Below are 124991 nucleotides of genomic sequence, written 5' to 3' on the forward strand. Positions count from 1 at the left end.
TGATTGGCACCACAATTGGCATTACAATTCCCAGCACTATTGGCTTTAATAAATATATTTTCACTTGTACTTTTTGTGTACGACTCCACTTTGCATGTCTATACTTGCATGTAAACCGCCTACCACACGGAAGTTGTAGCGAGAAAAAAAAATGAATGAACTCGGCCCAGGCGGAAAAATCGCAACGGAAGTCGGCCCAGGGTGCACAACGGTAAGGTCACGCTCAGCCCTTCGGTCCGCTGGTATGCACCCGCACAGTCCATCACCTGCGCGCCACTGCTTGAAGTTACATACATCTATCAGAACTTTGTAATTAAAACACTATGGTGCTCACATATAATACTGTTGGACTTTTTATAATAAAACTTGTAATTTTAATTGTAATCGTATTGATTAGAAATATCTTCTTTGATTAAATGTGCTACCCCAATTTAGTTCTGACTAATTGAAAACTTGTATGTATGATTACCTTTAATAGAAATATTGTGTATGATGTCTGATAATAATTCCCGGCAATAATAACTTTAATAAATATATTTTCACTTGTATTTTTTTGTATGGCTATCCTTTACATATCAATGCATGAATGTAAATCGTCTACTGCGCACCTGTTGTATCGGGTAAAACTACGAACGAAGTCAGCCAAGGCGGAAAAGTGACGAAAGAAGTTGGCCCAGGCTGAAAAATGTACGAGTGTAAGCACGCGAGCAGCCCTCCGGACACGCGCCGCCCAACGCAGCAGCCCTCCACCCGAGCGCCGCCTGCCGCGCACGGGAAAAAATCACGAAAAAAAGCCGGCGCGACGGTGGCGCTGCCCTGGCGGTGGGTGCCGTAGTTTCGCGTTGCCGTAGTTTCTATCCCAAATAGTACTACTTATATCATTGATAAATACCTCACGGCAAAAGCTGGCCCAGTCGGTGACAGACTGATGTGCTACTCTCAGCTCTCTCTCGATTATATGGTTTGAATAATTGAGAGCCGAGAAGTAGGAGAACAAGGCAATCGCATGTAGGGGAATATTCGATCTGTCGAAGAACGACCACTACCGAACGGAGGTCTTTCCTAGGCATCTTGAACGCCGTGCCTTCTTTTTGGGTCGTTCTTCGCTCGTGGATGTTGGACATCCCCATATATAGCCGAAAACGCTCTCACTATCACTGTTCAGGTTCATTTGAGTGCCGCACAGTGGACACGTTCGTGAAGAAGTCGCTAACAGCCCAAGTGACCGTAGAAAATGTATGGTTGCCTGATCATTGCTAATTAAATCATTGAGTTCGAATGGTTTGTGTGCCAGGGGTTTGGTACCAGCCCTAGACGCTACCCCGATACCTCTGACTTTGCCACAGACCCAGTAGAAAATTTAAATACTGAAACCGTAGGTTCAATGGCGCAGCCAGAGACAGATTCAAAGGAAGATTGGAAGGAAACAGATTGGAAAGGAAGCCAATGTTGACACTGGCGAGCGGGAAGAAGCAATGAAGAATGAGAAAGAGGCAGAAAAAAAAGAAAAACAAGCGTAGAACTGATGGATTAGAAAGAGACGTGAATGAACAGTATGAGCAAAACAAGACACTCCCTCCTAACGCTGAAACATCAAAGCCACAAAGAAAACGAAGAAGGTCGCAAAAGAACAGGAAGAAAACAGAGAGGCGGACGTAACCGCAAAGGTAGAGGAGGCAATAAGTGTAATACAACAGTATAGCACAAGGCTTAACCTATCGGCAGAACCGGAGACAACTAGCACCAGAAGATTCATCCTCTCTTATGCTAGCTAATAAAAAGCAAATGCTAGACTGCCAACAAAGTGATAGCGATACGGATACAGATGATGACATTTCATGGTCGACGTTTCGGAAGTCAGCGCTGCCTTCAACGGCCATGAACGGAGTAGTTAGCGGCTGATTTACATACGGTCACTAATTAAATAAACATCCTAACTTTTAAATCTTACTTGGTACACTTATACAACCTCTGTTTTACGCATCGGGACCTTCAGCGAAAAATATTGCATGACAAAAAAAAAAAAAAAAACGTGTCGACACTTAGTGATTTTTCCGAGTAATTAATCAGTTTCGGTTTACATATTTCTTGCGCGGAGCAGTGCACTAGATCCGCCCAATGCGATCACCAATGCGCTCTTTGGACCAGCTATCCGCCTGGTTCACGCACCGGGTCGACGGAAGATTAGGAACAGCCGCAAGAGATGCTTTGGTATACCTTATCAATGCGACTGGTAAACAACGCTCTGTTGGTGAGGTAGCATGCTCTTATCATGGATGATGACGAATGTGCCGCGAGCTGTATGAACTAGTGGGGTACACTGCAAAAAATTAACTACACCACATAGCCCCCTCATAGCCAACCAACATCCCGAATGACAACGTTCTCATCAAGTTTGTTGAAAACGAGAGGCGGAGCTTGTAGAGAAGGACAAGGAACACCAAAGCGTCTCCTGCGGTCTTGCGGCTGTTCCTTATCTTCCGTCACCCCCGTGTGTCAAACAGGCGGATCAATACAAAATTGACAGCCGGATAGCCGATCCAAAGAGTGCATTGGTGCACTGCTCCGCGCAAGAAATATGTAAACCGAAACCAATTAATTACTCGGAAAAATCACTAAATGTCGACGCGTTTTTTTTTTCTTGCAATATTTATCGCTGAAGCTCCGATGCGTAAAACAGAGATACCATAAGCGCGCGAAGTAATATTTAAGATTTAGGATATTTATTGAATTAGTGAGCGTATGCACATGAGCCGCTCACCACTCAGTTCGTAGCCGATGTCCCAAGGAGCTTTTCCAAAAAGAATGTTTTTCAATGGCGCCACCTGTTCACAAATTATTCACCCGGGGAATTTTCGTCGAACAACCTGTATATATGTAAAGAACACGGCCCAGGAAAGTTACACGATCTTTGGTCGGCACTAACAGTGTGTCTCGCCGAGAGCGCATTGTCGCAAATGTGGCGAGTTCAGTAAAGGATCATTGTCGTGGTCTGTGCTAGGAGCAGATAGGCGGCCACAGCCATTTAAAAGCTTTTGGATCGGGAAAGACAGAAGTTTTGCCCCTAGCCTAAAACTAGTGCACTACCGTTTCACCAAAGACAATGAGATGAAGGGCGCCGATTAAACTTTGACAGATTAACAGCCCCTTCTTCCTGTCTCGTAGACGCCATGGGTATCCTGCTTCGGAATTTAATGGGACGGACGCACAGGCTGCGCTATGCGCTACTGGCTTGGGTTAGGAAACCACCGCCAGTCTGGATAGATGGTTTGATATCTCTGCACTTTAGAGATGTTTCGTTGCACCGTGAAGGTGCTGTGGATCAGCTGAGAAAAAATGTGATCTCTTTTTACAGGGTTCCCGGTTTTCTGACTGCATGCGTGAAATCGATCCACGACCTTTTCCTAGAAGATTGTCCTCGCCTTCACGACGAAGTCATGCAATTTGTCCGCTTCCTAGCTATGAACTACCGTCGCTATCTCTCTGAGGAGGACACTATCATGCTCTTTATGTACATCGTGGCCGCCGTTGAGGATTGCTCAGACCTGAGCACTCCGATGCCTACGGATATCCTCGAAATGCTCCTGCATTCCATATATTACTTGTAAGCATTCAGTTTTCCTTTTGCTTATCAGACTTTGACCTCTCGCGTGCCCCCGGACTATTATGACCTCGGATTCATTGGCTCCCAATATTGGTGGCGCCTAACCTCACCTCCACGTGGTGGGGGCTGGTAACGGGCTCGAGAGCCATAGCGAGCCCGGCCAACGAGGCAATGGGCGCCACATAAGGAATTGCAGCAGTGTAGATAGCAAAAAGACCAGAACAGCAACCACGATATGAAACCGCAAAGTAAAAGTCACATATTGTAAACTAAATATCCGGGTCATCGCGTGAGTACCGACGTGTCCTGTCGTTGACATTAAAGCCTCGTCACCGGCAGTTCACGTCGCAACTCACACAAAAATTATGCAAAATATATATTACGCGCTGGAAATCGGGTCACGCGGCATGAAAAGCTGCCTGCGTCGAAGTCTGTAAATACAAACCATGGACTACTGGATGGCTTAGACAAAGTCCATTGTATGTGAAAAAACAAACACAAAGCAGCGCACATATCTGTATGGAGCTTTCTTCGGGAAACAGATCAAGAGACGAATGAGGGTTTTGAGTTGCTCAGAAATGCAATGGGACTTCGATTACGAATGCGACAAAGAAAATGACGAACAAGATGCCGCATCAGCGAGGCTATTACTTGTGACTGTGACGTAAGAACCTGTAAGGAAGAACCTGTGACTTCTTCACCAATGTAACCGACGATTGGCGCGACAACCGTCGCAAAGAAGGAATACCTCGGAAAGCTAGAGAGGCCTGTCTGTGCTTCTACGAAGCGGAACCTCGTGGAATCAGACATAGCAAGATCATTACCCTACTTGACTCCATAACTTGTGTTAAGGAACACGATATTGATCAGCTGGGATCACGCGCATGTTGCTTGAGAACACGGATACCGTGCTAATGTTCACTCGTCGTTTGGACTTGGCTTCGTTTAAAACCTGCACCGAGAGGGCAACCCCAGGCCAGCCCGATGACGGAGCTCCATAGGGATCAACTACGAAGACTCTGCTTCTTCAGAAGAGAAAGTCGCTTGGCCAGCGACTGACTATGGTGCTGAACAAGCCCAAACAGGTCATTCAACTCGTCGACAGTTCTACGGAACGCATCGGTAGTTCTCCTCAGTCCTGGACGAGGAAACGGGAAGTTCGAGGCTATGTTTACAGTGGAAGAGGCGGAAGCAGAATTTGACAAAGCGATGGAACATCGAGATCGAGTAGCGCATCTGCCTACACCATAGCCCATAGAGTAGTGACCGTCATCATCCCAGACATCACTTACCGAAGCTGGAATTAGTCAAATTCAGCTGTAATGGAGAGAATTGCGAAGAATTTTGGATTCGTTTCAAGTCGCTTGTGCACACCACCTCTGCGTTGAGAGACAACGAGAGGACGCCATATTGAGGTCTGTTCTGACGGAGGAAGGCGCATCTTCCATCAAGGGATTACAGCTATCAGGGACATGTATGGCATACAGTGACGAAGGAAATATTTGGAAATTCAGATGCTCTGATCCAGTTTCATCGAAACGGTTGTTAAGTATTCGGGTAGTCAGGTCTTCTCGGAATGTACCTGAACTGAGACGTCTCCGCGATACAGTGCAAGCACATATCAGAAGTCTGGAACCCCTTGGCACTACGTCAAAGTCATATTGTTGACTTCGGTACCCTGTTTTACAGCAAGCTCTGCCAAGTGATTTGAGTCTCAGCTTTCAGAAAAATATACCTAGTGACCGACAGGAGCGTGTCATGCAAGGGCCACAAGATCGTCACGAGAAGCTGCAGCAAAAGTTACTTGACTTCATTAAGATGGAGGCGTAATGCAGATAACAAATGCCGTCCACGAGGGAGAATATGCAAAGGATGCAGATACCTACTTCGACAAGCTACAGAAGAAAACTTCAAAATTACAGCGAGAGAATGTCGACAGCTTCTGCGCCCATTGTTGAGGCCAGTAGAACCAAAGCGGGTTCCAGAAGAGAGACAGCACCTTTTTTTTTTTTTTTCTGCGGAAACGATTATGACATAAGGTAGTGCAAGATCGAAACGGCTGTGTAGTAGCTTGAAGAACGACTTCGAACTAGCCACGGGTGTTTTTCCTGCGGGAAACAATATCACATGACCAGGTTCTGTATATCGAACCGCAGCCTGAAATCTGACAAATGTAGCGGGCGACACCTAAGACTGTAATCTGACGTCGCGATAGATACAAGCGGCGAATGGCAACGGCATACACCGAGGCAAGTAGTTGTGCTGTTGCAGACAGCATGCGCCATTCATGATACTCCAGAAGGCAGAGAGAATCGTGTCCGGGTTCCCATAAATGGAGGTGTGGAGATGTGTTTTGTGCTGTCCGTACTGCCGGTGCCTGGAGCCTTCGTCAAGCTCGCAAGAGCTTTCTGTTGGTGGATCCGCCAAAATGTGTGGAAGATAAAAGTGAATGAATGAATGAAATTTGGATTGGCTCTGATTGATTTTTCGATCGAGCGGCGCCCACCCAAACTATACCCAACGCAGCCGTCGAGAAAAACGGCATGGGCGCACACCGCTAGTGGGAATTCTCGATTCTCTGTGTGCCCTGATTGGCATAGTTTATAATGGAGAGCAGGGAATACAGGTAATTCTTTAATTATTTTGAGATAATCTAACATACTCCACAAACAGTATTGTACGTCTTCCACGTACAGTAACTCCATAACAGTATGTGTAACCTTAACATTGTATAATTTTTAAGTTTGTGCTATAATTGTAGCTTGCGAGTGTTGCTGTAGATTGATTTTGTACCACTTACTGAACCCGCCACTTTTTTGTCCACCCCTCAAGTAATGCTCCTGGGCCCTTGAGGTACAAGAATAAATAAATAAATAAACTGGGAAGAAAGTCAGGACAGGTGCAGATGCATCGGCAAAGACATGTTGATATCCATGTACGCTCTAAGTCTTGTACCGTCTGGATACTGAATACGGTAAAAGAAATTACAAAAATATAACCACTGATTTAGGGGGTACCTCTAACCAGGTAAGATAAACAGATCACCCTCAAATCTTGAAGGTTTTCCTGAAATGCGTGTTGCATTTTTGTCGCTCTCCTTTAGCCTTTCCGTCCTCTCGTTAAATTGCCAACCGTCGACGCCACAAAAAAGAAATGAAGCATTTCTCAGCATTTAAATGTCTCAAAGCCAACAATAAAGCAGTGTACACATATATGTTCGTACATGGCACGAAGCTCAAGTAACAAGCTAACGTATTAACTGTATCTTCAACCTCGCTTGACGAACGATGAAATGACCCCCAGGCAAAACTCTGGGGTGATAACATTTCAAAGTGATTTATTGAACAGTCCCTACTTTGAATGTGAGACCATATAGCGATTGGGACCAGTTGAAAGGGGAACCAGTTTCATAATGGTCCCTCTTCAAGTGGACCCCAGCGGAATTAATCCAGTGGTACCCGATCTGGCCACTTAGCAGGTGGGACCGCTGAATGCATCACCGAAAATTGTGCTGATAAGTGGAGTCAGTCACTTGTGACTAGTTAATCACTTGTGTGAAGTCAGTTTTGGATTTGTATCTGAAATCCTTTGTCACTGAAGATAACTGACAGCACATTTGGATCTCAAAATATTGGCTGTATGTATCTTACTTGAGTCTCGAAGGTCCATATACATGTATAGTGGAAACTAGCTTCAGCAGCTAGAACGGAACAAAGGACGAAGGTAGTTTCGCATTCCGCAACACAGGGACTCAGACAGCGCATGAGCAAATGCATTTATTTTACGGCTGCGTCGTGCCCTTGTTGTTTGTGCAACAAGTTCTCGAAGGTCGGAGCGGTCGGATGATATGTCACGTGGAGCGTTAACGGAGTGCAAAAAGTTAGTACTCCCGGAAGACGCGAAGGGCAGCAACGTTGCCAGGTGACAGCTGGGTGCTCTGTCGGAGCATAACACGACGTCGCAGTTTTCAAAAATAAAAATTAATTTTCTGTAACTTTCCCGTTACGTAGAGCCAAAATATTTTGCAGGAATATAAAGTGAGACAAGGAGATTTCATTGGTATTATTTGGTAGGGTTCTCAAGACACGAGATTTAGTCCGTAGTGGCACTTTAAAGGGACCGAAAAGTGAATATAAACCTATCGAAGCTTTATATTCAGCGAGAAGCTTGAACCTTCAAAAGTTCGGATATCAAAGAACTCCGCTGAAATCGCTGTAGTCTTTCTCTAATCGAATTTTCCATGATTGCATGTCCAGGGACCTAGTAGGAATCCCAGCAGTCTGTCAACAGTTGCATAACCCTTGCCATCTGTCGAGGACGCATGTAATACGCGCTCTTCCACTCACTAATCCGGCGAAAACGAAAATGGAACTGCGCATTTGTGACCACTTTCTACGGCGAGAATGTCGAACCTCTTGAACATGAGCGCGCTAGAATTCCGCATTCGAGAACTCACACTCACGTGGAAAATCATGTGGAAAATCCAAACTGATGCAGGATACTACGGACGGTGTTTTTGCTGCCGAGAGGTAGAGAATCGGTGTGAAAAGCAGACAGACAATTGTAGCACAACAAACGAGTATTTCAAAATACTGTGCATTGATACCAAAGTCCTCCAAGTGTCTTCCGGGAAACATTACATCCGAGAAACCGAAGAGCATGGCAACATACGCGGCAGCGCCGTGGTCTTTACGCGCTACTTGAACGGCAAACTGGACAGAAAACCCTTATAACTGCAGGAAATTTCGTTATATGACCTGTCGGCTATTCACAAGAAGCATATGGGGTGCCCTGAGAAAGTACAATAGAAAGTACTCTTCCTGCCTGCGTCGTGCATGCTATTAGGGATGCTTTCCCAATCATTGTGACTTGTAGAAATGTATGCATTGTAAGTCACAATGTTTGGGAAAGCATCCCTAATAGCATGCACGACGCAGGCAGGAAGAGTACTTTCTATTGTACTTTCTCAGGGCACCCCATATGCTTCTTGTGAATAGCCGACAGGTCATATAACGAAATTTCCTGCAGTTATAAGGGTTTTCTGTCCAGTTTGCCGTTCAAGTAGCACGTAAAGACCACGGCGCTGCCGCGTATGTTGCCATGCTCTTCGGTTTCTCGGATGTAATGTCTCCCGGAAGACACTTGGAGGACTTTGGTATCAGTGCACATTATTTTGAAATACTCGTTTGTTGTGCTACAATTGTCTGTCAGCTTTTCACACTGATTCTCTACCTCTCGGCAGCAAAAACACTGGTCCGTAGTATCCTGCATCAGTTTGGATTTTCCACATAAACACCTGTACGAATAAAAAACAGCGCTTGTTTCTGCTTACACAAGGGCTTCTCCCTGTTAATGTAAATTTCACAAACTAGTCCGTGTTCACGGCACGGGCACCTACTGGTGAGGACGAAGGTGACTCCGGTAAATCTCTGGACAAGGAATCTTCTGCTGCGAAGCCCACACTTTCCAGCACGACATCGCACGAAAAGAAGTTCTGTGTGAGGGATAGTTCTCGAAGGCGGAATTCTAGCGCACTCATGTTCAAGAGGTTCGACATTCTCGCCGTAGAAAGTGGTCACAAATGCGCAGTTCCATTTTCGTTTTCGCCGGATTAGCGAGTGGAAGAGCGCGTATTACATGCGTCCTCGACAGATGGCAGGGGTTATGCAACTGTTGACAGACTGCTCGGATTCCTACTAGGTCCCTGGATATGCAATCATGGAAAATTCGATTAGAGAAAAACTACAGCGATTTCAGCGGAGTTCTTTGATATCCGAACTTTTGAAGGTTCAAGCTTCTCGCTGAATATAAAGCTTCGATAGGTTTATATTCACTTTTCGGTCCCTTTAAAGTGCCACTACGGACTAAATCTCGTGTCTTGAGAATCATACCAAATAATGCTAATGAATCTCCTTGTCTCACTTTATATTCCTGCAAAATATTTTGGCTCTACGTAAAGGGAAAGTTACAGAAAATTAATTTTTATTTTTGAAAACTGCGACGTCGTGTTATGCTCCGACAGAGCACCCAGCTCTCACCTGGCAACGTTGCTGCCCTTCGCGTCTTCCGGGAGTACTAACTTTTTGCACTCCGTTAACGCTCCACATGACATCCTCTGACCGCTCCGACCTTGGAGAACTTGTTGCACAAACAACAAGGGCAGGACGCAGCCGTAAAATAAATGCATTTGCTCATGCGCTGTCTGAGTCCCTGTGTTGCGGAAAGCGAAACTACCTTCGTCCTTTGTTCCGTTCTAGCTGCTGAAGCTAGTTTCCACTATACATGTTTATTCAACAGAACAAGAAACTGAAAGCATGAGTTGAAAAAGGCAGTGCCCATGCAACGCATGGAGAACCACATTAATATTTGAGAAGGTAGGATCGGGAGAGCAATAAAGAGAAATGACCGTCGTGTCAGAGATAGGGGAACTCCACAAATTTAGGACCAATATGATGTGGTAACCTTGCATGGCTCACTGTAGCTGCGACACACTTTGAACAATTCCAGTAGTGGGGCTTCAAAGAAAATGAACTTTTGCTGTTTCACCGGGCATTCAAGTGTAGAGGATGCATCTCTAGCAATTAAATTAGCCTTCCTTAGTCACAACTATACCTCAACAGGAAGTATTCCACTTGCCTTCAAAGAAGCTAGTAGCTCTCATCGGTTTCTTCTCCTACTGTTGACGTCATACTAATGTTCTGCGCCTGTCCAAAGACTCCAAAAATGTCACAAAGTCTGCAACGCGTAACAAATCTAGTGCTTCCATCTGTGGACTTTGCATACCTGCTTCCAACTATTCCTGTCATGTCAACTTGAGTGCCTGGATCACATACATACGAAGAAGTCTGGCGCCACTTCAACACTGGAAAGCCCCTAAAATTAAAATTTGTTGATGTTGACAATGTTCAGCACAGGACAAGTAAGATAACATGAGTTAAATGGAATACGTCATCGCTACACTATAATTTATACATGTGTGCCACCTGTACATACCTGATACGTTGCGTTGAACTCGTCACCTCGGTGAAGCAAAATCACTGGTTACTGAACGGCAGTTTGCTTCGAGCGTATTGGCCTTCTACGGCGTCTTCGTAGTCATCGGCAGCAAAATTAGCTCAGCGCACACGACTGCTGTATCTAATAGCCGAGTGCTTCGAACCACATTCGTTTTCGCGCACTCTCCTGTGGAATCTTGTGGTGGAAAACGCCCGTAGTCGAACATGAACCAAGATGTTGCATCCCAGAACACCAGGGATATGTAGGTCTCTCACATACGTGACACAGCAGTATCATTTACTTCCATTTTCTGCTTCGCGCGTCCAACATCACCACCCACGACGTAGACATCAAACGCGATAACGCCACACAGATGGCCTTGCAGATGGCGCGGCGGATCGTAGCTCGTAGCGGCGAATGCTTTATTGATGTAGAAACTATGGAAATGAGCGCCATATTTAAAATGGCGATGAGCTGTAAAGTAATGTGCGTGAACTTTGTTCTCTACAAAATTAACTGTCACGTGGTAAGGGTTGGAGCCCTGGACCCGAACCCCAAGTTGCTCTTTTTCGCCGTTCGTTGGTAGCAGCGTCCATGTTCTGGCAATCTTCAAAATATTTATATGTAAAAAATATGCTGATTTGAGAAGTAATGCTTTCTGTGTGTTATCAAACAATGATGTTGTGCACGATCGTGGGCAAAAATATGGGGTTATTTTTCGCTTTACAGTCCCTTTAAAACATTCGCTTCTCCGCTGGTTCCGAGTCTTGACTAAGGCTGCTGTCGCGGAAATGAAAGACGTCTTGAAGCTTTCACACAGGGCTCGACTTAGAAGAATTCCGCCAGTAATCCTCAACAATGGAACCCAGCTGGATTGCAGATGTCATCGTTCCTATCGCATTGTTTTTAACGGCGTCAATCGACACTGATGTGCGATTAGGAGGAGGCCGCCCTAGGTGCCTGAGTCGGTAGCGTGTCCGCCTGCTGATCACAAGAACGCGGTTTGAAGCCTTGCCGTGGACGGTAGCAGCTTGGTGGAAGCGTACCACCTGCTCAGAGACGCCGTCTTCCGCGAGGGACGTTAAATCTGGTGTGCCGTGTGTCGAGATTTCGACGCACGTTAGAGAACCCTCAGGTTGGAGAAATTTATCAGCCGACCCGACCAAGGTGGCGTCGCTCATGATCGCAGTTCTCTCGCGACGTAAAGCCACGAATTATTACCGTTTAGCACTTACAACACATGTCGCACTTTCGTAGACAACATCCCTCGTTCATATCCTGAAGCCCGTTTTCGACATCACATACGTGTGAAAGACGTGTCCTTAAAACACGCTCGAGTCAGCGTTGTTTGCACCAGATTCCAGCAACGAAGAAACATACACAACCGCTCGTAAGGCATGCACCAACTGCTGGGCTATCGCCGAGACACAGGAGGTTCAACAACGCAAGTTAAACTGCTTCAGGAAGGGAGTCCTAGAGGCGAATGCTCAGCTGCGCAACGTCTAAAGGGACAGGCGGAGACCAAACAGCACCTCCAACACATAAGTGCATCGTGCCTTTTGTAGTCTGTGATATCTTAACGAAACTACTTAGCCACCTAGAGTCTAACGGATATTTTATCGAAAGTAGATGGAATGCGTAGCTTTAATGGATGGCGGCGAGTACGCAGGTGTAAGTGTCACACAATTCTAAGGGTAAGCATGATAATTACTTCTTCCTTGAAAATAGCATAATAGTGTCCAATGCGATCCGTGACACACACACATACCGTAATTTCACGCGTATTAGCCGCGGCTTATGCGCGATTTTTTCTTCTCACGGGCGCTTTGCGGCTTATCTGATGACTTTTTTCCCCATACGCTGGTTTTAACGATAGGGCCGACAGTGTCTCGGGAACAGCGCTGCTCTGCCGATGCACGAACAGCGCGTAACAGGGACGTTTCCACATTCGAGTAGATTGATACTCCTGGTGCATTCCCCAAAGCAGCTTTAACGAAAGTGGTGACACTGGAAGACCACTGACCCATCAGTCCACGAAAAGCGCAAAACAAGGGCACAATACGATCTTGATAGAACCCGTGGGTAGAACTATAGAACTGACCTCCTTTGTTGTAGACTATGTCGATCCCGGAGTATGGACTACAGGGTTTACGGCCTTCACAATGGTCTCCTTTGTCGCACCAATCAGTCATCTCGTATTGCCCGCGGCTTATCTGCGAGTGCGGCTTATCTGCTAGAAAATTTTCAAAATGTTCCTAAGAACGCGTCCTGTGGCTTATCTGCGGTGCTGATTATACACGTGAAATTACGGAAAATGTCTGCAGTCTTAATCAAACGGGGACAATTCTTTTATTGCGTCAACATAAAAATTGCGATATATGACACAAAAATACATTTAGCGGAGCGAAACAAGCACACCGAAGACCATTCGCACTTGTACAACACATAAAAGTACGGGGTGCTTTTCATCACTTGTAGCAGGCCCTCAAACCTGAGGACGTGCAGCGTACTGCGCCAAAGACTCGTTCCTCGCAAATTAAACTGTTTAATGCTCTCAACCGGTTTCTCTTTACTTGTGAATCGTTGTCGCCGGAAACTTGCACATTGTTTTTTCACGATGTTCTGCTATGCTAGTCGAATAGGTTCGAATAAATGAGATACTGTTAACTAAAAAGACGGACAAAACAGGCGACTGCTTTGACGACACTGGTGCTAGACAAACTCAGTGTGACATCAAAAGCAGACTACCTTGCCACTGGCACGTTAGCTTTGTGCAAGCATGCAGTGATCAATGGATGTGTGTGACGTCAGCCTGCTTGCAGGGACATATTGCAGGCAGGGTGTCGAGCAACCGCCCATAATACTGTGTGTGTGTGTGCGCGCGTGAAATGCGCCTGCATTGAATGCAATGTGGCACAAAATGTTATTGTGTTGCATAGTTTGTTGTAACTGACTTTTTGTAATCACCGGAGACATCTTCTCCAACCTGAGGTACAGACACTGCAGCCTCTGTGTCGCAGCATGACTGCAGTGCACACTTGGATTTACGTTATATTGGGTGCAGCGTGCGTGATTGTATGCAAGAGGGTGTACTGACGGGGCGTACGTACAGGCAAATTCTAGCTCATATTCAATTAACAGTACTGTAGGGGAAATGGTTATCTGAACTCTATTTCGGGGATTCTGCTTGTGTGTCATAACGTTGTCCTTCAAACACAGCATGGGTAGAGCACTATTGAAGACAACCGCACGAACGATAGCTTTCAAAATATATACTGATTCATGATATAAGACATCTGTGTTCCTCAACCGCACATTTGTATTTTTTCAAATCTAATATCCTTGCTATGCAATATGTGCTCGTATATGCGCTAATGTACTGTTTGGGACACTGTTGCCTAAAATCTTCAGCCCTTGGTGAAGCAACCCCCTATCGGCGATGTCTCGTACAAAGGAACTATGCCAATACCTTCCCCGAGGAGAGGCCATGCTCAACTGCTCTCCCTAGCGGCGACGCCGGGTATGCAATAGTTCTCTCTCCCGGCAGGTAGCGGTGCGTGTTCTTCCCTCGGAGGCTGTACTGGTATGGTTCCTTTGTCTGCAACATCGCCAATAGGGGACAGCACAGGCTTAAGACTTAAGGACATTGTTGAACACAGGCAGGTCATGTGCACAATTGAAAAAATGAGAGTAACAAACAAGCAGTGAAGCTAATGTAGGAAGCCTCATGTTTTTGTGGTGCAAATAGAGATGAAACTACAACCCTCTCGTCCTTTTGTTTTTTTTTGTTTGTTTTCAAAAAATGTAGCCATGGTGTTCTTGAGATCTGCAGTGGAGCTTGCGCAAGATTATTATGAGCCACTGTACTGCGTGAAATCACACAATTTTCACTCACACAATAGACACTCAATTTTCTGATGTCTAATGGGCATGTAGATTCCTATTTCAAATACCACAACTTTCCATCAGGTTCCCAGCAAACAGCCAAAACAAGGAAGGCAACTACGCGTGTATCTAAAGGTGCCACGTTGTGATGCAGCTTTTTGGTTTTGAGAGTATCCCATGCAAATGTGAGTAAGCTTGGCCTCAGATCTTTTGCCACATTACCTTCTGCAGGTACTGGCATCTTTTTCGATCCGATTTCAACGACACCTATTGAGGATGGCCAGGTATACTCACTTTTGCATTGAATTAAAAACAAAGATAAGATCAGGAAAAGATCTTCCCGGAACAGCACCGCAAGCGGTACTGCCCGGACGATCTTGTCATCGGCCGCGCATTCGAAGACACGGCCCACCGAGGGGCGGACCGCGTTATCAAGGGGCCCTTCTCCAAATATGAAGGACCGGCTCCCTTTCGCCTCCCTCCACCGCGAAAGATCCTGGCCGAAAGGCGAAAGATCAATACGCGGATTTGAAGGGAGACCAGAGATAACTGCCCCTTGATTACTGGATTACTTAAATATGCCTGTTTATTTCAGTATTCAGTATGTATGAGTATCATTCTTTTTTACCCTTGCCACGTCAGTAATATGTAATTCTTGTACGATTTCTAGGTACACCTGGGACACGGAGTTCATGTCAGCATGGATACCTGGGAACACCTTGTGCAGCCGCCGGCTGACGCTGCGGTTTCCAAGTGTTTCGCTGTTTCGCTGTAGGGAATTGAGACGCTTGCAAAACGCAGTGTCACAGACAGGCCGTGTAACAGGGACGTTTCTCAGGAAAAAACAGTCATAAATCCACAGTTATCACCTATGAAGATGACCTGCATGTCATGTGAGTGCATATGGTTCTCTTCAGTTTCTGTTTGCTTAGCTTTGATTGTTGACGTGAATCTGCCACTGCACTGTGCTACGTACCGTGGATGACCAGATGGCAGTGTTTTTGTTGAGTTTGTGTGACACAGTGCCCGATACTGAAAGTTCACTCAAGCTTATTTCAGCTGCGTTCTGGCACTTCCTACACCTGAAAAACTCCAGCGCAGAGGAAGCACCGACGGCGCCACAAATTGCTCGCCAGATACCTGGCACAGAACTGTGTAGACCTCCGCCAATGAGCATGGTATGATGTGAATTGTACTTGTGTCTATATAACATGGCAAAGTTGATAGGGCATAACTCCGATGCTGTTGATTGGTAGGTAGCGTGAGATGCAGTTTCAGAAAATGTTGTTCTTGCTGTTACTCCATTACGGCTGTTCCTGCATGTTCCATTCTCTGTCCCCCTCGGATAGATTATGATTAAAGTTTATCCGTGTCAGACTTGCTGTTTCTCTAAGTTGATACCTCAACTTGAAAATTGTCACTTTATGTTACTCTACTAAATTGCCTTTGCGTATGAATCGTGGTACCACGTAGATGTGGTACCATCTGTTTTACAAACATATGGTTTGAGAAGGCGCAGTGAGGTTGGATTACAGTTTCTGAAATTTCATTTTTCCGAGAAAATCACATGCCAAAAAGAATTTGCATGGATTTAGAGTACATTGTTTCTTATACTTTTATTGTGAAAAAAATATTCAGCGAAAGCTCCAAGATGTTCGCATGATGTTTGCATGATGTTCGTATTTTGTAGTTACAAGATTTTGATCCTCTTTTTTCTTCAGGTGACAACATGCAGATATTCTAAAAGCAGCAAAGAAAGGGACAAAGGCATATCTGTTCATATGTGGTTGAGTGAACTTTTATACATGGCGCGAGTTTACAGTTAACTGTACTACACAAGTGCATGTCTGACAGGAACAACAAGCGCATGCAGAAACTGTGCAACAGACGACATGGGGAGTGATACAGTAATAACACCACAGTGAGTACGCGACAGGGGACGATAACAATAGACGACAAGGTCCCAATATTCGGCAGGCTGAAAACTTGTCGTATTTTTCTGGCGTTTTCTTTTTCTTTCTTCTCGACTGGGTCCCACCTCTTTGACCCTCCATTTGTCCTGACCTGCTGCAGGTATCCGTTAAACCCGAACGCCCGCATTCCGTTAATCTTACCATGACCTTCAGCAATAGTATTATCAGCCTTAAAAATATTCTACAACCGCTCCACTCAATTTTAACCCAGTCCGAACACCTAAAAGAGATACTCCCCGAAGCACCGCGTATACCTTACCGCCGTGCACGAAATATTCAGGACAACTTAGACAGCGCTAAACCCCAACATAGAACTGAAGGCTGCCACCCCTGTGAGGGACGCAGATGCCAAATTTGCAGCATGATGCAAACCACAGACATTGTTCACAGCACAAATACCAATATTTACAATACCAATATTTGGCGATTTCTACTGCAATTCTTCCAACGTGGTGTATTTATTAGAATGTAATCCCTGTAAAGCGCAATACGTTTGCAAAACTACCACAACTGTCAAACTTCGTTTCAATAATTACAAGTCCGAAATAATGACGAAACCAAATCTCCCGGTCTCCCGACACTTCAGTGGACCGGGCCGTTCCTTTAAAGGCGTCAGCCCCCGTATTCATCTTACAATCGGTTTTCCCTTCCCACTGCAGCAGACAACAGCGTGAAGTCACAGATTTCAGTCCACAATTAATGAAGACTCTGGAATTCTATCGACAGTGCGCAGCATAAGTTCATGAGCTTGGTTACGCTCGCCGACCCCCACTTCCGTCCTGTCTCCCGTTTTCCTATATTTTGCAGGTTCCCACTGCGGACGATGGTGACCTCCCCAGGACGAAGCTCTTGGAAAACTTGATGAGGAGCGCCCTATCACGTGTACTGTTTGTCTCTCCCATCTCTGTTCCCCTTGTTAGCCGCAGCATAGTATTGGTCCCCTCAGTCCGTTGAAGACGACGCTGTCGTCGAAATGTACTCCTTTATGTAATGCCAACTTCCTCATAGTCTAGTTTTACGAGTTTCACAATTTAACACATTGTAGTCTCATTACTAATCACTATGATGTGGTTAATGAGTGTGCCATTGAAGGGTGGACGTGATATGAAGACCAAGGTAGTGTTATGAGAGTGTGTCACTAATAAGGTGTTACCGAGTTTACAGAAATTGGTGTCTGCCGACGTGGAGGTAAGAACTTTTAGATGTGTTTAGTATCATCAGCCATGTTGAGCAACATGAGTCGGTAAGCTTAAGGTCTCATTGGAGGAGTATTTGGTCTTCGGGAGATACAACATGTTTAAAAATGACACAGTCGTCGGCAAATAGTCGGACTGCTGATGAGAGATTAGTTGGGAGGTCATTAATGTAGATTAGCAATAGTAGGGGACCTAACACAGAGCCTTCTGAAACACCTGACGTAACGGGAGAAAGAGAGGAACAGTTAACATTAGCAAATGTGTATTGCTCGCGTGAAGACAGGTCGTAGTTAGTAATCTGTAAGACAAGGGTGTCCGGAACGTTTAGACGAGATAATTTAGCGATTAGCCGCTTGTCAAAGGCCGTTATCTTCCGCACATTCTCCCGTGGATGCTGTAACTGTACGGACCGTACTTCTGTGCCCCGTTACGTCACTTGTTGCGCAATGGCAAGTAATGATCCCCACAGCGGTAGATGTGTTTTGTACTGATTTGTACTGACTGTACTGTTTTGTACTGTACGTGGAACATAGACGTCTCGCGGAGACGCACTGTTGGCGCCGACCCAAGATCGTGCCACTTCCCTGCGCCGGGCTGACGAGTCCCAAGTAGGACGAAAGAGCTGTGCTCGACTGGGAGTGCACGATCAAATTGTAAACATATGCTCAACGTGCAGCCATAGAGCTTTCGCTATTTTTCCTTTGTGTATGTACTCGCTGGCTTGTACTGCGGCCTCCGCAGGTTGCGCCGTCATCGTGGAACATTGACGTCTCGCCGAGACGCACCGTTAGCGCCGACCCAAGATCGAGTCACTTCCCTGCGCCGGGGCCTGCGAGTCCGCTGTCGCCTTCCAGTCGCACCTAGAACTAGAAGGTCACAAGGTCTCTCGCCGCGTCTGAGAGTTGAAGTTGAAGCATTACATTTTCTTGGATGGAGGCGTTCGAATAACACGCTATAATGAAGAGCTTTTTGTGTGTGGATGGTTTGCTACACTTGTGTTGGGAAGTATGACGTGTGAGCTGTTCTTTTCCATCGAATGTATTCGTCTTCTGCTCGGCGGCCGTTCACATCAAGGAATCCAAGCACCTTCGTGGCTTTGACGGTTTCGCTGACGAGTTACGTGGTCCTCTAGCGATTCACCGCAACGTGTATTGGTTGTATCTCCGTCATCAATGGAAAGTGTCTGGTGGTTGCTTGGCGTTGCAGTTATATTTTCGTCAGTTGCAGTTATGTTTACTTCCTGTGTTCCTCTACATGAGTCCTGACCGGCGATGATGGAATGTCCCAGCGGGCAGATGGACGTGGCCTCAAGCTAGGACGGTGCCGGTAGAACTGGCTGCCAGGCGCAGTAGCGCGCGGCAGCAGAGGCGCGTCAACGTCGTCTTCCACGGGCCGCCACATCCTCATAAATAAATTCTTGCGTGAAACATATTCTTAGGCAAACAACAAGTCCTTCGACGGAAGGAAATGCAGCCAGCCCGTCCTGTCTGTAGAACAATAAATGATGAGTAAATCAGAATCGCATGAAGGCGCGAAACTGCTTTGAATAATAATAGTAATGATGACGAAGAACACGACTTGAAACAAAGTAAAACAAAATGTTAGACCACCCAGTCTTTTACGATAATTCGTACAAACAAATGTTTCGCCTACTTGGACGACATCCTCATTGCAAGCTCTTCTGAAGCGGCACACGAGATGCACCTCCGTCTGCTCTGTAAGCGCCTCGATGCTCACGGAATAGTCATCAACACGGCCAAGTGCGAGTTCGCCGGCCCCGAACTCGAATTTCTCGGGCATCACGTGGACCAGCATGGCATCCGTCCCCTTCCGAGCAAGGTTGAGGCCATACAGAAGTTCCCCGAGCCAACCAACTTTCGGCAGTTGCGCGCATTTTTAGGGCTGGTAAATTTCTACCGCCGCTTTCTCCCTGGATGTGCGCAAGCCTCCCAGCCCCTCAACGCACTCCCTCAGCAACAAGCAACGCAGCAACTCAACGCCACACAACGCACTCAAGCGCTCAACCACTCAGCACTCACAACTCATCTCTGGAACCCGCCCGGATCCTGCGCCCTTGTTCCCGCCATCCCGCTGCTGCATCAGCAGCCACAATCGCAAGCCGTGTCTCCAATCGTCCACCACCCACGAGTCGTCCTCATTCTCCTCTTCATGGTATCGACGCGAACCTCAACCGCATGCACCGCTCCGCGTCTGAGGGGGGGAGTGATGTGGCGGCCCGTGGAAGACGACGTTGACGCGCCTCTGCTGCCGCGCGCTACTGCGCCTGGCAGCCAGTTCTACCGGCACCGTCCTAGCTTGAGGCCACGTCCATCTGCCCGCTGGGACATTCCATAATCGCCGGTCAGGACTCATGTAGAGGGACACCACCTCCCCTACAAGGTATTCAATGTTGAGCACGTCGTAAATCTGAACATTTAGCATTAACCACCACCGTGCCTACAGAAACTCAACTGCAGCATATTCTGTAAGACTATTCTGCACATCGTGTTTATTTCTGATAACTGTTTGTTGTTTAACATATTTATTGTTCAACCAGGTTTCCAATACCGTGTAATACATCCATAACCCCAAGACTGAGGGACACAGTCTAACGTCACCAGTTCGCCTGTTTCATTGCCCCCTTATATTATTGTGCTGCATAAGCTTGAAGTTACCAGTTGAGGTAGCTGGAAAGAAGCAAAAAGCCCTAGTAGTCACGTATCATGCCATATATTTTGCAATAAAAAAAACGACAAGTAATTCGTACTATTTCAAATAAACTGCTTTTTGGTCTTCTGGCGACAATCTGCTTCCTTCGTGAAAAAACTGTTCCATTTGCCACCGGTACAGAGTCGTCAGCTGTGCAGGCTGCACCGAGGGTGTGCCCGGTGTGGGCACACGTCTATGTGTGTCAAGGACGAGAGCATCAGGCTCAAACAGCTGAAATGTCAAAATTTAGCTCGAATAATACGATAACTACAATATACAAAACCTAACATCTACATATACACGTTATATGCTACACATGCATATTTTTTATGCATATGCAAACGCAGGATGTGCTCTGTTTTACACTGCCACAGAGCTCATCTAACAACGATTCGCACCAGTGAAACCAGCAAATAAGGACTGAAGTAGCTGCACAGGCTTTACAGGATGCCCAGAGCAAGTTGAACTCGTTGAACACAGCAGTACACAACTGATATGGTAATAGTTGGTAGGGTTATTGTTTGGTAATGTGAAACAAAGCGAAGAGTTGTAGTAGGAACAAAATCTCATGAGGACATAGTGCATCAAACGTAGGTTTCTTTAATTCAGAGGTGATTTGCAGTGTACTTGCTGGAGTTGTACTGGTCTGTTACCTTGGTGGAAGACTTCAGCTGCCATACACATGGGTCGCCCTGGTTTGAAAGAAGAAAATGAATAACACAGTATGCAACTCCAGTTCGGGAAAATGCAAATGATGTAATCCACCTGAGCAATGATTATAAGATAAGGAGTGTAAACAAGAAAATGTTCCTCCTCAGTATCATATTTGTGCACATGATAAAGCTAACTAAATCAAATAACAAAAAAAGGAAACTTGGCAACAATATAGAGAGCCCGAATGGTAGGCACCACACTGCATCAAAGAGGAATCTGGAAGGAGGGTGCACAGCATTTGTCCGCTCTGAATAGTGGGTTGCAATTATCATGCTGTCTCACCTAAGGGGTTTCAGGCTCCGCTGAGGAAGTCACCTGTAAACATGAAAACAGATAAGGGAAGAGAAAAGAACGGATACATATGTTCAACATATTACATAAATATTCTGTTGAAGTATGGTTTCTAAAATCATGCTAAACGAAGTGTACTTTTATCAACAGTGCATCACCTGAGTTTAGGGACTAGGTTTGGTATCTTCTATTTTGTCTCTCTCTCTTTTTTTTTTACTCTCTCCTGTGTGCCGTAAGCGGCCGCAAGGTTCCTAGTGATGCAGATGAGACTTAATCCATTTACGCAATGCTGAAATCTGTGATAGCATTTCGACCACACGGACTGAAAGACCTTTGTTAGCGAAAGTACCCAATAACGAAAAGTACTCACACTTTTGCGCCGTATAGGTGGATGTTCTTTCCCCGGTGTGGACAGGTATTGTGATGGTGCTACACCTTGATTCAAACGACACTGAACTCGTTATCCACTACGTTGAAAAGATACAGCGTCCTCTTCGTAATCCCAATCATGAAAATGCCCGCTACAAACATGATCAGTCGATGGCACCGCATCGTCATTTCAACTCCGGCGGTCCGATTGCTTGATGGCATCAAAAACCGTCCGTCTCGTCACTGGGAAGCCTATGACATTGGATGCCATGCGAATATTGAAGTGAATTAGGGCAACCAACCATCCAACATCGTCTAGGCATGTCAACGAAAACCACAGGATGCGACTGCGATAGACTGCGACCATCGCGCGGAAGCTAGTGGAAGCGCGGAAGAATATGCGAATTCTAATTCCTTGCCGACCACTGAAGTGGGACCGAAAATGACATTTCGATCCGCGGCGTACTTTTCGCGCAATCCGATGTAAAAGCAACTGGAATCCTTGCGCCCTCGCTCTCTAACAGTGGGAGCAAACGTCACACGGATAAGGCCAATCAGCGCGCGCCCTGGGCAAATGCGAGCCGCGCGCCTGTTTGGCGATCGCGAAGCGAAAGGAGCAAACATGGAGTCGGAAAATGAGAGTGATGTTTCTCTGTCTGGGGGAGATTCTGACAAATGTTAGCGGTAGCGGCGACGAGTTAATGCTGGTTGATGACCCATACTCTACGGACCCAATGCCTCTGGAACCCGCCAACCATCCACGAGATGTGGCTGCGGCTAACCCGCGGGATGACATTTTTAGGTGACGTATCTCTTTGCGTGGTTGCCGTCGGATGTGCGAAACAGTTTAGAATGTTGAAATCGGCAGGTGTCTGTGTGGAGTGTGCGACCCACAGGAGCCCGACGAGCGCCAGTGTTGCCATTCTGTTGCCAGGGTGGTTGAAATGTGCAACAGTGCTGCCGTGCAGTGCATAACACAACACCCATTACTCAGGAACATCTGCCTCCGTAGAGAGCTTCTAGTGGTGTACGCGCCTCAATTCTGCCGCTATGATCAACATTTTAGGCGACTCAGTCCCTAGGACCGCAGGTAAGCCTGCTGCAGTGCTCTCCCGTTTGCTATATGATTACGACCGTAACGAATTTTTCAGTTTAAATAAACCCCCATCAAAATTCGGAAGGGTAAACTCGGGTGCTAGTCGGGTGTTATTGATTATGCAAATTGTCGCACCTAAAGTGGACAAGGGCCGTATACAAAAGGGCGACTATTCTCAGCAGCTTTTGGTCTACACAAGTTTGTCCCCCATAAATCATAAGCGTGGACGACAGCCGTGGAACGATCCAGAGAATCCTGGTCCAACAATTCCATTAGGAAAAGTGAAGCATCACAGCCGCCTCAGGTAGTCTCGACATGCTCTCAATTATGCCAGTTATCCATGGCCTGATTGGCAACACAACACCCTGGTTGATTGAAAAATATCCAGTGGGAATTTTAAACTCTGAAAGTTTTACAAGTCTGAAAACAGAAGCATTTGAGGTGCCAATGAATGGGGGGCCCGGGGGGGGGGGGAGCATGTTACTGAAGAATGTAAGAGTAACATATTTTGGGAGAAATTGGACTTTGCCGAAATTGGAGGGAAGCTGGTTTGGGAGGGAGTTAGCAGTTGGAATAGGGCTCATCCTAAAAAAAACGGGCCATTGTTGTACTATGTTGTACACCTGCCAACGTTCCACGTTCAAAATGCGGGAGACCCTGGAACTAAGGAAGGAATGCACGGGCTTTGAACTCCAGGGTTGAAATAGTGTCTGTCCTTCTGTTCTGGCCATTGTCTTCCCAACACTGCGGGACATTTGGCAGGTATGCAAATGCCCACAACATATGATGCTAAACAGAAAGAAATGTCATTTGGAGTTGTCTTTTTCACCTGCCTGAGGTTCACGGCGTACTCGTCATTCACAAGCTGGGTCTGGGGATACCTTTGTCCAAGGAACAGACGACAGGTTCCTGGATGCGTTGTCCGAACAATCAGGAGGGAGTTCCCGTCTACGTCTTATCAAGGCTATCAGCGTTAGGACCATCGAAGCAAGGGTGTCTTGACAAGAGAGACAAGCTGGTCCATACTGATGACTGGAACTGGGGATATGTAGCGGCAAGACGGAAATTTTGCTGATATTGGTACACAGTGAGCCCTTGGTCATTCCCGTTGCCTCCCATCAGGGTTTTTCGAGGATACTGTAGTTGTGTGGTGTACGGATAAACCTATCCGTACACCACACACCTATAGTATTCTCGAAAACCTCTGATGGGAGGCAAGAGGGATGACCAAGTGACGAAGTGTGCCTATGTCAGCAAAATTTTCGACTTTCAGCAATTTTCGTCTTTTCGTCATCGCAGTGTCGCGGAATATTTTGTCTTATCACTCTATATCTCCCGTTGCAGTCAACAAACTGTATACCCATCTGTACAGCAAAAACTACTACACGTGGCGGTATTGGCTCTGGCATCAAATCCAGACTGTACTGCACTAAGTTACTGCCGAGGTGGGAATGTTTTGAACTCTGTGCTGATCGTCAGTGCGGTGTAGTGACGGGAATAAAGAATGACCTTAGAATTGTATCGATTTATTGTACAGTAGAGTATGACGAAGTGGGAATAACAAAAAAAAAAAAACTTAGGTTTATTACGTTGTGCTGTGGTGTGAAGTCTGGGTGGTTACAGGTAGGCTGCAACAGGGATGTTAGGAGGGTTCATGTTGGCAGATCCATATATAGTGTACTAATACGCTATGCAAGTGTGTGTCCTTTGTTTTGCTCTTCCTGGAATCAGGGGATAACAAAAGCAGCTGCAGCTCATTGACAAAGCACATTTTTCCTCTCAATTTCAACTGCGATGCAAAATCTCAGAAAACTGTAGTAGCATGTAGACAGCTGTCCACATACACCGCCGGAGTTCCATGAATAGGGGACTGAATTTGAGATTTATTTCTTGCTAGGATACATTTTGTAGGTTCGTATTGTTGTTACGTTCCCTGGTGTTGCAGGTGACTGCTCCTGAAAGAAAGGACGGAAGCGATATTATTAAGATATATAAGGTAGCGATATATGTTCTCAGTGTGTAAACAATCAAAAAGGCTATCATTCTATAATGTTCCTCTGAAATGGTGATCTGCACGCAGGGTAAGCCTCTTGTGGCAAAATATTGGTGGCCCTGAAAAGGACCGTTTTTGTTGCGGGAGACAAGGCTGACGCATCCAGGTCTGCTGTCAAGTTTCATAGCCAGTAGGGAGCCACATTTACTTCCGGAACCTGAAATAAGAAAATCAAATTTCAAAGTCTTGCGCAAAGCTCCTCCAAGGGATACCACATACAGCATACTAGGGGTTAAAAAAACGGGGTGGGGGGGCTCTAGGCGAATGAAACCAATTGTGCGCTGTTGCCTGTTGCTGTTGCCTGTTTGAGTAAGGATCTGTTTGCGTTTGGTTATTTGCTCCTGAAAAATCCTGAAGCACGCACGTGCGTTGAGATAGTCTTCCCCGAATTTCGACATGCAAATGAGCCAAACCCGAAACCCCGACGACCGGGACCACAGAGGGTACAGCTGTCATTTCACGCCAGAGTGCCACGTGGTATTGAGCGATGGAGATGATTGGAGCAGGTGCCAATCAGGCGTGCTGCTTTGCGCCACAGATAACTCTCCGTCGGCGAAGGTCATGCACTCCTGACACAATTTTTTTTCAGTTTCGACTCGTTTGCATATCAAAATTCGGGAATGGATATAATAATGCACGTGTGTGTGATTCAGCATTTTATAAACGTGGAATAGCTTTCAACTAGGACTCTCTCATTATGTTGTCTCGCTTTCATTCGAATTTCCATAATTAAAGAGTTAATTTGTGAATGAATCTCAGCACTGTGCATCACAGGTACCTAGACAATAAGAATACGACACTCATATAATGTGCGTGACCTTGTGCAACTCGTGTATGTTAGCAGCTCGTGGAAGAAGCGATTTAGTAAGAAATGGTTTCTATATAATAGCTAGGTAGAATAATATGAAGCTGTTCCAAGTTGTTGCTCTCGTCTTCAGTTGCACGTCTCACTTGCAAGTCTCTCTCGTTGCTCGTCTCAACTCGGTGGCGTCCTCAGTAGCTTGCAATAGAGCTCAACATCGTTATAAACAATGCATTTTACATGTGACGCAACCTAGTTCACTGCCAATACGTATAGTACACGACCGTATACATGTCCCTATACTGCGTACTCCAAGAAATCCTGTACTGCGTACTCCAGTGTCAAATACGCGAGCTTCTGAAACTCAGCATCGTGAAGGTCCTGCAGTGTTTGTATTGCACAGCGTCACTGGGCACGTGTGCAGATGTTCAATGTTTCCAGCGCTGTGTAAACCTCTGACTGCACCGGGCTATATGCATAAGTGAACAGAGATATTCCATATAGCAGTTGTCACTCCCACTGAAACAATTAATTATGTCCATTGGAAAGAGGACTCCACCCAGGTCGGGTCCCTTCTGTCTAAACTATACGAAAAGTACTAGTAAAGCGAAAAGAGGCATATTTCATTGACCACTGTTACCGAAAATCGGAGGATGCCATTGCGGCCTACCGGCGGTACCCGTAGATTTCGTGGTTACCAGGGTCGTCATTTATCGATGGTGGTGGCGGTGATACTGCTGAAAATGCTCACCGCTGTCGGCCTCACAAAGGTGGGCAACGTCACGGCTAACGTTCTTGAGGAATGTGCGTCCTGAGCTGCTTTCTAAGGTAACAGTGCGGACGTATGTGTGACAGCGTCTGAAGAATATTATGTTCAGGAAATGATAGCCACTGTCACCTCACTTCATCAAAAACACACGCAGGAGATCTACAACAACAACTATCTCGAGCGTCTTTTAACCACACGGAAAAGTGAGTACTGTTTCGTTATGGGGAACCTCTTACTGATTTTGTTTGGTCACAGCGCCGCGCTGTCCCGTATTCGAGTACGATCCCATCGCTGCCATGCTCATGGCCGTAGAAAGAGAGCACAGAGCTAGAATAGAGAATCTCGGTGACGGATCCTTAGACATTTTCGACGGAAACGACGATAGAGTCAGTAGTCCTGCTTCTGTAATAGGCGAAAGAGACCACGACGAAGCCCCAGATGGACATGACAATGCGTACAACTCTCATAATACCTATCCTGTGAGGCCGACAACGTCGAGCCCTTTCACCACCACCACCACACCAATACCTAGACACCAAGCCAGCGAAGGGCATCTTAACATGATCGATGCGGTAGGGCTAGCGTGTTACGAACGGTGGCTCCTACGATTTCGTGCGCTGTTCTTTTTTTTTTTTCATATTGCAGCACAAAGTTTAAATCGTACGATACTAGTTCCCTACGGAAGCCAAGTGCTCAGGTGATGGCAGACAAAACAAAAACACTTCGCACACGACGTGGCACGCGGAGCACAGCGGAAGCGGAAGCGACTTGCATTGGATTGGATACAATTGCGCAGAACGAGCCTGGTCTTCACACGTGGAAAGGCTGTGGCCGAATCCAAAATATCGATCATGGCGCCTCCCAGACTTTTACACGACACACTACACTTTTTACACACTAAAAGGGGTACACTCACTGTTTTCTGCAAATCACGGAACGGAGCCATATCATTCTGCACAATAACAGTTGGTTCTCGGTGTGTTGTGCTGTGCAGCCTTGTTTTTAGCGTGCACACCACAAAAAGCCATGAGAACCGGGTAAGCCAAAGTTCTGTACAAATAAATTATGTCATTCACATTTGAGTTCTCCTTTTGTAACGGGTATCCGTGGAAGACGACGGGATGTTCGAGAGGAGTCGGCATGACGAAGCAAGCAGGATGCGTGCTTGGTTCCGACCCGGGCACAGCGGTGTGTTACGCACACGTGCGATCAGGCGTTCACGCTAAAGAGTACCGCCTTACAACAGCATGGAAACAACAAAATCAAAAGCACCGCTTAACATTCCTTCGCATCCAGCAATCAAAAACCTGCTTATCTGCACATACGCGGCGTCTCTTGTTCATTTTCCTCCGTCAAGATGCTGCATTAATCCACCGAATGCGACTCGATGTGGCCTTTACAGCTCAGTGGCGTTACCGCTTGAGACAAGTTGACTCTCCCACCTGCTACCACTGTGGTGCGCTTGAGCATCTGGGGCACATTCTACTTAATTGCCCCCACTACCAACCTTCCCGAACTGCACTCTCCGAGTCTCTTAGTGAGCTGGACTCTCGCCATTTCTCCCTATCGAAATTGCTTGGTGCCTGGCCCAATCCAGCCCACCAACGGTCTGCGCTCAAAGCTCTTTTGACATTTCTGTACACCATCGGACTCTGATCGTTTTTGTGAAGGGGCTCATTATTTTATTCCCCACATCCCCACCACAAATGGAGTAGAGCATCGCCTCTGGCGATGAACCTCCCCACTCTTCATCTCAAAATAAAGTTCTTGTTGTTCCTCCTTTTCTGCAGCCACTGTGCGGCGACTGGCGAGTGATATGCCCTCATCACGCCGCTGTTTTGCGGTCGACTTAATGGGTCGCTGAAATATGGGCAACTAAACCTCAATTTTCAGACAACTTTTCTGACCGTAACCACGGTACTACGAATCATATTTCGGTAACGAATACAATACTCCAAATACGTACAAGTCTGCCGTCACGAAAGCGTTTCGCTTCTTTGTACTCTTGGAGCGGGTTGAGTGGAGGCTCCTGAGGGATGTTTGGCAGTGGTAGTTCAGTGGGACTGCCTGCCTGGCTCTAGTTGATCCTGCTGTTCGTTTTTAGGGCAAGGGCAACACTATTTTTTAAATGTGATATGGGCAAGCTTTCACTTGTCCCATCCTACAGTTGGCAATACGTGGCCTGGGTCCTTCAGTAGGACGGGCATAGCATCTGTTCTTTGCTTTCTGTTCTGTGCGTTGTTGTTTTTGTAATGCTATGCAACATGGATCAATAAGAATATCAGAAGAAATGAAAAGGCAAAGAGAACAGAGAAGTAATATCAGTGGTGTATATTAAACCGGTTGATGCTTTATTATTACACGGGCTTCTGGTTTGCGTTATCACGAAAATATTGGCACAATATGGGCAAAATGGGCTTGCCAATATGGGCAGCCCATATTGGTTCAATATGGAGCCTGGTTGCAGTCCCCATATTGGTTCCATATTGACAGCCCATATTGTAGCATAACTGAACTGTAATTGTTCATCTTTTAAGCTCACAGCGTGCAGCGACATTGCTACAAAATTCAATGCAACACTTGTCCATCGCTACTATATAATATCTATGCCGACCTACCAACACGATCTACGTGATCAACGATGGCAGCTGAATTGTTTGTCCCAGTTGTGGCGACGTCTCACTGCAGAATGGTCGGCTCCGGTCACCTGATCTATATTACGTGCACTAGGTGTCGCCACTTCCACTGCAGTTTAGTGATTCGGAAACAAACGGCTGTGCTCCCGCTTTAGTTTTCCTCTCTCCTTGACTCTGTCCAACTCTCCCTCCGTCTCTTTCAATCACGCTACGTTTTCGCGCATGGTGGCACAGCGGGTGGTCAGTTGCCCTCCGGTTCTGAGGTATCATCCTGGAGCGTGCTTTTCTTCCTCTGTCATCATTTCGCTTGATAAACTCGCTTGTCTGAACGCGGCGTGAAAGGCGGCGTATGGCGATAGCTGCGTGCAAGGCGCTTCCTGATACAAACACATATATAAAAAAAACTGACCTATGAGTGGTAAACAAGCAAGCGCCAGACTCGCTTATCTCCTTTCCGAATCGGCCAGTGTCGAACAATGGGTTTTCTGCGCTATCTTTCCGCTCTAGCTTTTGTCGTTTCCAGTGAAGCGGATAATTTGGAGCGCTACTATCGGAGTCTCATTGTGTCAAACAGTGCGAGCAATAATTGCCTAAAGAGAACGTCTGCACGATTGCCTCTCGTGCTGTACAAAAGGGAAACATAACAAGGCATACAAAGTGAACATTGCGTCTCACCGACTGCTCTGATACTGCATCAGGTAAGAAGTACAGGCCCAGTTTTACCGCTGCTGATTGTAATTCGTCCTGTGGCGCGTAGATCACGTCCATCCCATGTCGTCTTTCGTCTTGGTACGTGTTTCTCTTGTCTGGACACACTGACAGCCCCGCAACGAACGCGCAGCGGCATCCGCTGCTTCTTCACTCCATTTAACGCAGCCAGCGAACAATTTGCATCGTGACGCCACAGTTTGTCATGCCGCGCGAAGTTCGTTGCGTCGGGCCGCACGAAGAAGCAGCGGATGCCGCTGCACGCTCGTCGCCTGCATGTCAGTCCGTCCAGACAAGAGAAACACGTTGTGGTCATAGATGAAACGAACAAGCAAGCTTTCGAGACTATTATTCATGCTTTCTAGTAATCAAACTACGCTATGAAAGTGTTATAACCTTCATTACAAACACCTAACCTTCATTACAAACGATTTTTAGTCTTTTTGGTGCCGTCATAACATTTACGTGCCTATTTCGTGGAACGCGCGCGGAGGTAGTGCGTGGTCTGGCTACACTGTGCGTGGAGGCAGTCGTGGGAGAAAGCGCCCCTGCCCAGATTGATATGGGGGTCCTCTTCTTCGTTCTGGGGGCGCCTTCATGTAACCTGTCCTTTACTAGTAATTGCGTTGCTTGTAACCAGTTACTCTTTGGAGTAGTTTTTCAAGTAATCAGCTATTTTTCTGAGTAATCGATTACTCAGTAATTGATTCCTTTCCCCGCAGAGATCAACTTATCTTTCAGATGATCTGCCGCGAATCAAGACCGTCGTGATGTCAGCCTTTTTTTTTTTTGGATCGTTCTACTATAACAAGCGGAAGTCAGTGTAATAACGTTCTGGAATATAAGGATCTCTCTCCCTACACCAGTGTTGTGGTACCTGAAACTTTGGAGGTTTGAAGAAGTTCCACGCAATGCTCTTCCACGATCGGGTGAACGTCTTTCCGGGCGACAAATGGAGTAGCCGTGCACTTGTCCTACGCGCTTTTGTTTTTCGTGTTATTTCAGCCGTTACGCTGTTGAACTTTCTTTTTTTTTTTTTTTTTTCTGAGGCACACAAAGACGGGTGTGCCTCTTGAGTAACAGGTACAAGACTGCCCCAACACAAATTTTCCGACCTCCCTACAGCGACACCAACAAACTTCGGCTTCCCTTCCCCTACCGAGCGCTGTCTTAGCACACGAATGTAACTGTGCTTCCTGTTTGACAAGTGCGTTATCTATGTTCACTTGACAAAGAACGGTTATCCGTTAGAAATACGGTGCTTGTGTATTTTCATTCGTTCTAGACTGAATGAAATAATTCAAAACATTCTACTTATGAAGTTTCCTTTGGTGGTGCTCTGTGCGAGCCCATTTCTTCTGTGGGACATTGGTATACATATATATAGAAGTGGAAGGAAAAAGACGTGGACAAGAGATTTTAGGGAAGTTAAGAACACTATTTAACAGAGGGACACTAAAACACCATATTTAAAGTTGAATTGACAATGGCCGACGTTTCGACAGTGGCAATGTCTTCGTCAGGACAAAAGAGGAACAGTGGTCACCCCATATTGCTTAAATATGTGTTGTAACTGACGTCAAAATCGGTACACGCCACGAGGCGGACGTTGGTGAGTCAGATATGGTAATGTTCCAGAAGTTCAAGTCCGGGGGGGAGTCATTCTCCTTGGGACCCTCTTCGTTTTATGTTCCAGGGCAGTGTGAGAGCTGTTTGCCTTAGTTGAAACCGAAAAAAAACAAGGGATTATTCAACTTAGCGGCCAGATCTCTTACTGTTGAAAGTGGGCCGGGATCTTAATAGTTGACAGCTTATCCGAATCTTAAATGGAATTAGGTTCGCGTTGCACCCAGATTCAAACTGAGCGACAATTTGACTGAATAATGAAAAAGTGACATTACTGATTGAATGCCCTGGTTGTTTGAAATGGCGAAGGGCCGGGATAGTTGCTTTTTCTGCAACGTCAGACTGGTGCATATGTAACAGATGGCACAGTGTTCCAACATGCCCAATCTAAGGGAACGTAGCAACGGGCTATGGGTATGTTTGACCAATTCGGTATTGCATAAGGCAGGAATCAGGGATTTGCCTTGCAATCATGACAATCGTATAATTGGTATTTTTTATTGTATTGAGCCACTTGAAGAGGAAGTAGTAGTGTTTTGTAGGGGATTCCATATAGGGTCACAGCAAGCTAGACGAGACTGGATAAATGCATTATACAGTCGACCCCCGTTTTTCCGGACTTCATTTATCCGGATCCCGCGGTATCCGGACAAAGGCACGGGAACGGATTTTCCTCCATGTATTTTGTTCTCGTTTATCCGGACTTCAGCTTCCGGACTCGGACAAGAATCACAGGGAACGAAAGTCGAAAATTCTTGTAATCCAGCTTCAGTTATCCGGACTACCGTGAGTAAGAGGAGACACTGACCCCGCTTAGTCACCCTTTTCGCTGTGTCGGGGTTATTCCCGTCACACATTAGGGACCTACATTCCTCCGTAGGGGAGACAACCGTGCACGATGACCCCCTTTTCTATTTGTATGCGTTGGGTCACGTTGACCAGTCGAGTCATTTGGAAATATCTCGAGCAACTGTCCGGTTCTAGAGGGGAAAACTCCAACCCGAGGGCCTGCTGCTTACGGCCCGTTGGCCGATGAAGACATTCCCCTAGGTGAGCTGCGATCCCTGATGCACAGGCTCACCGTGACTGCCGTAGGTGATGCTGCGGTTACTGACTACGTTGACGTTGATAAGGATGATGACGCGTGCGCAGCTATGACTGATGACGGTGTGATTGCTACTGTTGCCTCCGATGATGTGCAGCAAGACGGTGTCGATGACGCCAGTGAGAAACAAGGCTCCGACATTGACACTTTGCGTCCGCACTGACATTCTTCGAGCAGCGCAACGGCGTGGCTCAACTCTATGCAATTAGCAAAAGTTTGCAGGAATCGAGTGCCTACACTACTATGTAACAGCTGTCATTGACAAGATTTCTGTGTTTTAATTAAACCTTGCTCTGTAGGACGTTTCTATTCGGTCGTTTCATTTATCCGGATGCCCCGGTATCCGGACGATTTCGCCGGGAACGGCACCGTCCGCAAAAACGGGGGTCGACTGTATATGGTTAGCAATGACTTTAGTTGTAGGTGAGTGCGGAGTGTAAAAAGTACGTTAGTGGTTCGATATATGCTTTTGCAAAAGAAAAAGAAAGTACGTGGTTACGCCATGAGAGGTCGATGGTGATGCCGTGACATTTTGTGTGGTATACACGTTCTAGAGTGGTGTTAAGAAATTGCAGGTGTAGGTTGTCTGCAGTTAGTTGTTTATTTCTTTTCTGTTGGAATGATATGTAAGTCATTCGTTTAGATTGGCTAAAAGTTTGTTTCCTTCTAGTCATATTCACAGTTGTTGCAGGGCGTTTTTTGCTGCTCTGTATATACTTCGCTAGTGGATGGGCCACTGATAGATAGTGTAGTGTCGTCGGCATATAAGATCGTTTTACATGTGCGTTGTGTCGGTAGGTCGTTAATAAAGGTGAGGAACAGATATTGTGCTAATAGTGAACCCTGCAGGACGCTAAGTTTATTGTCCTGATATCAGAAATAGGCTGTTCCAGGAAAACGTACTGGCGTCTGTTAGTCAAATAGCTTTGAAGTAGAGCGAGTGGTAAATCACGTATTCCATAATTTTCTAATTTATTCGAGACGAGATTGCGGTCACTTAGATCAAATGTTGTGATGTTATATCCCTCACATATCCTTACCGCCAAATATTGTTTTCTACTCTAAACCAGTGAACTCAGAGGGCTATATTTTGTAAATACCTAGCTAGATCAATAATTAAATTTAATGAGAGCTTACTGTTACAGCGACAGCTATTAAGGTTCAATTTCGTGAAGACCTTGTCCCGAACGTCGCATCGCCGAAAACCCTTCTCTCCCTTTGCGCGAGATAAATTGAAGAAATGAGGAAAAGGTGCGCGACGCGGATTGGTCGGTTGGGAGAGCCACGTTGATGTGACCGTCGCGTCACTTGCCACCGAGAAAAAGCAGCGGCGTGCCTGGCAGTGTTGCCACACCTACAGATTTATCATGAGATCTACCTACTTTTTGAAAAATCTCCAGATCTACAGAGATCTCTTGCAATCTCATGATTTTTTCCTCCAACGAATGGATCACTTAGTGTTTCGCATCAGTTCACAAAACGACCACGATGAAAAATGTAATCAAAACGCGGGAGTGAGTGTTTTACCGACTATTTTTTAGGATATTTTCCGGGGTTAATTTGATGAAAACGAATAAAAGAAACAGCTCTCAACGACCACCATAACTGGCCTCCTGCACACGAAACGCATGCTGTTGGGTCAAGCTGCTTCGCCTTCGCCGTTGACAAGGATTTGATCCGTCGATAACAAAACTGACGGGACTCGCCGCAGGAAAAAGACGTCTACGGCAACTGAACCATTGGGGAGCCTCAACGCAAAATTAGTTTCCTTGAGTGTTTGTGTGCGCGTTACCAGTTTGCCTCGCAGACTTGACTTGACTGGCTTTGAAGTGAAACCACAAAATTTTTAGTTCACGTCACGCATGTACGCTTTCATTATGTCTGTGGAAATAATATATCGAGCTGTATTGTTTTTTGTGGTCTATTATGATCCTCGCTCACTGTGATGGTGGAACGAGCGATAGAAATGTTTCTACTACACGCGATGCGTTAATCATGTACTGGAGCGGCATAGCTGATGTGAATACACGTGTCAAAGTATTAAAGTCTACGTGCAGTGACACTTTTTTTATTGTGATTGTAGCGGACACCTAAGTCTGCTACAATCATAAAAAACGGGAAATAGCAAACCGAAACCGAAAGTTCCAACGCGTAATACTAGAGCGCCGCAGCAATAAATTCCGGCTGTGGTCTTCAGCAGTGGAACAAAATAAGCCCTTGCTCTTCCACTAATTTAGAGACACAGGCAGATATTCCAGATTTGAAGGCAAAACGTTCAAGAAACTGAGTTTTGAGTGGCTACAGATGTTTAGCTCGATCTACAGATTTTTCGGACTCGGATCTACAGATATTTTTTTTTACGTGTGGTAACACTGGTGCCTGCCCACATATCATGAAATGTATATAGTTGCGCTGCGCGCGTACCACCCTCTCATCGCCCACAGCAGCAGCGGGGACGACATTGCGTGTGTATGTGCCTATGTGGAGATGAACAGCGGCAGTATGGGCCGTCCTAGGAAGTGTACGTAGAGAAGATGATTTTGCTGCGGGCTACAATCGATAGGGCGAACCATGTATGTAGCGACACGTGAGCTCAAATAAACAACTTTGTCACTGTCGTTGCTGTGATGCCCCCGTAGCTAGGCAACATGTCTGCCTCTTTTTACGTATTAGACTTCCAAAACGCTGCTGCACGCAGGCACAAATAGGCGATACTTCTTTTTCACCACATACATCAATCACGACAATTCCTTAGTCAGGTCAAGCCAACAGTCCGAGGCATTTCTCAGTAAGGTATGAACTTTGTCAAGCAACGCGTTCGTGAGGTAGTTCACGTCAACCAAAAAGTGTCTCGTTTAGCCTCACCTTACCCGTTGTAGCAGGGAGGAGGGTGAAGAGAACGTCTCCTAACAAGTGTATGGGGTGACGCGACTGTCACGTCTTTTGTTGGAGAGTAGAGGTAGTACCCCAACGGAGTGGACAGGACACTCGCGAGAGGTCTTTGTTAGTCATGAAAAGATTTGCCACCTTTCAACACCAAAAGTACTCGTTGAGTGGGTGCGACCGAACGACAGACGAGGTAACAGTGTGCGAGGGCAGTACGGTGAGGTGGAAAATAGGAGATGGCGTCACAGAAGCGTATCAAGAAAGAATATTGATTGCTATGTTTAAGTTGTTAGTGTTACAGTGTGCTAGAAAATATGACTTGGAACGAACAAAAGGTCTACAACACGCAACGTATTTTCAGGATATTTCTCCTGGGAACACGATGTGCGGAAAAAATACTAGCATATCGCTGCCAGTATTGCCATTCGACAGGCAGCCGGCGTGAACAAGAAATGATCCGCAGTTGTTAAATATTGGCATGGTGGCAAACTTCTTCAAGGAGCGTATTCTGCATTAAAAGGGGTTGCAATTCTTTCAAGAACCAAGAACTGTGCAGACGGATATATTGAAAGCATGCGATTCATTAGTAGTATTTCAGTTCATTTTACTGTTTATATTGGACTTTTTCACACACAAAACAAAAAAAATTTACTGGTCTGATATTCTCAATTTGTCGTCCAAATTTTACCGACAAAGTCGCACCAATCATCGGCAAATATACGGCGAAGTGACATACCGTTGAGCGCACACATTTGTGCAGAATGCTCGCTCAATGTCATTCTGCGCACTGTACAAAAAGAAACGAGTATTATACACTCCACAATCTAGCGGTATGTGTGCATAATTGCGTCTTACCTCCCTTCCTCTTGCACTAACCCAGCCATACGAAGATGTCCAGAGCACTACTGCTGTGTTTGCCCTTCTTCTTTGCTCTGCTGGCTCAGAACGAGGCCTTTGTCTGTGAATCAGACGCCTGCGACCAAATCACCTGCGAAGACATCTCGGAAGTGAACTGCGACGGACGTATTGTGAAGAACGGTGGCCTCTGCGGATGTTGTGACGTCTGCATTCAACAACTTGGTGAGTTACTTTTCATTCACTCACTTTTCTTTAAAGTTTTGATCGACGAGTACAATGTCATTCGATTTTGTCGCCGCTAAATGGGGCACCAAGAACTTTGATGTGCAGTCCCAGCTTTTATGGGACAAAATTAAAGAGACCTTGAAGAGGCCTACAAAACGTCTATAAGTATATGTGATGCACTCCTCGCGGCTTGTACATTCACCATGTCGAGTATTAACCAATAAGCATTGGTCAGAATAGCAGAGGTAATAACGCGGACTCACTTTGTTAAAGGAGCGCTGAGGTGATCCCCAACATTTCCTCTTTTTTTTTCGTTTTTCGGTGTAGTGTGTTTTCCTACGAATAAAATGAGTTCCTGCCAAAGAACGGTGAGCGTAGGTGACCTAAAGAGCGAGCGCGAGAGCTATGTTTCGCACACCTTCGAAAAATTCGTCTCCTTGTGAAAAGTGCGCATCGCAGAACGAGGGGATCTCGTGACGCATGCTACTCCCCTCACGTGACGAGTGACGCTTTTTCTGAGTGAGCGCCTTTCTGTAGGTTCTGTTATATCGATCGTGAGAAATTTTAGAACGAAATCGAGGTAGCAGATGAAGTCCATAAAGAAGTTACCAAGCCCAAGCGCATACACGAAAAGTAGCCGCCGTACAGCACCAAACTACCTGTGACTTCACGATGGCTATAGGAGGTCGAGAGAGTTTCGGGAGTTTCGGTCTGAATATAAGCTTCCCAGCTTTCTTTTTTTTTTTTTTTTTGCAACTAACGACTTTCCTACTGCGAAACAAACGTTATTTCTCATTTCGGAAGGATGTACCGAACCTATTTAGAAAGTCATTGTAAGAATTTCGAATCACCCCGAAATCTTTATTTAATGATTCATGAAAATATGAAAAGAATGCGTGTTAGTATTACTGTTTTGTAACCTGCAAATCGTCGGCTGTCCTGCGATAGAAGTCTGTCTGTCTGGACGTCTGTTCAGTCTCACAAGAGGTCGCCAGTTACGGATGAGACATGTGCAAGGTCTCGTGCACAGCGATCTAAACACAGCGGCCGCACTTTCTTATTTTGTTATTTTCCTTTTCGGTCTTCAGCTGAGAACACAGCAATCCCTGCCTTCTCCCGTTTCTCCCTCTCATTTTATTTTCTCCGTCACTTCTCTTCCATGAGCGGTGTTTAAAAAGAACGTTGAGATGTGTCTGCTAACGGGAAAATACGCGGCTTCCTCTGCTCATGGCGTCTCGTGTGTATTTATTCTTTCCACCTGAGCGTGTGAGAACGCAATACAGGCTCCGGGAAGGAGATATTCCGTTGCCGTGCGCAAATGGGAACGAAGGAATGCCGCTTTCTTGGATTCACTGTTTTGGGAAGGGCGCTAGTGTGCTTGCATGTCAGGGACGCTACTGCTGCGTCGGAAAGCTAATGTAATCGGAGCATCAGAAAAGGAGAATAACGTTGCACTAACGAATGTGGCGATTGATAGCTGGCTCTGTCCTGCTTGACCTCGCAGCTTCAGGTTTAGAGTGTTTGCCATAAGGTGTCAAGAAGGTATTATTAATTGCATTGAAATGACTTCGTAAGTTGGCACACTTCCCTCGGAGGTAAGGTGTTCTAGGCAGGGTACCAACGAGTTTTTGGAGCCGCAAATAGACAGCGAGTCGCTATCGTGTACTGCACAAAACACTATTTGGTCTCGACATGCGAGGTGAAGCCCCCTTATTTCATTGGCATACCTTGCGGGTAGGTGCTCTATTCTGCAATTCCCAAAAGGTTCGGTAGAGAACGTGCCATCAACGATAAGAAATCAGCAGAATGAAGGAGACGGGCTTAATAAGTAAAAGGACAGACAATAAGATACAGACGATATCGGTATTTGTTACTCATTAAATCCGCACCATTTTTATTTTTCAGCCAATGACTGGCATATAAGACAGGGACAGGCTTATTCGGGTGCATTTTTGAAAGAAAGGTCACCGTATGTTACGGCTTACACTCTCACCCCCATATTCATAACGCCCTATGCCTCTTTTGTTGTCATACAGAGCATGGAGAGCGGTGCCTCGAGCATGTGTTCACGTTGCTGCCACTGAAAACTGAATGCAAGGAGGGCCTCGTCTGCCACCAACAAAGACACGTCTGTGTTGCAGAAGACGAAGTTGTGTGACGAACGGCCACTTCGTTTACTTGTACTTTCCTTCCACAGTTCTTTGTTTCTGTGAACTTCGTTATTATTTTGAGGTTGTACTTAAATGTAATAAAATCAACCGTCAAATACATAATGATTATCAGTGACACCGTCCAGTGGGTAAAAGCACATCTACATTTGCGCTTTATAGCTCCAGTGTCATGGTGAAGACAGGGAGCTGGTAAGTTCGAATTCTACAGCCGGGTTTTCCCTACGTGTTCTGACGGACTTTTCAGACGGATGTCAACGAAGTGAGCATTCCCAAACCTATTCCCGAGTTGGGTAGATCACGTGATCCTAGAGTAGCTGACCGGTCGAGTAGGTTTGAGAACGCATGTTAAGCTCCCACCGAGTAAACATGGAGGCGAGCGGATATTTTTTTTCGAAGATGATGGGTGCGAATTACTGATGCAAAACTATAGATGAATTCCATATCGATAGTGTCGGAAAACTATCGATAGTCGACGATCGATAGTACCATCGCGAGTCTGAAAATATCGGTTGTGGAGTACCGATAGTGTTGAAAAACTCTCGATTGTCTTACGGTACATGTCTACCGATAGCACTCTTCTTTTATATTTCGTTACTATTTAGAGCTAGATTTGGTTCTCACTGCTCGTGCTTTCGTTCCCGTCTTCTTTTTCGCACTGGCACAGTGACAACGAAAACAGAATCACGTGCGACACAAGTTATTTGCGAAAATGTAGCTGTAATGTATGAATGATGCACTGCAAGCAGCAAAAGAAAAGGCTCATCATAAAATCGTATGCACTCATCAGACTGCAATGTCAGTCAGTCCAGTGCATAGAGTATCATGTCACCTTGCGGATGGTTTGAGCGGCATGAAAAGCTCAAGGTCTGCGTCGGAGGGAAAGCTGCTTTGTGTTGTATTATAAAACTTGTATAGGAGTCAGGCATCTTATTGGTTTATATTTTTATCTGCTCCCCGATGGTTTTCTGATAGCAGACTATCGATAGTATACTTTCGCCAGTTTTCTCACTATTGACAGTATAACTATCGATAGTATCGATACTACTATCGCTAGCTCTGCATCACAAGTGCGAAGACGTTATGAACCTCCAACACTACAGAATGACTAAACACTTCTAAAAAACACTACAACACTATACAGCCAACAGCTATCTAACCCCAACAGTAACAACATCTTTATTACAAGATGATGACTGGGGAGTTTTATCGCCAGCGGCGATACTCTACCCCATTGCTGGTGGTGATGCGGGGAATGAAATAATGTCCCTTCACAATAAGGATCGAAATCATATGGTATCCAGAAAGGTGAAGAAAGCTTTGAGGGCAGAACGTTGGTGGGCTGGATGTGGCCAGAAACGAAGCAAATTTGTGAGAGAGGGGGGGCGAGATTCTAGCTCATTAAGAGATCCGGAGAGTACGGTTTTGGAAGGTTTGTAATATGGGCAATGGAGAAGAATGTGCTCTAGACCTTCTACAGCACCGCAATGACTGCATTAGAGAGAATCAAGTTGCCTCAAGCGGTAAAGCCACTGCGCTGTGAAAGCCGCATCGAGGTGCATTCCATGAACTAATGTGGCATCTTGCCGAACAACAACAACAACTTTATTTTCGGTCTTGGAGAGTGGGGAGTTTCATCGCAACAGGCGATACTCTACCCCAGTGCTTGGTGGAATGGGGGGAATAAAATAACGAGCCCCTTTACAATAACGATCGAAGTCCGATGGTGTCCAGAAATGTCAGAAGAGCTTTGAGCGCATCTTGCCGTGAGATATGTCGAGGCATGCGGAAACCGAGCGCTGGATCAACTCTGCTCAGCATGGCTATGGGAAGAATGTCAGCGGTTCATTGGCGTGTAGCGAGAGGAGTCACGAGTCGCCAAAGTGCGATTGGTTCCGATAGAGACGATAACTTTATCAACGGTATACTAAGACTCACTATCAACACATCCGTAACCAAGGGTGCGGATGACCCTCAGATGCCAATTGCTTGCTGCGCAGATGTTGAACCAGTGAATACGACACAATGCCGTGAATACGATACAATCCCAAGTGAAAATATGGTAGCAAGGTATAGTAAAAATACGCAATCGCGACTCTTTTCCAGAAGCTTTGGAGCTTGTACGGAAAAAGGTACAATACAACACGATGCTAATTTTGCATAGATGACTACATAACTGATGCCCTTGGAATACAAAGCACATATGCAAAGCACAAAATGCACGCCGGAGCACGAAAAAAGCAAAGTAATATTTACTGTGGCAACTGCGGAAGTGAGGCCCGAATTATTAAATGCTACTTTCCTTTCAGATCCCCCTTTCCCTTGGAAGGAGTACCTTCCGCCGAATTTGAAACGACACTTTCGGTCTTCCTGCCCCAAACGCGAAAGGGCCGCATTTGTACATGTTGCTGATGCGCTACCTTCTGTTGCATCTCTCGCCCTCCGTAGACACGCCGTAGCTTTTATTGTTTTCTAGGAGTACCTTGTAGCTTCTTATTGGCTCAAGCAGGATTGCTGTCCTATCTGGTGTGCCGGATGGTGTTCATGTTGCCATATTTGGCAGTAAGAACCCTCAGGTATGCAAAAGCAATCCACAGACCGACCGCTGTGGCGTCGCTCATGATCTCAGTTGTCTCGCGGGGTAAACACCCAATTATTATTATTATTCATATTTGGCAGCATGCACCCCGAGCGTATCGTAAAGACGTCAACGTTAATACGTGTCAAGGTCAAGTCTCGTCTAATAGCACGTGTCGTTAATACGTGTCAAGGTAACACGTGTCAAGGGCAAGGTCTCGTATGTGTCAAGGTCAGCGAAAACGAAGCCCAATGAACCAACGCGCAACGCGTACGCGCATGCCCAGCCCTTGAGTCCGCCATATTTGAGCGGAAAACATCGCCGTGGAACCACCTGCGGGCGACTTTCATGTTCATTGTGGGGAGATAATCGGTTTCAAGGTTACGCGGACATCTGAGGTCTGGTAATGAGTACAATGCGCTTTCACTCTTTCCGCATTCTTCTTCCAATCTTCTTTTGCTAGTTTCCCACGCAACGTATGTGCCAGTTCCTAAAGCGTCGCCATTACGGGGGGAAAAGACACGACGGTCGACATTCCGCCGCCAGGGGCGACGCTAATATGGAAAAGGTCCATTGGCAATTCTCCATTCCCTATCTCAATAAGTGCCCTGCACGGGCGTGCCCAGGTAGCACTGGCATTTCTTAAAATCATCTATTCAATCGTCCGTTCTGAAGCACACGGAGTAAGACTTTAAAACATTTTTAGGTTTAAAGTACGAGATGGTAGCTTGTCTTTTAGGATATGGTTTTGTAGTTGTACTCTGTGCTGTCGCCATCAGAAGCGCTGCTCGAAGCACTCAGTATTCATTTCGTTGGGAAAGCATAAGCCACGTTCAAAACTGTCACTAGCTACAGAAAGTGACCCTCTGACGCAAGTAGTGTTGTGAGTTCCTAAGGAAAGGAACGAAAGCAGCGGAAGGAAAGTCTCATTAAAAGGACGGTCTCGTACCCCCTTGCCCTTCTCATAAAGTGTACCATTCGATGGCCCTTTGTTGAAAATGGAATACTGCGAATTTACTCGACAAAACACGTCACAGTTATTAAACAACCGAATTAAATTGATAAAGATTGCAGAGCATACCGCGATCTGTTTTGGCAACAATAAGAACGGCCACGTCGACCTGCGGGAAAGTCTGTGATAGGATACAAAAATCGTTTGCTTTTCCGCGCGCTAGTGCATCGGCGTGAGCAGACAACTTTGAGAAGTTACTGGACACCGCGGCAACCCTCGTACATTTTCTTTCAGTTCCCAGGTGAAAAACGCACATTCTAAGAAGTGGCAAGCATGGTGGTTTAGAACAACTATGCTAATCCACAGAGACAAGTTAAAAGTCGCAGGAACCCCCTCCCACAATCACAAATATGAAGTCGCTGGCCATCGGCGCGCGCGGTCGCGTTACAGCTCCCACCAAAAATATATTACGCGCGCATCCATTATACTCCTCGTTGTACACTGATCATGCTTCGAAATGAAGTGCCGCTGACGACGTACAGGGAGAGTGCGTGTTTATTTAAGAACCGCATTACACAGTCGCGGAAAGAAAACACTGACATAGCTTCCATGTATCCGATTATGCCCCACATTATCGGAGACCCCACAGTCAATGCTCGGACTACATTCTCCGCTCGCGGAGGTATATGCCTGAGTGTCCCCATTTCGAGAGCAAAAGGGATGACTCAACCCATGGTGCTTCTGCAAGTTACAATTACCATTAGAGTCATACGTGACGTATTCATGAGATAAGCGCAAGTTTCGTCGTCTGCTATTACGGCACGTTTCGACGAATTCCTCGAGAACGACTTGGTTATTCCAAATGAAACTTTGACGGTTGTATGTGTACAGTACTCGTGAAGCTAGTTTTGGCTATAAGTTTCGGAATCGCTCCGGCTGTAGGAGACTGTCCCTTTAAATGAACTGTAAAGTGAATTTCAACCCAGGGTTATCTTATGATTTTATGAAAGCCTAGGAAGAGTACATCTCAGTTACGAAATATTTATTTTTAATCCCTTTTTTCTTCGAGTAATCGAATTTCAAAGATTGCATTCGAGCGCAAATCTGAGTACTCAATCAGCAACAACACTGGGTTGGCACGTGTCGGTTATGGCTAGTCTGGCCTTTCTAATCCGCCTCACAGTCTGTGGCGAAGCCGTAACGCCGTAATGTTGTTTCCAGGTCCACGTCGTGTGATTTCAGTTTTTCCAAACTTGAATGCCCTCGAGCTTGCGATAGTCCAGCAGTCACGCCCGCAAAACTTTTGTTCTTACGAGTGGACGCCGGAGACGCAGCATGACGATATCATCCGCAGAATCGTTGACGGAGGATGAATTACCGTCATTGCTGTCAACTTGCCGCAGTGGGGAAACTCTCTTCATGTGTAATGAAAATGTTGAGAACCTCGCAGCGGAAATATGACATTGCTCTTTCGGTTAAGGTGTCCTTGCGGCAAATGCGTGCCGATGCCGACGGCAGAAGAACGCCTTTGTTGCCGCGAAATGAGACGTTACTCAAGCAGCGCAGAGGTTGCATTTCAAGAAATCTGTACTTTGAAATACTGTGGCTGAAGACTAAGTTGCTCCAGGCATCCTACTGCTACGGGAGATTAAGCGACGAGTACGCTGTTACCAGGAACAGCAAATGTGAGCAAGTGAGTTCATTCATGTGTGCCTTCGGTTTGTTATTAGTAAAGTTACATATCATAATTTTATGCTGTCCATGGTACATGCAGGAAGTTTGGGTACGTTGCCTACAAACAGTTCACCAGGTGGCTCTGGGGACCATTAGGAAAGCACTGCAGAAAAGTCCTCAAAGCATGTGCTGTACGTACCGTACGTACGTACCGTGGTCTGACGGACCTTTCAAGGCTCCGTGAGAGGTCCAAAGTCGCCTCTTAGGCTGTCGTGAGAGGCCTGAGAGAACCCTTCAAGGTCCCATAAGAGGTTTGAGGTGAACTCTTAGGCTGCCGTACACGTGTGGCATGGCCTTTCAGGCCTGACAGCGCGTTATGTAATACCCTTGTCACACGGGCAGCCTTAACCGAGATTATGCCTAACCGCGGTTACAAGAATTAACCGCGGTTAGGAACGAAGACACTTCGCAGCTGCCATATGCGCAGTTCACGACCCCGTCGCCAATGAAAAGGAAAACGACGAGGAAGCGGGTTCCGCGTGGTCTTTTTGCTTTTCGCCACTCAGCAATGGTAAACTCCGCTCATCGTCGAAGTATGAAAACAGTAGTTGCCGATACTTTTTGTTTAGATTACCAATCTTCAACCGCACCTGCTTTGCAGTGTATGGGCCTTCGCCGGTCGGTAATGTTGATCTGCCATCGCGGCGCAAATGGGCACGTTGCGCCTATTCGAATGCAAGGTTGTCATATTATCCTCCCAAATGCGTAACAGGGCTTGTGTTGTTGCGTCAGACCAAATGATACGCTTTTGAGAGGTCGTTTCTTCACAAAGTACACTTGACACAACGGGAACGGGCGCCGCCATTTTCGGTTAGCTGCCCCTAACCGAGGTTGCCGAGCAGAAACCGCGGTTTGCGCGCTAACGGCGGTTTCGCCAGACGTGTGACAATCGCGAACCGCGGTCCGCGGTCAAGACTGCCCGTGTGACAAGGGTATAAGTCGTCGTGCGTCAAGGACCCCCTACACGGGACATTTTCTCGAGTGTACACGGCTGGAAATTACAATGACCATATTAGCAGAACTGAGAAAAGACATGTCATCATGTTCGCATCACATTTTTTTCGCCTCCAGCCAACAAACCCATGCAGCTTCTTTGTGTGTTTACATTGCCTTAATTGGCAGTTACATGCAGGTTTTAACCTTTCTGAACAAAAAGTGACACCGAAATTACCAAGAAGCACTATCTGCTAGTAATAGTGGGACCCACAGGGCACGATGTAATTCTTCTTCTTGGCCGTTGTAGTGGCGGCTACGCGAGCGGCAGACGGGTAGGAAGTGAAATCCTGAGAGAAAGAAGCTCACGACCCGGCCTTTTGTCTGTTTCTGAAACCAACAAAATGCAAGACATGAGCTGCTCACAGTCACAGCTGGAACGATTGGTCACAAACAGAGATTGTCCGTGTTGGCATGTAGCCGAGAAGTATAGGTTAACTAAACAAGACCTGTTATTTAATGACTTAATCTGTCCACCGGTTAATCTGTCTGATGTACCTTCCCTATAGTGTTTACTTGCAAATGAAGTGAACATGAGAAGAACAATACCGAAAACAGCATTTCTCAAAGATGAAAACGAACACAGCTTAATATGCGCACGTCGCGTCGTGTACAATAGCTCTTGTAATTGTTGTTACCTGATAGTGTCCCACAATTTTGGCAATATGTGGAACTGTTGACTGTAAGAGTTGGACACTGTTGCCACTATACACTAACAAAACACACCCGACACAAGCTACTGAAGAAGGATGAACATGCTGAGCTCAGTCTTCATTCTTCAACACGGCTAGAGTGACAATGGGGTGCAATTTTGGGAGGCAATAGCACTCCCAGAACTGGCCAGGGGCGCGAAATAGCCATTCGTTTGAACGCTGCATGGCTGCGGGTGCCAGTCTTGTCGCTTCCCCCCCCCCGCCCCCCCAAGCGCCATTGTAGACGCCAGTCCTGCTCCAAACAGTAGTTTTTAATACGTGCTCTAACATAGTGCGCATTGAGACTGCATTGTTATCAACTTCTGACAGCAACCTAGGGCACGACCTGTCCATTTTTGTTGGGACGCAAGAAGATGTAGAGCATGTTGGTTGGTTTAACTGCATGATGAAAAGCTACGATAGGTGCGAGGTCGGACACGATCAGCATGCATTCTGTAGTGGACAGCGTGCATCAGCATACATTCTGATGGAATCAAATAACTATTTCCCTGTCACAAGTACGTTCTGCGCTGTTTATTCCGGTTCCACTTTTGCTGCCATTACTGCAAAATGTGCTGGTATAGTGAGCTGTCGGTCATCTCCTAGTGAGCAATAAAAGGTAACTGTAGGCTGCATTCGTGCAAGGCTACACCTTGCTTCGAAACAGGTGCTATCTTTCATATAGCACCTGTTTGTAACCAAAGTACCACAAAGACAGCCTCTGCTTTCTTTTTATCGGGTTTTGTGAGGTGCTCTGCAACAAATAACAAATAACTATTGTGAAAGCTATCACTGCACAGTGAAGCTTTTCATTGCTGTGTGGCTGCATGTTTGTGCCATTAAAAAATTTGCAACAGCAATATCTCACCACAATGTTTCGTGCATTAAGATGTACTCCCACCCCTACCCCATCGGGTATCTGAATGTGGGCCGGTCCAGTCTTTGCCCAATAAGAATTCGTGTCCCAATAAGCCCCTGCTGCTCGGTTTCGAAATCTGCAAACCTCCGAAAGTCCGGTATGCAAGATGATGTGTAGTAATAGAGTACTCTTTTTGCTACAGTAAAAAAGTAATGTAATGCACCTGTCTGAGACTGCAGAAGAAAACACATGCCAGCAGTACACGACAAATGCGCTTCAAAACAAAGGAGGCACATTTTATTGGCAGAGGATTGTCAAAATTCCACTTGGTGGCAGTTCTACTCTTACTCGTAGAAATTTGGCATGTCGCACAAATAAACATCTCGTGTCATTTTCACAAAAACACAGACACTTTCCATGTCACCAGAAGGCAAGACACGCAAGTTTTCATCTTGCGGGGGAATGATGCACTTGTAAACATACGTTGTGCTACCAAAGCAACCATCTGTGATAAGCTTCTTGCACAGAAGAAAAATGTTCCCATCGGCAACAGTCTTTAGGATGTACAGAACTTCACAGAAGGCACCATCCTTCGTTTTAACGCGTACAGGTTCTTTTGCGTACAGGTTCTTTTGCACCGCTGGTAAGCAGCATCCTGTACGTCTAGACCTAAAATGCATGCTCGATGATACATCTGGAACGCAGGTACATGTGAGAAATAGGCGGATAGTACATTCTCTTGTGCAGCAGTGAATCTGACGTCTTGAGCATTGCCTAATGTGCCGTCAGTGCGACTTGATGTTCCTCTCAGGAACATCCGGAAGATCACGTCTATAGGGGCTGCGGAAGTCTAATTTTCGCACTAGAGAACAAGAGGCTCTGACGCATTATCCACCTTTCAGCCACTTGCTTAGCTGTTCCTTTGTATGCCGTAATGAAATGGAGAAATGTTCCATTCGCACTCTCAAATGGAAACATCGACGTGGCCCACAGGGGTCCAAGGTTGGTAACACATTGTGGCAAGTGCATCAGCAAATGCATATTAGACGTCTCAGCAATTTCTTCATAAAGGGGTGCGACCTGACAAAGGAAACGTTTCATCACATTCTTAGCTACTGTAATGTCGCTATGGCTAACTCGCTTTTGCAAAAGGAGGAAAATACCCTGACAGAGCAGTGAGAGGTGGGCATAGTACAGTCTGGGTAGACTTCCCACAAGGCACGACAGAGCGTAATACAGCAGACAGTAGCTCCACTCTTTCGCCTTCCATAGTGCCCTCTCTTTCAGTCCTCGAGGGTTGCGTGAAAACAAGATTGGGGTCGTTATGCGCACCAGGCGGTCATCAATGGAGGCTAGGCACTTTCCAATGTAGTATGCAGAGCAAGTACTTGTCATCCAGGCTTCAGTAAGTTGCTTTATCACGCCATCCAAGAGGCAATGCATGTATTCTGGTACAATGCCCCAAACAAGGTCTAAGGAGGGGATCCTTGCTATTGGGGTAGCTCCAAAGATTCCACGAACAGCCTGTCCGCTTCTCACTGCAGCCTTCAAGTCATAGAGTACACCTGGATGAGTCCTCTCTAGGTCAGTGTGTGTGTGGGGGGGGGGGGGGTACTTCAGTACTCCTAAAAAGAGTGTTGCAGAAATATGTGAAGTAAAAATACAATAAACATCTTATGGAGACCAGGGGTTATTATACAGCTTTGCTAGCAGCAAAAAATTTGTCCACTTGCAATCAGGTCCAACTTGTTGTTGGATAGCTCACAGTCCAAGATTAGTAGCAAAGTCATGTGAATGCGGATATGCTAGCCGAGAAGTATGCCAAGGCTACAACAATTGTAAAACTAGAAATCACGCTAAAGATTCAGTGCATGCAAAAATAATTCAAAACATATTTGGCCAACTTGGAGATTGGGAAACATGAACCCCCGGATTTCCGGTCAGCCCTCAGTGTTCCCTAATGCCGGGTGCACTTCGAGGGGCCCTTCCGTTGATTCCGAAACCGCACTAGACAGTGGCGCCGCCCCTAGTGACGCTCTTCCCCTCAAGGGCACGCCAGAGCACCCTTCGACCAGCCCATGAGGGTTCCAAGCGCATGAAACATGGATGACGACGATTTCGTCGATTTTGCTCTTTACGTTGCAAGGCTAACAAGGAAGGACAGCTCACAGTGAGTCCACGACTGCGTGACTGGAGCAATCATTTTGATGTGTACGGGCAGCAGGACTTCGAAACAAGGTACAGCTTCTCAGAGGAGCTTGTGTGTGACTTCGTGGAAATGCTAGGCTTACGAAGTAGTGTCAACAACCGAGGGAGTCCATTGCCACCCGCTTACCAGTTGCTTTTGGCCCTCCGTTTTTATCGCACGGGCTCGTTTCAGATCGTAATCGGCGATGTCGTAACGTGAGCCAGCCAACAGTGTCGCGAGCAATTGCGACAGTGTCAAGAGCGCTTGCAAGACTCCAGCCGGATCATGTGAGACTGCCAACGTGCGATGAAATTCCAGACGTACGTGTGCGGTTCTACCAGATCGCAGGCTTTCCTGGCGTCACAGGATGTATAGATGGGACACACATACCAATATAAGGTCCCGGGGGTGAAAACGCTGAATTCTTTCGCAACAGGAAAGGAGTCTTCTCGGTGAATGCCCAAGTGAGTATTTGAAATAATGTGTTTCAGCAGTAGTGGCTTAGCACGCGGTATGCACTGGCCGCCGTCAGCGGACGCTTTGCGATATGTACTTTCATTTCATTAGCGCGGTTACTGCTTTCATTTGAATATACCGTTAATAACAGCCTCAGGGCTTTTAATGTAATCTGACTGTGCCGTCTTGGACCTGTTCTGACGCCGTGCCGTAACGGTAAATGCTAATTACGTGCCTCATATATAGATATCTGTGGCACCTAAAAAAGACACCATGTATACAGAACACACAAGAAGAGCTGTGCAGTTCATCTCTCGCTTACTTTGTCATGTGACACTAGTATCTTATCTTTTAATTGCCGAACAGGTTGTGTCCGGATCCAACCTGGAGTTCTACGGTATTGTTGCAAGCTGGGCTGGGTCGACTCACGACAGCCGCATTCTGCAGAATAGCAGATTTGGCACCTTGCTGGAGAATTCGCAGTACCCAGGCATCCCCCTTGGAGACGCTGGCTATGCCTGCAAGCCGCACCTTCCCAAGCAGCACACAATACTGGGCCCATATTGGCTGGTCATTGGCGATACGGGTTCAATATGGGACCCGTTCCGCCAAGATTTTCCCCATATTGGCTGAAAATGTTTATTAATTTGTTTATTTTATAAATTCCATTGTTTTATAATTTCATGATCTATTGTGACATTATCAAACCATCTCAAATAGGTGCAAAAAAGTTTCCCATTTTGAAACTCGTCCCATATTTACATAAAGATGATCCCCAGATTCATTACAGCTTCCATAACGTGCAATATTTGAAGCTGTTACAGAACGAAATCACCTCAATTTCGATTAAGTTGTATGATGAGACAGGTCGTCCACTTCATTTTGGAGGACCAGGTCGTACAGCTCTAGTTCTACACTTCAAAAATGTATCTTACACAAGTGCCAGAGATCCATTATGGATCAGGACTTGGTGATCTTGTACCATACAAAGGCCTCTGTTTCAAACTGGGAACGGCTTCTTTAGTTCTTTGTGTAAGCTAGCATTGCCACTTTTACATCGTGCAAAGCCTTACATAGCCCGTACTGCTATGAGCGCAGCAAATAATTTGGCGAAAAAGTTGTCTAAAGGGCAAAACATCAAGCAAGCACTGAGAGCAAGCTCAAATGAATTAGGGACACAGATTTTAAAGGACATTGCAGGCAGCGGACATCGAAGGAAAAAGAGGAAGAGAAGAGACATTTTTGATTAATCCTCTGTAACCATGAAATAAATTTTCACACATTGATGTTGCTTCTTTATAAAGAAAAATGTTTTTTGAATGGAAAATGGTCGCACTCCAAAAATGGGTGGGATTGGCACCCAAGAGAGGTTAGAAGTCGGGACAATGGGTCGCCCCTTTCACGTGTAGAAAGTGTGGCGGACAATGCTTCGAATCGCGATCGGCCATCGCATTCCGAAAAACAGGTGGCCCAGGTAGGGTCGGGTTGTGAGGGCGATGTCAAAAGGTAAAGGGGGATTGGAGGACAATGATTCCAATCGTGAACGGGATCGCATTCCAAAAAAATGTGGTCGGCGGGGGTTAGAGGAGTGGATCGGCTGATGGTTAGCAAAATAGACAATGGTAGCCTTTCACGATGTGGACAATGCTTCGAATCGCGATCGGGCGTCGCATTCAGAAAAACAGGTGGCCCAGGTAGGGTTGGGTTGTGAGGACAACGTCAAAGGGTAAGGGGATTGGAGGACAATGATTCCAATCGTGAACGGGATCGTATTCCAAAAAAAAATGTGGTCAGTGGGGGGTTAAAAGTGTGCATCAGCATCCAAGCTGGTTAGAAGTCGAACAGTGGGTCGCCTTTCCCTTGTAGCAAGTGTGGTGGACAATGCTTCGAATTGCGATCGGCCATCGCATTCCGAAAAACAGGTAGCCCAGGTAGGGATGGGTTGTGAGGGCGATGTAAAAAGGTAAGGAGGTTAGAAGAAAAAAGAGTATTCTTGCTCAGGTAAGATGCTAACAAATAAAGCTATGAGCAAAGCATTGTGCCCTTTCATTTGCAAAGATTGAGGTCAACGTTGTACACGCACAGTCCCAGCTTGCTTTGAAGGGGGAGTGTGAGTTATTCAACATACCTCCTACCCAAGTTTCAAAAGAATCATGCGAGACGCAAGTCTATTATCCTGTTTCTACAATCAGCGGAGGGGAATCGACGATCGAATGGAACATAACAAATCTCTCAGACTTCTATCTCGATTTATCATCACTGTATTTTAATATAACTATGCAGATATTGAGGTCAGATGGGAGTGAACCAATTACCCGAAGAGCAGACGGTATCACTGAGGACACTGTATTCCCAGTCAAACACTTGGGGGCCGCTTTATTTAAACATGTAACCATTCACTTGAATCAACGTCTTGCGAGCAGTAACTGTTTGAACTCCTATCGATGTATGATTGATACCCTACTTCATACGAATACTCATCTGCAGAAGACTTTAGATGATTGTGCAATGTATACATATGACACAAGAGAGCATGAAGCAAATGATCCAGTCGCTCGGGATGCAAAGTTGTGCATTGCTAGGAGAAGTGGGGGGGAAACTATTTGAAATTGTCATGAAAGTTAACACCGACCTCACAAACCAAGGGAGGCTTTTGTTACCTGGTGTGGGGGTTCGAGTGACTGCTCTACATAATAGGGATAGCTTTAGATTGCTAACTGGCACCAATGAAACTCATAAGCGTCAATTGAAAATCCACAGCGCGGCACTTGTAGCACGGAAAGTCAAAGTTAGCAACTCAAGTTTTATTGCACACCCGAAAGCCCTTAGATCATCCCCGGCAAGTTACATCATGTGTGGACTAGAAAGCAAAGTCTGGTCGCTTTCGCCGGGCCTTCATGATGCAATCTTTGAAAACTTATTCCCTGATAGAATTCCTGATCAACTTATTGTATGTCTAGATCGCACCGAGGCTTATCAGGGTGATTACAAATCGAGCCCCTTTTGTTTCGAGCATTTTAACGTTAGTTCTGTAAGACTATCAGTTGATGGATACAGGAAACAACTATCCTATGACTGGGAAAATGATCTAGCTAGAGCAAGCTACAATGAATTCTTGTATCAACTGAATGAAAAACATGTCGAGTTAAGTTATGAAAAATATATTTAAAAAAATCTTTTATCAGGCATTGGAACTTGAGTGCTGACGAAAGTTTTGGTTACTACTTTAATTCATTGCGCAAGGGCAATTGCAGGATTGAAATGAAGTTTGCTAAGCCATTACCTTGTGCAGTGTCGGTTGTACTTATTAGAGAAGCACCCAAGGTTTTATCAGTTGATGGTGATCTTGTTGTTCGAGTGGACTAAGTATGAATGTGTTTGATCTGGAATTATTGTTTTCTCTGAACCATGAAACTTTGAATATGTATCGTGGGACCTTCGCAATTGATATTGTACCAAGTTTAACGACAGAAGGGTTTATAGTTATTAATACACACCCACACAACGGTCCTGGAGAACACTGGCTACTGTACATGAGAGACAGGAATGACAAGTACATCTATGGTGGACAGCTTTGGTCTACCACCGATTGAAGAAGAGCTGCTAGATCTACCTGTTGGTCAGTATAGCGAGAAATGCATTCAAAGCATTTACAGCTCACACTGTAGACTTTTTGTTTGTTTCTTTGCTTCTCGCATTTGTAAGAATAACCAACTCAAATGCATTGTGTCCTTATTTGACAATAACCTTGTACACAATGACCTCAAGATAATAAAAATGATTGAAGAGGAATACCTCATTTAAAGAAAAATGTGTAATTTTATTTCTTCAATTTACAGACCTCTTTAAGATAGTCCTCCAGATTCGACACCTTGCGACAACCATCTTTCTTGCGACGCACGATGTATTCCGAGTGTTGGATGTAAAAGTTTCAAATTATTGGTCGCTTGAGTCCGGCATTAAGAATGGCTGGAGAGATATTGTCATGCTGACGATACCGTCGCAACAAGTCACACTTGATGGCGACGAAGCGTTGGAGCCTCTGACTAATCTTTCCTCGTTTCGTCCGCATCGGAAACAGGAGAATTTGCATAATGAGACGAAAATCAGCCTTTGGCCCGTTGCAGTTCAGATAGGAGTTTAATTTCATCAAATCCTTGTACATCAGCCATTTTACTGTCAAAGGAAATCGTTCACTGGGCTTCATGGTTGATCCGAGCTTGGATGGCAACCGAGATAAGGTCGGATGTTATTGTCTAGCCAATGAGATGGATTCATGACCACAATCCACCACAACGACAGCGTCGCAGATGCTCATCATATTGTATAAAGAAAGTTCTGGGTGGTGGCTTCAATATCTTCACAAGAGGAAGATCCCCCGTCAGAAGACAATCAGAATCTTAACAAAGAATCACATTTTTAGAGAGGGAAAAACGGGAAAACTTTCTATACATACAATCGTCCTCGGAGACCGCGTAGCACTTCTGCGCTCCCATCGTCGACTGTGAGGGGGATGTTGAAAAGGAATCCGATGGAAAGGATGTGCATACTTTCCCTGTTGGTTGCTTCACCATCATCATTCTGAGTCTTCTTTCTGTGCACTCGATGTTGACATGGTGATGTCATTTGCCCTTGACTACGTACATCTGGTGTGTCTGGGGCATGTGTGGCTTCATGGGAAGATACCGTTTCGTATCAGCATGGAGCAAAGGCAGCTACTCGATGACTACCTTGAGCGATGCTGTTTACCGTCAGAGTTCCAGCGCCAACCACGAAGCACCCAGGAACTGGAGTACTGGAAGGCTGTGGAGTTTCGGTCATTTTTGTTGTACGTTGGGCCGGCGGTGCTGAAACGTATTCTGCAAACAAGGAAGTACCAACATTTTCTGGCATTGCACCTTGCTATTTACATCCTCTGCTCTCCATCCCTGTACCTGTGGTTGAATAGTTACGCTGAAGATTTGCTTCAGGGCTTTGCCCACAACTTCGGTGTCCTATATGTGAATGAAAACTTGGTGTACAATGTTCATGCTCTGTGCCACCTCGCAGCTGACTGGAGGCACCACGGACCATTGGATTCCTTCTCAGCATTCCGCTACGAGAGTTACCAGGGTGGGCTGAAGAGACCCGTTCGAGCACCAAACATGCCTCTGGAACAAATTAGCCGACGGCCCTCTGAACATCACTGGTGTTCCCTTGTGCGTGGAAGGAAGGAAACAGGTGTAATGTAATTGAACACTGACTCTGAAGCAGATTCCTGCTGCATTCTTGATAACGGCAGTGTTGTGACTGTCTATGAAGTAAGCAAGCAAACATACAGGCTACAGATACAGGGCGTTGGCAGATCTATATGTGTTTCCAATGCCGTCCAGAAAGATCTCTTTCATCAAAACCAGGGGCATGTGCGCACTTCCAGAGACCTGGTCGTGTAGTCGGTTCTATGCAAAGTGTGTGTGCATTCCATATGGTGTAGGATATGCCGTGTCACCAATGTTGCATCAGTGAAGTGCTGCTCTCCTGCCTGTGTGTGTTGTAGTGTGCGTGTTTCGGCTTCAACTGCAAAGTACTCTTGTCTTCTGTCCTCTTTGGGGGAAGACTCCTCGGTGTAATGTGCTTAATTTGTAGTGTGTCCTTATGCCTCAAGTTGGGGACAGGTTAGTTGTGCCACACTTAACAACACTCATGTTTCAATGCCATGTTCATTGTTGCCAGTGCTTTGCCTCACCATGTCTGGAAAATCTAAGGCATGGCTTGCCGTCGTCGAGTTTTTGGGCGAGGAGGCAACGAGCCCTGTTCCTGCGTTATGGCTGAATGAAGATAGGACGATGTGCAAGTGGCCTAATAACGTGTCCCAAAAGAAGCTGCAGGCAATGGTGAAGAACAACACGTCGCCCGGAAAATGGAAGTTCAGACCTGTTTGTGTCTTTGGCTATGCCAGTAAGAGTCTTGTGCATTTTTGAATCTGTCTTCGATAAGACATTAACAGCAGAACAGTTTCACATTTCACTGATATCTGTTTTGCAGGGACCTATGAACAGGCTGTGAAAATGTTGGACAAATCGCTCCTAACATCATCAGTCGAATCTGAAGATGGGTTTTCAGGCAATGATGGTGCCCGTAAGTATTGCAAGCTGCCCTATCACATTGTGCCACACAGAGACTGCCACTATTGCCAGCCGCGCAGACACCATAGAGCGGTCTGTTCCAACCTCCCAGCAACTTGCCTGGCCTCTTCCTGAACCTCCACAGGATTTGTTTTTCCCATCTGCCATGGCAGAGCGAAGTAAATTGGTCTGCTGCCTCTATATGTTCAATTCCCTTTCTGTACGCTGCCATTTAATCTTACGCACTTTTGATGTCCTCCAGGCCCTGAAGCTGAATCTCGAGCACACACCAGTTTACAGCCAAGTGAGAGCAGCCTCTTTAACACTGGCATTGATAACTATATGTGAGCTGCGGTATTTCGCTTTCCAATGCGAACCCTTGCATTGTCGCAGCTGTTTCAGAGTGTCTTACTTTACCCCTGGAGGTGCCGAACCAGGATTCCTTTCACAATCCCTTTTGCGCTCGACCCAGATCAGCTGCTGGCATTTAAACTTCCAGGTGTGTATTCCATTGTGCTCTTTCCTTCGTGTTGCAGCCCACAGACTGGACCCTGGTGGCCAAAGTCCCCTTCAAGAGAGTCGCAACAGTGAGCCTCACACTCCTGGGAGCAAACGTACGCACCTCCATTTTCGGTTTACAGAGGGCTTTGTGGCAGCCATGTCATAGTGACTAGCTCATGGGCTACATTCTTCCTTGCTGTGCCAATTTCAGGCCATGTACCAGGCCTGAAGCCCCCTGTGCAGCCCCCTCTAGGCTCACTCCAGAACAGTTCCCCTTTGCATTCAACCTAGAACAGCTGCTCTAGCATTTCCGTGGGCACCCGTAAGATTGTGGCTTCTAAATTTCCAGGTGTGTATTATGTTGTGTTCATCCACCAAGTCTTCCTTATACTCTGCAGTGTGCACTCCTTGCATTCCTACTTGCTTTTATGTTTTAAGGCCACGAACCAGGTTCTTGTGCCCGGTCACCTTGTTCCCCAGTTCGCAAAAGGTTCTCCGATGCTGCCACAGATGAGCGCATGCTTGTTTCTTGTAAAGTTCCAGATTTAAATAGCACTGTCTCTACCCATGTAATGCTTTCCCCTATCAGGAGCGGAGCAGGTTTCGAATGCCTGGTCACCTATATGTTCAAGCCAGGACAGCTACTTCACTGTCGCTGCGAGGACATGCACGTTTTTCTTTTTCTCCGTTTGTAACATAGGTACGGTATCTTCCCGAATATAAGTCGACCCCCACCCCCCGCCCTGAGTTTGCGATGTCCAAAAAAGAAAAGAAGACCAAAACAGTAAAAGTGGTTAAGCGAAAAAGCGTTTATTCACTCCTCATCAGAGGATGAACACGATTATTCCGTTGTGCTTTCGGGCTGTTTGTCACTGGTGAAGCAAACGTTATCCAACGAGTGTCCGCACTACCTGAACGATCGCGGAACGAGGTCACGGGTAATGGCAGCCCACGCCGATGACACCCAGCTGCGCACTTCCGAAAGCGATGCCCTCTTAACGCGGCCTGACGACGTCAGTACATGGTCACCGCGCGCAAGCCATTCATTATAAAGTCGTCTGACGTGGCTTCTGAATGGTTTATTGATGCTGACATCAAACGGCTGGAGCTGGCTCGTAAGCACACACCCCCCCAAAAAAAAAAAAAAAATCATGAGCATGATCGTTCCAGCCTCTCGCAGAGTCTCCTTCGCTCGTTCGGTTATGTGTCTACGGAGGGAATCCAGAACAAGCATATTGTTCGGCCGGAGTAGTGTTCCTGGACGAAGGCACCACACTAGACAGAGCTACTCAATCACCATGTCCTCATTCATGAGCCCCTTGTCGTTCGCACGCACCACAACATCCTTCGGAAATTGCTCGCCTTTCGGCAAAGTCCTATGCTTGAAGACTGTATGGACGCAGCTTCGTGCCGTCTGCCAGGCAAGACGGCATAACGGTGAACCGGAATTTTTCGTTGCCAGTGGAGAGCAAATTCACCTCTTTGCTGCCTTTTACTGACACAGTCGGGTTATTAGTCATGTCAAAGAACACCGGGGTCTGATCAGCATAGCCAATTTGACCGATCGTATAGCGGCGCTGATCTCGTAGCGACAGGAAATATCGATGAAGGGCCAGTACCTTGTCTTCATACTCCTCTAGAAGCTTCTGACATATGGTAGTCCGTCTACGTAAGGCAGAGCCATTTTTCGCATAAAATTTGCAACCCAGTGCCTGCTTACCCTGAATTTAGTCCTTGTTATCCCCTCTTCGCTTGAGAGACGTCGCGCTTCCACTTGTATCATGTCGCACGTCACGAGAAGCTTCCTGTCACGGAGTTCTTAAACGACGTTCTTCAGCTTTGCCTCCAGTGATGGGTAGCATCCACCTTTTGGGCCACGGAAAGATTGACATGTCCCCTTGCAGTTGAAGAGTGCAAAACGTTGCTTGCGCCATTGCCGTACAACCCGTTCCGAAACACTGAAATTGCGTTCGGCAGCACAGTTGTTGTGTTCTTCTGCGTACAGTACGACACGTCCCTTAAATGCAGCAGTAAAGGCCCGCCTCAACCTTCCCATGTTGCTTGCGTTCGACAGCTCGTTGGAAACCCGCTACGCCGTTGGTTGCGTTTTGCTTCTTTATCAACTGTGATTTCCCCGGGAAAGGGGAGTGCACGTGTGTGCTCAGTCTTCCCTTCCCTGCACTCGCTCTCGCCTCACCCGTCTCTGCTCAGCGCCTGTCAGACACGTATCGTGCGGTCGTTGACCCGCGTATAGATCGACTCTCCACTTTTTACACGTGATTTCGGTCCTTTATTTATTTTATTTTATTTATTTTCAAATACTGTTGGTCTTTACAGACCGTTACAGGGGGGGGGGACATCTTGTCCCATGCAAGGTGTACAACAATAACAGTGCTGCCATTAAAAGAAGATGAATAGATAAAAGAGCAGTAAATACAACAACAACAACTTTATTTTCGGCCTTGGAGAGTGGGGAGTTTCATCGCAACAGGCGATACTCTACCCCAGTGCTTGGTGGAATGGGGGGAATAAAATAACGAGCCCCTTTACAATAACGATCGAAGTCCGATGGTGTCCAGAAATGTCAGAAGAGCTTTGAGCGCAGAGCGTTGCTGGGCTGGATTGGGCCAGGGACCAAGCAATTTCGGTAGGGAGAAAGGGCGAGAGTCCAGCTGACGAAGAGACTCGGAGAGTGTGATTCGGGAAGGTTCGTAGTGAGGGCAATGAAGAAGAATGTGCTCCAGATCCTCAAGAGCACCACAGTGGCAACAGGTGGGAGAATCAATTTGTCTCAAGCGGTAACGCCACTGAGCTGTAAAGGCCACACCGAGGCGCATGCGGTGGATTAATGCAGCATCCTGACGAGATGTGTTTCGTGGCATGCGGAAAGCGAGCATGGGATCAACTCTGTTCAACATATAGGGGGGAAGAATGTCGGTTGTCCGTTGGCGGGAAGCCAGGGGTGTCACTAGACGTCGCAGAATTGAACGGCGGTCTCCTCTGAGCAGAACAATACGGGTCCGGTTCCGAGACGAGAGTGCTGCTTCTGCGGCGCTGTCGGCCTGCTCGTTCCCCACGACACCACAATGGGCTGGAACCCACTGGAGAACTAGCAGTAAATACAATACAACAAAATGAAGTGGGAAAAGAGATATCAGAACAACAGCAGAGCACTAAGTACAATACGGCAAGGAAATATAACAAAAGGAACCTATAGATGTGTTACGGAGGACATCCCATCTGGTTAAAGAACATGCTTAGATTTTCTGCACGTAGGGCATTTTCAGGCAGCGCATTCCATACTGATATCATGTGCGGGAAAAAAATCTTTAAGTCCACTGTAGAACAGCTTCATTGAAATTCCTGTGAATATTGGTGAGATACTTGTTTAATAACCTTGATGCAATGCCTTAGTACTGCATGCCCTGCCTATAATTGCTTTGTTGCACCATGTCCGATATGAAGTGCATGAGTCACTCATGTTATGCAAATGAAAGGCGGATACAGTAGCTTCAGGACTGGTATGTTTGATATGCTGGAAACGATGTTTGCACGAACGGTTTGAAACACTGAACAATATTGAAGTCACTCCAAGCACAGGCCATTATCTCCAGGGCATTTGTAGTGAAACACTATTTTTAGACAGCAGTGCTTTTAGGATTGGACTTGTTCCCACCCTTGGACGTCCTCTTCTCATATTGAATTATGTGCACATTGTTTTCCTGGTGTAGTGGTTATTGCGCTGGAACTGTGATTAGGTGATCTTAGGTTTCACTCCTTTAGTGGGAAGGTACTTTTTCCTGTTGCCTCGGCTACCGCCACCACACTTTCCACACATATCAGCAGACCAACGTACAGGGTGCTCTTCTTAATGGGGACACATCGCTGCAGGAAGAGAGCGATAAAGCGAAATTTCACGTGCATAAGCCACACAACAGATAAGCCGGAGGATGCGGATAAGCCGCGGGCAATACGAGACTGCTGATTTGTGCGACAAAGGAGACTATAGAGAAGGCCATAAAGCCTGTGGTCGATACTTAAGGTCGGCCTAGTGTACAACAAAGGAGGTGAGCTCTAGAGTTCTACCAAGATAGTATTGTGCCCTTGTTGGGCGTTCTTCATGAATTCATAGGTCAGAGATCCAGAAGACGTGAGGCAGTGTCCCCACTTTTGTTAAAGCTCCTTCAGGGATATGCACCAGGAAGATCAATCTACTCGAATGTTGTCCCGTTCCAGAGACACTGTCCGCCCTTTCGTTAAAACTGGCGTATGGAGAAAATGCCAGCTAAAAATAGTCGGGAGATCAGCCGCAGAGCGCTCGTGAGAAAAAAAAAAACTCTTAAAAGCCGTGGCTGATATGCGTCAAATTGCAGTACTGTTGTGCTGCTTCAGTTTAGATAAGTGAGACATGATACATAGCAAGTAGCGCCTGTTTATAACTCCAGTAGTGCACAAAGAAATTCTGGCTTCCCTTTATCGCTACTTTTGTGACGCGATCTGTCTCTGATAAAACGAGCACGATAAACAAAGTGGACGCTATCTTTGTTGCACTTGTGGCACAAACAGCCAGCTGCTTGGGGGCTGTCCCTTTCACTGTGGCCTGGAGGTTTTATAGCCCCCATTTACTCCACTTTTCTCATATGCGAAAAATGTGACTCAGACACGATATGAGAGAAACAAAATTCAAATGTGTGCATGTCCAGCTTCTCAAACCCATGACCACACACGCACGAGACCAACATGATAATTCTCAGACCAGCAAGACTACGTGCACAGACGCGATATGAGGGGAGGACATTCAGTTGCAATGGTTAGCCAACAGTGAGACAGACTATATATGCGTGTGGTGAAAATAACATTTTTGCGCCAGCTTTCTTTGTAATTCATCAAGTTATTAATAAAAAGATTGGTGTCCATGTGTTATTTGTGAGACGCTTGATTTGCTTGGTAGTGTCAGTTTTGCCACTGTATGCCATCCAGCATTTGCGTTCCATCTTTTCAAAGCTCCAACTGCAGATGAAGTTGCTTGGGGTTCACAGGACCAGATTCCCTGCAGAACTGTTTTGTCTCACTGGTTATTTATTACATGCCATAGGTTGCAGTGCATGATGCGTCTGCATGGCTAAATGCGTCCTGAAGTAGTGCAAGTTCACCAATCACATACAGCAGCAAAAAGCCCTCATCATCATCATCATCATCCACCTATACGCTCTGGAAGTAACCGAGTGTTCTGCTTATATCTCCTCTCTGTGACTTCTCTCAGAAAGCCCTATTGGCTACAGTGGCACACTCTCTCTTCCTTCTCACATGCCTCCTCTCATGCGTAGAAACGCACTTGTACAGCGTATTGTTTACCTGGGTTCACACGACGTTTTTGACACTTGTTTTGTGCCACGGTCAATGGTGGCTTGAAAAGGCCTCATTTTTCAAAATGTGAGAGTAAAAAAAAAACGTTGAGGACAGTGTGACTTCTCACTATATCTCCAGATCACCATCACTACATCGGCATGTAAATATAGCATGTCGGTTATGCTTTCTCAACACCTTTGTTTTTCACCCTTCTCCTCTTAATGAGTTTTGCCTGCGAGGATGCATCACTTAGTGTCACATTGCCGTTTGCTGTTCTAATTCATAAATGTTCTTTCATACAACATTTGCAGGCTTTAACTTACAGTTCGAACCAGAGCCCAAGATTCGTCATTCAGGGATATCCAGGCACCACAAAGAGAATGGCAGCAAGGTACAGTGATGCGTGGTGCATGTGTGCGGCTAGCCTCTTTACTAAATTGCAGTGGCTTTCAGGTTTTGAGCGGACTCTGACAACCTTGATCGTGGATGTCAAAAGATCAATGATGCTGATGGCGCGCCGTATCGAAGAAATTGCCTGCTGGGTTGGAACGCAGGAGAATCTATGGAGGAGCAGCAGTCTTCCAGGACTTCATTTGGGCACAGATGATGAACTCCAGCAGCTCGAGAGCGCGCTAATGGATGAGGAGATGAAGCATACTCTGGTTAGGAAGTCCACACACTGAGACAGTTTCTTGCTGCAACACAATAATTCCATGCTACAAATGCCTGATACGACCGCTTCTGTCGCAGTGCTTTGTGTTGAGCGGGCAGTCTTTCATGCTGTAAAAGACCTAATCCCTTTTTAGATTTTTTTCTGTTGTGGTTGGTGAAACTGATGTAGTAAAGAATCCCTTCTATATAGCACTGCTATCTTGCTTTTAGAGCGTAGTTGTACACGTTCCTCAAAAACAGTAATCGATTACTGTTACTATTACTTGTGTGAGAAGTGGTTTTTACCGTTACAAATTACTTGTTAGTCGCAACGGACTGATGAAACAGGTGGTCTTAGTGGGAGTTCGGTGTTTGCCACAGTATGTGGAAAAAGTAATAATTTACTTGTATAATTGATTGGAATGATGTAATTGTAAACAGATCACTTAAAAATTACTTTGTCATGAAACTAATCGATTACAGTAAAAATTACTCAGAAAAGCAATCTATGACTATTGACGCAATTGCTTGTGAAACGTGTACAACTCTGCTTTATAGTGATGTGTGCAGCTAATGCTAAGTCATTATGGCATTGGTTCCAACTGTCTTGCAGAACATCATGTTATCCCGACTTGGAGGCTCTGTCCTAGATGAGAGCGTAAGAATTGTGATGAAAAAGCTCTTGTCCAACTCCATGGTTCTGAGATAGAGCCTGAAAGGGGCCCAGAAGAAGTAGTAGACATAAGAGAGTCACAGATAAGGAGATCCAGTGGAGAATTCGAGAAGGTCGTTACCTTGCTGGGGCTACGGATCGTGATGGGGGCCGGGAGTTAAGACGTTTATGACGTGACTACACTGCCAGCAGCGAAGCTGAAGCACCACCACCACGGGTGTAGAGCTTGGTAAGTGCCTGTGTGACCGGGACTTTGAACACTACTTGCTGTGGACTGCCTTTGTTTTTTCTGTGCACCACCCTTACTGTGCACAGCCTTCCATTTTTTTCATGATTCTTTAAACACTTGCCTCAAAATTTTCTAGCCATTAGTTGTGGGGCAGTGTACTGACTTTCCCACCTGAGCTCACTTTATTTCATGTTATTACATGCAAAGTGGGCTGCATGGCCGTGCTTCGTAGAACCTGTTAACTTTACTTTAACTTAACTTGACTACTTAAATTTACCATGCAACGTCTTGCATTTTTACTTTGTGGGACAGTATTGGCCTCGGTTAAATTTCTCCATGTTTGAGCTCTCCCAACTGCATTTGACTTGCACACGGTTTTGGTTTCGTGTCTTGTGACTGCTTTTACTGTGCCTTTTTTTTTACTTTTAGATATATTGCTGCAGTGAGCCTTATTGGAGCCTGCAAGGGTGCTTCATTATACTTTCCTTTTGTCAAGCAAGTACCACTGAGTCCAGACGAGTGTTGTTTAGTAACGCTGTTGGTTGTTCACTTGTAGTCACTTCTACTCATGCAAAGGTGTTTTATCATACTTTTTGTAGTTTTGCCCAGCAAGTAGTAGAGTCCAAATGAGTGCCGTTTTGTAGCGGTTTTGGTAGGCTGCAAAATATGTAGTAATGAGTACAGTAATAAATGAGAGTGTCACGTGATCGTCTTGTCCTCTTTGGATGCAGAACACCTTCCGAACAGCCGTAGGAGGAAAGCTTTTTTCTGTGGTAGGTTAAAAAACTGGCGGTACTAAAATTGCGGCCAATTTAAATCCAAGAAGTAGTGCAGAAATATTCAGTTTTCCTTTTACTGCTCGGTTCGGAAAGTGTACTGCGTTTGAAATGCGTTTGAAAAAATAAAAATCTAGCCATAAAAGCGAATAATGAACCATAAAAGTGGGCGAGGAGGAAGGGGAGGGTAGGCTCCTACTCAGCACCGGGAACCAGTCGGGTTCACGCCGGGCTCCGGTACCAAGACCCAATTTTTGTCCGATGTGTTCCCGGTGTTGCAAAACCGGTACAGGTCTGATGTCGGGCCCGGTACTATCGTACCTCATACCGCCTTCGGACCGAAGTTCTCCCGACGCGCTGTGCTGCTTGGGTCAGTTGGACGAGCTGCTCAACTACGTGGAGCAGCACCTGATTCCTGTCAAGACCTTGCTCTTCGCTATTCACCATGGACCAGAAGAGTGTCCTATGGGAGCAGCTTGTAAACGCTGTCAGGTAAGCACAAAAAAGCAAAGCAGAGTGGCGGCCGGTGTAAGGTACCAGAGTGCAGAAAAGAGAGAGAGAGCGAGAAAGAAAACGGCGAAAATTCGTAACGGCGGCAAAGGAACAGGCTGACGTCCTCCCTAAGGAATCTGTAACGGACATCGATGAGCAAATTTTGTCGGTTTTATCAGGTTTGTTGACCGTGGTGCCGTTCACGGAACCGACGCGCCTGTACTCGGGCTGCCCAGAGGGCAATCATGATTGCACGATATCCATTATTATGTTTTTTAGAGACTCCTTTGTAAATATGTGTTCGAAAATGCCAAGGGTTTCAAAATTCACAAACTTTCGCTTGCCGCAGAGACACGCAGTAGCGAAATGGAATTAACAACTTTAACGATGTAGTTGACAGATTCGAACATTGTCGATAACCCTGTCGCAGGGTCTATGCCACATACTCTGACAGAAGCTCACCGTTGCGTTACATGTCTTATCAGGTGTTATAATGAGTAAAATTACCACGGGGAACCGATTTGCGCAAAGAAAACGTTAGAGTGACTTGGGTAATTTCGGAATTCAATTCAAGAAATTAAATTTCCATCAATTGAAATGAAATTAAAGTGGTACCAATATGTGGCAAATGTTCCTGGCGGAAAAAAAAATCCCATGACCGCATCTCTCTCCTTTGCCAACGTTATTTACTATGGATTTTTATCATGATTGGTGGACCACCCTGTATGGGAACATCCCGGTTGATTGCTTATGTCGCACGCATTCGCACGCAGGTATCTGCACGCAACGAAACGCTGTTGTGTGAACCATGCTTAATTCATACTCGCAACATGGGAATACGGGTTTGTCGGAGGGGGGCATGTATCAAAAGCTGTACAAAATTGTCTTAGCCGAAGGTTTGTCCACATATTTGCCAGCTGGCAACTCCCCCACCTCATAACCGAAAACATACACGCACAGAAAAACAAGTTGGACTTCTCACAAGAGGCATGACATGAAAGCCCGGAGGATGAGCTTCATTTTGATGAAGATAGGTTACTGAGGCCGGCTGATATCGAGCTACAGGCGCTTGGAAATGCCCCAGTGGCCCTTTGTGCCGCTTATCTAGCTTCATTCGTTATCTGGAGTGCGGAATGACGCAAGTGCAAGTCAGCCACTTAGCCCACGTGCACTATAGCCCACGCATATTGTACCTGCTTGGACTGCATAACATGCGTGGAAACGCGAACACTTAAGCGTAGGCGGAAGTCCACCTTCCACGCAAGATTTTCGCAACGATACAGGCACCTTTACTAGCTCAAGATACAGCATAATAAGTTTTATAATTTTTCAATCCAATACGATTTATTGCGAACCAGGCATAAGACAACAAAACTCGCCCACCAAAGTATAGCATAATAAATAAAAATAAAGTCCATCCAATAATAATAATAATAATCGTTGCCGTCATAAAATAATGATAATAATAACGACATCAACAACAACGATGCATAATAATAAATAACTATCTGCAATATCATCCGCAATAGCACGAATATGACATCTGCAAAACAAGTATAGATGAAAGCAGGGTATACAATTAACGGTCCCCTTGCTGACCCAACGAGGAGTAATGCGACAGCAATCGTTGAGCGGCTAAAAAAATCCGGATATAATTTTAAATTGTGCATAATGGTTTGCAGATGCGGGTCAAACAACAACAGCAGGATCAAATGCAGGGGCAGAACTACAATGAGTTATGATGTAATGCGACAGAGAATACCACTCCTTCGTTATGTACAGGGGTTTATGATACGTTGATGATTGGATTGGAGTTTTTATGGGGCGCAAGGAACTAGGGCTATAATGGGCCAAAACTGTAGTGATAAGTATGACTAGGTAAAAAGTAGAAGGATCATGTTAAAGTTGTAGATCCAAACTATATAAGAACATTACTGTTACAATTTACTAAGATAACCAATATTGCTAGAAAATTAAGTACCCTACTAAAGGCAATGCTGGCCTCACCACCAACCAGAAGGGCTGGATGAAGAGGTGAAAAAGTCTTGTAAAGCTCTCTAAAACGTGTTGTCGAGTTTGGGATACGTATAGTTACGGTTTGTGAGTGTTAAAGTGCATATTTAGAGATCCATTGATTTTAACGAGGACGAGTATTGCGCTGCTGAGACGAGACCATCGCACCATTCTTCGACGCCGCGTGAAAACTCCGCTTCCCGCCAATGGACGACTGCCATACCCCCCCCCCCCATCATGCTGAGAATAGTAGACCCAACGATCGCTTTCCGCATGCCACCACGAAACACCTCTCGTCAAGATTCTGCAATAATTCATCGAATGCGACACGATGTGGCTTTTACAGCTCAGTGGCGTTACCGCTTGAGGCAAGATGACTCTCCCAGATGCTGCCACTGCGGTGCTCTAAAGGATCTGGAGCACATTCTTCTTCACTGCCCACACTACCAACCTTTCCGAACCGCACTCTCAGGATCCCATAATCAGATGCACTCTCCCTCTCTCTCTCTCTCTCTCTCTCTCTCTCTCTCTCTCTCTCTTAAAATTGATTGGCCCCTGGCTAAATCCAGCCCGCCAATGCTCTGCCCTCAAAGCTGTTTCACCTTTTCGAACACCACATGACTTCGATACTTATTGTGAAGAGGCTCATTATTTCATTCCGCACATCACCACCAGCAACGGGGCACAGTATCGCCCCTGGCGATGAAACTCAACATTCATCACCTCAAAATAAATTTCTTGTTGTTGATTTAAATGATCTGAAGCGTTCGCGAAACATTTACCACGGGCATTATTCATTCTGTCAAATTATGTTAGCGGTACTTCTAGCCTACCGTGGAGTTTGAGGATATAAAGCGAAGCGAATCTTGGTACGTGTAAACGGAGTAGGGGAAGGGGAAGGGTAAGGACTTGCAAACCGTTCAAAAGTGGGTGTAACATGACATACTACGAGTGAACATAATTTAAAAATCAGATATAATTTTACAATTCATAATCATAAAATTAAATTACTACATATTTAAGAGGCCAACCGGCCTCACTCCGACAATAATAGAAAGCTGACTTATAGCAGTTGAGTTAGTTGGAATAGGACTTGCCCAGTTCGCCGTTAGGGCCTCTCACGACTGCGAATTTTTAGGAGCGAGTTAGCATCAGAATAGGTGGACGATATAGATCACTCCCAGCAATGGCCACTTGCGAGTCCCCGCATCATTAAACAACCCTGTGCCCACCGACAGGCAGCGCAAGTCGTCGCATTTCCACATAGAAACGATACGCTTTTCATTTAATCAATTTTAACTAATCAACTTCCAACCATACATGGAAATAATAGATATATACAGTATACATTCGATAATTTCTATTATCCTAATTCCACCATTATCAAACCCAGACAGATTGATGTACCACATGTTTTAAAATATGTTGATTGCGTCTTGCCCCCAACTGCTCTCTCCCGTGGTACAGTATGTGGAACATGATTACGCACACATACACATAGAAAATGGACATTCGATATATGACGCATTGAACTTTGACGATTGTCCTTTTTTTCCGTTTTGGTGTCTTTATTTGTTGCAATGCACTCACTTTGTTCTTTTTTGGTGTCTTTCTGGAGTAATTCGTGGCCTCTAGAATATTGTTATAGTGCACCATTCATGGTCCTGTTATTCGAAGTACCTGCTTGTTTCCTTGTCAATGTCGATATATATATTCAGCGTAATACTTACTACTTACTACTTACTAATACTCTCAAGTAATACTTAATTACTTGAGCATCGCTAAGTATGAGTAATATTGGCACAATATTTGGGTATTGGCTAAACGTATTTGCGTGTGTTAGCTTTGATAGGCTATCCCATGCAATATTGCTCACCGAATCTGCTTTTGAAAATATAGTCTGGCGATCATGTAGCGGTTGAGAGCATCTAAATCTTAGTGAGACGAGACTTTGGTGCAGAAGGCTGCACTTCTTCAGGTCTGAAGAAGTGAAAAACTACACTTCTTCAGGTCACTGTCAGGTAAGGTCAGGTTCACTTCTTCACTTCTTCAGACCTGAAGGAGTGCAGCCTTCTGCACGAAATTCTAGTCCGATTAAAATTTAGATCCTCTCAACCACATACGTTGAGACAATTCTCGACCGTCTTCTTTCTGCTGTGAATCTCTATCGCCGAATACTTGCATATTGCTCTTCTACATACTACGAGATCATGTAGCGCTGTGCGTGGTCGCCCAAAGATGTACGGACGGACATATAAACCCATATAAACGTAACACTCTGATGGCTCCTTAGTGTTGTTTTAACATAATAATGTGATGTGCCGGTTTGTTATTTGTAAGCGAGAGAAAAAATATCGTACATTAAGAAGTGCTGCGGAAAGTTTCTTCCCTAGCGTTATCATCAGCATTCAATATCACCATAATCAGATTGAAACTATTTGTGGCAATATGGTGTTCACACATCCAGGTTCAACGTGATCATTTTTGCTGAATAACTGAATGATAAAACTGAAAATTGACGATAATCATAAACAACAACAACAACAACTTTGTTTTAAGATGATGAATCATAAAAATAACAATAGATGCCTCAGAATCCAGGACGAGTTAGAGATCACTGGTCCTAAAATGTGGCAAGTTTGATGATCGACGTCATGGAGACCACAGTTGCCAGAGTCCATGGCAGATGTGTTGTGCGACCAGCACTTTTCTTGTTATTGCATTGAAAATGGCATTTCGATGTTCCAAACAGATCCTTCATGTTCTCCTTCTGGTCCTCCAAAAATAGATTAATATCATTTTCACATCCTTTTCCTTTCAGTAGATCCGACATGCAGCGTTTGTCAAGCTCCAACATGCTGGAAGAGACGTGATACATAATGCTTTTAGTCTACGAGAAGCATTGAAATGCAAGTACGAGCTGAATCCCGTATACAAATCAAAATCCTACCGAATTTATGTCATCGCAATGTACATGTCTCACACTGTATTCTCCCAAAATATTGTTTTCTGCATGTGACAAAAACAACAATGACATCAACGACAAATATATCGTGAGTATCAGGTGGGGTGATTCACAGCTGGAGAGCAGCACACTACCCCATTAGACGCGAAATATTACGTGTGGGATATGAGAATGAAGTTAATGTTATGTACAAGCATAACATTAGACGACTAGCTGTTTGCAGACAATATACGTCACAGCGCCAGACATCGCGACCTGTCGTTGGCAAACCAAAGCCACGTGCTTTGGCAGCCGCCGATCACATTGTTTTGATGGTTGTTTACGATGATGCATGCTATTACGCGAAGAAGATACGAAAGAAAACTTGACGTGCGAGGCAAATACTACTCTGGCCTCATCTCACGAAATACGAAAACCACGAAGTTATACGACGACTACTCCAACGTGCGCTCGTTTTGCCAGTGATACACTCTTTCGCAATCACGTGATATTTTGTGCCGCGGCGGGCGGTGTATTGGGCTGTCCTGCACTGGCTGCGCGCTACTCCGCTCAAAAGGAAGACCGAGAAAAAAAGACACTCCAAAGAAACGCCAATGGTCATTGAGATACAGAATACGACTGTACATATACGGAACACGATAATTTTATTTCGATGACCCTTCCGCATCACATGCAGATACCGGTTTGCTACAGCGTCTGGAGCAAACCGGTATGTGTTTGTGATGCAGAAGGATCATCTAAATAAAATTATCTAGTGTTTAAAAATGTGATACCGCGGGGTGCCCAATCACCCAACTCGTCTGTCAACGTTGCTCCTCAAAGGTTCATTTCCGCCTCGTCGCCCAGGTGGTTGCAGTCTTCCAACACGGGTGGAGAAGAGAGGTGGGAGACAGACGTCAGAGCTCCAGACGACGTCACCTACTCTTGAAGAATCCGAAACTATCAAGTGTTGAGGGTTCTTTCGAAAATTTCCGTAAGCAAGCGCGTAGTGTATACAGACGACATTTGTATTGTTTTAACTGTATTTTTGTGTTAGGCTAACTTGTACTACGAAATAAAATGAACACCGTCTAGTCCTCATTAGGACCTTAACCCTCTCTCGGCTGACTGCACAGCCTTGGACTGGGCCGTATAGAATAAGCAGCTCAGTGCGCTGTTCAGGAGAGATGGAAGCGTTTCTTAGATATAAGCTTCTTGGGCTTTCCTTTCTTTTTCTTTTCCGGCCTGTTCCGGATTGTTGAAAAACAAACAAACAATAGTGTTTAAACTGGAAATGTGTCTGGTTGGACTGGAAATCGCACTGCAAATACTGGATGTCATGTTGTGAATACTGGAAATCACGTCATACTGGGGGGGGGGGGGGGGATATATATTTATTCAAAGGAAAGGTCTGCCAGACCAAGGTCGGCATGCTGTTCCATTTAAAAAAAACGAAAAATAAATTAAAAAAAAAGAAAAAAGAGGAAAAAGGTGAGACTCCATTTAAAAAAAACGAAAACAAGAAAAAAAAGATTGAAGAGCAAAATAAACAATAAAGCAAAACAAAAACAAAGAGAAAGAAAGAAGAGAAAAAGAAAAACAAAAACAACAATAAAAAAGAAATAACTGGTCACTGAATGTACGTATACTGGAGTTTCACCAGGTACACTGGAACCACTGTACACTGGTCACTGGCAGTACTGGAATAACAATGGTATAACTGGAAGTCGCACTGGGTAAAGTGTAAACCAGTGTACACTGGTTACTGGTCTAACGAAGCCAGAGGTAGGTTGATTACTTTAGTTTTCAGGGCATTATGTTTGCCCATAACCTTCGAAAAGTAATTCCTTACGTTACTTATTATTCTTCCATGCTTTGTAATGCATTAGTAAATAAATCATTACGTTTGTACAGTAATACTCTAGCCGTGATCACATTTTCCTACTTTCTCACGGTTTGTCCATGTGTTCGAATGTGCTTTCTAGAAAGGACCAACGGGTCCTCTATTTTGGTGCATATTCTTGGTGGAAGCAAATTCTCCGTGAAATCGCAATCTATGAATGATTTGGTCTGGTCATTGACAGCAGTCTCCACGAAAAACCTTCCAGTGAGTAGCGGATCAGCCAAAACCAAGTAATGATTAATGCAATTACACATTATCCGTAAAATATGTGATGGCATTTCAATGCAACCGCTAAAAAGTATAATGACATTATATTACACATGATATGCTCTTCGGAAAATGTAGTGAGTAGTCATCATTGATTATGACGATGATGGATAGAAGAAAATGGGGAGGGGGGTCACGACTAAATCGGACTGCCTACCCCATTACACCTAATAGATATCATTACTTGCCGAAATGTAACGCATTGCCGGTAATGCGTTACCTCAGACATGCGGTGACATGATTCATCAATGCTGTGAAACATAACGTTTGAGCATGCTCATATGATTCAGTGTGTGATATGAAACTATAGCTTCACCTATTTTGTATTTAGGAAAACCAAGTGCCAATGTTGGGCAGCATGTAATACTCACTCAGAAAAGAGCGTTGTACTCGCAGTGTGGCACATCAATGCGGAGCCACATTACGTGCATGAGCTTTATGAGCTATTGTATGGACAGGTTTTGCTACTATACGTCTACATGTTTTCATAGGCCATACAGTGCAGTTTTGGTGATATTTTGGGGACATGCTGACGCCATACTTGCATGCATTTCGTAATCTTTCGTTATTCGCGTCTTGCGACGGTGATCTGTCTGCCGTATATCCCGGAAACGAGCACTCTGCAACCGTCCATTGTTTCGATTTCACATCATGTGTAATAATAGTTCGGGGCTTTAAGTCGCGAGACTTCACACCTTTGCGTCTGGCAACCCTGTATGAAGAATGAAAGAACAAAGGGAGCAAAGCATACTCGCGTATACCACCGTGGTTCGAACTTTCAACGGCATTTTTTCGTTGTGATCTCTTCTCCCAGGTGTCAAATAGATATCGCTGCGTTTAATCGGTAACGTTTTGCTCCGTGTCCTGCGCGATATTCGTTGCAGTATTCCCTATTTTCTGATGATGTAAAAGCTGTTGTGCCGGCTGTGCGCTAGTAGACGCGGGAGAAGCATACAGACTCCCACAATGTGCCCTGGATGATGAAATAGTGCTCGGAAAACGAAAAAACGAAAACGACGATGAAGAGCACTATGAAGCGTATATACTGGACGCTGCCGGTATCTATTATTTATTTGTTTCGTGATATGTATGCGCGTTGAAGTGACACTATGTGTGCCATTTTCCTAAGGTGTTTACCGCCCATCGGTGTTTACATCGCGTTTGTGCATTTTAATTCGTGGGCTGCTTTTCTCTCGCTGCAGACACTAAGAGAGAAGTTATCATGAAATTGAAAAGCAAAAAGCTGGCAATACGACATATCTTCCAATGCAATGAAGAGTACCGCCAAGCAAAGAACAAAAAATGCATATATTTTTTGTTGTACGCCCGCGCAGGGTTCATTTCATTTAGTTCATTTTGTGCTTAAATGTGATGTGTGTGTGTGTGTGTGTGTGTGTGCGTGCGTGCGTGCGTGCGTGCGTGCGTGTGTGTGTGTGTGTGCGTGCGTGCGTGCGTGCGTGCGTGCGTGCGTGCGTGCGTGCGTGCGTGCGTGCGCGTGAACAAGCATCTGAAAGTCGTTTGCTGCACAGACAGTACCTAACAGAGGCAGGCATGGAGATATCAACTGAGAAAACAGCAGCCTTGGCTTTTACTTGGAAGCTCTCAGTGGAAGTATCAGCTCTTCCTTGGCAATACGCCTCTTAGACAAGTATCACATCATAGATTCCTGGGTGTCATCCTAGACTCCAACTCGTCCTGGAAGAAACGTATCGATCACCTGGACACAAAGGCACACCGGTGGATTTCCGTCATTCGTCCTTTGCTGGGTCTAAGTGGGGCATGAATGATATGTCTCTTCTAGCCATCCGCGAAGCTCTAGTCCGAGGGACTCTGCTATATAGCCTACTTGTCTTGCACGGAACAATGACTGCGGTGCATTCTAGCACGGAGCTTAAGGGTGTGTCTCGGCGTCCCGAAAGCTGCGGAAAAGGATGATGATAGCAGAAATCCGCGAAATACCCACTGAAGTCTCACTGCAGAGGGAGACCATTAGCCATTACTTGCGCCTCAGAGCTCACCACCGCCGCGATCCACTAACAGCAAAAGTTTAGAGCCGGAAGCAAAGTAATGCATACAACTATTTCATAGAAGTGGAAGCTAAGGTTCCCCCGTTTTCTGCAAAATCAGCGGTGTTCACGACGCCTCCGTGGTCGCTTCCATTGCCATCGATCTCACTGCCAATTCCTGGTCTTAACGTCAAAAGAAACCAATTGCCTACATCAGTTCTCAAACAGCTAGCAGCGGATATGATGCATAGTCGATATACTGACCACACTGCAGTTTTCACTGACGGATCCTGTAGTCATGAAGTTCATCGTCGGCGTTTGTTATCCTAACGGACGATATGTCGCATGGATACTGTCTCTCACACCGTACATCATCAACGTCGGCTGAGCTATAAGCTATCCTGTCGTTTTTGCGTAAGACATCGTGTGACGCTCCGCGGACCTGGGTCGTTTACTCAGATTCAAAGGCTGCTCTCCAATGCAGAACCAACATGGAGATATGTGGATTGCTCGCCCCAGCCGTCGCTGATATACCCCATCAAGTTCAGCGTCTAAGCGACCAAGGTCATCATTTATCCCTGCAATGAGTCCGGGGTCATTGTGGTTTGAGCGGAAACGAAGAGGCCGACAGAGCGGCAACGGCTGCCCAACAGTATCGGAGGGTTATACCAAGAGTGCTGTCAAGAGGAGACAGGAGAGCACTTCTGATTGAGCTCATTCAGCAACTAGCTCGTCAGCAATGGAGTCCGGACATCACTGATAGGTTTCGCATGTATTCGGTGGATCCAACTGTGTCTTTCTCAGTTCCAGACAGTTTACCACGCTATTTTACGTCCCTCCTGCACAGGCTCTGTCTCAATGTAGACTTCACTCCCCAATTCAAGTACCGAATCGGAAAGTGTGACAGCCGCCTATGCTCCAAATGTGGCGTCGTAGCGAACATTGAGCACGTCCTAACAGAATGTGAGCTCTACGAAATGGAAAGGCGGCAACTCTGTGCTCAGTTGAGTACTGCTAGCCGACAGACATTCAACCTGGCTGCAATTCTTGGCCCATGTCAGAGCCACGTGCAACACTGTCGATGCCTTCTGATGTTCTCGGAGTTCCTCTTGTCTACCAGTTTGCTCCAGACGCTGTAGAGTCATACTCTGTAGCTCAATGACGGTTGGTTCATGTGTTTCTTTTTTCTATTCACCTTCCTTTTTGCGGCGTAGTGCAGTCAGTGGAGGACAGCTCAATTGTTGTACTTGCACATAACTTTAAATTCATTATCATATCTCGCATCTAATGTTTAATTGGGTAGTGTACTGCACTCCAGTAGTGAATACCCCCAGGTCATAGTCACGATTTATTTGTTGTTGTTGTTGACCAGACAGTCCTCATTTTCAGTTAAGTCATCAAGGGTTACAGATGGAGTGCAGCTACACATCTAGTTACGGATATTATGTTGCACTGTAGGGCAAACAGATGTGTATGAGTACCTTCTGTGGGTGTGTTTCTATGAACAGGCGCTTAACATTATCACTGCCGGACCAAATTTTCAGTACATTAATTCGTTGTAGCAGTGCATTTATTACTGAATGTTAGTCAAACATTGTTACCCAAGCAGCACACAATATTGGACCCATATTGGCTGGTCATTGGCGATACGGGTCCAATATGGGACCCGTTTCGCCAAGATTTTCCCCATATTGGCTGAAAATGGGCAATATGGGCCCCATATTGCCCAGTTTCAGCCAATATGGGGAAAATCCTGGCAATATGGGCCCCATATTGCCCACTTTGAGCCAATATTGGGAAAATCTTGGGAATATGGGCCCCATATTGCACGCGTACACCCCATATTGACTGAACAGGGTACGTAGCCGTGTTGCACAAATGCCCAAGCAGCACGGCAAGATTGAACGTTGAAGCGTGTGAAATACCCTATTCACTACATCGTTACATTCAACAACTTCCCGCAGATGATACACATTGTTCGAAACAGTCAACGTACTTGGCATTCCCAACGTAAAGTTCGCTAGAGTTCGACACCTCAACATTCCACGTCTTGAAAGTCGCCGCCATCTTCCTTCGCGATGCCAATGCCAATCGGTCGAGCCGACTGTGAGCAAGCGAGTTGTTTGAGCGTAATCACGCGTCCTACAACTAATGCGCATGCGCGACAGCCCGAACGGACGTTTCATAGGGCTAAAATGTCGCTGGGTGCTGTAACGGTAACGAAATTGCGGCAGGTCAAGTAAAAAACACAATGTTTGATAAGAAGGGATGGCTATTCTGTAAAGTTAGGTGATTTCAAGTTGCTGCAAGCAGTGTAAATTGCTCTGGCGTGTGTCCGTCACCGCCACGAAAGTGTTTCGCTGCTTTGTATTCTTGGAGCGGGTGTGGAAATTATTAGTCCACGGAATATTGCGATCCCAATGAAGGCTTCTGAGGGATCTTAGGTATTGGCAGTTCTGTGGGACTGCTTGTGATCTTCAGCGCGGGCGTGGCACCTGTTCTTCGGTTTTTTTTTGTGTGTTTGGGCAATGCCGTGTTTCTTTCCTTTTTTTCGTTCTTTTTTTTTTTTCAGTGATGTGAACGTGAATCAATTAGATCCGCAGAAATAAAAAAGCAAAAATCATACAAAAGTAGTGAATATTATACAGCATAATGCTTTATTATTACACGGGCTCCCCGTAGGTGTTATCACAGAAATATTGGCAATATTGGCGCAAAATGGGCTGCCAATATGGGCAGCCCATATTGGTCCAATATGGAGCCTGGTTGCACTCCCCATATTGGTCCAATATTGGCAGCCCATATTGGGCCAATATTGGCAATCTTGGCAACCCATATGGGTCCAATATTGGACCAATATTGGCGTGCTGCTTGGGTATTAGGTATATTATGAGGGCCGTATTAAGGACAAAGGCAGCCACTTCATCTCTGCATTTTTCGTGCCCTTATTTACACTTGAACGTTTCGAAACGCACGGTGGCAGTGTCTCTCGGTCGAGCTTCAGTTTTTGAAGGTGAAAAAAGCACAGACGAGGTACAAGCCCAGCAAACCATGAATGCCCCAAGGATCTCCGAAAATGGTCACGGACGTCCATCCCGTCCGGGATGTCACAGAGATACCACGGGATATTTCTTTTCGGTCGTTCAAGGTGCCCTGACCAGGTTGTCCCAGGTATGTCTCAGGCATATCCCACATCTAACGTAGTTCTGCTCTTACAGAACGAACAACATACACGCTTCGAACTTCCCCGCTGTTCCACATATGATCATTGCAATTATATACGTGTCAATATGTGCTGTGACACAGTCACAACACATTAATTCCGGTTTTTGGAACGGAGGTGAACACATATATGATCACCGGCTTCACGGACGCACTTCGCTTGCTTTCTCCTTGCTAAAAATAACAGTTTCAGTCAACTCCTTATCGTGATGAGTTCCGTGCACCGTTTCCTGTAACAACAATTTTAAAAAGCACGATGGTAAGCAGTTTCGTATTGACGGACGTTAAAATCAAACTGGGAGCCACTGCCATCGCTATCACCGTACCGTCTGATCTGAGCCATCCAAGCCAAGTCGAGTAGTGACGGGGAAACCAGTTCACTTTGGTGATCTCGTTCGTACAGTTCAGTTTGGTTCACTGAACGGTTCAAAAGATTCGTTCTTTCGTTCATCTTTCCGTGACGTCATAACATCATGTGACCTATCTCAACGGCGAACCGGCATCTACTTATGTGCAGGGTTGTAGGCAGTAACTGAGTAAGAGTTATGTTTTGTGGTCGAGTGTGTTCCATGATGTGTTCGTACAACTCATTACAGCGTTAAATCTGACAGTCACCTGCCGGCCATATTGGTCATATGTTGCGATAAGCGAATGCATGTTTATGGGACCGTCTTTCGCTGTCATGAAGAAAATAAACAATTCATTCTGCCGCACTGTAATTCTCTCGTAGTTTACATTTTCTTCAGTCCACTTTCTGCTTACTTCCGCCTCTCGGCAGGGCTTTCTTTGGTCACACAAATTCACTTTCATAGTTACTTTTTGGTCCCCTTCATAGTAGGTCCATTCTTTTCGCCTGCACCTCGGCCTTGAACTAATTCAAGCAATGCAACCCTCTCACATTATTTTCGCCATGGACCTCTCATGTATTTAAGAACTGGTGATGGACCGGTGCAGCACTTTTCTTTCGAAAAGAATGAACTTACTCTACGGGAAACAGCGAGACTCACTGCGACCTGTTAGTAAGAATCGAAAGCCACCCACGATCGAGCTTACTTCCCGCTCGAGGTAGTGTTTCCGCCGTTCCCGGCGGTCGACTGAATCGACACTCAACTATTCCGGTGCGGGCGCCATCTGTCGGCATTCCTCTGAAGCTTGAATATGAAAGGCCACGAGCTCAATTGGCCACACTGAGAGCTTACCAGTTTGTGATTGGCCAAGCCCCACGATCTGGGATGAATCGTAGAGCAGTGAAGGCGAGTCGCAAAGCCGGGTATCGAAGAACGATAGAGAACTCAACTGAATCGAAGGAATAGGAGAACGAGGAGAACCGTTCACTCGCGAGCTGAATCGAAGAGCAACGGAATCGTTTGCTCTCAAACGGCGCACTGGTTCTTCGGTTCTCCGCGACTCGCTGCGTACAGTTGCGTTGTTCTTACTGGTCTCCCTTGGAATCTTAGCGTTGGGTCACTACGGCGCGTGGATATCGAGCTTTGTGGCGGACGTCGTATGGGTGGAAGTATTCAGAATCAAAAATGTGTTTTCTGATTTTTTGTTTATGATCGGCTCGCTCCACGTATCGCTGGTGGTGATCTACACTCGATAATTCCAAGTTATTTGTCAGGTATACCGGAAAAGGCCCTTTCTGGCTTGTATGTGAGATAGCGGACATGTTTTTGATCTACGTATTTAGTAATGATCAGTACTTAGAAATCTTAAGTCCCCTGGTGCCTGCCTACTTCGAATTTGGCGCCTCAGTGGCTACGGTAGAGGCTCCGCATAGAAAACTAGTAATGATCAGGGTCACATGACCCACTGACGTCATTGATTCGCGAACGAATCTTTCGAACGAATCCCTAATGTTCACTGATTTGAACGAACATATCAGATTCGGGCCACGCGCGCTGAGCTTCGCCTGGCTAACTACTGCGCATGCGTTCAACACTGCTTTACAGCGGCGAACATAGATGGCGACACGCGCACCATCGACTGGAGGAGAGTGGAGGGAGAAACGAGAAACTGTGAAGCGAACGGCAGCGAAACCTGACAAAATTGGGACGTCTAAGCGAACTGGTGAACGAGTACGATCGACGATAGTGAATGAGTTCATTCAGTTTGTGCCCGGGATTCGTTCATTCCGAACTGTTCATTCGCGAACTGGTGGGTCAAGCTGCCGTAAAATCAGCGTCAAACAGCGGAGGCTGCCATCTTGTGGAACGCAGTTGCCAGACCCAAAAACCCGAAGTGCGCCAGTTACGGCGGCACAAAACGCCGCTGTTGTCTCTTTGTCATATTTGCTTAAACAAACGAATTTTTTGAAAAATGATGCAGTAAACAGCTAAAAGTTAGTAATAACCAACCCATATTACCTTCGACATTCTTAGCGATTGTTGTAACGCTCGCATTGTAACGCATGCACAAGCTAGAATGATAGTTTCGGTTTCGTGGTTGCGGGTTTTGGCGTGCTACATATCTTTCATATGCAGGCACATCTGGAACTACATGTTGAGCCAAAGTCTGTCTGAAATGTTTTTGATATATTTGCAAAGGAGGGGGAGGATGGAACGACCAACACTCCGAATTACAATACTGCTAAGGGTAAAACCTAATTGATAAATGCAGACGTCCAAAGATCACGAAATGTGACCACACCTCGATAGCATAATCCTGATGTGAAGCCTCCATGGACCAGAGGAGAAGGCATAGCAAAAAAAGAAAAACAAGACGTCTACCAAAATGTTACATATCAATGACTTGATGCTTCCTCTTTTCCTCTATCGTGATTACTCAAGCAGCTCAGTTCTAAGGTACAGCAGTGACGAACTCTCACCCTCTTCCTGCACCAAAACGAGTAGCCTACACTAAGCGTATATTGGTATGATGGTTGACAACAGTGGGAACAGCATCTTCTGCTTATGGAAAGCAGGCTCGATATAGCTTATCCCTGCGGATTGGAGAAAATCTTCTTCACTGTGATGAGCATACATACAGGCAAAGCGCATATGTTGCTTTGCAACCACTTGTCATCTGTGCATTTTAGATTTTCGCATAGAGACAACGCTTTGGAAGTGCACAAGTGAGATATTTTACTGAAGGCACAGTGCGCATGATTTCAAAGTTCCTCGGAACGACGTGCCATTCAGACACAGGTAACGATCACGGTACATGACAGAGCTCATGCCAGATATGTTGTACATGTCCATACATAAACAAATTTTACTTCAAAGCAATAAGTAGTTACGTCCAGCACAGTAATGCCACTATGTATGCACACATTTTGTGTAGCAGTGTTCCACACAATGGCAGTGTTCCACATTTCACTTCTATCAAGTAGGAAGCATTTGTGTGGAAAAAGCAACAAGCATATGGGTGGGTGAATATGAATTTTGCAGATATTAGTAACGTGTAACACAAACCATTTATTTATCTTTTAGAGCTGCACAGATTTCTTAATTGTATGCATGCCTCAACTCATGTGAAAGCGAAGCAAACAAATTTTGTTAAGAAATCTATTATCACTGATCAACAACAAAGTAAACTTCATTTGTGCATATGCTTTGTGAACGTAATCACTGTTTCACATCTTACGTCTAATATAGTTAAAAACGATAAACCCCCTGTGCAGGAAAAGACGAGGACGGAACACAAAAAAGAACTGCCAATGCCTGCAAATGAACTGCCAACCAAAGAATTTTTATTTTGTGAAACGAAGCCTTAAATACATAAGAGACTTCCTCTCCCCCTTTATTCCCTCTTATGTTGGACTTCCTGTTTACATCACAAAGATAATCCAAATAAATACAGGGGTTACTGACACAGTTACTACATTCTTTTTTGATCTCATGCGCCTCTCGAAAGAGAAGGCTACTTTGTTTTTTACACATGAACAAAATTTCTGTTTTTTGGAATTCTGCCTGACATCCCACACATAATGTAAAAACCCCCGAGACTAGGGAACACGAAGGGACAGACACAAACACGATGTCTTTTCACACAAGTCACACACGTCAAACACAAAGTCACGTTTGTGTCTGTCACTTCGTGTTCCCTAGTCTTGGGGTTTTTACATTATGCATCATCTTCACCAGCTCGCTTGCTTCCTAGCCATTTTTTCATTGTCATATCCACATGTCGATAAGTGGTCCCCCACTGCACCATATCTATTAGAGGTATTAGTTGAATGTTCTTTTAAACGAGTGTTCATGCGCCTTTCAATTACAAACAACTGAAAAAAAAAAACCAGTGCTTTATCAACCAGCCAAAACACTCGCTCTGTTTATGCACCTTGATGATTCCCCGATATATACGTTATCACACTTTCGTGGTATAGAGTAAACTATATGAATACGGCATTCTGCAACTTCCTTTCCGTGATCACCAACCAGGCCAAGTTTTAACCATTTTTCATGTTATATCTAGTCAATCAGGCTTTCTGTTAATTCATGTGCATCACTAACCAATCCTTTTTCATGTTACGTCAATATGCTTGCATATGTTGAGAACTGAAAGGTATATGCCACGTCTGAATATGAATGTCATCAGACTGGACGGTGAGAAAGGTCAGCTAACACACACAGTCCTACAGCCCCTTTCTTTGAGTCTGGAAGGGGATGACATGAACGATACGGTAGCAAAAAGAGGTGCATGAAAGCGGTTCCACTTCCAAACCAGACTTTTAAGAGAAAAGTTACATGGTGGTTGAAATTGATTCATGGAGTACTTGCGAGGGATTCGAAGTGGTTATGCAACTTGCCTTATCAAATATAACCGATTACCAAATATATATTTGCGAATAAATCCCGTCTACCATTATCATACACTGTGTGTTATTATTCCACAACTCAGTCGCAAAAATATTTGTAGTTACGAATAGCGTTTGAAACAATTTCCATTGGCAAACCTTCGCAACATAGCTTTCAGGGTCGTATCTGAAGAAAATTGTTTCACAAAGCACTTGTGACAGAAAACATTCTTCACTTGCGAAAGCGAAAACGAAGCTGCCTACTTCATGTACTGCCGTTCATTGGCAATCACAAAACATAATCTGCGCACTAACGAAGAAGTGTTTTAGCCAACATACGCAGGACGACGCGCATGAATGTACAAATGTAGTCACTTCTTTGCGCAATGTCGTCGTAGAGAGATGCGTCGTAGGGTTTCGCTGGGCACATTCTTCTACATCACCCAAAGCTGCCTCAGCTGGCTGGCGAGCATCACAATATTTAACGAACATCACAGTCCACAGACGCAACTGCACAGAACTCACAGGATCGTAAGTCCGCAGTGATTGGAAATACCGTGAACACATCCACACACCCATTGAGGAGCGACGGCAGCCATAACTCACGCTCTATTGGATACGGATTGAAGTGGCTATTTTGAGAAATAGCATGCTCGGTGCACTATGTTTGCAGATAATTTCTACTTCAGTACAAATCTAGGTGGCAGATTTTGCGATGTTGGCAACAACCGTCCCACAAGATGGCGATCCCCGTTGTTTTACGCGGGGAATGGGCCGAAATACATGGCAAGATGGCGACTTTGACCCACCTGTTCGCGAACGACACATCACTAAAGTCGAGACATTGCTTTGTTGTGGATGGCGGCTACGCTTGTGTTGTCGAAGTGCGCTTCTTGAGTGAAGCAGTTTCTATTTCTGTATAAAAAAAAACTGCGTTGGAAGCTATATTGTCTGTCGATGTAAATACGCAGGGCTCCAGGATTAATGCATTCTCTCTGCGTCTATCCGTTTGTTCTCTGCGTGATGAAAATGTACTCCATCATGATACACAAGTACGCTTAACTTCGGACGCTGCATTACGACAACTCCAACCATGCCGAAGTATCGTCAAAAATATGTGAATCAAAAAGCTTCTTCGCGAACTCACGATGCTATGAGAATATTGGACGGGGAAACGGGAACCCTGCTGCTGGAATCACAACTCTCTGTTCCTGGTGATCCACAACGAGCACCTGGTCTAGGGAATAATGTACCGCCGAACGCTGTTGACAGAGGTAACGTTGACACGAACAGTTGTAGTGAGGTGGATGATGAGTTACTTGTGCAGCATACTGTGGTTTCCAGGAGCCACCTGGGCGTTGATGGGGCAAGTGGGGTAGCTCCTGAGAGCAACTAAGACACTTGTGTGCACAGCCGTTCTGATGATGACGAAAACACGCATCTTCACGATCTCAGCGATGATTTGAGGGCCTGAGCTATCAGCGAAACCAATACGCAATGTGCATTGACGTCACCATTGAAGGTTCTTCGGACACATCGCTGCCACGCAGATTTGCCTAAGGATGCCCGAACTCTCATGCGAACGCCTCGAAATCCAAGTCAAGAGATATATGACATGGCGCCTGGAGAATATTGCCATTTTGGACTGATTTCTTCTCTCAGAGATGCGCTCCGTCAAAGAACCGATTTACCGACGCATGTTCAGCTTTCGTTCAATATTGACGGCCTTCCTTTGTCGAAGAGCTCAAAGTTGGACATGTGGCCAATTCAGTGCCTGGTAAACGGCGAAAAGTCCACACCGTTCCTTGTTGAGGCTTATTGCGGGCGCTCAAATCCGTCTTCACAGAACGATTTTCTGAAGCGGTTTGTCGATGAAATGTGTGAGCTTCTTCGTGAAGGCATAATAGTTGACAACACAGTTGTTCCCGTAACCTTTCATTCACTTATATGTGATGCACCTGCTCGTGCCTATGTCCTTTGCACAGAAGGACACATGGGTTATTCTGGCTGCCCGAGGTGCACTGATGAAGGCGGTTACGAAATGAACCGAATGTGCTTCTTCACGAGACCAGCATTTTTGAGAACTGACGACAGCTTTCGTAGGCAGTTAGACCCAGACCATCACCGCACAGTAAACTTTTTTACACTTTTTTGGTGTAAATGGCTTGTCCCATGGCGCACACCTTTTTGGTGTTGCCTTTACACTCAAATGATGGGTGTTTTCTGATGCACCCTTTAGTTAAGTGTATTCCTAATGAAACACTGTTATAATGGGTGTTTAAAAACAAAAACACCCTTAAAATGGGAGTATTCTATTGAAAACACCTTTTATGATGGAATTATTTGCTAGCAAATATTCCCTCGCAAATAGTGTAATAGGAGCTTCCGCGGCAGCGAACCGACACCACTGGCCGAGACATCAGTTCGACGTTCTTGCTTCTATGGCAAGCAGCACCGCGAACGCGGTAGACTTCCAGCCGTGGTTTCACCATAGAACCTCAACCGGAGTGCAATGCGTTGCAGGCACGCCTCGTTAGCTTGTTAACACTGTGGGACCAACGTGAGTGCAGAGGAATAAAGAGACCTGGGGCACCCTCAGTAGCCTATATTGGCGTGTCGGATGTATCATATACTGAAAGAAAAATTTTTGGGGCACGTTGGTTACATGTGGTAGGGCGGGAAACGTTTGTAACGGTGGCGGGAATGTGTTTTTGCAATTAACACCCACGCTTGCAACGAGTCAAAGGTATAAGCTAAATTTCTAACATCCCCCCCTGTCAAATACTGTGTTTTTAACTCAGGTTATCGTCTATAATGTGATTACTTGCTGAGCGGAGCTGTGAAACCAGCATAATTTTTCTCTCACGAAATAAAACACCATTTTTAACACCATACTCCCAATTCAAATGGGTGTAAAAAAGGTGCATTCGACGGAAAACACCTTTTTCAACACCCCACTTTACACCCATAATGATCCACATTGGATAAGACGTGGTGTATGTCGATATTACACCTTTAGTAATGCACTTTTTGCACTCTTTGTGGAATAGAAAAGGGTGTTTTTATAAGAATACACCTTGTTTGAGCAAATAAAGGTGTAAAATGATTTACTGTGCGGGGTACCTCTATATTAACTGAGTTGCCCATAGACATTGTAAAGACAGTACCTCCCGACTATATGCACCTTGTCTGTTTGGGTGTCACAAGGAAATTGCTTCTGCTGTGGACTAGTGGACAGGCCCATTATCTGTTGGCCTGGGTTCCAGTGAAAGGGCAATGATATCAGAAAGAAACATTGCCTTGGCAAGTCATGTGCCCTCAGACTTCGCAAGAAAGCCAAGAGGTCTTGATGACCTCGATAGGTGGAAAGTCACCGAATTTAGGCTTTTTCTGTTGTACACTGGCCCCGCTGTCTTAAAATCAATGCTTGCCAAGCCACTGTACCTGAACTTTCTCACACTGCACTGTGTCATTTCTATTTTGGCCTGTGAATCCCTGTGCCGCACTAAATCTGGCTATGCCGGCTCAGTGCTGGGGCATTTTGTAAGGATATTTGCAGATCTGTATGGTAAGCAGTTTGTTTCTTACAATGTGCACTGTCTCCTACATCTTGCAGATGACGTAAAAGAGTATGGCCCACTAGATTCTTTCAGTGCTTTCCCGTTTGAAAATAGCATGCAGGCACTGAAACGACTACTGAAAAAACCAGGGACAACATTGAGTCAGCTATACAACCGCATGAAGGAAATACAGCTTCATGAACTTGAGCGGATGCCGAGCACTCTCAACAGAACAGAGTTCAGAGGACTTCATAATCGTGGTCCATTGCTACAGTTTTGTTCGCCACCACAATACAATGCTGTAGATCTTCCGAAGTTTGTGCTTAAATGCACTGTAGCTGACAGCTGCTGCTTAATAGGTGACTAGGTAGTCCAGATTAACAACTTTGCAGTGCTAAAGTCATCTGGAAAGCCTTGTGTAATTGGCAGTGAGCTTATATCGAGACGTGATTTCTATGATAAGCCTTTGGGGTCATCACTTCATGGTATCGTAATCGCATCCAATCCCTCAGAGCTCAGAGCATGGCCATTAGAAAGTGTTCGCAAAGTGGTAGAACTGCCTCATACAGACGGAAGCATTGTCATGCCTTTGGTGCATTTATGACCAGTGACAGCTTTGTGCATTCTCCATGTAGCCTCATCACTTGCCGTCCCATTATCAGCTTCATCGGCTAGCTTCATCCTATCATCATTGACTTGTCCTGTCCCCCAAAATCTGTACAAATGTGAAGGACTACTTTACAGACGCAATATACCCTCGTTGAGCTCATCGAAACTAAGGAAATTGAGGTCGTTCCGTGCTCTTGGGTCCGCGGGAGCAAATGTCTCTGGCCGAACCGACCGTCAAGTAAGGCGGCGCAAATGGCGAAGAAGGGGTGTCCTCCTGGAACAGACTGCACGGAATACACTGTGCGCGTGAAAGACATCTTTGGTAAGTGTGGTACGTAAAAGTGCTGCAAGTCTGATAAATGTTATTATGTTGTTGTGTTTCAGTCTCATACCACGCTGCGAGGTTGAAGCTTCCACTGTTCAAGATGACATCCGACGTCAAATCAGATGTTCCAGCAAAACGAAGGAGAATTGCTAAAGTGATCGAAAGCGAAGATGATGACTTCCCGCCTGTGCCACCAACCTTTCTTCATACTAATCAAGGTTCTGACAAGCAGTTGTGTCTCAAGTATAACTGTTATATCTTACAGACCCCGCAAGAAGGCATGCTCAGCATGCATCATGTACGTTCCTCTGCGTAATTTACATATAGCATTGCTTAAAAATATCTAAATGTATTCTTGCAGCAGCAACTCGTGCATCAAATGACACGGAAGGTATGCGTACAAATCAGAATGAGCATGTGCATGTGTCATGCATGTGAACAACACAGTTCAACAACAACAGACCAAGTTCAGTGTTCTAAGTGAACTTCGTCAAGTGTTATCGAGGAATTTTTCGTAATATTGCAGAACAATCTTCCTTTCGGTCACAAGCGTCTGACGCCTCCAGTGACACGGGTAAGAAAAATTGACAGGGCGAAAATTAGTGTCATAACATCTCCTAATGTAAGCAACTGCTAAACAGGAATGCCAGCCTCCTGTTCTGGGTCCTTCGCAGCTCCATCGCCACTTAGTGCTGCAGATACTGACGACATATCTAATTGTAGGTATTCTGCAGCATACCAACTAAACAATTTCCAATTGCATGCTTAGATAAGACAATAATCGTGTTCTTTGTGTCTCAGTGCGAAGGTTAGCTTTATGTCAGTTTCTGCTTCATGAACTATTTGTCGGCATTGCTTCCTTCCAGGTGATTGAACTAGCACGACTTGGTGGAAGCTCCAGCAAAATGGCTGTCAAGCGTATGCTACACCACTTGCTCACGAACAACTTGGGAATGCTCTACAGCTGGCTTGGAAACAAGGGAAAAGAAAGATTCAAGGACCTTAAGAATGTCAACATTATGTTGCGTGAGTACCCAGGGAAAAATCATCTAACATCACACGCGTCATGGATGCTACTGCACTGTAAGCACTTGCTGCGGCCTGTGGACGACAAAGACATGCCTTTGGTGCCGCCCGCTACTGTGCCCTGCAACCAGTTCTTCCCGCACCGTCCTAACGTGAGGCCACGAACATCTCTCCGCTGGGACATTCCATCATTGCCTGTCAGGACACCTGTAAAGGAACACCACCTCTCCTACATTTGGTGGCCATGTTTGTCGTAATTTGGCCCAGTACCATCCCAAATTTCCCAAGGCCACCAACGAATACCCCCGGAGGCCATGTTGAAGGTATGGTGCCTAGTTCCCCCCGAGGACTCGCTAGGCGGTGATGTTTGGGTCACCAAGTGTACAGGGGGTGGTGTTCCTCTACATGAGTAACTGACTGGCGATGACGGAATGTTCCAGCAGGCAGATGTTCGTGGCCTCACGCTAGGAGACTGCCGGTAGAATTGGCTGCCCGGCGCAGTGGCGTGCGGCAGTAGAGGCACGTCCTCGTCGGCAACGAGCCGCCATACACTGCTCCTGTGCTTTGCTGAGTCAGGGGTTTAGATTTATCGAGATAGAAAGAAGCAGGACACAGATCACGGATAAAATGAAATATACACGGAGCCAAATTCAACTGCTTTTGGAACAGCAGTCGGGAATGGACCTTAATATGGATGGTTTGAATCAGTCTCGATCTCTTTGAAACTGCACTTTCTGTGACAGCACCTATAAAAGAGAAAATTGTGCACGGATTCCGTCTATCTAAACCAAAGACATTCTTTGTCACATAGGTGCAGTCAGACAAATCAAACGGCTGGAAAAAACCACAGAGTTCGATGTGGAGACGGAGGTGAAATCCTGGCTTCGTCATGCAAAAGACCGCCAGAGTCGGCTGCAAAAAGTGTGATGTAAGTAGAAGTCAGTTCAGTTACCCTGCCGAGGATAAATGTATTCACTTCATAGGTTACAGGGGGTGGTAAGAGTGGAAGGGAGCTAGGGATGGAGCCCTGGGGGGTCAGCTACGGGGGCCAGTCGATGTTTGCACTTATCTTTTTCTCTTCGTGCAAGAGGGCTTTCTTCTGTTGTAGTCAGTAAACCTATTTGCTTGAGGGGGGAGGGGGATTTGGAATTGGAAAGGTGGCCGTGGACATGGGAATTTCAGTCTGCCTTGGGGGTTCCCTGTTGGCAATATTTCTTCAGACCCCTGAAAGCTGGCTAACGGATGATCATCTGAACCACTGAACCAGCACGCTCGGATGGTGTAGTGTCAGCGCAAGATAACAGGCTGGTAGCGCTCGCCAGCACTGTTGTACATACTAGATTTTTGCTGCATGCTTTAAATTCCGTATCTGTGATAATTATGACTGCGGGATGAACTACTTCTCATGCTTTTTTTTATAAATGTGAAGAAAGTGTTCACGAAACTAAAGAAGAGTGCGGTATGAAGGAAATTGTACAGGCTGCTACCCTCATTAACAGTCTGCCATATTCACAACCTGGCTTTGCTTTTGAAGTTTAGGTGGAAAGCTGTCTGCAAGAGTGTCTTTTGTGTTGGTTGCGGGAATGAAATCTGTTCCACCTAGCCATTGCCTTCCACCTGTGATCTGAAATGTTTTAGGCAATGTTGTGGCATGTTGTGTGTACTTGACGTATTCTCTATGATCAATATCAGCTGTCGTTCTTTTCAGCTTCGTGGTCCCTTCGTAGTTGAGAAACAGTCCCAGGTAAAGCCGTGCTGTATTGGAACGTCACTTCCCACCTGTTACATTGCCTTGGGAAGCATTGCACTTGGTGCCATCAGTTTTACCACTCGTGGAAACCATTCGAAGTCACAAGATGAGAGGAGGACTCTGATGTCATGGATGGGTGCCATCCTTCCAGTTTCATCGCATCTAATGCTACTACCGGTGCCTTCATTTACCGAGTGTGCTGTTCTCGCCACTGCCATAGGATTTGTAGTTTATATGGCTTTGCCTTGATAAGCTCCCAACCGATGTGTGACTGTTGAAATAGTGCAGCGTCAGTCAATCGTCACTTTTGGGTGGACATTCAATCTGTTATATGGTGAGAGTTCAGGCTGACTGATTTCAGCAATTACGGTATTACAGTGGACAAATAACTCACTTTTTTATATTTTGTAGTTATATGGGCTCAGTTTCATATGCCGTTTTGTACTGTATTTTCCACATATACTTGAAGTGACATATACAGGGTGTCCCAGCTAAATGTGACCATATTTTTTAAAATATATCTATCACTTTTTCCGAGATGAAATCAGTTGCGATATAGCATATGCTGAAAGGCACTCCCCTATCAGGGCATTAGCAGACTCCTAAAGCAATGTCTTAATTAACTTCCAATAATTAACTTTTTAATTATAAAAACTACGAAGCTGTTCCAATGAGAACATCTGATATCTTCGGTCACCAGGTACCAAAGCAGTTTTCAGAACAACAATTCGTTCGATAGATCGTCCGCAAAAAATTCGTGAAGGAACACCATTTTTTCGTTACTTTGTTCATTGCGCATCTTCGAAAAAACGGCTTTCTTTCACCGCCAGTGTGAGAGAGTGAAAGAGCACAGTGCCGCTACATGCGTCGAAGATTAGCTTTAACTTGCGGAAACAACACAAAAACAAATCCTACACGTGTCCCTATCGCAACCCCCCTAATCTTGGGCTGCATTTTCTGTTTTCTTTTAATCTTTCTCCAGGACACAAGTGGCCATAGTGTGCTCTTTCAACCTCTCGTAGTGGGGGCAAAGGAAAGACGCGTCTCTAGAGATGCGCAATGAGGAAAACAAAGAAAAAATGGTGTTCCTTCACGAATTCTTTGCGAACGATCTATCAAATGGATTTTTGTTCTGAAAACGGCTTTGGTATCTGGTGACCGAAGGGATCAGATGTTCTCATTGGAACAACTTCGTAGCTTTTATAATTAAAAAGTTAATTATTGAAAGTCAATTAGGACATAGCCTTAGCCGTTAGGAGTCTGCTCATGCCCTCCTAAGGAGTGCCTTTCTGCATATGCTATATTGCATTTGATTTCATTTTGGAAAAAGTGATAGGTATATTTTTAAAAGATATGGTCACATTTAGCTGGCACACCCTGTATAGTTCTGGTGTAAAGCTCGCACATTTTATAGATAATTACAATATACATGCTGATTTTCGTTACTGCTCTGTTTTATGTCTTAAGAGGAACAGCACCAATTCCATGCTGACCAAGAGCATTATCTCTGTCGTTTCAAGTATTGAGCATATTTTAACTTGTCTCTCCTACAGATGCCTTCTATTTTAGTGCATCAGCCAAGTCCTAATGTGCCTTTTTTATATAATTGCTGCTGCCAGATTATTGACATGCTTTCTACACCTTGGTATTGTAGTCAGATGTGTGCAATGCTTTTGAATGTATATGTACTCATCCTTTGCAACCTACTTAGAATTCTAGTCTTTTCACTTTGTATCTGTCAAGAGTGCAACATAGATCGAATAAAAAGTTCGACTTGGAGCTTGCTTTTGATGTGTTAACAAAACATTAATCACCAGGAAGCATGAAATAGACTAGTAAATGTACTATAGACGAAGAGCCATTTCACTTCCTATATTGATCCAGATATCCTTCAGTGGACATTTCTGGGATCTCCCATGGATTGCAAAATGAGGAAGAAAGTGGATATGCTGTGGACGTAAACGAGACATTTTTCGATATCCCTGGGACCTCTGAATGTCTTAAGTGGTACTTCCATATGATTTCTCTAGGACATTTTTGGTTTGATGGGGAAAGCACTACGCCTAACAGCGTCCATTATGGAGCGCCCATTATGGAGCTTCGCCTAACAGCGTCCATTATGGAGCGTTCGTAATGGATAGCGCTAGCATAGGGAAGTACTTCAGTGTCCATGAACGGGAGTGTCCGCTGTGTGAAGGTTGGAGTGTCATAAAAAGACGTTGGTCAGAGTTGGACAGGACAAGTCAAAGACCCTATACACGGGGAATGTCCGCTTACGAGAGCTTTACATTATGGCAGGTTTCACTGTACATTCGTGAATGAAGCTGCCTATGAGTGTCTATTGTGATTCCCATGATGAAGCTTCCTGTGAGTTATTGCGTCAGTGCATGTGGTACTCTGTCGTTTCCCTATCTGTAGTACACAAAACACAAGCATTGTTGTTTGTATTGTGGCTGTTTTAGCACCACAAATCACCTATCGTACTCATATGTAATATGTCTGCATGTTTCTCTATGTTTTAAGTGTCCTGGAGTAGACAGCTCCTGTGTTTTGTAAGTGCCACTATCACCATATTTTTCTTTTCTAATTCTAATCTAATGTAATGGACCTTTCTTACTTCACGTCAGAGGTAGAGCCTGTATTGTATTCCTATCTGCAAGTATTATTGTCGGCATTGACATAACTTGTGCTAAGATCACCCTATCCTCTTAGTATGCAGGTAATGCATCCAATGTATTCAATTATAACAAACAATTATATGTCCAATACAATCTTTCGTTGATAACCATTCTGCGTCCAAGCTCCAGATTCACCCTGGGATGACCGTTTCATTAATGAGGAGTTCATATGCATAGAGATGTGAACAATTGACAAAAAGCTGGTCAAATATTTCACGCGGCATTTCTGGACCCAAAACGAAATTTCGTCCAGAAGCATTGCAGGACAACTGTGCCAGAGATATTGAATCCATGGGCCCGTTTAGCTACAGGCAACGTCAGGGAAGCTGAAGGCCATTACATAACCAAGATCGCACTGCAATTATTTTCTTGCGTTCAGTAAACATAAAGATAGCCGCATCAGTCAATTCACACTTCTTTTTCTGAGCCCAATGAACAGTCCGCTTGAAATATTGATTATATTATCCTGAGTATCTGCAACATTTATGTTTCAGATGGCATGTCGCGCCACGTTACGTTGAGAGCCACCGCAATGAGCTACCAAAACAAGCAAGGCTTAACAAGGCGGATCCTTGCTGATGTTGCCCGACAAGGCAAACACAGAAAACTGCCATAATAAAGAAAATAAATGTGCCAATAGTGAGTGAGTTATTATGTATTTCTCTGCCTACCACAGTACGCATACAGATCAGGACCAGACGAGACTGCTTATATGTTTCTCTGGTTACAAAACAATGCATGCATAACAGGGTCAGTAAAGTCGATGGACGCATACTGTGCTTGCCAATGAATCGCTGTACCCCAGCGTGAACAGTGTCCACACTAGATTCTCCTGTACACCCGGTGCCTACATTGGAGTGTCCATCACTAAATAGATCAGTGCGCGCACTGGACTATTCAGTAAGACCAGTAACCGCACTGGGCTTTCCAGTTAGACCAGTACAATACTGGGTCAAAATCCCAGTCTTATACTGGATACTGGTTTTCAGTCTTTCCAGTATACGGTTTTTTTCAACAGGGAGATGTCAGATATTAAAAAGCGATAAAACCCGTGGTGTTTTGTGGTACATTTTAAAAGGGAATCGCACAGGTAACATAAAAACGGTTAGGACCAACTGAGGTTTATTTGAACAAGAACTCTCGTGCAAGAGGCGACACTTCTTGACAGTTCTTGAAGTTACACAACTAACTGCGACACAAGTATATATGACCAAAGAGAACAGATACAATAAAACAGGTTTCCAGAACCAAGTAAGTAGTTTCTGTTTACTTGGTTCTGGAAACCTGTTTTATTATATGTGTTATCTTTGGTTATGTACAGGGTGTCCCAGAAAACGTGTCATTGAATTATGACAAAAAGCCACCTAGAGTATGCGGTCAACGGCATTTGTTCTTACAAGGTTTTTGCCATCTACTGAAGTGAATGTCATGTATCGTAAGTTTAATTATGTAAATATTTGCGAACTGAACTCTGAAATTTGCTAAAGGTCACTTTTTACCCCACCAATATGAAGAGCGTGCCCAATTCACTCAAGTTCATGATAATTGACAGCGATATTGTCACGAAGCGAAATGGGTCGGCGAGTCGTCGAATAAACAGCGAACGGTTTATTAGACTAGTTGGTAGCAAAACACAAGAGTGATAGCTCTCTGAACACAACTGAGTCCAAAGAATGAATGCTCCAGCTTGGAGCGCACAAGCATTTAAGCGTCGCGCCGAAAAGTCTAGGAACAGCATGTGCGTTTGCCAGAGAGCAGGCGATGTGTCTGGAAGCTTCTTGCTTCTTCTTCAGCATGCGCCGGGATGAGATGTACCGTTTGGTGCCTGCCCTGGAAGTTTCTCGAAGATGATTCGTGGCAATATTCACGAGCTATCCCAGCGGAAAAAATAGTCGAACATCATGCATTTCGTAGCACCGAATCATAACGTGCGACAACTTTTTGAGCGCAATCGCTCTCAGTCCGAAGAAAGAGGTTCCAAACCCAGTCCACAGAGTGATAGTAGAAAAAGTGACAGTTCCTGAAATTGGGAAAGGGAAAGTGCGATCCCAGCGAAAGTCGGACGCCATGAGCCATACCGGTGTTATGTGTTTCTTCGTTGCAGGTGTGGGCTGGGTTTCTAACCTCCTTTCGTCGGACTGACAAGTATTGCACTGAAATATTTGTCGCTCGCTAGCTCTGTAGAGCATGATGGTTGGCTATTTTTTCTGGTGGGATAGCCTCTCAATATCCCTGTCAACTATCATTAATTTGAGTAAATTAGACACGCTCTTGGCATTGGTGGGGTAAAAAAGTGACCTTTCCTTGGCAAATTTCCGACTTCAGTCCGCAAAAATTTACATAATTAAACTTATGTTACACATTCACATCAGGAGATGGCAAAAGGCTAGTAAGAACAAATGCCGTTGACCGCATGATTCTAGGTGTTGTTGTTTTTTTATTATAATTCAATGACACGTTTTCTGGGACACCCTGTATACTTGTGTCGCAGTTAGTTGTTTACCTGAAGAAGTGCAGCCTCTTTCACGAACGATCTTGTTCAAATAACCCTCAGTTGCTCCTAACCGTTTTTATGTTACGTGTGTGGTTCCCTCATCGCGGGGTCCTTGACAGTGTTTCTTCTCTTTTTCTGTTTCACATTTCAACGTATACATTTTAAAAGCGATAAAACCCCAGTGCAGGGAACGCGAAAGGACCAGACGAACACAAGGCACAGTGTTTGGTGTTCGTCTCGTCCTTTCGTGTCCCCTGCACTGGGGTTTTATCGCTTTTAAGATGTCAAATATATCGACTGTACAGCCCGTCGGTGAATTTGCGATGAACTAGGGCGTCGGGTGAATGCACCTTTGAACTGATTCCTTATCCTAATGTACCTGTGGACCCTTTGCGAGTAGGAAACCGCTTACCAGCAGAAGAATTTATGCGCCTCAGGACTCGAATCTCCGGGTTTTGGGACAACGAGTTCGTATTCCTGTTTATTTCTTGCGCTGCACTTATCCATGGCATATGCGACCTCGTAGTCGTCGCACATCGCTGCAACGAAACCTGAAAACGAGAAATATGAAATCGCAACGAAAATTATAAGTTCAAGTACCGTCACACCTTTCTGTACCTCACAAACACTACAGAGTGACATCCGACGCGATATTTTCGCTGGACGGGACCAACTAGGGGAGACGCTCACGCACTATTGATGAAATGATACAATGTATTTGCGTGTAACACTGTTGGTCTGAGCAGTTCAGTTTCATTTAGTCGTTCTTTCTGCAAAAGTGCACCAGACGAGTAAGAAACACCGTTGAAAATGTTAAACGGAAGCATCACATGGAGCGTCTGATCAGGAACACAGGATACCGCTAACGCTGTTCTATGCATACATATTTTATTTCCTGCGGTACAGAACTACTTCGGTATTTCACGTCGATTTTTAACGCCAAAGGTTATTGTGGATGTAAATATCGTACTGGGAACGCCAGGAAACGCTTGAGGACGAAGTGCTGAAACTCTTTGAGAGATACTTGGATGTTTGTGGACTGTACACCTATACATCCAGTGTCAAGCATAGTTTTCCTTGTTTCACTGTTCCTAGTATGAAAATGCTGCAAGCTGAATTCAGATCATGGCTAGACATTTCAAAGTCTTAAAAGTATACCATGAAGGCTCATACGTCCTAGAAACTTATACCGGTACAACTTCGCATTTTTCGCAGCTATCTGCAAGACTTTAGCGTGGCTCGAAGCCCTGTCTCATTCATTAAGCTCTCCATCAGGATCCACCATATGCAATCTTTTCGAACAGTCGGAGAAAGCATCGACGCAGAATGACACGGTCCTCGTGCATTTTCCTTTTTTTATTCTTCTCAGCTCACGAGCCACCTATACGTGCTTGAGCCGTGCGAGTCACGTGCCCGGGAAGCACGTTACGTCACGACGTTCCCTGGCTCTCAGAGGTGTGCAGAACAGAGGTCTCGGGCGCGTTCTGTAAGTCACCTGCGCTCGTCGTTTTCTTTTGCATGTGCTCATCGTATTCGTTGCAGAAACATGCCGCGGCCAAAAAAATTATTTCCGGGGTGACCTCAGTGCTCCTTTAAGGCATACTAATAAATATTGAGCCACACCTTTCACAATCTTTATCTTCATCAATAATAATAAATGATTGGGAGTATTCACACGTGAGGTAAGCCAGCCTACATTTTTGCGGCCAAGTGCCGCGAGGAACAAACAACTCCGGATAATTGCGACCACATGGAGTCCTGTAAAGGGCAACCTCCATGGAGCGAATTTTTTGCAACGAAGTTCGCGCGGCAGACTGCCACGCTCGTTCCGACGCCAGTTGTTCGCCGGCACCAGCTCCATGGGGCGAAAAACCAGCGGACGGCGTCGGGAAGTCATGCTGTGATGTCACTGTTGCCAGGGTATAAGGTGAAAGCTTAATGAAATCAGTTGCTCGAAAAAGTGCATTTAATGTCACAAATTTTCTCTGAAAGGACGCACCCAGTAACGTACCGAAAGGCATATTCACTTCTGGGAAAGGAAAACATGTTTCTTGGCGGAGAATGCCTCACGTTCTAGCGATGCAATTGGCGAAACAGCGAGCAGATGACAGCTTCCAGTTGCAAGAAGAGGACGATGTGGATGATTCACGAGAGCAGACGACCACGTGCAGAGGGTCCTGCGTAGATTCGTATAGCTATGGCGGGCTAGACGGACTGGTGTGCCAAGCGCCTAATCTAATGCATGGGGAGCGCGTGGTCACCACTGATCTCTATGTATAAAGGCTGGATCGCGCATGGGAGAGGGGCTCGTGGGGGAGAGGCATGCCTTCGGGCCGCCATGTTGGTGGGCCCTAAAGTGCTGTGTGTGCCCATAGAAAACAATGGGAGGCAACAGAGATTGTGAGTATTTATTGCGCTGCTAGCATTGGTCGTTGTTTGTCATCACACAATTTTGTAAGGTGCCAGTATACTGATGTATCCTAACAGTGTTTCACAGGTGTCCTGCCGTTCGATTCTTAATTACGTTATATTTTGCATTCCGAAACTAGACCGTCACTGCAGTGCAGCGCTGGGGATTGTACTACAGCACGTTTCCCAGCCAATATTTCAGTAAGAAACGACTTGAGGTTAACAACAACCATGTATATAATATCCCGTACTGCGTTCTGGACAAAAATTGTTCCATAAAGAACGGTCCGGGAAAAGATATACTCGCATGGCAGAAAGAGATCGTTCTGTAGAATCACAGCCGTAGTTTTTGCCGTGTATGCGTTTAGTATGATTTATATCAAGCATCGCCTTAGAAAGAGTCTTTCAGTAAACGACATCGGTGCTTTGCCTCGCGAATATGGACACACCGAAGCAGCCCAAATAATTACTTCACGCAATTAGATCACACTCGTTAGGACAGTTAAGCAGGTAGGGATGTAAGCTTAATCAATTAAGTTACTTCGAAAGTGGTAACACCTCCTCGAAACACAGGACGTATCTCTTTTTGAAGTACAGCCCTTCTATGTTTGTTTGCTTCTTCCTTTATTTGTTCTGATTATTTGCAGGCGCGGTTGTGCCAAACTGAATGTCCTTCTCCAGCACTCACATATGCTTTTGTTGAATACAACTGCTGCGTGAGAAAAGCTGCTTGGGGACGGGGTCCTGCTCCAGTGCTGACTTTGTCATGCTTGTTATGTGGAGCATGTTCCAAAAAATGCAGCTTCATGTATGGTCTTCAAATTGCAACAGGGCTATTTGGAGCTTGAAACAGTTGTGATTTTGTCATTTTGGCCCTCGTGTACCAAGCCTGTGAAACGCAAACAAAAAAGTCTGGCACGATATGCTTTTGTAATGAAGATCACTGATGATGAGTAAAGATAATATGCGAGTTCAAGTTTATTCAATATTTTATATCATTCATTATATTATTCAACATTTTATGTCAAGTTTATACAACATCAAGTTTATTCAAGTTCAAGATTTATTTCTTGCATTTATGCGTTTCAGGATACAATGAACGTGCAGGGAGGTCGCAAAAGACTACATTTATTGTTTTGTGACCTTGCTAGAATGGCAACATATATTTTAGGAATGACAATGGTCAGGTATGCTCTCTAAGTTTGTAGCACTCAATTTTAGGTTGGAATGAGCAATGAATGGCAACTTCCCTCCTGATATTTTCTCATATATGCTAAATTCTAAATTTAATGTGATCGAATATGTGATAATATAATAATAATATATAAGAATATAATATGTGATAAATGAATGTGATCAACAGTAGATGCAAACAACATGAGTAGCCAGAGAAGTGCATTCTCAATAAATAATTTTCTTATAGCGTATATGTGCATGCCTATTAACTGAAACAATTATCACAGTTCCCTGACAAGTTTTAATTTCTGAGAGTGTACTGTAGAGGCTGCTTAGATCTACAACAGTTCATACAAGGTATTATATATACTGTGAATGCCTTTAAAAATCCCATGTTACACATATGCCTTTACTTTCTGGAGGTGCTGTGGTAGTCAAAGTTTGTGGGCATTACGCAGGTTCTGCAACCATTTCTTGAGTATGTCGAGGCAGCTGTGAAGTAACCTGCATTGATGATGATTATTCCAATTTTTATGGTGCATCGACAACAAAGGAAATAATACATCAGAACATTGGTTTGGGTGCAACCAGTTAAGAATGGATATGTTGTTTAATAAATGCATTGGACAAATGTTAAAACATCAGTTTAAAACGTGGTTCACAATCCCTGTATCTTCTAAAAATTAAAAAGATTAAAAACTGTTCTAAAAAGAATATGGGGAACTCTTCTAAAAAGAATTATAATCTCTAATTATTATACTGCTGGGTGAAGGAGCCTAAAGTGTAAGGTGTGTTTCTGATGTGAACATGTAACAAAATATACAAAACTGAGAGAGGCTAACCACAGTGCGTGCACTGAGGTTGTTCCTTCCTGTAAAGTAGAAACCAGTGGATGAGGAACGTGATACTTACCTGTACACCCAGCCGTATCACACTGCACAGATTATTCACTGGGTAGCATCATGACAAAACCTGTATTGAGAGACCACTTTTGCCTTAAAAACTGCTACAAATAGCACGACACGCTACAAATTAAAACTATCGTAACAAGCTGACGATACGCTCAGACACAGAGGCGTTATTCAAGTCGCGCCACACCACCGTTACGTAGGGTTCTTCGTCACAAATCAAACCATGGCACAAAACAATACCAATACATGAAAAAAGGTGACAATCGTGGTCTGATTATGACGTAATACCGAACTTGTGCGCGAAAGTAATTCAAAGAAATGAATGTGGCACTTGCTTCCGCAGAGAACACCGTGTACCATGCTAGCAATGCATGCAAAAAAGCGCTCGAGTGCTCGCACATATATTGATGACAACACTACCTGTGTAGTGTAACATGTTCTTTCAAGCATATTATGCACTCAAACTGTATTTGCCGCCGGGTAAAATGCAAGTGTGCTCGATTGAACGTCGGAAGAGCGATCAAGCAACCTGCATCCAGTGCTCGTTTTGGGCAAAAAAACACTTCATAATGGTCAACTAAATATACAGAATGGACGCCTATTTATTCCTTGATGAAGAGTGACTCACCTGTATAAATTTAGGCCCTGTAACCTTGCCAGTACGGTTGGTACGACCGTAATTGCAAGAAGTTGCAATGATCGCTGCGGCGACTGTTGTGGGTACAGTAAGATGGCGGCCGGTTTCTTCACGCTCGCGATGCCTATCCGCGATCCAGCCTTTCACAATAGAGATCAGTGGTGGTCACGGCCGTGGACAAGATGGCGGCGAATTGCACGAGCTTTGCGCTGTCGCTCGCAGCGCGCCACGCGGAAAGGCACATTTTTGTGGGGCTCACAAACGCTCTTCTGTTGCGAGCCGACCACGTGCTGTTCGTGCAGCACAGATTCGCGCCGGCTGAAAATTTGTACAGCCCATCTGCGCCAAAAGTCGCGAGCGCTCGCGCAAGGTCTTCTCTCTGGTTGTTTATTGAGTTTTCATGTCGTCCGGGACGTTGAACGATTGCTGCGTAAGGCATTCTGTGAGTTGGCAATACAAAAAGGCATTTTGTGAGATGAGGCTCACTAAAGCAAATATTCCCTTGCCGCAGTAACAACACTGTGAAACGTAAAATTTTTGGGAATGCCCAATATGGGTCGGCTAGCTACCAATGCATACACCCATAGACATTGATTAATAAACACCCCCTGGCATGGGCGCCGCTAGGATTTCCTCCAGGGGGGGGGGAGGGGGCAAACCATGCCGACCGAGGTGGCGGGGGGGGGTCGTTATGGGTGCCGCGAGTGCAGGGTGGGTGTGGAGGTGTTCGGGCTGGTGTTCAAGGTACGGGATATTCCTCTAGTTCTGGGTGTAGAATGCGCCCGCAACTATATTGTTTTGGCTCAGTAAGCCTATGCTTCGGAATTTTTACGTTTTGCCGTTTCTCGGCAACGCAATCCCTTGTCCGTGCAAAGGCTCGCTCCTGATTTTCTGTTTCATACTACGTTTGCCGTCGCCACTCCTGCTGCCCTTTCCGTCAGCGATTATCTCATTTCTGTTGATTTCGCAAAAACGAGAACACACGGTGAAACACACGTGTCTACTTGTGACAAGTTGACAATATCAAGTGGTGGCTTATTTTCAGCAGATATGGACATCAGTATCAGTATAGGCGATAATTATCTGCCCTCGCTCCCTATGTCCCTCACTCTTTAGACAGAAACTGTAGGCGCCTTTGCTTTTCTCGCGCAAAAGAATTGATAGCTTTTTCCACAAATGTGTTGTCGCCACCCACTTTTTCGCGATGAACCGTTCATCATACACAGCGCGTTTAGCCGGTCCTCCGTCATTGTGGAACGAAACCAAGTTCTTACCCTCCGCAGGGTGCTGAAAAACTGTTCCACGGTACATGTTGTAGCAGGCAAACACCAGAGAAAGAAAAGTGTGCTGCTCCCAATACGAGCTGACCCCAGATGGACATTGTTCATCGTCGTTAAATGTGCTGGGGAATAAGGGATAAAATGCTTTGTTTGCAAGGTGCTGACCCGTGCTTACGCTGTCTTGTGAATTAGATATCGACGTTCCCACGACAGGATTTATCTGGTGTATCCTTGGAGGCCGGAATCATCATAACAATCCGAGACGGACATAGCGTCTGAAGAGACAATAGACAAGGAGGCTAAACCTTGTACTAATTGGATAGGAATACTGGATAATGCGTACTCAGGAAAATAAATATTCTCAGTCAGCATAATGTACAGCAGGCCATGCCAGTCACCTGTAACTGCTTACATGAAAAGCCAGTCATATTAACGATGAACAGAAAGTTCGTTACGCACTGCACCAAGCTAACCACAAGCAGAGACCACGTAAAAAAAGAAAAGAAAGGAAACGTGATTGTGTTCAAACGACCACGTTAGATGGGCCAGGAAGCCTAGGGCCGGGGGGGGGGGGGGGGGCAACTGTCCCCTTGCTTCCCCCTTGACGCCCTCCCAACCAGAGTTGTACGTAATTCGTTACAAGTAACTCGTTACCCAGTAACCAGTTACTTTTTTTCGGTAACGAAGTAACGACCTAGTTACTTTTCTAAAATTTGTACCTAATAACGTGTTCAGTTATAAAAACCGGTAACTCGTTACTCATGTTACTTGTTCCTTTCCTTCGTTCGCGCTCGGGCCTAACATGGACGACATGGTCAGTTAGTATGTGGAAATTCCCGAAATCTCGTACGCTTCTAACACGAGGTGACCTGACCTGGATGTTCAGCCCCTGGGAGCCTCTGGTAGGCAGTCATTCTTTTGTTGAGTCCTAAGGTGACCGGCATGACGAATGCCGCAACACTTCCCGGTCGTGTCATTGACCATGAAAGCATTCTTGGAAAAATACCCTGGATTTGTTTGTGGACGTGGGTGTTACCTCCCAGCAGTTGCCAATGGATATACTACAATAACTAAGATCGCCAAAATTTGGATTCTGGGATGGCATTGTCATTCTCTGCTGATTCGTCGTGTTGTTGTAAAGTGGGTCCACCCGACGTGGACCACGAAATCCCGGGTTTATTATATGCAGCTCGCCCGTGTCATTGGCCTAGCCGCGTATTCCGGGAAGAAATCTTAGTCCCTGTATTTTCGCTCCCACCTCCACACTTATGGGCTCCAGTGAGGATCACTCGTTTTTTTTTTTTTGATTGGGTGTTAGCGCCGCGAAGCAACTGTGGCTATGAGCGACGTACAGATGTGGACAGACGGAGAGAGGATAGCAGGAAGGAGTGGGGGACAGTGGGGTTAGTATGCGTCCTGGGCCGACTTCAGGGGGAACTGTGCCGACATTCGTCTGGAAAGTCTTCGGAAAACCCAGGGAAAACCTCAGACAGCACAGCCGGCGGTAGGATTCGAACCCACCACCTCCCAGTCTTCAGCACGACCTTGGTTACCACCAACGGAGGATCACTCGTTGGATTATACGATGGCTCAGATGATAACCACGTGAGTGTGGCGTGGCCTGGGTTGGACGAGACGATCAGGGTGAAGGCGGCAAAAGGTGACGGGAATGTAGTATTTTAGTGTCTTCTTTGCCTTTCCAAACTAAAATGACCGAGTGCATCGGACTCGTCGCATTCGAATCTGGAGAAGCGTGCTCAGGTAAGCGTCTTCAATATTTCAGTTAGCTGTAGCAGTTACCGTATCGAGGTTTATACGTTAAAGGCACTGCTTTCCACCAATGAATCGAATACCTCGTGGAGCCAATGTCGTGTTGTGAGGAGGTAGCCCGAGAACCTTGGCTGCTTTGATGGTTTACAACGGAGGGTTGGGGTGTGGGCGGTTATGTTTAGTAAAAGGACGGAAAGGTTAGCCATGCAAAGAGCCAGTTTATACAACGGCTTGTAGACGTTGGTGTAGCATTTATCAGTTTACGTAAACGCACAATATCGCGCTGACGTCGTGTAACCTCCTAACAGTGGTGCCAAAATGAGGGATTAAAAGCAGCTGTTGACCTTGAATTCACAGAACAAAAAAAAAAAAAAAAGAACGAAGGAAAGTCGGCCTCGCTACTAATTAGGCGCATCCAACACATGCACCAAACAAGGGTGGCTGTATTTGATGCAACCATGCCTTTCCACAGCAATTTTTCAGTCTTGCCACAGGGGCTCTCTCGAGCAAACGCACCAAAAATGACCGATGCCCATTTCGAGCACCAACTATTCTTCAATGCGAATACCAAATGAAGCACGCGCCAATTTAGACATGGTTGCGGCTCTGTAATAGCGTGGTAACGTAAAAGTAACTCGTTACTATCGAGTAACGGGAACGCGTTCCTTTTGTTACTTTGGTAACGGGTAACGTATTTAGTTCCTTTTTTTTCGGTAACGTATACAGGTCTGCTCCCAACCCCCCTCAAAGGTCGATTACTGGGAAAACTACTACGACACGCGTAATGCACAGCGTTTGAGATGCAAACGTTATGCCCGCTAAGTTGTGCTTTTGCTCTTGCACGGCTCCGAAGGTCCTGTGGGAGCACATGAAAACTATGCTTTGCGACTGTGGGGCTTCTGCACTGAAAGCTATGCCGAGGGTCACGCTTGCGCATACACATCCGAGCCTGTGTGATAAAATGTGGGTGAACCTAGCCGTTCAGATCCGAAGCGACCTTAACGGCCTCACGCTGTACAAGCCTCGCATCCCCGAAGCAAGAGTTCGTCAAGCTCATGCTCACCATTCCCGAACCGTTTCCTTTCGTACGCTTTGAGATGTACTGCATGGGACACATTTCATTACCCAGTAGTTTGACAGCTCGCGTTGGTTTCGTCATCCACCAATATGCTCTACCAAAACTGTGTTCGAAACAGGCAACAATATGCCTCATGATGACTTTTTATTTGGGATGCGCACCTTTGCCTCAGCTGCAAATGCAAGACCGCCCATCACAGTACACATCGATACTAACTCACTTAATTGATACGCCGCATAATTTTTTATGTGTAAAAAGCCGTGCGGCAGTCTAAAGTTTCTATTTGACCAGTCGTGCAAATGATGTTCGCACATTACCGTTTTTGTTTATGTTTGCCATATACATGTTGAAGGAAACACGATTTGTCTTTGAGAGTGCATTTGTTGTAGCTGCCGAGACGGACAGCTCGTGCGTATAAGACAGCTATGAGCACACGCACGCTTCGCTTTTATTTATTTTGTATTTTCGGTAGATTCCATCTATTTTTCTCATGCGCTGCGCTTCGGAGCGCGCTCAGATGCTGTTCACATACCCTATCACGCGAGGGAGAGATCGCCGGAAACGACAGCGCAAGCAGCTCGTGGTAGCCACCTGTCGGCAGGCCCGTCGTCCCGACCCGACTTCATCCTTCGCTCAGCACACCATTCATTCTAGCCCGCCATAGTATAGCGGAAGAGCACTTTGATTGGTTCATCTGCAGTTGACGCTTCCGGAATCGCGGACGCTGACCGAAAATATCTGGGATGGGCAGATCGGCGGCGGACGCTCACATTTTTGACACCTCGCGCAGGGCGTCCGACACTGAGCGAAGTTCGCAGCTTTTTCGCTGTACATTCGCTCCATGGAGGTTCTCTCTCCGGTCCTCTCTTCTATCTCCGACACGTGGTGATGAAAGCAAGATTCCCCACGTGGTTACCAACCTCGGCCAGAAACACGCCTTTGAGAAACAAACTCTTCACTATCATCTCTGTATAGGAAATATATTTTCGACGTACCTGGCACCATCGCTTACAACAAACGTAGAACATGCACATTCACAAAATAATATATTGACCTTCTTAAAGAGACTGAAAAGTGAAGAATAACCCCCATATTTTTGCCCACAATCGTGCACAACATCATTGTTTGATAACACACAGAAAGTATTATCTCTCAATTAGGCATATTGTTACGTATAAATATTTTGAAGATTGCCGGAACATGGACGGTGCTGCCAACGAACGGCAAAAAAGAGCAACTTGGGTTTCCGATCCAGGGCGTCCAGGGATTGGTCAACCCGTACCACGTGAGAGTTAATTTTGTAGATGAAAAAATTGACGCACAGCTTACAGCTAAACGTCATCGTTACGTCATCGTTACAGCTAAACGTCATTTTAAAAATGACGTTCTCTTAAGGCATTTCGAACAACATAGCTTCTGCATTAATAAAGCATTCAGTTACTTCGCCGCTACGAGCTACGATCCGCCGTGCCGTCTCCAAGGACGTCTATGTTATCGCGTTTATTGTCTACGCCGTGGGTGGTCATGTTGGTCGCGCGAAGCAGAAAGTGAAAGTCTGTGACTTGTCTGTCGCGGCTGTGTCACGTATTCGAAAGACCTACATGTGCCTGTTGGTGTACTTTGTTGTGTCCAAGGATGCAAAAATCGTTCACCTTCGACGACGGGTGTTTCCTGCCACAAGAGGACAGTGCGCGAAAACGAATGTGGTTCGAAGCACTCGGCTATTAAATACAGCAGCCGTGTCGTGTCTGCTGAGCTCATTTTGCTGCTGATAACTACGAAGTTGCCGCAGCCTGCGAATTGCGAAAACGTCCGAAGCAAATTGCCGTTGAGTGACCAGTTATTCCGCTTCACCGAGGTGACGAGCTCAACACAATGTCTCAGGTACGTACAGGTGGCACACATGTATAAATTATAATATAGCGATGACGTTGTAGCACGACCGTCATCGTCATCGACCATCACAGTTCAGTTCAGTTCAGTCCCAGTCCAGTTCAGTCCCACAGCCGCTGTTGCTGTCAAACTTCCGCAATACTTCGACCGAAACCCCGGGGTATGGTTCATCCAGGCGGAAGCCCAATTCAGCCTCGCCGGCGTCACATCCCAGCAAACAAAATTCTACCACGTCATCTCTGCCCTCACTCCAACCGCAGCAGACGAGGTATATGACGTTCTAGCTAACCCGTCCCCTACAACACCGCACGACCAACTCAAGAAAGCCCTCCTCCAGCGCACAACAACTTCCAGCCGCTCCAGTTTATAACAGCTCCTCTCGGCCGAGGAGCTGGGAGATCGCCGTCCCACGCAGCTTTTACGGCGCATACGGCAATTGCTCGGAGACAATTCTGCGTCCATGGAGGACACTCTGCTCCGTGAGCTTTTTCTTCAACGCCTGCCTCAAAATGTGCAGATTGTCCTGGCCACAACTTCCAACATGACACCGGACCAATTGGCTACACTCGCTGATACCGTTGTTGATGTGGCGAGTCCATCTCCCGCCATAACCGCGGTGTCACAGCTTCCACCTGCTGTCCCCAGCCACAACAATACTGCTTCGCAGAGCGTGCCAATCATCTCCCATTCTCAGATTGACGACCTCTGCCGCGAATTTCGGAGCCTCGCGAGCATTATTGCCGCTTCCCATGCACACGCCCCGTCACCCCCGCGCCTCCCGACGACGAAGACCAAGCAGTAGTCCACGTCGCCCTTCTAACGGCCGTTCGACCAGCAGAGACCGGAGCCCAGTCTCGTCCAATTGCTGGTACCATCGTCGGTTCGGCGCAGACGCGTACCACTGTCTCTTGCCGTGCTCATGGAATGCGGAAAACTCTCCGGCGGACCATTAATGGCGACAAATGGTCCAAGCCACTCAACCAGTCGCCTCTTCTACATCCGCGACCGTAACTCCACCCGACGTTTCCTAGTTGATACTGGCGCAGAGGTCAGCGTTATCCCAGGGACCAGCACTGACCGTCGGCAATCCCCCCTGTACCACCTTACTGCCGAGATCACATCACATCGAGACTAAAGGACCACCTGTGTTTACTCGACCACGCCGACTGCCCCCGGAAAAGCTGAAGATCGCTCGTGAAGAATTTAACCACATGCTTGACATGGGAATTATTGGTCCCTCTTCTAGCAGCTGGGCATCGGCGCTACATATGGTGCCGAAGAAGACAGGTTATTGGCGTCCCGGTGGGGACTATCGGGCTCTCAATCGAGTTACCATCCCCGACCAATACCCGGTGCCCCACGTCCACGACTTTACAGCCTTCCTTCATGGCGCCACCATCTTTCGAAGGTAGACCTAGTCTGGACTTATCATCAGATACCCGTCGCTGAGGAGGATATACCCGAAACGGCCATTACCACCCCATTTGGTCTATTCGAGTTTCTCAGGATGCCGTTTGGGCTGCGAAATGCCGCACAATCCTTTCAGCGCTTCATTGATTCGGTCGTCCGTATGCCTACATCGATGACATTCTTGTCGCCAGCTCATCCATCGAAGAACACGCCGATCACCTACGTGCACTGTTCTCCAGGCTTTCCGCCCATGGCATTATGATCAACGCCAGCAAAAGTCAATTTGGCGCTCCGTCCTGAGTTTCTGGGCCACCATATCTCTTCTCAAGGCATCAAGCCTCTTCCATCCAAAGTCCAGGTCATTTCCGGGTTTCCCCGTCCTGCTTCTCTCAGCAAGCTCCGCAATTTTCTCGGGCTCGTTAACTTTTACCGGCGATTTGTCCCACGATGTGCTCAGATCTTTCTGCCCCTCGAGAAGTTCCTCTCGACCAAATCGCAATCTTCTCGACCTCTAACTTGGACGGATGACGCCATAGCAGCTTTCGACAACATTAAGCAGGCTTTAGGTAACGCCACGCTGCTCGCCCACCCCCGCCCAGATGCGCCAACCTGTCTTATGGTGGACGCATCTTCAGCCGCAGTTGCAGCCGTCCTGCAGCAGACCATGTCCGATGACCATACCGTTTGGCAACCCATTGGCTTCTTTTCCCGGAAGTTGAGACCCCCTGAAACGCGCAACAGCACTTTTGGCCGTGAGCTGCTTGCCATCTATCTGAGCACGAAGCATTTTCGCCATTTTCTTGAAGGACGAACTTTCACGATCTTCACAGATCATAAGCCGCTCATCTACGCTTTCCAATCTCCGAGCACGAATCGTTCATCAAGAGAGCAGCGCCACCTCTCATTCGTGTCTGAATTTACAACGGCCATCAGACGTCTACCCGGCATTCGGAACCCTGTTGCTGACGCCCTCAGCCGTGTCAGTATTGCCGGACTGAATCGCGATTCCTCCACACCGTTAACCTTCGCCGCCATAGCCGACCTGCAGCGTACAGACGTTGAGTTCCAGTTTTACCGTTCCTCTGCTACGACCAGCCTTCAACTCCAAGACATTCCTGTCCCAGGGGTTGGAGGTACCATTAGCTGCGACTTGTTAACCGGCAGCCCACGTCCATTTCTTCCTCGGGCCGCTCGCCGACCCGTATTTGATCAGTTGCACTCCATGGCACACCCCGGGATCCGCGCCACCCAGAGGTTCATCTCTTCGCGGTATGTGTGGCCACGTATGCAAGCTGATATCAAGCGTTGGGTCCGTTCCTGCATACCGTGCCAGCGATGCAAAGTTTCCAGACACACCAAGACCTCACCTGCACAGTTCCTACCACCAGACCCTCGCTTTGACCATATCCACCTGGACATTGTCGGTCCCCTGCCTTCATCCAACGGCCATCGATACCTCCTCACAATGATCGATCGCTTTACGCGCTGGACCGAGGTCGTCTGTCTCCCGGACATCACAGCCGCCACCGTCGCCGTCTCCTTCGTACAAGCTTGGGTCGCCCGCTTTGGCGTGCCCTCAGTCGTCACAACGGACCGCGGACGGCAATTTGAGTCCGCCCTTTTCACTCAGCTGACAAACTTGCTCGGCACATCCCGTACAAGAACAACGGCTTACCACACTGCAGCCAACGGGATGGTTGAACGCTTACACCGTCGGATTAAAACAGCCCTCAAGTCTGTATCTCCCGCTTCCTGGACCGACGCCCTCCCCCTCATCCTGAGCTGTCCCTTGGGGCCACCGTCAAGAAGGACCTGCAGTGCTCACCCGGCCAGGTTGCTTACGGGACTACTTTACGCCTGCTAGGCGAAGTTTTTGCGCATCCCTCGTCAATCGTCCATAATGACCCGACAACCTACCCTGAACGCCTGCGCACGGTCATGCAAGCCCTACCAGCCGTCCGACCCCGCTCACCTACGCAGCCCTTCACCTATCGCCACCCCCTTCTTGAAACGGCCTCTCACGTCTTCATTCGCCATGACGCGCCCCGAGAGCCTTTGCAGCCCACATATGACGGTCCCTACAAGGTTCTTCAGCGGTCACCGAAACATTTCACCCTTTAGCTCGCTGGGCGCCAGGACACGGTTTCTATTGACAGACTGAAGGCGGCCTTCATCGAAAGCCCCGTTGACGTGTCTCCTGCCACCACGCCTCCCAGTTTGCCTCCGCATCAATTTCTTCCAGCCAGTTCGCCGTCGCCATGTTCATTGGACTCGTCCCCTCAGCACCACTCACCACTGATATCGCTTCGCTAGGGGGAGGGGGGGTCCATGTAGCGGCACCGTCATCTTCATCGACCATCCTGATCTTCTCGAGCATAGCGCGCCGCTGCAGAATAAACAGTCGAGCTTCTGGCACGAACCCGAGCTCTTGTCTGCTCTTTGCCTCATAGCCTCGACAACGTATTCCGTTTAACTAATGTTATCCTACTTGTTCCTTACCGGATCTTGTCAACATGAACAGACATCATTTTGGGACATTCGAGTGTTGAAGTGGCGCCAGGCTGCTTCGTGTATGTAGAGATCTCATCATTTGATCATCTTTTAACAATTTCTTTTTTGAAATAGTTTTAAAACTGTTTCAAGTCGACTGCAATGATTTGGTACACTTGTGCATGTAAGTCACTGTATCGGATAACACTGATGGTGCCGGCACATTGTCCACTTCGACGGACACTGTTTGTGAAATACGCAGTAAAAATGACTTTTGTCTAGATCTGCACTGCAATAATAAACTCATAAACTTCCCTACTTTGCGGGAAACAACAACTGTACTCGAACTGCATACTGCAGCACTGTCTCTGCGACCACTATGAAGTCTGCATGTAACAAATCTTTAGAGGACTAATGCTCCACATGCTCTGCGTTTCTTATTACTCTTTTTTGTGTGTGTGATCCAGGCACTCAAGTTAACATGACAGAAATGGCTGAAAGCAAGTATGCAACAAATGATGTTCCGGATTTGCCAGGGGTGGCAGCTTTCCTGGCTGTGGCTTGGTCCCCCCTTCTTGCTTCTACCAGCTACAGCTGTATGATTGCTCAGGAGGTAGAAGAGCTGTGAGTCTGCCTCCAGTCAATGTAATTTTTTTTTGCATTCCCTACATCTTGACACACAGACACATCTTGACACATTTTTTTTAGTCTTTGGACAGGTGCAGAACATTAGTATGACGTCAACAGTGGGAGAAGTAACCGATGAGAGCTACTAGCTTCTTTGTATGGTGCAGGAATACTTCCTGTTGAGATATAGATATGACTAAGGAACGCTAAGTATTTTTTTACAGATGCATCCTCTAGACCTATAAATGCCCAGTAAAACAGCGAAAGTTGATGGTCTTTGAAGCCCCACTACTGGAATTGTTCAAAGTGTGTCACAGCAACAGTGAACCATGCAAGGTTACTACATCAGATTGGTCCTAACTTTTCGGTGTTCCCCTATTTCGGACACAACCCAATCCTCTTTATTGCTATCCCGATCCTACCATCTCAGAGATTAATGTGGTTCTCCACGCGTTGCATGGGCACTGCCTTTTTCTACTCATGCTTTTCGTTTCTTGTTCTGTTGAATAAATCTTCTATTGTGAGTTTTCAGCCATCATGCTGTCTACTGTGTTCTCTACTGCTACTGTCTACTGTGTTCTACAGCACATCATCTATGTTGATGTGCTATACCGTCCTTGTCAACATGCCAAATGTTTTTGTTGCCACAGATCATAACTTTTAAGAGTTTGCCTCTGCACCCTGCCACGAGTGTAAAGTGTGGGGGCTATTGGACGGAAACTATACGATGTGGTAACATCCACATATCTGAAACTTTACTCGACGGAGATTTGCTGTTTTTGTACAACTTTCATTGTATATTTCTTTTGTCACAATTAACACACTCGAAGAAAAGTTCTCGTCTTCATCAAGATGACAGGTCATTGTTGGATCTACGTGCTGCATTATTATTGCTGTACTCTTTTCATGAACAGGGAATACAAAAGCACACAAATGGTAAAATATAACTTGCTTGTTAAACTCAAAACGGAAAGAAAAAACTGTTTATACTTTCTTGTTTATTTTGTTTTAGGTTTTACAACTCTATCAAGTACGTCAAAATATCACAGGGCAGAAAGTCCTACTCTGTCTCCTAAATTCCTGGACAATAAAAAAAAATATATAGTTTGAGCTGTGACAAAATGTTGCTTCTTCTTCTTTATATTTCAATTAAATGTTCTCACACGTCTGTTGTGAACACTGAAGCCAGTTTCTATTTGCAGGGCCGTCAAAAATAATTTACAAAAGTACATCTCAATCACAGCAACAGATGACTTACGCAAAACAGAATACATGCGTACAGCCATTCCCATTCACAGAGACTATTCGGGCTAGCTTGGTTATTGAGTGGCTTTACTGTGCGTGGAAAAGTGTCAATGTATTTCACGTTAAATTGAATTGCAAAGATAGAGAGTGCCTGTTACTGGATAATAAATTATTTAGTCATTTTGGGGTACTATTGCCCACACCAATGCTGCATGGTTAACTTTGAACCGAGATCAAGGGTTGCTAATACTTGAAGTCAGTGCTCAAGTCTTTCTTTATAAATGTTAGTTGGTGACATGATAATGAATCAGTTACAGGTACACCTTTTAGCGAAACACAGTTAAGTGTTAAATCCTAATCTCGGTTCAAACATTAATTGGCATTTGGAAGCCTGGTCCATATCAAGGATATAAAAGGTTATGAACACAGTTCAGCTCCTCTGCCGGAAACTGCCTTATTCAAAATCCCATGAAAATGTCATTGAACCTATTGGATATCATGTATAGAAGTCTCATTCAGTAACTGCGAAAATTCTCGTCTCCAATAGATGATTTGGGTCAAATATTACATTGAAAATGGTGGAATATTCAATTAGTCTTAATGAGAAATCGCAGTAATTGTTAATGAGATGTAATGAGGAATCACAGTAAGTGTTAATGAGATATCATGAGAAATCACAGAAAGTGTGAATGAGATGTAATGAGAAGCGGTGGCTTGAAACCCATTGAATGCCCCCCCCCCCCCGTCTTGTCTCATTGAACCAATGAGTCCCAGCAGGATATTTCTCACTGGAATGGTTCTCCATTTCAATTCACCATTACGTTTTTTTCTGGTATAGTCACACTAGATGTGTAGAGCTTTCAAATTACTGCAAATGAATTCCCGCACAAATGAATTAGACTCAATGTGAATTGGATGATTTACTGGATCAATGCACTACATATCGTATTCTATCACAGCACATATTCCAGCATCGTTGTAATATAATCAGTTGCACAGTGCCTTCACAGATGCGCAATATTTGGCTAGTAATACTGTTGTGCATCAGATAGTGAGAAATAGAAAATCTAAAAGATGTAATTAACATTTAGCAGTAGCTGAAGGCGCAACTTCCTTCACTCCTGTTCCTTTTCCGGGGAGCACCTCATGAAGCGCCACAATGCAGTGTGAATTGAACACTAGAGAAGAGGTTGCCAGAAGTCACTGTACAGAGTAAGAGGCAAACAAATTTGAAGATATCTTGGACGGAGATATGTATGAAGCATTAGCCCAGCCTGGTCAGGTCTTATCATCCATTGACAACTTCTCTTATACATTTGATACAGATGGGGCAAGGTATTTAAATGAACAAAAATCACCGTGGCCAATTCACCTGATGATAAATGAGCTGCCGCAAACTGTGAGCCAGAAGCCCATGCTTTTAACTGTGGTAAAGGAAAACCGGACACGAACACCTTCCTCGGACTCTGTAGACGATGCAAAAGGATATTTTCAGTGGTGTGACATGGAAGTCATCAAAGTCATGGAAGCCAGGAAGCATTGCATTGTTTGCAGACGTTAAAACCAGATTTATTGGACTATGCTGTGCTGGGGGCTATTTCTGCCCCCCATGCAAAACAATGTCGGGTTTCACGGGTACTGCGGATGTAATTGGTGCTACCATGATGGAGAGTACTATGCCTCAGCCATAGACCCTATCATCACTAACACCCCAAGAGAACCGACTGATGAAGCAGCAGTGAGAGAGATGCAGCAGTCATTAAAGGACAACCTCTAATGCCTGCGGATCTAAAGGACAAGCCACATTTTGAAATTATGGCTGGATTTGTTCCTGATTACATGCACACGGTGTTCTTGGGCGTTGTACTGACTGTCACAGGTACGTGGCTGTCTGAAGCCAAAGAAGCATTCTGCAGCGTGTTTATTTTTATTCGTCACATACATTTTATTAAAAAACTAGCAGGGCAAAATAGATGCCCTTTTTGCAGTTGAGTACAATGGACAGGTGAACATTCTCTGGAAGAAAGTATGCAACACAAGATGACTAATTTCCCTAATATTGATTAATTAACTCTTTAATTATATCATTTCGCATAAAAGCGAGAAAACAGAAAGGAATATATTCCTCGTTCCATGTGTACATTCCATGTGTAAAGAAGCGTTAAAAGCGCACCGTGTTGAAATGTTCATCGCTGAATTTCGGTATGCAAATGAGCCGAAACAAGAACTACGCGGCTTGCAAACGCAGAAATGATGCGAACGTCACCTTATCCGGGTCGAAGAGCGGTCCATCTTGACAACAGATCATCTCTATCTTGCTCCTATATCAATGAGCTTCATCGCTCTAAAGCACGTGTCCCTCTCACGTGGGTTGCATGACGCTCTTTCTGCGCCAGAAAAGTGCTTACTTCATGTTTCGGCTCATTTGCATAGCGAAATTCAGGGATGGATATTTCAACGCACGTGCGCGTTTCTGTGTTTTTTTCAACATGAAATTGCTTTCGACGACGAATACATCCCGTTCTGTTATTTCGCCTTTGCGCGAAGTCCCTTAATTAAAGAGTTAATTATTTTTTAAGTTAATGAACGGTTAAGAATTAAATTAAGTGAATTAAATAATTAATGAAAGTTAATGAACGGTTGGATGATTTTCTTCGGGCGAATGTTCGCCTGGCCACATAACTCAACTGGAAAAACTGCATCTATTTTGCTCTACTAGTTTTCAATAGAAATTCTCTAGCGAATAAAAACAAACACCCTGTATGTTTGAAAGAGGCTTGTTCCATCTCAAATCGAACAATCCGGTACACATGATGTCTCGAATGAAAGGGAAAAAATATTATATATGTTGAAGCCATCGGTGAGTTAGGAGAAATAAACGCTTTCGGAATTCTCTGCGCTGCGTGGTTCGGAAAATAGGAGAGGAGGAAGAAACTGCCTCTCAGAAGACGATGTCGTCTCGTGCTGGTTTGAGCGTTCCCTACAAGGATATTTCTTGTCGCATTGTAGTAATTTCTTCATATGGCTTTAGACCACCTCGGGCACAATAGGCTCCTGGGTTGGCAGTGCTGTGTCGGTTTTTGTTTCTCTGCAAAAAAATATCAAAGTTGACTCAAAGCGCCGAAAAGCACCATATTCACTGCAACTTTGCGGGCAATTTAAAAAGGGATAAGATTGAGCTTTATGCCGTTTAATTTGCCATTCATGGAGCTATCGAATTACATATAATTTGTTACTCTACTCTGTCAGGAGCGTAAGCGATAACTCTTTAAGTAGCACCATACCACCGAAAAATTACGAATTTCGGAAGCCTTTATCTAAAAAACCCCACCAAAAACTTGCCTCGAAAATTTTGTATGTCGTAGGTAGTCCCTTAGACTATGCACAGAAGAAAAATCAAAATTCGGACTTGATCGGTACGCACACTGTAAATTTTTTTGCTACCCCTATACGCGGAGCGCATTCAAGCGGTGGCACCGTGTCTCGCGTGTTGCAAAATCGAATTTTCCAAAGGGACTTTCATCTTCTGTTTTCACATGAAAGTAATTGCTACAGTTTGAAGCCGTTCTGAGCTTGTATGCTCATAACTGTGTTGTAATCGCTAAATGTAGATTGTGGAGCAACCAGATGTGCTAGCACTTTTTGCGGGATGTCACACATGCGTTGCAAGTGCTGGGAGCCCGTGAAGAACACAATGCTTTTACATCTTTGTAAGAGGTATATCTGTTCAGGGTGATTACGAACAAGCATATTTACTGTACAAATTAAGTCAGGAGAGACGCAGTGACTTCCAGCATTCTTTAAAACATTTCCTTTCCTACGGCCCCATGACCTCGGACGGCGGAAATCATACAGAGTGTCGTTGTGTAGTGTCTTACGCACACATTCAACGCTAATTCATGGTGCCTTTTGTGAACCTTGCCGAAACAGCCCGACTGGCGCCGCTGTCCAATATGTTCTTCGGTTCGACGTGCTGCGACCATAGGAAGGTCCTAGTCGGATTAACTCTCGGAAGACACGTTGCGCAAAGTTTCGCATCATTCGTATCAGAAATGGCTTGGCTGTGTAGAAGCTGCTTCAAGTACTTCACAGCAAAGGTGGCTGAATCACAGCAAGCAGCAATGTCGCCCACATTTCAAGGAAGCTCACAGAGTGAACCGTTTGTGCACCAGCCCGACGTGGTCGAAGAAATCATTGAGTATCATCTGAAGACATTAACGTCACACCGCTTAAGTAAAAACGGAAGTCGGTTAAGCGGTTGCACAGCGGAAATACTCCCAAATACGTGAAGAAATGGGCAGAAAGACAGGCCGTAAACTGGAGACCGCTTTCGGTGTTGCCTTACCAGGAACATCCAGGTGTAACTGCAAAGATTGCAGCGAGTTATCATGTAACGTGAGAAGAGCCTATCAAGAAAATCTGACAAGAACCTGCCATCAAAAGTAACATTAAGGAAAGTGGCTCCTACAACAGCCTAAAGCAGTTCATGACTAGAGCACTCTCATCCACCCAGGATGCTCTGCATAACTTACGTTACCTTCTTACCTTCGTTACCCTGTCTTCTTCGACGTCAAGTTGTTTTTATTCTGTGGACTGTAAATATGCTTCGATATGATCACCGTGGACAAATATACCTCTTATAAGGACGCAAAAGTATTCTGAAGCATTCTGTTCTGCACAGGCTCCCAACACTTGCAATGCATGTGTGACATCCCGCAAAAAATGCGAGCACATCTGGTTGCTCCACAATCTACATTCAGCGATTACAACACTGTTATGAACGCAAACGCTGAGAAAGGCTTCAAATGCTAGCAATTAATTTTCATGTGAAGACAGAAGTTGAAAGTCCCTTTGAAAAATTCGATTTTACAACACGCGGGACACTGTGTCACCGCTTGAATGCGGTCCGCGTATAGGGGTGGCAAAAAATTCATAGCGCGCCTACCGATCAAGTCTGTGCATAGTCTAAGGGACTACCTACAACATATAAAATTTTCGAGGAAAGTTTTTGGTGGGGTTTTTTAGATAAAGGCTTCCAAAATTGGTCATTTTTCGGTGGTATGGTGCTACTTAAAGAGGTATCGCTTACGTTCCGTACAGAGTAGAATAACAAATTATATATAATTCGATAGCCCTATGAATGACAAATTAAACGGCATAAAGCTCAATCTTATCTGTTTTTTACATCGCCCGCAAAGTCGCAGTGAATATGGTGGTTTTCGGCGCTTTGAGTCAACTTCGATATTTTTTGCAAACAAACAAAAACCGGCACAGCACTGCCAACTCAGGAGCCTATTGTGCCCTAGGTGGTCTAAAGCCAGATCAAGAAATTACTACAATGCGACAATAAATAGCCTTGTTCAGGGAACGCTCAAACCTGCGCGCGACGACACCGTCTTCTGAGACGCCGTTTTTTCCTCCTCTCCTATTTCCCGAACCGCGCAGCACAGAGAATTCCGAAAGCGTTTATTTCTCCTATCTCGCCGATGGCTTCAACATATATTTTTCTTCCGTTCATTCGAGACATCAAGTGTACCGGACTGTTCGATTTGTTATGGAACTAGCCAAGAAACAAACAATAATCATCATTAGCAGAAGAATAATGACTCCACCAAGCTCTTTATGGAAACCCTGTTTGAAGGCTTCAGAATGGAAAGGTTGGTTACTTTTCTACGTTCTCCCATGCATATAGGGTGTCCTTACTGAAAACTTATATCAGATCGCGTTGACGCAACTGATTCAAGATAAACTGTTGCACGAGGAAGCACAAAAGGCTGGATTATGTTAGAAAATTATCAAGTGACAATGAGCAATAAATTGGAAGATTTATTGTAAGAATGTGAGACAGTCTGGCTGCAAATGAATACACTGTCTATACATACTCGTTTAACAGAAAGGAAAGTGCATAAAGAAGGAAGCTAAAACAGTGAAAACACCCCTCTGCTTCACTAGTTTCTGATCCAAGTGCAGAAACTTGATCCACACTAACAGGTATGAAACAGACATACTACAAATATCCAGTGTACATGCAGCAACAGTGACAACACTATAAGGAGATAATGTCTCACACAATTTGAGGCCGGCAAAGTCTGATACGTATGCATATGCGAAATCATGAACGTCACTTATCAGTAGCACTTTCTCATTTAATTGTCCGACAAAGTAAGTACAGTGGCAGTTTCAATGGCTCTGTGATCAATCCCTGCAATATTCCGCTACCGAAACCCGTGGTTGAGCTGCTATCATCAACACCGAAATTTTGTCTTCCTGTCAAACCGACTAAGCTTGATGTGGCTTCTATCGATAGATTCTGTTGCCTACAAGATTGCTGACCCGTCCGCTAAGAACCTCTTCGCTGCTAGATGTGTTTCCCAAATTCCTGCAAGTGCCATATCAAAAAAGACCAAGCTGCTGTCATCTCAACTTGCTCCCGTGATCAAGAACCTTGAAACCTTCGATTTGAAGCTCCTTCAAAGTGACAAATCTGAAAAATTTGCGGTCCTCCCGAACCAACTTTTCAGGTCTAAAGTGGATACTGCTCTTTCGTCATTATTTAAGCCGTTTAATGGTTCCCTGAAGAAATTCAAGTCAATTATCGTCACTCTACTTTCAAGATGTGAACACCCCCTTGCGGCAGCTATCCAGAAATGTAATCATTCCACCGTTGATGTGAAATTTCTCATCAAAGGTCATAAGCCGGAAATGCCCTTACGTGTTGTGGTATCTGAACATGGTTCGTGGCAGCGAACTGTTTCAGGTTTTCTTCAGCGAGCTCTAAAGTCCATCACCCTTTCAGGATCTCTCTCGCTAATGAACACCGGTGAGCTCATTGAGTACATCAAACTCTTGCATGCTCAACAGTTTCAACTATTTTCGCTTGATATTAAGGACTTATACTACTCCATGAACATTCGGCTGTTGCTTCAGCGTGTTTCAAGTTTCATTGATGACAATTTAACGGCCTTTCAGAACTCTGTTGGTATCCCTTCTGGGAGTTTTCTGACTGTTTTGCAAACTTACCTAGAGTCTACGGTTGTAACCTGGGAAAACATGAGATTTATACAATCTAATGGTGTATGCATTGGGTCATCTGTTGCGCCGATCTCAGCTGAGATTTATCTTAATGCTCTTGACAATGCTATTCGCTCTTCCTGTAACTCTCAGTGTGTGTATAACACCATATACGTAAGCCGTTATGCTGACGACATTATTGTTTTGTATAATCGTCCGTCCTTGTCCCGTATCACGGTTGCCGATGCTATTATGTCTCTCCCGCCGGAGTTGAAATTTTCTGTTGAGTACCCTTCTTGCAATAAGTTGAAATACCTCGACCTTACCCTTCTGTCTCGTTCTGGTCTATGCTCGCAGTATGATAACGATGCTAACAAACCCATCCTCCCATGTTCTAGTTCACATTCCAAATTAGTTAAGTTTAGGATCATTTCAAGTCTTCTAAATGCTGCTTCTTCAAAAAGTTGTCTTCATTGTGTTCTGTCAAGTATCTCACGGCAAGTCAACAGATTTGTTCAAGCAGGTTATGACATGCAGTTGATTGCCTCGAGGGCTCTTATTCTCCTACGCAAGCTTGATGTTCGCTTAGACACCAACCATGAGAATGCCAATTCATCTTCCGACATATTAGTTGTCATAAGGTATTGTCATTTTCTCCATGTCTCCCATAACATTTTATCTGTTGCGAGGGATGTTGGGTTGAAAGTGTTTTTTTTTCCTAATGCCTTTAGGTTGAGTAGATTGACTCCATTCAATGTGGTGCCAAAAGGTTGCACTGTAAAGCATAAGTCTGCGATTGTATCATGCACATATGCTGTTGTTTATTCTATTCCTTTAAGTTGTGGTTTTTGTTATGTGGGGTAGACTGGACATTGCTTAAATGACCGCCTTGGAGAACACCAGCTGAACTTAAAAAAGAGCCATATCTCTAGCGAAGTAGTTGAGCATCTTCGCCAATGCAGCAACTTTGAGCCCATTTTCAACGAAACCGTGGTTTTGTCTAAGGAAAGGGATAAGTGGAAAAGACTTTTGAAAGAGACGGTGGAGATAACGCAACGCGGGAACTGTGTAAATAAGCCATCCTTTATCCCTCTCCCTCCCCTCTGGGAGTTTTTAGGTATTAAGAGGGCTTGGTGTTATTAAATCATTATTGTGTCTGAGAACTCTTGTGCTTGTCTTCGTGTCCCGTGTCTCTCGGTTATTCGTTCTTTCATCAAAGTAAGTCCGTCCAGTGCAAGCGGGATGATGGCACATCGTGAAGGCAGTTCAGAGAACTATGGATAAATATCGGGTCACTAGTAAACCTCTTGGTTCGCATTTGGGACTTGAGGACCAAGCGTGCAAAACACGCCGCTTACCTTTCAAAAAGCTCGTGCACGCGTTGAGGAACGAAATGCATCACGGAGCACCTCACTACACAAATGCAAAGACGTTCACATTTTTATACGGTCGGAGGAGCTGAAGGGCAGGAGAAAACATGTAATTTACCAGACTGCGTCCTAGGTCCTACACACCAAGAGACGTTTCCAAGTTCGAAACATATTCTGAATTGATGCCGATGGCGCTCGGGCAGATATGACGACGAGATCATTATGGCCGTAGTTTCGTTTTGACAGACTGGCAAAGCTGAAGCGTCGGAGGGTAAATCCAACAGCTGTCGCAATAAGCTAAGAGATTGTGGAGGCCTCCCTAATCTCCTCTTTGGGTGATAAGTGTGTTAGCCAGACTTCTTTGTCCCTCTTGCCAGTCGAAATCGAGTATCTTGCAGGAGACTAGCTTTGTTGGAGCACGTTACCCTTACCTTTATCACTATCTGTGTCGTACTTTCTTGCGCCTTTTTAACTGACGTACTGTTAACAAATCCTTTAGTTGAGAGTCTGCAGTCCCCGCTGTTGTGTGTTTCTACCGTTGTGTCTCGTCCTCTCTTTGACTGCAAGTTTTTACTCATGACTTCTTTTTCGCCATTTTCACACGCGACAGTCCCCGGCCTTCACCACGTGGTGGTCCAAAGTTTGTGCAAAACAGAATACACGTGCTGGACAATATGGCCGACAACGAGGTGAGCACGCACATCGAACAGTGAATTGTCATGCAGTTTCTCGTGAATGAAGGCGTAAAGTCATCTGAAATTATAAGAAGACTTCAAGCTCAGTATGGCCACGACATACTTAGCCGCAGCAAAGCGTTTGAGTGGTGCAAACGGTTCCGAGACGGCCGTACATCAATGCAGGACGATCCCGGCCGGGACGGCTCAGAGCGCAGTGTCGGAGTTCCTGAGAACATCCGACTTGTGGAGCGCCTGATCCTCAAGGAGCGACGGATAACATGTCTCGAACTGGCTCGAAAGACGGACCTTTCTGTGGGAACATTGAACATTTCATGAACACCTCCAGTTTCGGAAAGCCGGGCCTCATCACCAAAGGAGTCCTCCTCCAAAAGCACAATGCACGCCCGCATACCGCACATCTCACGACACGCACCTTACAGGAACTTAGCTGGGAGTTGCTGCCACATCCCCCTTACAGTCCAGACCTCGCCCCCAGCCATTTCCATCTCTTCGGCCCACTGAAGGCGTTCCTTGGGGGCCGCCACTTCAGCTGCGACGACGAGGTCAAGAATCCGGTGCGATCATGGCTGCTACGTGCCGGGAAGGATTTCTACGATGCTGGCATCGAAGCCCTCGTGAAACTCTGGGACAAGTGCATTAGTGCAGCTGGAGATTACGTTGAAAAATAAAACTAATTTCTCGCCTCTAAGTTCATTTTACTTTTGCGAAAAATGAAAAGTCCCGGTTTGACTTGAACGCCCCTCCTATTTACTCCCCACACATAGAAGACACGAGTATAATCTACAAATACAGATATGCCAGCAGGTTACAAAGCAGTCCAGGAAAAAACTAATAATTATAGTATTCTGTGACTGAGAAGAAAAATCAATGAGATATTCTTACAGCCAGCAAGAAATGAAAATTTGCTGGCATCAATATATACATTTCTACAAGTCTGCAGGTAAAAAGCCCTTATAGACATCTGATGGGAGAGCATACCAAATAGCATGCACGACGCAGGTTGGAAGAGTCTTTCTATGGTGCTTTCTCAGAGCACCCCATATCCATGTTTTGAATTGCCGATAGGCGACAGAAATAAGTGTTTTCCTTTCAGTTTGCCGTTCAAGGAGCGCGTAAAGACCAAACGGCGGTGCCGCGTATGTTGTCATACTCTTCGGTTTCTGGGGTGTATATAAAATACGCTTGCAGGACTTCGGTGTCAAGGCACAGTATTTCGAAATATTCGATGTTTGTGATGCAATTGTCTGTCTGCTTTTTACACGCATTCTGTACCTTTCGGCAGCACAAAGACTCGTCCGCAGTATCCATCGGCTTGCATTTTCCACATTAACACCTGGATGACGAAAAAACAGCGCTTGTTTCGGTTTACGCAAGTGCTTCTCCCTGATATGTAAATTTCACTAACCAGTCCATGTTCCCGGCACGGTCAGCTACTGGTGAGGACGGCGGTGGCTCCAGTAAATCTGTGGACGAGGAATCTTCTGCTGCGAACACACACTTTCCGGCATGCTATCGTATGAACAGAAGTTCTGTGCGAGCGATAGCTCTAGAATGCGAAGTTCTAGCGCACTCAGGTTCGGGAGCTTACGTTCTCAACGTAAAAAGTGGCCACAGATGCCCATGCCACTTTCGTTTTCGCCAGATTATCGAGCGGAAACGCCCGTATTACACGCGTCCACGGCAGATGGCGCGGTGTTATGCAATTGTTGACAGACTATCGGTTTTGTACTAGGTCATTGGACATGCAATCATTGAAAATTTGATGAAAAAAAACTACTCCGATTTCACCGGAGTTCTTTGACATTGGAACTTTGGAAGATTCAGGCTTTTCGCCAAACATAATATTTCGATAGGTTTATATTCACTTTTCGGTCCCTTTAAAAGTATCTCCTGCACTCACCTAGCAAGCAGCATGACACGAAGGCAAAGACGAACAGCTTCATTTTGACGTTCTTCGCCTTTGCTAATCACTTAGTGGAAAGCCGCCAGATTTCAAGCAACTGGTGTCCACAAACGAGAGAGTCACTCCATTGAGTGACCTATAGAGAGGTTTGCTGTTCGCTCACCACACGCAATACTCCTCTTCAAAAACAATCGTGCATTATCTTCTACGCACCTCGTGCCGGTTGTGATAACAAACGCTGCGTAACAACGATCACTGCAGAGATGCTTTAAACCATAGACGTCCTTCCAAGTGTCCTATCTATCGCAGTAAATGAATGGCTGAGATTGAGTCATGGAATCGTGAGGTTTAATCATGTAGGTATGATACATCGATGGTGACGTTAGTGATGATGGTCTACTGCATATGTTCATCTCCAGCTGTGAGGTACGACCGGTTAGGGGCCCTCATGAGCCATCAAGGCGTCATCTTGACTGGTCTGATAAATTTTCGCTCCGGTTCCTGCTATTGGCAGCTCAACGCGCCTATTCCTTTCCAAAGTTAGAAGGCGAATGCAAAATTGGTCTTCGGAACATTTGACGATCACTGCGAGGTTGGAAGCAAGAAGGAGGAAAACGAAACGGGCGTATTTCCGTTGCCGTTTCCATTTGCGTTACTGCAATGTTTTCATTTCCGTTATCCGTGTCTTATACCAGATTTTCAATTTCGTTTTCGTAACGTTTTTGTTACTGTCTTCGGTAATGAAGCGGCTGTTACAGAGCTCCGACAGGACAGCCTGTTCAGCTCTGTGAGTACCCCGTTTTGTCCAAGTGCAGTTTCAGCATGACGCGTACATACTACATAAGTATTTTCGCGTCCGTGCGATGTGCACAACTTGCTGAATGAAAAAGAAAAAATGTAGAAACATGTCCTTATACCTTGGAGTGTTGTGCTCAAACTCTGACTCTAACAACACATGATGGGCGTGACAAGACTTGTTATTTACTATTTGTACTATTTATTTATTCGTGTGCCTCTTGAAAAGGAACAGGAGTCCCCCGACGTGCAAAGACACATTGCAAGTACAAGCTTGCATTGTAGAACATTGCAATGACCAAAACACAGTAAAAGCACGTTATATTCACTTACATTTACATTCATTTACACATTTGCATGCAAACTGAAACTCAAATATATAGCAGAGTGATTTCAGGCAGGGTGGTCCGGTCGATCTCTCCAATTTTTTTCTTTCAAACATATATTAAAAGCTTCTCCTAGGAGGCATATTGACGCTGAAAGTAGTTGATAATAATCGGTGGTTATTTTAAAATTAATAATCATTCAGATGTGGGCATTTCGACCATTGCGCTTTCTACGCAGTTTGACGCCACGTATGTTCATAACTATTTGACATATTAAGCTGAATTTGTTTTTTTTTGCGTATTACCTGGGGTGGGTAGCATTGCATCCTAAGTTCTCAAGATCCCAAGCTTTGCCTTTGAGGAGATACAAAATCGCAAAGTTGCCTCATTTGTAAAATGTGGCATGTTTTGGGAACCTCACAACTCGTCCCCCAGTTGTGAAACACGAAAGTAATCTACACAATTGTGTTCGTCTCGAAATGCCCTTTCTTCGCATACCGAGTACATTGTATTGTGAATTAGGGCAACGCCCTCAACAGTCTTTTTGTAAGCGGTGTCTACGGAAAATGCGTAAATTCGATGGCGCGCATCCCATATATTCCCACTCGTGACATCGTTCATTTTACTCAAACGTTTTCATGACGACCTTGAAGCACGGGGCGCTCTGCATTTCGTTCAAAGAAATACCGAGCTCGGTGGCTCAGTTGGTAGTATGTCCTTCCACTGATTCCAATCTAGAGTGAACGATTTCAGTCGAGAACGCTAGGAACTTGGTGCCAGTGTACAAGTTGCTTACAAGTAACTTGAACAAGCTGCCTCTCGGAAGGGATATGTTAAACACGTTGTACCGTGCATTGAGACTTCTTCGCATGTTAAAGGACCTTCAGCAAAACTCATTCGCGAACTGTAGCACTGCAGCGTCGATCGTGATCATACTTGTGCCGCATTGTAGGGTGACGAATTATCGCACCGTCGACTATTCGCACCGTCGCATCCCAAAAGTAATGCGGTGTAACGTGTTACGAGATCGCGGACCCTGTTATCTGTCGCCCAGTTCGCACCTGGCCGAGTGGGTCATGTATTTCTTGTTCGTGGGTTGGAGCCAATATTGCAATACACATTGATAAACGATGCAGTAATGGTCAGGTAGTGGACGACTGAATAATAGTTCCTTTTCTGGAACGAAGAGCATCTGTGAGAAGTTTGAAGGCGTTTTCACAGAGAACGTGTTACGAGATCGCGGACCTTGTTATCCGTCGTCCACTTGGCACCTGGCTGAGTGTGTCACGTATTTCTCGTTCGTGGGTTGGAGCCAGTATCGTAATACACATTGATAAACGATGCAGTAATGGTCACGTAGTGGACGACTGAAGAACAATTCCTTTTCTGGAACGAACAGGGAACAACAGTCACATATTGTGCAGCCAGATATACGCGGTACGGATGCGGCACATTACGACACCTGGGAATCTTTCAAAATCGCATGTGATTATCTCGATGTCAGTTGTCCCAACACACACAAACACAAACTTCTCCGACAAGACAAACTAAAGAAGAAAAGTGCAGAACGATTACCTGCCACTCGAGGTCGGGTGCAAGCGACACACATTCGAGAGACAGTGTGTGATTGTCTGCACGGTGATGAACATGGGAGTACTTAACATAACCGGGCAAGTCATTCACAAAAACATTGAAATGTAGAGGTGCTACATTTGACCCTTTAGGTACTTCTGAAGCTACATTGTAAGAGTTAGAATAACAACCATTAATACGTACAAAACTTCCACCACGTCCAAACGACCACCACGAAGGTGAGAAGAGAACCATGAACACAGTGAATCACATATATTATAATACGATAGTTTATGTAGCAGTAGCGGGTGACTGAGTGGAATACTTTAGAGAAATCGAAATTGATGGTATTGACTTGTGAACGTAATGCCATCATTTGCCCTATGTAGTGAAGCTACGCAATCAATTTTGGCTTATCCCACAGTAAACCAGTAAACCCGTGTTGGGAATATGACACCAGAGGTCTGAAAAACGAGGATAGATCGGCATATATTATATTTTATATTATATATGTTATGATAATTTATAATTATTATATATTATGTAATAATATATATTTTCCATTATATCATCACCAGTTCTTATGTCGCTCTATTTTGCCTACCAGTAAGGTGGAATTCTGCGTCCTGTGCATGCTTCCCAACGAACTGTGCCAACATTCGCCCAATAGCGTCTGTGGAAAACGGAGGAACACCGCCTACACAGGACATCGGGTCCCAATATTGGAACCCGCGCTCGTCCCAGCGTTGGCGTCGAAGGCAATCATCTTAACACTAGGCTACAGAAGGTTCGGACAGCAAGGTGATAATTGTGTAGGTGAGGTGTAACAAGGTGTGCCTCGAAGAATGAACAGCACTCCTGGAGTTAGTGATGGGAAGTACTTGAAGTACCAAGTACTCAGGTACTACTCTAAGTACATTTCTAACTGCGTACTACGTACTGTACTTGCAGTAGTTCTT

At 45.4% G+C, this 124991-nt stretch overlaps 2 protein-coding genes and 2 long non-coding RNA genes across 4 annotated transcripts; 1 reads left to right on the top strand and 3 right to left on the bottom strand.

Moving 5' to 3' along the window:
• Window positions 1-24706: 24706 nt before the first annotated feature.
• On the bottom strand, window positions 24707-30006 carry LOC135378650 (uncharacterized). Its single transcript, XR_010418510.1, has 2 exons — window positions 29503-30006; window positions 24707-25043 (listed from the first exon to the last, which is right to left on the bottom strand). It is a non-coding gene; the product is annotated as an uncharacterized LOC135378650 (long non-coding RNA).
• LOC135378649 (uncharacterized) lies at window positions 29608-38778 on the top strand. The gene is made up of 3 exons (XR_010418509.1): window positions 29608-29791; window positions 36299-36498; window positions 38538-38778. It is a non-coding gene; the product is annotated as an uncharacterized LOC135378649 (long non-coding RNA).
• An 8530-nt stretch (window positions 38779-47308) lies between these two features.
• Window positions 47309-53617, bottom strand: LOC135385978 (uncharacterized). Its single transcript, XM_064615643.1, has 3 exons — window positions 53578-53617; window positions 49506-49639; window positions 47309-48022 (listed from the first exon to the last, which is right to left on the bottom strand). The coding sequence occupies exons 1-3, from the start codon at window positions 53615-53617 to the stop codon at window positions 47309-47311; spliced, it is 888 nt and encodes a 295-aa protein (XP_064471713.1).
• A 14052-nt stretch (window positions 53618-67669) lies between these two features.
• LOC135369965 (uncharacterized) lies at window positions 67670-121502 on the bottom strand. Its single transcript, XM_064603582.1, has 3 exons — window positions 121337-121502; window positions 93844-93982; window positions 67670-68767 (listed from the first exon to the last, which is right to left on the bottom strand). Exons 1-3 carry the CDS (start codon window positions 121377-121379, stop codon window positions 68533-68535), a joined length of 417 nt encoding a protein of 138 aa, XP_064459652.1. The 5' UTR covers window positions 121380-121502; the 3' UTR covers window positions 67670-68532.
• Window positions 121503-124991: the final 3489 nt, after the last annotated feature.

Source organism: Ornithodoros turicata, chromosome 1, assembly GCF_037126465.1.
Source record: "Ornithodoros turicata isolate Travis chromosome 1, ASM3712646v1, whole genome shotgun sequence".
Taxonomy (NCBI): Eukaryota; Metazoa; Arthropoda; class Arachnida; order Ixodida; family Argasidae; genus Ornithodoros; species Ornithodoros turicata.

What these genes read in the sequence shown, in the direction of transcription:
- LOC135385978 (XM_064615643.1), bottom strand. Translation starts at nt 53,617, where the DNA reads ATGGGAGCGCAGAAGTGCTACGCGGTCTCCGAGGACGATT. An exon ending in CGCGGTCTCCGAGGACGATT is followed by an intron (nt 49,640 to 53,577) that starts GTATGTATAGAA and finishes TGCGGCTTGCAG; the next exon opens with GCATAGCCAGCGTCTCCAAG. An exon ending in ACAATACCGTAGAACTCCAG is followed by an intron (nt 48,023 to 49,505) that starts GTTGGATCCGGA and finishes TATGACTTGAAG; the next exon opens with GCTGCAGTGAGAAGCGGACA.
- LOC135369965 (XM_064603582.1), bottom strand. Translation starts at nt 121,379, where the DNA reads ATGAAGCTGTTCGTCTTTGCCTTCGTGTCATGCTGCTTGCTAG. An exon ending in CGTGTCATGCTGCTTGCTAG is followed by an intron (nt 93,983 to 121,336) that starts GTGAGTGCAGGA and finishes TCTCGTTTTCAG; the next exon opens with GTTTCGTTGCAGCGATGTGC. An exon ending in GCGCATAAATTCTTCTGCTG is followed by an intron (nt 68,768 to 93,843) that starts GTAAGCGGTTTC and finishes CGTCTCTTCCAG; the next exon opens with CATGTTGGAGCTTGACAAAC.